This window comes from Mirounga angustirostris, unplaced genomic scaffold, assembly GCF_029215605.1.
Source record: "Mirounga angustirostris isolate CCGP_5_RB_7025 unplaced genomic scaffold, mMirAng1.0.hap1 SCAF_14, whole genome shotgun sequence".
Classification (NCBI taxonomy): domain Eukaryota; kingdom Metazoa; phylum Chordata; class Mammalia; order Carnivora; family Phocidae; genus Mirounga; species Mirounga angustirostris.
Genome location: NW_026991722.1, coordinates 63,286,251 through 63,391,390, shown reverse-complemented (window position 1 = coordinate 63,391,390; position 105,140 = coordinate 63,286,251). Strand labels below are relative to the sequence as shown.

At 45.3% G+C, this 105,140-nt stretch overlaps 2 protein-coding genes across 6 annotated transcripts; both read left to right on the top strand.

The window, feature by feature from the left end:
- The first annotated feature begins 229 nt into the window (after positions 1-229).
- CLTCL1 (clathrin heavy chain like 1) lies at positions 230-100,942 on the top strand. Of its 4 annotated transcripts, XM_064578008.1 has the most exons (33): positions 230-545; positions 12,788-12,995; positions 22,941-23,209; positions 37,365-37,526; positions 40,589-40,702; positions 50,356-50,529; positions 51,241-51,438; positions 52,684-52,884; positions 52,985-53,137; positions 54,352-54,474; positions 56,049-56,186; positions 58,923-59,087; positions 59,675-59,855; positions 61,214-61,377; positions 62,507-62,632; positions 63,155-63,297; positions 63,676-63,910; positions 65,715-65,837; positions 68,242-68,387; positions 78,006-78,189; positions 79,247-79,439; positions 80,060-80,217; positions 84,408-84,572; positions 86,412-86,519; positions 87,730-87,897; positions 87,979-88,128; positions 91,762-91,893; positions 92,501-92,611; positions 92,896-93,066; positions 96,367-96,588; positions 99,571-99,646; positions 100,150-100,189; positions 100,403-100,942. In XM_064578008.1, the coding sequence occupies exons 1-32, from the start codon at positions 504-506 to the stop codon at positions 100,167-100,169; spliced, it is 4,923 nt and encodes a 1,640-aa protein (XP_064434078.1). In that variant the 5' UTR covers positions 230-503; the 3' UTR covers positions 100,170-100,189; positions 100,403-100,942. The 4 variants fall into 4 exon arrangements, with proteins under 4 accessions (XP_064434078.1, XP_064434080.1, XP_064434077.1 ...); XM_064578010.1 differs by lacking the exon at positions 92,896-93,066; XM_064578007.1 differs by lacking the exon at positions 100,150-100,189.
- Positions 100,943-101,525: 583 nt separating this feature from the next.
- SLC25A1 (solute carrier family 25 member 1) lies at positions 101,526-104,923 on the top strand. Of its 2 annotated transcripts, none has more exons than XM_064578011.1 (9): positions 101,526-101,736; positions 102,082-102,189; positions 102,353-102,452; positions 102,536-102,674; positions 103,178-103,262; positions 103,429-103,533; positions 103,739-103,854; positions 103,937-104,010; positions 104,136-104,923. In XM_064578011.1, the coding sequence occupies exons 1-9, from the start codon at positions 101,652-101,654 to the stop codon at positions 104,305-104,307; spliced, it is 984 nt and encodes a 327-aa protein (XP_064434081.1). In that variant the 5' UTR covers positions 101,526-101,651; the 3' UTR covers positions 104,308-104,923. The 2 variants fall into 2 exon arrangements, with proteins under 2 accessions (XP_064434081.1, XP_045743068.1); XM_045887112.3 differs by having other exon boundaries at positions 101,530-101,736; positions 104,193-104,923.
- The last annotated feature ends 217 nt before the right edge of the window (positions 104,924-105,140 follow it).

The following is a 105,140-nucleotide window of genomic DNA, read 5'->3' as shown; positions in this document are numbered from 1 at the left end:
GAGGGCAGCCCACGCCTAGTCCCCGTCCGCGCACACTTGTCCTGGGCACTGCGGCCAGAGACTCGGTCCACCTTCCAGCACACACCGGTCCTGAGCATCCGCGGGGAGCAGCCCACTACCGGTTCCACCTTTCCACGTACACCTGTCCCAGGCACTGGCCAGGGTTTAGCCCGGAACCCCTCCACCGTCCCGCGCACACCTCCCCTGGGTACCTCCCCAAAGCAGCGCAGGCCGACTGGTTCTTGCTGCCGGGTGCCGGAAGTGCGGATACGCGCGGGACTACTTTTCGCGGACCCTCAAGCAGCGGGCGGAGGGATCCCGCGCAGGGTTCGTGCGGGAAGCAGCGCGTGCGGGCCGGAGAGTCGGCCAATGCGCCTGCGCGGCCGCCGCCGCCGCCGCCACCCCCGCTCTCGCCGCGCGTCTGCCCGCGTGAGGGGAGCTACAGCCACGGCCGCTACCGCCTCGGTCTCTGTCTCCGCCGTTTCCTCGGCCCTGCGCCCGCTATGGCGCAGATCCTCCCCATCCGTTTCCAGGAGCACTTCCAGGTGAGACCCGGGCTCCGGCGCCGAGGCCGGGCGGGCTATAGGGCGGGTCGCGCGCTCCGTCCTGTCAGCCGCGCCCCCCGCCGCCCCGCCTCCCGGGGGACCGGGCGGGGGCCGCTGACTGGCCGGCCACCCAGACCCCCGGCCCCTGGCCCTGGACCCCGACTCCGATGGACGCGGCGCTGCACACAGATCCGGGCGGGCCAGGGTGGGCGGGTCGGTGTCGAGGCGCGCCGGCCGGTGCAGTGGCAGGGCGCGGTGGCCCGCACGTGCGGCCCCGCCAGGTGTGCTGGTCGCTGAAACCCGTTATCCGGTAGCGGCGGTAGTCCTCGGGCGGCTCAGACCTCGATGGCATGCTGAGAGCGCCGGGTGATGGAAACCTAAGATCTGCCGCAATGTCCCCTTTCAGTGCTTCTGGGAACTGTAACTAGACTTACGAGCAGTGCACTCGGATTCCAGTCGCAAGCTTTATAACTCTAAAATCTGAGTGTGAGCCTCATTTCCCCTTTTGCGTCTCTCGATTCTCACCTCTGAGTTTGCGTCTGTTGGCTACCGAAGTCACTGGAGTGGTTTCGTGGGGGAAAGGATCGTCAAATCGTGTGACCAAAGAAGAAGAGGGATCATGGTGTGTTTTAATAAGATCCTTTCAATGCAGTACACCCCCCAAAGTTTAGCTTTTTACTGAGGTCCCAGTTTGTTGTATCTCCAGCTCTCCTAATAGAGTTGTGCCTCAGGGAAATAAAAGATTGGCTGCCGGTGTTTGACCGAGGGTTGTGTACTGGCACGGTGTACAGTGCTTCACTCACCTCACACGCATGTGTCACACCTGTGAAGGGTGATATGGTTCTCATTTTACAGGTGAGGAGGTGGGGTAGATGAATAGTTGCCCTTGGCTCTGTGCTTTATGTTAAATCATCACAATCCTGGGGCGCGTGAGTGGCTAAGTCCGTTAAGCTCTGACTCTTCATTTCAGCTCAGGTCTGGATCTCAGAGTTGTGAGTTGGAGACCCCACCCCCCACCCCGTGTCTCCATGGGCTGGGCATGGAGCCTACTTAAAAAAAAACAACAACATTACAATCCCATAAGATCCATATGATTTTCTCTGTTTTCTCGGTGAGGAAACCAACGTACAAAGATGTTAAATAAGTTGTCCAGTCATTCAGCAAGTAAGAGCAGGATTCAGACTCAGGTCTTTGTGACTACACTGCGGGATTGCCAGGAATGTGGTGAATTGGAAGGTCTTTTTTTTTTTTTTTTCCCCACAGCGCATAGGAGTATAGTGACCAGTCAGATCCTCTTATTATGCAGATTGGAAACTTAATCCCTAGAGTATTCCTCTGTGGTCACTTGGTTAGTGATACAGCTGTGGTTGTGTCACGGTAGAAGTCTCCTGAACACCCATCTCTTGACAGTAATGTGAAATAACAAATTACTACTGCTGCTGCTAATTAGAACAATATAATAATATGTATGAGCCATTTTATTGAACCATTTCTCTTGCTAATCACTATACTATGTATTTTATAAATTTCATTTAATGTAGTATTTATCATAACAGGCACAGACTTATAGATAACTGAGGCAGAGAGAGAGTAAGCAGTAAAGGTAAAATTACAACAATTAGTCAAGTGACAGCTTGAGTTCTAACTCTGATCTCTGACTCCAAAGCCGTGCTTTAGCCACTAAATATGTTCTCTTCAAAAGGCAAGGAATCAGTAGGGCATTTTAAATTTCTATCCAAGTTCATAATGTCTTGAAGAAATCTTATTACCTGGAAAATGCTTGTGACTTGATAACGTACAGGTCATGTAAATGTGGTTTGTGGTCTCCAGCATTAACCAGCTGTTGAGATTGCTCTGCACTCCTTGTTTTTCTAGTCTGTACACTCTCCCTTAACTGCAGACATTTCAAAATTTCCGCTTGTTTCTTAAATCCCTGATCCCGCCACTCCCCCTTGCTGGCAGCAGATGATTAGAGAAACAGAAGCCATAAACTGGGATATTCCTCACCTTCATGCCTGCAGCCTTACAAACTTGTGTGCAGTTGCCCCTTTCTGCCTTCCTGTTTTCTCAAAAGTGGGTTTTTTTTTTCTCTTGCATGTGTTCTGGATCCTACATCCTTCCCCCTTTTAACAGGGAGTTGCTCAGTAGCATCTTCTCTTTCCTATGTTTTCATCCATTCCCTCTTAGTGGCTTCTTCTATATTTGTGTTTAACCATGTTCACATCTCTTCTGTCTTTACACAAACAAACTTCTCCCTCTCCCCTGTCCCCTTGAAGCTCTTACCTCACAGCCAGACACCATGAAAGAATTACCTTATCCCTCCATCACTTCCCTTATATTCCTTAATAACCTGCAGTCTGGTTTTTGCCCCCACTGTTCCCCTGCATCTGTTCTTGCCAAGGTCACAAGTTGTCATGCAGACTTTTTTGTAAAGGACCAGATAGTACATAGGTTAGGCCTTTGAGGGCCATGTATTGTCTCTTGTCACATAATCTCCCACCCCCCCTTTTTAAAATTTTGTGAGAAGTGTAAAACCCATTTTTAGTTGGGCTATACAAAAACAGTCTGTAGTTTGCCAGCCTCTGCTACAAAAAAGATGAATTCAAACCCCAGCATCACAAACATCTTCTACAGTTGACACTGTGCTTTACTGCCTCCTCATGACCCTTTCTTTGTTGCTTTTGGTCATACCACAGTCTCCCAAGGTTTCTCCTATCTCTCTGCCCACACCCCAGTTTCCTTTGTGGGCTCCTCTCATGAATAAACCTGGGGTCTGTCTTGAGCCCCTTTATTTTTTCACTTTGTATGCTCTACTGGCTGATTTGTATGTGTTCCCATATGCTCAGTGTTCCCAGGCAGGCTGCATATTTTTGCTGAGCCTCAGAGATGCATGTAGGAGAGACAATAGCAGGCTCTGGTTAAGAGCACAGACTGAGGACAAACGGAAGGGTTTGAATCTGGTCTCAGGCACTTACTGGCCAAGTGAATTTGGGCAATTTTTGTAGCCTTTTTGTGTGTCCATCTCTACATCTATAGTATAGAGATAAAAGGGATAGTTTTTACCTCATAGAGCTATTATGATATTTTGAGTTAATAAATGTGATAAATGTAAGGTGTGGGACAGTGTCTGGTACATAATAAAATGTTCTATTCTTGTCAGTTGTTACTGCTATTATGACAGCTGTCTGTTGGAGAAGGACATTGGATGATCCATAGGTTCTTCCAACACATCATGTTCCAAAATAGGGTTCTTCTTTCTCCCCAAATGTGTATCTTCTCCAGTTTCCAGCCAGGAACCTAGGAGAGAGCCATGACTTCTCCCTCACCTGTTGGTGCTTCTTCCTATGTATTTTGGGCATTATTCTGCCACTCTTTTTTTTTTAATTATTTTTTTTAAAGATTTTATTTATTTGCGAGAGAGAGAATGAGAGAGAGCATGAGAGGGAGGAGGGTCAGAGGGAGAAGCAGACTCCCCGCTGAGCGGGGAGCCCGATGCAGGACTCGATCCCGGGACTCCGGGATCATGACCTGAGCCGAAGGCAGCCGCTTAACCGACTGAGCCACCCAGGCGCCCTATTCTGCCACTCTTAGCATGACCAACATGACCCTGGCCTATGCCAACATTGCTTACCTAGATGGCTGCACTAACTTTGTCTCTGGTCCTCTACCTCCAGTCTTGCCTTCCCCATTCTCTAGCACACAGGCAAAGAGGTTTTCTCAAAGGCTAAACATCTGCTTAAAGTTTGTCAGTGAATGCTTCCTTCTTGCTTCCAAGATGAAAATGCCAGACTCCCCAATGCCCTATAAAGCCCTGCCTAATCCAGCACCTGCTCAGCTCTTTTGCTTCTCCCCATCTTGTCCTTCAAGACCTTCTCTGGAGCCCAACACTCTTACCTGTGGGCTTTTGCACATGTTATTGCCTCTTTCCAGAACATTCTTCCCCCCACTCTTTTTTATTTTAATTTTAATTTTTGTTTATTTGAGAGAGCACACACGTGCAAGTGTATGAGCAGGGGGTAGGGGCAGAGGGAGAAGCAGACTCCCCGCTGAGCAGGGAGCCCGATGCCGGACCTCTGGGATCATGACCTGAGCTGAAGGCAGATGCTTAACTGACTGAGCCACCCAGGCACCCTCTTCCCCTCACTCTTCTTACCCAGCCAAGTCCTACTTAGCCTTCTGCTTAAATGACAGGAAGCTGTCCCTGACATGTCAGAATTAGGAGCCTTTATTGTGTGCCCCCATAGCTTTGGGGCTTCCCTCATGGTGGCCCTAACTGCATGGTGTATAGGTGGTTATTTTCCCTACTGGACTGCAAGCTCAGGATCTCCTCCTATCTGCAGTTGTATTCCCACTGCCCAGTACATAACAGGCCCTGAGATCTTTGAAGGAATGAAGCCAATTTCTTACTGAAATGTTTGTATTATCACTGACTGGTTAGTTGTAATGTAGATTGTCTAATGACAGTTTGTAGACTTTTCTGCATATTTGCCCTCCATATAGCTCACCTGTGACCAGTTTACTGTTAAGTCTACTTTATTAAGAATACTCCTGCTTATCTCACATTTTGTTCCCCCCCCCCGCTGTGTCTACCATATCACTTTGTATTTTGTGAATCTAATTATCTTTCTTCTGTTTTTAATTTTGGTTTGTTTCATATGAAAATTCTTGGGCCAGATTTTCCCCAGGGGAAAAAACAGTTTTATAATGGCCAGTGGGGAATTAGATATCAGCATATAGGGGGTGCCTGAGTGGCTCAGTCGGTTGGGCCTCCAACTCTTGATTTCGGCTGGAGTCATGGGATTGAGCCCCATGGGAGGCTTGATGCACAGCAGGGGTTTCTGCTTGGGATTCTCCCTCCCCCCTCCCTCTGCTCCCCCCTCTGGAAGATAATAAATCTTTAAAAAAGAAAAAAAGCAGATCAGTGTATAGGAACTTTTATTCTACAGTCAACTTTTCAGGAATGTACCCAAAGCAGAAGCTGTACTTCTGTATCTAATGCACTATAATAAAGCTTTCTTCTACTTCAATTTGAGATTGTAGCAATTTATTTAACTTTACTTATCCTGTCACCCTGGTTTTGAGAGGAGGACTAGTTCTGCAGAAATATTTTTCTTCTACGCACTGTTTGAACTTTTTTGTATTCAGATATCTAAGTTTGAAGGTTGTTGCTATTTATGCTGAGAATGGAAAAAAGCTAAAGGGCTAAGAATCGATGACACCTTGATTCAGAAGAGGAATAGTTGTTTGTAAGAGTTTTGAAATGTGAAACAGCTCAACACAGAGAACATATAAATGCATTCCCTCAAGGTTTTGATATGTAGCATATCTCTGAGGTGATGTTCTTTTTTTAAAGATTTTATTTATTTATTTGAGACAGAGAGAATGAGAGACAGAGAGCATGAGAGGGAGGAGGGTCAGAGGGAGAGGCAGACTCCCCGCCGAGCAGGGAGCCCGATGTGGGACTCGATCCCGGGACTCCAGGATCACGACCCGAGCCGAAGGCAGTCGCTTAACCAACTGAGCCACCCAGGCGCCCCTCTGAGGTGATGTTCTTAACAGATACAGAGTCTGCCAAGGGAATCTGTGTAAGTTGTAGGAGCGAGGTGGTCACTAGTCTTAATCAGTGCTTCCCAGCCTAGGCTGGGAAACACCTCTATAGGCGCCCACCTTAAACATGAAATCGGAATCTCTGAGAGGTGAGAACTTTGGCCTTTCTTTCCAGGTGAGTCTCACATGCAGTCAATCTTCTAATCATTATTCATAATTAAAGAAAGAGATTGATGTTCGAAGCCTTTTACACATGAGTAGGGAAGGCAGAACTCTAAGGAGTAGATTGAGCTTGAATTGAAAACAGACATGTGCACCTGTGTCTGCTGGAGAGGCCCCAGGGAGTCACTCTGAAAAGTGACACTGTACTCACAGCCTAGTACATACTTGGTTTATGTTGCCATTACATAGCCGTCGTATTTTGTGAAATGTTTTTTGTTATACTAAGACAAACAACAGTAGGCTCCTTGTGTACTGAAATTGTTGTGCACCCATGTAAAATGTTTTTAAGGTCTTGTGTAAGCTGTTAAATTTTGCCTTGGGTGGATATGATTCTTGTATTGGAAGTAGATACTGGGCTAGTCACTTACCTTCTGACTTTCTTATTTACGAAGTGAAGAGAGTAACCACACAATCACCCAGGGTGTGTGGAAGGGTCAGCCTTTGCGAGAATATCCACAACAGTGACATGGTAATTGAGCAAATACTAAATGAATTCGGACAGGTCCTCCTTGGAAGAATCAGTTATCACCATAGAACATATTTAAATGTTCAAAATCCCCAAACTGCACAAGTACTTTTTGAGTTTATTGGGTTAAAAGAGTTACAGTATGCTAGGAGGATCTTAGTCAAGGTCCCTTTCCACCAGGTTCTTGAGCAAAGTCTGTAACTAGGGCAAAGTCTGTCTGGAACAAACTTTAAAGTAATACATATACATAGGAAGAATAGCCCCAAATAGAACATATAAATGAAAATTAAACCTTTCTGGACACCTGGGTGGCTCCATTGGTTAAGCTTCTGCCTTTGGCTCAGGTCATGATCCCAGGGTCTTTTTTTTTTTTTTTTTTTTAAGATTTTATTTATTTATTTGACAGAGAGATAGCACAAGTAGGCAGAGCAGGCAGGGGGAGAGGGAGAAGCCGGCTCTCCCGCTGAGCAGGAAGCCCGACGCAGGGCTCGATCCCAGGACTCCGGGATCATGACCTGAGCCGAAGGCAGCCGCCTAACCGACTGAGCCACCCAGGCGCCCCATGATCCCAGGATCTTGGGATGGAGCTCCACATCAAGCAGTTCTAAGGGGGAAGTTTATAGTAATAATGCCAATATTAAGAAAAAATAAACAACCTAACTTTATATCTCAAGGAACTAGATGAAGAGGTATAAACCAGGGGCGCCTGGGTGGCTCAGTCTTTAAGCATCAGCCTTCGGCTCAGGTCATGATCCCAGGGTCCTGGGATCGAGCCCCACATCAGACATCCTGCTCCATGGGAAGTCTGCTTCTCCCTCTACCTGCTGCTCCTCCTGCTTGTGCGCTTGCTCTCTCTCTCTCTTTCTCTCTGATAAATAAATATATAAAATCTTTTAAAAAAGGAAAAAAGAAAATTAAACCTTTATGTTCAAACACTGGGTCTCTTTTCCCAGAAGAAACTACTATTAAGGAAACCATTATATCTTTCAAAAAATGATTAAAAGAATCCTGTTATAAAATTCCCCTCCTTTTGCTTTTGTAACTTAACAGAGTTTGAAGATCTCTCTTTTAAGATTACATACAGATTGCAGCATGTATTTGACAGTATTGCTTACTAATATCCTTCTGGGGCAGTAATTATTGACACCTGTCACCCCATCCTGTAAGTATTTCTTTGCTTTCCCTTGCTGTTTCACTAAATCTGTTCCTTTCATCTGTTCTATATTTTCTTCTTTTGCTTCTCTTGCTTGAGGCCTGCTGGCGGCCTCCATGCCAGGGAGAGATTACGATCTCTCTTGGCTGGCTGGAGAAGGATGCCGCAGAGCTGGGCTAGCAAAGTTCAATGACAAAATTAGACTCCAAGCAGATCTTGACAGGCTGGAATCCAACTAGTTGACATTTAACAGGTATAAATATAGGGTCTTATGCATTGGTTTTAAAATACAGAAAACCTACATTGGTGTAATTTGAGAGAAGTTCTGTAAAGCACAATACAAATGTAATTTTTAAAGTACCCTGAACTAACCTAGTCCTAGAATTTTAGGTTAGTTCTAGAAAAGACCCCAGTATCATCATTTTTCATAGGTCCTCATTTACAAAGCGCCCTCTTTAGGCTAGGAAAAAGCTTGCTGGTAAGTTTGACATATAAAATACATATTTTTAAGTTACTTTAAATTATTTTCTTGACTGCCTAAAACTTGTAACTTCTTTACTAATTAATTATTGAACATCCATGTGCTGGTACAGTGATAAGGCAGTGAATGAGCCTTAAGAGACATATACAGAAGGAGAAAGGACTAGCATCTTCAAAGACAAGAGGCCTGAAAACCTGGGATGTTCAGTGCAACTGAAACATTTTGGCTCTTTGATATGGGCAATTGGTGTTTTCACCAACAGCCCTGTGTAAACACAGCTGCAACCCTCCCAGTCAGACTGCTGTCCCTAAGCCCCTTAAATATAGAAACCACAGGACTGTTGGATGAGTAATTTCTTTTTATGTTTTCCCCAGTGTCAGATTTGAATTTGGATTCATTTAATTGCAGGTCTTGAGAACAGAAAAGGATTACTAGATAGTATCTTGTGTACTTTTGCTTAACTCGTATATGGACTGTTCTAAGTGTGTATCTAGGTTACCTTTCAGAATAATTATTATAGGAATCAGGAGTCCTTAGTTATAGCTGCTAACTAATGAGAAAACATTGCTTTGAGCACACCACTTCTCTGGGGTTCTGTTTCTGCATATGGAGTAAAGCTCAGTGGTACTTGATATTTTATTTATTTACTTATTTATTTATGACTTATTTATTTAGAGAGAGAAAGAGTATGCATGCACAGGGGGGGAGAGGGAGAATCCGAAGCAGATCCCCCCTCTCGTTGAGTGGAGCCCGCCGAGAGACTTGATCCCGCTACTTGAGATCATGACCTGAATCGAAATCAAGAGTTGGAGGCTCAACTGACTGAGCATCCAGGCACCCCAGTATTTGATATTTTGGATGTAAAAGTTATTTTTGTGGGATTGTCCTGTGTTTGGCATCCCTGGTCTTAGCCCAGTAAATGCTAGTAGTGTTTTCTAGTCACTGTGCAATTCAAATTGCCCCTGTTTCCAAAGACTACAGGATACCACCCCTGGTTGAGAACCACCATCTTCCTTTTTTCTAGTTCTAATAGTCTCTGACTTATTTTTGGATGCACTGTTTTCAGTGTCTTGGTTTGCGAGGTACTTTTACCTTTTCCAAATGCCATGAATGTGTGTATATGCTCTTGTGTGGGGAACTGGACTCAGTCACTAATATTTAAGAATGTACTGTGCTCAAGAGATTGGGTACAAATATTTCTTGATATTTGGAGTTGAAATCAGAATGTTGCCATATTAACCCAACATGATCCCCAAACTAAGAATAAAGTGAAAATTTAGAAAATATAGGCCCACTTAAGTGTATGGCTCTGAAATGTAAAGATTTGACAGTGTTGGGTGCTTGAGTGTTAGGGTGCTCTGTAAATGTTACTAGATGCTTATATAGTATAATCCTTATAATAATTCATAATAAAAAAAGGAGACTGTGTAGGTCTCCTGGGAACTTTCACCCAGTTCCCCCCCCCCCACCCTCGGCTTCTGCTCCCAAGGATACTTTTCATTGTCCTCTTATCAGCAACTTCATACAGTTCAACCTAATAGTAATCATTAGTCTCCACAGTCTGTGGGCTCTGGATAGTGTGACTATATCTTATGTAACTTACTGTTTTCAGAGTCTAGTTCGTGGCTAGTAGGTAGTATGTATTCAGTACTTATTTATAGAATGAATGTATGAAAATTACTTGCTATGAAAAAGTCTCAACTTTCATTCACTACGCTATATTTACGGCCTTAAGCTGGTACTTCAGATGTGTGAAAATAAAATGTGAATTTCAAACAACTCAGTGTTGTGGTTTAGAGCACAAGCTGTCTCCATCACTGATCAGCATTGTGACTTTGGGAAGATTTGTTAACCTAAAAGCCTTGTGTTGCACTAGTGTAAATTGTGCATGGCATAACTTGCCTCCTGAGTTAGCAGAAAGGTCAGATGAGGTGACCTGTTGTCCTGCAGCCCGTTCCACTCAGCAGCTGGAATATTCAATAGTGCTAGACTCTGTACCACAAAAAACAAGTAAGATATAGTCCATGCTTCTTAATCAAGATAGAAAGCTTCTGCACAGCAAAGGAAACAGTCAACAAAACAAAGAGGCAACCCACGGAATGGGAGAAGATTTTTGCAAATGATACTACAGACAAAGGGCTGATATCCAAGATCTATAAAGATCTCTAAGAACTTCTCAAACTCAACATCCAAAAAAACAAATAAGTCAGAAAATGGGCAGAAGACAAGAACAGACACTTCTCCAAAGAAGACATACAAATGGCTAACAGACACACGAAAAAAGGTTCATCATCATTAGCCATCAGGGAGATTCAAATCAAAACCACATTGAGATACCACCTTACACCAGTTAGAATGGCAAAAATTGACAAGGCAAGAAACAACAAATGTTGGAGAGGTTGTGGAGAAAGGGAAACCCTCTACACTGTTGGTGGGAATGCAAGTTGGTACAGTCACTTTGGAAAACAGTGTGGAGGTGCCTCAGAAAATTAAAAATAGAGCTACCCTATGACCCAGCAATTGCACTCCTGGGTATTTACCCCAAAGATACAGATGTAGTGAAAAGAAGGGCCATGTGTACCCCAATGTTCATAGCAGCAATGTCCATAATAGCCATACTGTGGAAGGAGCTGAGATGACCTTCAACAGATGAATGGATAAAGAAGACGTGGTCCATATATACAATGGAATATTACTCAGCCCTCAGAAAGGATGAATACCCAACTTTTGCATCAACATGGATGGGACTGGAGATTATGCTATGTGAAGTAAGTCAAGCAGAGAAAGTCAATTATCATATGGTTTCACTTATTTGTGGAACATAAGGAATAGCATGGAGGACATTAGGAGAAGGAAGGGAAAAATGAAGGGGGGGGAGGGGGGGAGATGAACTATGAGAGACTATGGACTCCAAGAAATAAACTGAGGGTTTTAGAGGGGAGGGGGGGGTGGGAAGGATGGGTTAGCTTGGTGATGGGTATTAAGGAGAGCACATATTGCATGGAGCACTGGGTGTTATAAGCAAACAATGAATCATGGAACACTACATCAAAAACTAATGATGTACTGTATGGTGATTAATATAACATTAAAAAAAAAGATACAGTCCCTGCTTTTGAGGAGTTCATGGGGAAAAAAATGATGGAATAAAGAATTATACTAGCAGTATGAACAGTTTCATTTGTGCTTCTTCCAAAGGCTGGTAGCCAAGTGGTCCCTAATCTTTGTTGCTAGCATAAACTTTTTTTTTTTTTTAAAGATTTTATTTATTTATTTATTTGAGACAGAGAGAATGAGAGAGACAGAGAGCACATGAGAGGGGGGAGGGTCAGAGGGAGAAGCAGGCTCCCTGCCGAGCAGGGAGCCCGATGCAGGACTCGATCCCGGGACTCCAGGATCATGACCTGAGCCGAAGGCAGTTGCTTAACCAACTGAGCCACCCAGGCGCCCGCTAGCATAAACTTTTATACAAGTTCACCCAGAGTAACAGGTACTAAAGGGTCAAGTCAGTAGCAGTAGGGTTTGAGTTGAGCAGAACAATGTTTAGAAACAAAGATACTTGTAGGTAGGTTGGGGCAGGAGAATTTTTTGAAATAAACCTGGTTCTTCATAGGGGTGATGGAAATTTCATGAGTGTGTGTTTTCCCAGGGTTTTTCACTGAAGCTTATCTCATTAATAGATTTTTATTTAAACCAGGCACTATGTATAAAGTGGCCTTTGGAGAAAGGTGCCTGATTTAAGTTTTATGCAAGTTCAAGCAATCTACCTCCAAAGATGTACTAGACCTGTTGACTTTTTATTAACCTTAGACTTGCCGAGAAATATTTAAACTGACTGAGAAATTAAATCAGACTTTATGATTTGTGGGGTTGCTTTAAGGACAAACTCTTGGCTAGTTCTTTGTTATTGCTTGCTTTTGGGGAAACCAGTTTTTGTGTTTTCTTCCTTTCTCCTCTCTTCCCCCGCCTTCACCTTTTCAAGCCCCCCTTCCTGCTGAGGCTCTCCTTATTTGTGAAATATTCTTTATGGCCTCCTCCACCCCCTTCCAGCTGAAGTCTTCCTGTCTGTATCACTCATGGCATCCTTCCCTCTTCCTGGTGTTAGCTTTATTCTTGTGTGTTCTCATCAGCCTGTGGGATTGTAAGCTCCTTGAGAGTTGATTCACGGCCTACTGTTGATGCATTGCCTGTACCTGTTAAAGGTATAGATACACAAGTCAGTGTTTGCCTTGAATAATCACTTAATGTTAAATTTTTTTCTAAACTCTTAACTTTTCCTCCTCCTCTCTTAGCCTTTCTAAATAATAGGCTAGATTTAATCTGTTTCAGAGAGGAAAGACTTACTTTTAATCAAATGTTTGTTTTCTCTTTAGCTCCAAAACTTGGGAATCAATCCAGCCAACATTGGATTCAGCACACTGACCATGGAATCTGATAAGTTTATATGTGTCCGAGAGAAGGTTGGCGAACAGGCGCAGGTAGTGATTATTGACATGAGTGATCCAATGGCGCCAATCAGGCGGCCCATCTCTGCTGAAAGTGCCATCATGAATCCAGCCTCTAAGGTGATAGCTCTGAAAGGTAAGCCTAATGGGATTTTCAGAAAGGAATTTTACCTCACTTTACCTGCTTTGTTACCTTAAATATCAGACAACTGTCAGTAAACTCACAGGAAAGTGTCATCAGTAATATTAAACTTAATTCCAAAAGTTTTAGCCAAAGGTATGTTTTACGTACCTTATTTAATGAGAGGTCCCTGAGTACCTGAGTTTTTTGTGACATCACGCATGTAGCCAAATACAGGAGGGAGTGAATGCCCAAGGCCTCATCCTCATGACTGCTACATCTGGAAAGGCCAACACCACACTGCACATGTTCACCAGTAGGGCCGTGTGGTGCCCTGGACCCCATGATGGGCTGCTTTACAGTGGCGCTTCAGGCATCCTACAGTATGAGCCAAGGTACTACTTCTCTTGTGAAACACATCGATGACTGTATAGCTGTTGATTAATAGAATTTTGCGTCCCTGAACTCAGGGGATGTTGGGTGCTTGAAACCTTCTAGTTACTTTGAGAATATAGAATCTTTTCATATTGCCATGATTTGGGAAATTGAAAGGATTATCTATATACTGGACTTGTTAATATTTTATGCAAGATGTATTATCACTTTGAAAAGTGAAAGTTCTTTCTGGAGCTAAAATTAGTGAATGCCAAATATTAGCTTTGCTTGTGCTTCTGTTTTGTTACAGAAATAGGGTCTGCTTTGTCCTTTCAGTAGGTAAATGGACAGCTGGAAGTTTTGACCTTTCTTTTTTTTTTTTTTTTTTAAAGATTTTATTTATTTATTCATGAGAGACAGAGAGAGAGAGAGAGAGGCAGAGGGAGAAGCAGGCTCCCAAGGAGCAGGAAGCCCGATGCGGGACTCGATCCCAGGACCCTGAGATCATGACCTGAGCCGAAGGCAGACGCTTAACCATCTGAGCCACCCAGGCGCCCTTGACCTTTCTATTTAAAAAAAAAAAAGCTGATTTTTTTTAAAATTTCAAATGATCTTTTCTTCTGTCAACTCTATTTCTTGTCAAAATATTTTTTTGAACATGTAGTGTAAACAGTATAAACTAATTTTAGTTGAAGAAATTGCTAACCTTTTTGGTTTTTTATTTTTTTGGCTTTTTTGTATTTTCTGTTTTGCAATATTTTTGAGAGACCTTATCTATCATGTTGTTTGCTGTTTGATATATTCTCTTTGAGTCTCAGAGATGACCAGCATTTTAGTCTTCCTGGTCCTCTGATACTGTTCTCTTTACCTGTGTGCACTGTGGATCTTCTGGAGGGGGTTGTTGGAGTATGGTAGGGAAATGGAGAGAACTCAGTATTTACATGCTGTCAGTCCCCTCCAACCAAAAGGCCACTGGCAACACGCATGAAGTTGAACAAGTTGGGTTTATTACTTGTTTCAGCAGGGGTGAAACCATACCATGGGGGGCTGGGACGTATCACACTATTATTAGAGGGTGTTAGAAAGAACCTTTTGTGGGATTTGGAATTTGGTTGGGTGATTTGGGGGATGGTCTAAGGAAATAGGAGTTTGCTGTAGATTGGGTGCTGTTAGAAAGTGGGAGTAATTTTATAATTAGGTTACCTCAATAAATCTTATCTATAAGGAAGGGCCGATTAGAGTGAGGATAAAGCTGGCATTGGTTAAAGAAGTAGCATCATTTCAGCCATGAGAGGGGCTGTTTGGTTTTTTTTTTTTAAGATTTTATTTATTTATTTGAGAGAGAGAATGAGATAGAGAGCATGAGAGGGGGGAGGGTCAGAGGGAGCCCGATGCGGGACTCGATCCCAGGACTCCAGAATCATGACCTGAGCCGAAGGCAGTCGCTTAACCAACTGAGCCACCCAGGCGCCCAGGCTGTTTGGTATTTTGTGCGTTGCACATTTACCTTGTTTTTGTCTGTACTTAGTAAAATTCTGAGGCGACCTTGCTTTGTCTAACTTTATCATGGTCTTAGAGGGACTTGTCTGAAGCTGGTGTTCTCTGAGATGGTTTATGTCCACTAAGAGAGCAGCATGGCCTGGCTGTGAGGACCAGGCCGGCTTTCTGATGGCAGGGGCTGCTCCTTTTTTTTTTTTTTTTCATTCTCAGTGTTCATATGAATTTTTTCAGCTATAGTAATTGAGTGTTTTCTTTTTCTTTTTTTTTTTTTTTAAAGATTTTATTTATTTATTTGACAGAGAGGGGTGCCTGGGTGGCTCAGTCGTTAAGCGTCTGCCTTCGGCTCAGGTCATGATCCCAGGGTCCTGGGATCGAGCCCCGCATCGGGCTCCCTGCTCGGCCAGGAGCCTGCTTCTCCGTCTCCCACTCCCCCTGCTTGTGTTCCCTCTCTCGCTGTCTCTCTCTCTCTCTGTCAAATAAATAAATAAATAAAATCTGTATTTATTTGACAGAGAGAGACACAGTGAGAGAGGGAACACAAGCAGGGGGAGTGGGAGAGGGAGAAGCAGGCTCCCCGCTGAGCAGGGAGCCCGATGTGGGACTCGACTCCATCCCAGGACTCTGGGATCATGACCTGAGCCGAAGGCAGACGCTTAACGACTGAGCCACCCAGGCGCCCCAGTGCTGTTTTCTTTTGCATGAGAAAGTGTGAGCTGTGGAACCAAAGTGATAAAATTTTAAGTATCCTATTTTTACTGCAATCTTGTGGCCATTAGGATGATCTTAGACCCTTGTAGTACAAATTGTAGGCAAGTGTAGCACTGTGTTTCAAAGACCCTAGACCAAAATGAGGAAAACTGTCTTTTTTTTTTTAAAGGTATTTGTACAGTGGCTGAATTACAGAGATAATTATACTTTTATTGTTTCATATGACTTAGCTGTTCCATAGATCCCAGTGTGAAAGCATGAAAGTGAAGTCAAGGGGGGCCTGGTCTTGAATCTCACAGATACCCCATTTTGACTGGTAAGGTCTCGTGATTGGAAAGAGGCTTGTGATGAGATGGACATCTTTTTTAAAAAGGTCTGCCTTCACGGTTTGTCCTTTTACCTGGCTGAGAGCTCCTGAGGTGCTCAGCCCATACCACTGCCCATCCTTCTGGAGAAGCTTGTAGCAGATTCACTCACCCCAGTCTCTCTTCAGACAGTCTCTACTGGTGCTTTTGTGGTGAATATTTTAAAACCAGAGATACATTTTTACCCTTGACTAAAAGAGCAGGAAGCGGGGGTGGGGGGGTAAGAATTCTTCATCAGTTGCTCATCACCTTAATGGAACATTAATACTCTAAGTGAGGGGATCAGTAAACTGTTGGGTTTTGTACAGCCCCAACCTAAGAATGGTTTTTATATTTTTAAAGAGTTGTAAAAACAGACAAATATGTGACAAAGATTTTATATGTCCCTATATAGAAAAAGTTGACTGACCACTTGCATTACTGGCCCAAGTATGTTTTTTACTTTATTATGAAACATAGCCCTTTGAATATTCATGTGTGCTTCTTTTTACAAACACTACCCTTTTTCCTTAATTTTTAGAGGTAGATTGCATATAGGCTTATAATAGTGCCAGCCTAGCAGTTAACTCTTGGCCCAGGTGGGGAGGGGCGAGGTGGTAAGATGGAGCCCCCTTGTGGTAGCACATTCTTCACCCTGACAACAGAATCTGTCAGGACAGCAGGTTGATTCCTAAGAGGTTGGTAGGGTTTTCTTGTTTTGTTTTATTCTTTGTGATTCTAAATATTTTGCACATCATGTAAAGGAAGTTCTTTTTAACCAGTCTAAGGACAGCTTGACAAGTTTTTGAACTATAGGAAATTTCCTCTGTGATCCCAGGCTTTTTGAAACTTAAAGGTACCCCCATCCTACAGTTGAACTTTAGTCTTTTTTTCTTTCTTTCTTTCTTTTTTTTTTTTTAAGATTTATTTATTTATTTGAGAGAGCGAGAATGAGAGAGAGAGAGAGAGTACATGAGAGGGGGGAGGGTTAGAGGGAGAAGCAGGCTCCTCGCCGAGCAGGGAGCCTGATGCGGGACTCGATCCAGGGACTCCAGGATCATGACCTGAGCCGAAGGCAGTCGCTCAACCAACTGAGCCACCCAGGCGCCCCAGTCTTTTTTTCTTTCTTAATCATTTTATTCAGGTATAATTTATATGACACAAAATTCACTTACTCTAAGTGTAGAGTTCAGTGATTCTTAGTAAATTTATTGAGTTTGGAACCACCACCATGCTCTGGTTTTAGAACATTTCTACTGCCCCAAAAAGTTCCTTTATTCCTGTTTGCAGTCATTCTCCACTCCCACCCTCAACCCTAGGCAGCTACTGATCTGTTTTCTGGCTCCATAGATTTCTGGACATTTCAAATAAAGAAATCATACAACATACAGTCTTTTTTATCTGGCTTCCTTCAGTTAGCATAGTATGTTTGAGGTTCATCCACATTGTAGCTTGTATTAGTAGTTTTTATGGTTGAGTAAGATTCCAGTACTCCATTTTTCCATGGATATATCACATTTTGTTTCTCTGTTTACCAATTTAATGGACATTTGGATTGGTTCCAGTTTTTGGCCATTAAGGATATTGCTGCTATGAACACTTGCCTTCAGGTCTTTGTGTGGATGTATATCTAGGAGTGGAATTGGTGGATCATATGGTAAATGTTTTTAGCTTTTTAAGATACCACCAAACTGTTTTCCAGAATGGCTGTACCATTTTACATTCCTGCCAACAATGTATGAGGATTCTAGTTTTTGCAACATATATGCAAACTTGATATTGTCTTTTTTATTATAGCAATTTCATTTGTATATCTTTTTTATTTTATTTTTTTGCCATTCATGTATCTTGTTAGAGAAGTGTCTGTTTAAATCTTTTGTCCATTTCTTAGCTGGCTTATTTGTCTTATTGAATTTTAAGGGTTCTTTATGTATCAACTGTGTGATCTGCATATTTTCTCCCAATTTGTAGCTCATCTTTTTATTTTCCTAATGTATCTTTTGAAGAAAAAAATTTAATTTTGATAACGTCCAGGGCACCTGGGTGGCTCAGTTGGTTAATTTTGATAACGTCCAGTTTACCAGTTTTTTTCTTTAATGGATCATGATTTTGGAGTCCTACCTGAGAGTGTTTAGCCTAACCCAAGATCATGATGATTTTCTATTTTTTCTTCTAGTGGTTTTTTAGTTTTAACTCTTATATTTAGGTCCATAGTCTGTTTTGAGTTAATTTTTGTGTATGGTGTGTGGTAAGGATGTAAGCTGCTGCTGCTACTGCTGCTTCTTCCTCTTCTTCCTCTTCTTCGACTTCTTCTTCCTCGCTGCTACCTCCCCCTCCCCCTCCTCCTTTTTTGGTGGGGTAGGGGCATTCAGTTGTCCCACCCAGAACCATTTGTTGAAAATACTATTCTTCCCCATTGATTATCTAGGCACCTTTGGTAAAAGTCAATTGACCGTAAATAGAAAGATCTATTTCTGGACTCTCAATTCTGTTTCATTGATCCATATGCCCAACCTTGTGCCAGTTACCTGATTACTATGGCTTTATGGTAACTTTGAAATCAGATAGTGTTGGTATTTCAACTTCATATTTTTCAAAATAGTTTTTTTTTTTTTTTTAAGATTTTATTTATTTATTTATTTGACAGAGAGAGATACAGCGAGAGAGGGAACACAAGCAGGGGGAGTGGGAGAGGGAGAAGCAGGCTTCCCGCAGAGCAGGGAGCCGGATGCGGGGCTCGATCCCAGGACCCTGGGATCATGACCTGAGCCGCAGGCAGACGCTTAATGACTGAGCCACCCAGGCGCCCCTCAAAATAGTTTAAGATTTTATTTATTTATTTTTAGAGAGAGAGCGTGCGGGGGGGGGGAGGGGGGAGGAGTAGGGGAGGGAGAGGAAAAGGGAGAGAATCTCCAGCAGACTCTGCACTGAGCGCGGAGCCCTACACAGGGTTCAGCTCGATTTCACAACCTTGAGATCATGACCTGAGCCGAAACCAAGAGTCACAGGCTTAACGGACTGAGCTATCCAGGTGCCCCATGATTGTTTTTATATGTAGCTGGATTTGGTTTACTCCTATTTTAAGGACTTTTCTGTCTATTTTTGTGATAATTGGTCTGTGGTTTCTTGTGATGTCTCTGACTTTGGAATTAGGTTAGTGTTGGCCTTACAGAATGAGGTGGGAAGTGGTCCCTTTTCCGCTTTCTGAGTTTGTGAAACATTTGTTACTTTACCATCTTTGAGTATTTGATAGAATTCAACAGTGAACGCCTTCTGAGCTTGGGTTTTTCTTTGTTAGATGATTTTAAACTAAGAATTCCTTTACTTGCTGTAAATCTGTTCAGATTTTCTTTCTTGTGTCAGTTTTGGTAATTTTCTTTCTAGGAATTTATGTCCAAGTCCTCTATTTAAGTCACTCTAATGTGTTGACATAAAATTGTTCATACTACTCACTCATAATCCTTTTAATTTTTTCAAGATCACCTATGATGTCCTCTCTTTAGTTCTGATTTTGGTAATTTGGGTCTTATCTTTTTTTCTTGATCAGTCTAAGGCTTGTCCATTTTCTTTTCTTTTTTTTTTTAAGATTTCATTGATTTATTTGTCAGAGCGAGAGAGCACAAGCAGGGGAAGCAGCAGGCAGGCAGAGGGAGAAGCAGACTCCCCACTGAGCAAGGAGCCTGATGCGGTACTCAATCCCAGGATGCTGGGATCATGACCTGAGCTGAAGGCAGATGCTTAATTGACTAAGCCACCCAGGCGTCCCATTTTCTTGATTGTTGTGAAAAGCCAACTTTTGTTTTATTGATTTTTCTTTATTGTTTTTCTTTTTTCTTTCCTTGATTTTTGCTCTACTCTTCTTATTTTTTGTTGCTTTGGGTTTAGTTTGCTCTTTTTGTAGTTTATTAATATGGAAACTTACTTTATTGATTTGAGATCTTTTCTGATCTTGATGCTTAAAATAATATATTTTTCTTTAAGTACTGCCTTAGCTGCAACCCCAAAATTGATATGTTGTACTTTTTATTTAATTCACTTCCATATATTTTCTGATTTTGTTTGTAATTTCTTCTTTGACCCTTGGGTTATTTAGAAGTGTGTGGTTGAATTCCAGAGTTTGGGAATATCTCACACTTTGTTGATTTTTAATAATTTTGTTGTAATCAGATCACTTATTTCATATGATTTCAAAATTTAAAATTTCTTGAGACTTTTTTTTATAGCCCAGCATATGATCTATCTTAGAATATGTTTCAGATATACTTGGAAAGAATGTATTGTATTTTCTTGTTGGCTAATGTGTTGTAAAGATGTTAGGTAGAATTGGTCAATAGTGTTTAAGTATATTTTTCTGTATAGTTGTTTTATTATTGAGACTGGGGTATTGAAATCTCCAGGTTTTTTCATTTTTTAAGAATTGTGGCTAAATACATATAATGAGATTTATTATCTTAACCATTTTTTAGTGTATAGTTCAGTGGTCTTAAAATACATTCATATTGTTGTACACCCATCAGAACCATCCACCTTCAGAATTATTTTCCTTTTGCAAAACTGAAACACTGTCCTCATTAAACAGTATCTGCTCATTCCTTCCTCTCCCAGTCCCCAGAAACCACCATTCTACTTTCTGTCTCTATGATTTGGGCTAGTCTACATACCTAATATATGTAGAATCATACAGTATTTGTTTTTTTATGACTGGATTATTTCACTTAGCATGATGTGTTTCTTTGTTGCTTTCAGTCTTTTTTGATTCAAAGTTTATTTTGTGTGAAATTAACCATCCCTGCTCTCTTTTGATTACAATTTACATGGAATATCTTTTTTCATCCTTTCACTTTTGACCTCTTTGTGTCTTTGGATCTAAAGTGAGTCTTGTAGACAGCATATAGTTGAATCATGTTTTTATATCTGTTCTGCCAGTCTATGTTTGGGTTTTTTTTAAGGTTTTTTTATTTATTCATTTGAGACACAGAGATACAGAGAGAGAGAAAGAACATGAGCAGGGGGAGAAGCAGGTTCCCCGCTGAGCAGGGAGCCCAATGCGGGGCTCAATCCCAGGACCCTGGGATCATGACCTGAGCCAAAGGCAGACGCTTAACCATCTGAGCCACTCAGGCGGCCTGCCAGTCTATGTCTTTTGATCCATTTACATTTAATGTATTACTGATGAGGAAGGACTTCTATCATTTTACTATTTGTTTTCTATATACTTTATACTTTTTTGTCCTACATTTCCTGCATTACTATCTTTGCTTATATTTAGTTGATTTTTTTTCATGAAAACATTTAAATTTCTTCTTGTTTCTTTTGTGTACATTCTATAGCTATTTTTTATGTTTGCTATGGGACTATATTTAACATCCTGAAGTTATAACAGTTTAATTTGAAATTTTACCAGCTTAACATCAATAACATACAAAAATTCTGTTCCTTTACATCTCCATCCCCCCTCTTTTATTGTTACTGTCACAGAATTACATCTTTATACATAATTTATCCAAAAATATAAATGAATAATTCTTTCTAATGCATTTATCTCTTGAGTTACACTGAAAACAAAAAATGTAGTTACAAACCAGTTATAATACTAGCTTTTAGACTACTCATTGATTTTTTAATGTTTTAGTCTATTAAATCATGTTGAAAACAAAAAGTGGGGTTATAAACCAAAATTACAGTAGTACAAGCTTTTATAATTACCCATGTATTTACCTTTATTGAGATCTTTATTTCTTCATGTGGATTTAAGTTACTATCTAATGTCCTTTCATTTCAATCTGCAGGACTTCCTTTAATGCTAGTAGTAACAAACTCCCTTAGCTTCTATTATCTTGGAATGTCTTATTTTCTCCCTCATATTTGAAAGACGGTTTTGCTGGATATAGGATTGTTGGTTGACAGGGATTTTTTTTCCTTTTAGTGATATTACAGTTCTTTTAAAAATTTTATTTCCAAATTGTTTGCTACTGGCCTCTAGAAATTCAATTGATATTTTTGTATATTGACCTCATACCCTGCAGTGTTGTTAATAGTCACCTATTAGTTCTGATAATGGCTTTGTAGATTGGTCAATTCCTTAGGATTGTCTTTGTAAACAGTTATGTTGTCTGTGAATAAATGCAGTTTTATTTCCTTCTTCATCTTTATGCCTTTCACTTTTCTTGCATTATTACAGTACCTAGGACATCCAGTACAGTGCCAGATAGAAGTGGTCAGAGAAATAATCCTTGTGTTTGTCCTGATTTGGGGAGAAGCAATATTTCATGTTAGCTTTCAGTTTTGCAGATACAAAGATCAGAACTCAGCTTTTTATCAGAGGTGGAAACAATATGAGTCTCTTGCCAGAGGATGGATGCTAAAGCCTTTTTCTAAAACCTAGCTGTCCTATTGGATGCTAGCCATGTGAGGCTGTTTCCATTTAAATTAATTGAAGTTAAATGAAAGTGAAAGTTCAGTTTCCTTAAATGTGTCTTACCAGACACATTTCAAATGCCTAATAGCCACATGTAGCTAGTGTCTTCTGTACTGGTAGTGCAAGTACAGAACGTTTCCAACATTGTAGAAAATTCTATTTGACAGCTTTTAAGAATTTAAGACAAAATGACCCTGTTATCTGGAGATGTTTAATTTGAAGGGATGATAGTATTCTTTCCTAAAAGTTGGAGACACCAGACAAAGAAAGAATGTCTTGTTTTTGCTAACTTATCCAGGAAAGTATTTTAAAACTAGAAGATACCAATTTAAAACTGATTGTCTTGATAGTTGCTTCCAAAGAACTAATTTCTGATTGTTATTCATACATTCTGTTTTCATACACTTTTACATTCTTCTGAAGAAGAAGACTCTTCTCAATATTAAGACATCAAAGTGTCGTTAATTGCACTCAGGCAGCTCTTTTCCCTTCTTAATCTAAGATTAGCTGTAAGTAGTACAACTTAGAGTAATATCAAAAGGATTCAGAATTAAGAGTGTAAATTTGTCTTTCATATTTTTATCTTTCTCTAATCTTCATCACATCAAATACTAGCTGGGAAGACACTTCAAATCTTTAATATTGAAATGAAGAGTAAAATGAAGTCTCATACAATGGCAGAAGAGGTGGTTTTCTGGAAATGGGTCTCTGTGAACACTGTTGCCCTGGTGACTGAGACCACAGTCTACCACTGGAGCATGGAAGGTGACTCTCAACCCGTGAAGATGTTTGATAGACATGCCAGTTTGGCAGGGTGCCAGATGATCCACTACCGGACTGACGAGTACCAGAAGTGGCTGCTCCTCATTGGCATCTCGGCTCAGGTAAGCTTTTGGCTGCCTTCAGGAATTGGTCTGATGCAATGTAGAGGTGTTATACTGAAGTTGGTACAGGTGTGAGGCAGAAGAAATAGGCCCAGGCCTAAGAGAAATAGAGGTTACAAGAAATCCAAACTTTGGATCATGTAAGAATTTTAATTTAACTTTGGCCCATTGACTCTACTGTACTCCGTCAGATTACAGATATTCATCCTGTAAACAATTTCGGGCACAGTTTTGAGAAGTGAATTGTTGAGGAATTTTGTAGAGCCACTTGGAACCTGTAGGTTTATGGGAAGTAGTTTTGGGACTCTATTTTAAGGGCTTTAATGGAATATTACTAATTCATATACTTTTTTAAAGATTTATTTTTTTATTTTAGAGAGAGCAAGCGGGCACAGGAGAGAGAGGCAGAGGGAGGAGAGGGAGAGAAAGTCTTAAGCAGACTCCTCACTGAGCACAGAGCCTGATATGTGGGGCTTGATCTCACAACCCTGAGATCACAACCTGAGCCAAAACCAAGAGTTGGACACTTAAAACTGACTGCACCACCCAGGCGCCCTACTAATTCATATACTTTCATGATGAAAGTGGTAACTTTCTGCTCTGCTTCCTTTTTTTTTTTTAAGATTTTATTTATTTATTTGACAGAGAGAGGCACAGGGAGAGAGGGAATACAGCAGGGGGAGTGGGAGAGGGAGAAGCAGGCCTCCCGCTGAGCAGGGAGCCTGATGCGGGGCTCGATCCCAGCATCCTGGGATCATGACCTGAGCCGAAGGCAGACACTTAACGACTGAGCCACCCAGGTGCCCTCTGCTTCCTTTTTTCATTCCTAGTGGCTAATCCAGTCACCAGATACTTGACTACAGGATGTTTGGCTTTAGATCTTTATTAGCTAATTCTGGCCATTGAATGGTCTTCCATAGCCTAGTGGGAAAAGTATAAATGTGGGATTCTAGCACTTAGAAGACTGTCAGACATTTGAAGAGAGTACTGTGGGAGCCATAAGAGAATACTGTAGGTCAGAGAGGACCCACAACAGAGGGGGCCTCTAAGCTGCATTTTGCCAGCTATAAAAGTGCACTTAGAAAGGAAACTGTGTGAATGGCTCTTTCTGGGAGTCTAGGGTCATCACTTTGGCTGATACCTATAGGATGCATAAGAGGCAGCTAGATGGGCAAGGCTGAGAGATGGGTGGGGGCAAGACTGAGGTACATGCTGCTGGCAGTTGGAATTCTGCAGCAGATTTTCAAGTGAGAGTGATATGATTTATTTTCCTTCTCTGCAGCATAATGTGGTCGAAATAATGCAATCAGTGATGTTGAGGAGGGACCACCACGAAGACTGGAGGCTGGGAAGCTAGTTAACAGGCAGATACAGGAAGAAAGCCATGTAGCATGTTCTGGAGTAAAGACATGGATGAGAAAGGTGAAGAGTGAGCAAAGATGGAAAGAATACTTCTCTCCACTTTGGGAGTCTCCTCCACTCTGCAACTCCCAGGAGAAGTGAGCCATGTGTGATTTAGATGGAAGCACTGGTGTTGGAGATGAACAGGATAGGCAAAGCTTAAGATTTTATATCTCAACAGTCAATGTGGGGCTAAAACTTACAACCCTAAGATCAAGAGTCACATGGTCTAATGACTGAGCCAGCCAGGTGCCCGAGGCAAGGCTTGAGATTTTAGAGGTGAAATAGCTAGAACTTGGTGATGTATGGGACGCCTCTCAGGGAGGGGAGAGTTCGATGATGGCCTAGCATTTATCTCAGAATGAGGCATAGATGAGGGAGAGTTGAAGTACCTTTGCTCTAACCCTTCATCTTTGTATTACACTGGCAAGTTTGTCTCCTCAGGTAACCTGGTAGTTATTTGGTATAATTTAAGGGACTTACTTAGTCACAGAGCCTTTTAGTGATAGGCCCATGGCGTCCATTCAGCCCCAGTTACTTCTTATTGTCAGGGCTGAGGGTTAAGCTGGAATGACAATATATTTGTAGGAAACTTCACATCATATCTGGAATAATGGGCATTCCCATTGCTCCTACACATGATAATAACATTATAATGATTCACCCATAGCAGCTTGTTAGGGTCTGATTGCCCAGGCTTCCATAAAAGGAATAATTTTACACCTAGGACGTTTTCTGTGATGTATCACCTGTTAGCTGGAATAATTTCCTCTTGGGAGTTACTAACCGTAGATAGATGCTATTTACGGAGTTTTTCCTCATGTGGGAACTCTACCTTTGGTTTCCTGCTGAAAGGAATTGGATGTTGCTGGCCCTTATGGTAGGCAGAGATTGCAGACAGTTCAGGTGTAGCTAATGGAGATGAAGTCGGGGAGTGTTTGTGATGTGAGGGTTGAGGAGTGTACCTTACACAGAGCCTGCAGGTGCTGGGATGAATTGCGAGAGAGTCACAAACAGGTAAAATCTGTATGACATATGCTGTCATGGTAAATTTGCAAGGTGGTATGGGCATTTAAAGATAAAACTGATTCACTGTACCTTTGTGAAGCCAGGAGGGGAGATGGAAGATCTCTCTTCCCTAGCCCTTCATGCTATTCAAGAGTCAGTGAGAAAGCTATGCTTTTTGAGCCTTTATGTTGCTTTCAGAAAGAGGCCCCTAGATTTACAGGACCCTCAACTAAGGAACAAAACTAGTCACAATATAGTATTTATCACTCTTCCCAAATACTTGCCCTAAATACTTTTTGTTTTTGAATTTCCTCTTTATTTCAAGAAGCTCAGTCTTTTTTTTTTTATTCTTATGTTAATCCCCATACATTACATCATTAGTTTTAGATGAAGTGTTCCATGATTCATTGTTTGTGCATAACACCCAGTGCTCCATGCAGAATGTGCCCTCCTCAATACCCATCACCAGGCTAACCCATCCTCCCACCCCCCTCCCCTCTAGAACCCTCAGTTTGTTTTTCAGAGTCCATCGTCTCTCATGGTTCGTCTACCCCTCCGATTTCCCCCAAGAAGCTCAGTCTTTATACTGAATCTGGTCTGGAAATGTGTTTGTTTCCCCAGAAATGATGATGTCTGAGGGGTTGGAATGAAGCTTTGAGCTGATACTTATAAATAAAACTAGATCACAGTTAATTCATTCCACACTTTTTAACTGCCTCTAATACTTTCTCAAAAGCACTTTGCTTCAGTTTGACCTGAGTACTTCAAGTATTATTTTATTCTTCTTAGCCAGAGGTCAGCATATTTTTTCTATAAAGGCTTGGGTAGTAAATGTTTTTTGCTTTGTGGGCCAAAAATATTTGGTTTCTGTCACAACTACTCAACTGTGAAGTTTTAGTACAGGCAGCCATAGTAAGTGAATGGCCATGGCTTTATGCCAATACAACTTTATTTACCAAAACAGGTGGGACAAACCATACAGAAATAAAAAGGATTAGTAGAGAATACTAAGAATAGTGTATTCCAGTAAATTAGATAACTTAGATGAAAGGACTAATTCCCAGAAAGACATAGATTACTGAAAATGACTCAAGAAGAAATAGAAAATCTGAATAGGCCTATACAACAAGTTAAGACACTCAATTAGTAATGAAAAAACTACCCACAAAGAAAAACTCTGACCCAGATGGCTTCACTGGTTAATTCTACCAAATATTCAAAGAAAAATTAGTACTAGTCCTTCACAAACTTTTCCAAACATAGAAGAGGAGGGAATACGTCTCAGTTCATTCTGTGAGGCCATTAGTAGCCAGATACCAAAAGCAATCAAAGACATCACAAGAAAACCGCAGGCCACTATCTCCTCTGATTATAGATGCAAAAATCTTCAACAACATACTAGTGAACGGAATCCAGCAACATATAAAACTAATTGTATGTCATGACCAAGTGGGACTTATCTGGGAATACCAGGTAGGTTTAATATCCAAAAATCAATTAAAATAATGAACAGTATTAATAGAATAAAAGACAAAAACCACTTGGTCACCTCAGCAGAGACAGAAAAAGCATATGATAAAACCCAACACCTTTCATGATAAAAATGCTCAACAAACTAGGAATAGAAAGGAACTTCCTTAACCTGATAAAGGGCATCTAAGGAAAAACACACAACTAGCATCATTCTTAATAGTGAAAGACTGAAAGTTTTCCCAAGATCAGAACAAGACAGAGATAGCCACTTTTGCCACTTTTGTTCAACATCAGACTAGAGATCTAGTTAGAGCAATCAGAAAAAGAACAAGAGGCATCCTGATTTGAAAGGAAGAATTAAAACTATCTCTGTTTGCAGATGACATGGTTTTATATATTGAAAATCTTAAGGTATCTAGTAAAAAAAAATCTAGAACTAACAAATAAGTACAAGGTTACAGAGTGTAAGATCAGTATACAGAAATCAATTGTGTTCCTACACACTCGCAATGAACAATTCAAAAATGAAATTTCATTCACAGCCTCAAAAAGAAAATATTTAGTAATAAATTTAACAAAAGAAGTATATAACTTATATCCTTAAAACTACAAAACACTGTTGAAAGTAATTAAGGAAGATCTAAATAAATGGGAAAACATCTCGTGTTCATGGATCATAATAGTTAATATTTTTAAGATGTTAATATTCCCCAGATTGATCTGCAAATTCACTGTAATCCCTATCAGAATACCAGCTAAGTTCTTTTTAGAAATTGATAAGCTGAGCCTAAAATTCATATGGAATTGCAAGGAACTCAAAATAGCCAAAACAGTCTTGATGAAAACAACAAAATAAGAGTACTCATACTTCCCAATTTCAAAGCTTGCAACAAACCTACAGTAATCAAGACAGTATGGTACCGGGCGCCTGGGTGGCTCAGTTGGTTAAGCGGCTGCCTTCGGCTCAGGTCATGATCCTGGAGTCCCTGGATCGAGTCCCACATCGGGCTCCCTGCTTGGCGGGGAGTCTGCTTTGCCCTCTGACCCTATCCCCTCTCATGTGTTCTCTCTCATTCTCTCTCTCAAATAAATAAATAAAATCTTTAAAAAAAAAAAAAAAGACAGTATGGTACCAAGATAGGAATAGACATGTAGATCAATAAGGTAGAATTGAGAGTCCAGAAATAATACCCTTACATTTATGGTCAGTTGATTTTTTTGATAAGGATGCCAGGACAGTTCAACAGAGGAAGGAATAGTCTGTTCAACAAATGGTTTGGGGATACTGGATATCCATATATACAAAAGCATGAAACTGAGCACCTTCCTCTCATCATACTAAAAATTAACTCAAAATGGATCAGACCCAAATGTAAGAGCTGAAGCTGTAAAACTCTTAGAAGATAATGTAGGAACAAATCTTAGTGACCTTGAGTTAAGCAGAACCTTTGCAGATACAACATCAAAAGCATAAGCAACAAAAGAAAAATATATAAAAGCAAAATTAAAATCTTTTGTGCTATAAATGATACCATCAAGAAAGTGAAAAAATAACCTGCCATTTGGAGAAAATATATCAAGATCATATATCTGATAAGGGACTTGTATCCAGAATATATATATCAAGAATCTTACAACTCAATAATAAAAAAGGCCAAATAATCCAGTTTACAAATAGATAAATGATTTGAACAGATATTTCTCCAAAAAGCTATCTACATGGCCAATAACACATGAAAAGATGTTCAACATCATTAGTCATTGTGGAAATATAAATTTTTTTAAAGATTTTTATTTATTTATTTGACACAGAGAGAGCACAGTCAGGGAGCGGCAAGCAGAGGGAGAGAAGCAGACTCCCCACTGAGTAAGGAGCCCAGTGCGGGGCTCGATCCCAGGACCCTGGGATCATGACCTGAGCTGAAGGCAGACGCTTAACCAACTGAGCCACCCAGGTGCCCCATGGAAATATAAATTGAAAACACAATGTGAGGTGGCTGGCTGGCTCAGTCAGTAGAGCATGCCGCTCTTGATCTCAAGGTCATGAGTTCAAACCCCACGTTGGGCATAGAGCTTACTTAAAAAACAAACAAAACAGAAACCCCCCCACAAAATGTGGTGTCACTTCACACCTACTAGGATGGCTATAATAAAAAAGATCACCATCAACAAATGTTGCCAAGGATGTAGAGAAATTGGAACCCTCATACATTGCTGGTGGGAATGTAAAACACACAGCTATGATGGAAAATAGTTTAGCAATTCTTCAAAAAGTTAAATGTGGAGTTACCATGTGACCTAGGAATTCCACTCCCAGTTATATACCCAAGAAAAATGTAAATATACATCCACATATAATACTACACACAGGACATCAGCAGGACTGGTGAAGTAAGGACCTTTGAAAATCTCCTCCATAAAAGCAGTGCTGGCAGAAATTCTCAAAATCAGCTTTTTCAGAGTTCTGGAAATTAACCACAGGCTTACAAAAATCCAAAGAACTTTTATTTAAGAAAATTTGCTACATCTCAGAATAGCAAGCTTGGTGACATTTTAACTTGTGCTATTCCCATCCCCCTCTGTACAGTGTTCTGATGGCCTTGAGAACCAACATCTCCACCAGTTGGTGAAATACAGCAACCTTACAGCCTCTAAAGGAGGCAAGAATGGTTTAGACCTCCCCCAAAAGCACCTTTCCCAGATAAATGTCATTATATGACCTGTCTAGTAGTTTTTTGGAAATCTCCATTCACAGACCTTGCCTTTTATTTGACTTGACTCACTCTTGCTCAGTGCAAATGGCCTTGTCTCCTGGGACACTTGTGATACACCATCAGCAGCAATTGTTTAATATCACAGCTGCCTGTGGGGATGTTAATAGTTGAGGCAAATAAGAAGCCAGCTAAAAAAAATTAAAAGGGGGAGCCTGGGTGGCTCATTTGGTTAAGCGACTGCCTTCGGCTCAGGTCATGATCCTGGAGTCCCTGGATCGAGTCCCGCATCAGGCTCCCTGCTTGGCAGGGAGTCTGCTTCTCCCTCTGACCCTCCCCCCTCTCATGTGCTTGCTCTCTCTCATTCTCTCTCTCAAATAAATAAATAAAATCTTAAAAAAAAAAAAAAGAAACCCTTTTTTAAAAAAAAAAATGAAAAGGAAAAGCTGTGGAATGAGGTGTTCATAGGGGGCTTTCAAAAGTTTCAGCATATTCTTGGGAATCTAGAAGACCAGGTACATGCACAGAGCTGTGCACCTGCCCAAGAAAGAATTGACAAGGCCGTAAGCTCTGTCTGATCTTGAGGCTCTGTACAAGCAGGATGTGAAGGCTGAAGGCCAATGCAGTATTGTAAGCTGCCTGCCAGAGTATTGAAGGCATGTCTCAACACACATACACTCTCTCAGCAAAGGCTGAGCCTCAAGGCATTTAAGGAATCTCTTTCAAATTATTAACTGACCACTAAGCTCAGTAGAGACCTCAGTGACCACATATGACAAAGAATACAGACTCTGCAGAATTAGTTCAGGAAATTTGTTAAACTACAATAAGCCCAGGAAGGGGAGGAGTATCTGATTTCGAGAGTTGTCACTTTGTTATTTAAAATTTCTAGCTTCCAACAACAGCAGCAAAAATGAAATATGCAAAAAAAACAAAGTATAGCCCATACTCAGAGGGGGAAAAAGTACTCAATAAAGACTGTTTTGAGGAAGCCCAGACATTGGAGTTACTTTCAAAAAGATTGTAGTCGCTATTTTAAATATTTTCAAAGAACTAATGGAAAGCATGCCCAAAAAACTAAAGGAAAGTATGAGAATATTGTCTTTCCACATAAACCATAACAATAAAGAGCCAGGAGTATTAAAAAAAAAAAAAAAACTTATGGGATGCCTGGCTGGCTCAGTTGGTAGAGCATACAACTCTTGGTCTCAGGGTTGTGAGTTCAAGCCCCATGTTGGGCACAGGGCCTACTTAAAAAAAAAAAACAAACTCATAGATTTGTGGAATGTAATCAAGTGGGCTAATACACATACTGGAAGTCCCACAAGAAGGAGAGAAAGGGGAAGAAAGAATATTTGAAGAAATAATGGCCCCAAATGTAGCAAATTTGATGAAAACCATTAATCTACATAACCAGGAACCTCAAAGAGATCCAGTCTGCCCCAGATTGGCAGAATATTAAAAAAACAAACAAACCATAATCCAACTATATATGCTGTCTACTGGAGACACACTTTAAATTCAAAGATAGAGTAGGTTGAAAAAAGGATGGAAAAGATATACCATGCAAATTGTACCCAAAAGAGCCGGATTGGCTCTCTTAATATCAAATAAAATAGACTTTAAGATAAAAATTGTTACTGGGGCACCTGGGTGGCTCAGTAAGTTAAGCGTCTGCCTTTGGCTCAGGTCATAATATCAGGGTCCTGGGATCGAGCCCCACATCAAGCTCTTTACTCAGTAGCAAGTCTGCTTCTTCCTCTCCCTCTCCCTCTGTGATCTCTCTGGCTCTCACTCTCTCTCAAATAAATAAAATCTTTAAAAAAAAGATAAAAATTGTTACTGAAAACTTATATACAATGTTCATAGCAATATTATATATATATATATTTTTAAGTTTTACTTTTTTTTTAGAGAGGGAGCAGGGAGGAGCAGAGGAAGAGAGAGAAAGTTAAGTAGGCTCCATGCCCAGTGCAGAGCCCAGTGCTGGGCTAGATCTGGCAACCCTGAGATCATGACCTGAGTCGAAATCAAGAGTTGGATGCTTAACTGACTGAGCCACCTAGGCACCCATTAAGGTTTTTGGGGTTTTAAGATTTATTTATTTATATTAGAGCCACTAATGAGGGACGTGCAGAAGGAGAGGGAGACAGTCTTTAGTTCTGCACTGAGCACGGACCCCAGCAGAGAGCTCAATCCCACAACCCTGAGATCATGATGTGAGCCAAAATTGAGAGTGGGACATGTACCTGAAACAGCCACCCAGGTGCACCTCCCCTTAAGTTTTAATTTAAATTCCAGTTAGTTAACATACAGTGTAATATTAGTCTCAGGTGTACAGTATAGTGATTCAGCACTTTCAGTACAACACCTGGTGCTCATCACAAGTGCACTCCTTAATTTAATTTGCATCACCTATTTAACCCATTTCCCCCACCCACCCACCCATCTCCCCTCTGGAAACCATCAGTTATAACATTATTTACTTTACCCAAAAGGTGATAAATGCATAAATAAAATGTACATCCATACAGTTGAATATTTATTTGACAATAAAAATAAATGAAATACAGTTGACCCTTGAACAACATGGGTTTCAACTGCATGGGTTTACTTATACACAAATTTTTTTCAGTAAATACAGCATAGTACTGTAAATATATTTTGTCAACATTTTCTTTTCTCTAGCTTTATTAAGAATGCAGTGTATAATGTAACATACAAAATATGTGTTATTTGACTATATGTTATTGGTAAGGTTTCTGGTCAACAGTAAGCTATTAGTAGTTAAGTTTTTGGAGAATCAAAAGTTATACTGGACTTGGTTATGTCAGGGGTCCATGACTCTAACCCTCGCATTGCTCAAGAGTCATCTGTACTGATATATGCTATATACCATGACCATGCTTAATCTTGGAAATATTAAGCTAAGTGAAACATGTCAGCACAAAAAAAAAACCCACGTATGATTCCATTTTTATGAGACATTCAGAATCTACAGAGATAGAAAATGGATAAGTAGTTGCTTTGACTGGGGGTGGAGCGTGGGAGGTGGGAATGGGGATTGGCTGCTAATGAGGTTTCTGTTAAGGGATGAAAGTGTTTTGAAAGTACATTGTGTTGATGGTTGTACAATCCTGTGAATAAACTAAAAAACATTGGATGGTATATTTCAAATGAATGAATTATATGGTAAGTGAATTATATCTCAATAAAGTTGTTAAATATACCTTTAGGAATCATGGTCATTTATAAGGAAATCGTGTTTGAAAAATATTTTAAAAGAAAAGATTATAAATCACGGTGTTACTTATTTGTGCTTTACTGACAAAAATAAAAACCAACAAAAAAATCCAAGCTAAAAACTGTATTTATTCTCACTACACTTCTGACACCAAAGGTGTTGGCTTTTCTACACCAACAATTCTCTCATTCTCTGTGGACACCCAACTGGATGTCCAAGAATTAGTGCAGACCCCACAAGTTAAGGGTTCAATCCCACAAGACTGCCCCCATGCCTTCAGATGCCAGTCTCAAGTCCCAGGCCACCAGCACCTCTGACCAACAAGCTATAAATCGGGTTCCCACAACCCCCTTATCCGGTTTGTTAATTTGCTAGAATGGCTCCTATAACCCAGGAAGGCACTTTACTTACTATTACTGGTTGATTAAAAAGAATACAGCTTAGGAACAGCCAAATGGAAGAGATGCATAAGGCAAGGCAGGGAGGAAAGGGGTATGCATGGAGGGGTATAAGCCCTCCACCCTCCCAGCACCTTGATGCTAGGAGCTCTTGGAACTCTGTAATTCAGGGGTTTCTATGTAGATTTTCATTGGTCATTGGTGATTAACTCTGTCTCCAGCCCCCATTCCCTTTCCTAGAGGTCAGGATGTGGTGGGACTGAAAGTTCCAAACTGGAAGCTATCTAAGGCCCCCCCTAAGCTTTTGTGTCATGGTGATATGAGTGAGAGGTACATCATCATGGAAATTTCAAGGGTTTTAGGAGTTCTGTGCCAGGAACAAGGGACAAAGACTTATTGTATCATACTATCAAACAAGTATTCAGCAATAACAACAAAAACCCATGGGCATAAGGATGGACATGTAGACCAATGGAATAGAACTGAGAGTCCAGGAATAAACTGTACATCTGTGGCCAATTGATTTTTTTAAAGATTTTATTTATTTAGAGAGAGAGACAACATGAGCGGGAGGGGCAGAGAGAGAGAAATAGAATCTCAAGCAGACACTATGCCGATGCGGAGCTCAATCCCAGGATCCTGAGATCATGACCTGAGCTAAAACCAAGTCAGATACTTAACCAACTGTGCCACCCAGGCGCCCCTGGCCAATTGAGTTGTGATAATTGTGGCAAGACCAATCAATGGGGAAAGACTATTCTCTTCAACAAATGGTGCTGGCACACCAGCATATTCAAATGCAGAAGAATGGAGTTGGATTCCTACCTTGCACCATATATAAAAATTAACTCAGGGCTCCTGGGTGGCTCAGTTGGTTGAGCATCCAACTCTTGATTTCGGCTCAGGTCATGATCTCTGGGTTGTGAGATTGAGCTGGGCCTGGAGCCTGCTTAAGATTCTCTCTCTCTTTCTCTCTCCCCCTGCCCCTCCTCCAGCTCTCACTCTCTCTCTCAAAATAAATAAATCTTTAAAAATCTAAACTCAAAATGGATTGAAGACCTAAGTATAAGAGGCAAAATTGTAAAACCTTTAGAAGAAGATGTGAAGAATGTTCATGACTTTGTATTTGGCTATGGATTTTTAGATATAATACCCAAAGCATGAGCAACAAAAGAAAAAATAGGTAAATTGGACTTTTTAAAATTAAAAACATTTGTGAATCAAAAGACATGGTCAAGAAAGTGAAAAGACAAGACTTACAGAATGGAAGTGTTTGTAAATCAGGTATCTGAGAAGAGTCTAGTATCTAGAGTATATAGAGAACACTTATAACTCAACAACAAAAAGATGTCCCAATTAGAAAATGGGCAAAAAGACTTGAACATTTATCCAGAGATATACAAATAGCTGACAAGCACATGAAAAGGTGTTCAACATCATTAGTCACTGGGGAATTGCAAATCAAAACCACAATGAGGTACCACCCATTGGGATGGTTGTAATTTTTTTTTAATGGGAAATAATGAGTATTGGCAAGGGTGCAGAGTTATTGGAATCCTTGTATGTCAGTGGGAATGTAAAATGGTTCAGCTCCTGTGGAAAATAGATTGATGATTCCTCAAAAAATTTAACATAAAGTTACCATTTGACCTAGCAATCCCACCTTCAGGCATTTATCCAAGAAAAATTATGAAAACACATCCATACAAAAACTTGTGCACAAATGTTCATAGTAGCATAATTTGTAACAGCTAAAAGATGAAAACAACCCAAATGTTCATCACTGGATGAATGGATAAACAAAATGTGATTTATACATAAAATGAAATATCACTCAGCCCTAAAAAAGAATGAAGTACTGAAACAGGCTACAACATGGATAAACCTGGAAAACCTCACTGAGTGAAACAAGTCAGACACAAAAGGCCACATATTTTGATTCCATTTATATGGAATATTTAGGTAAATCTGTAGAGACAAAGACTGGTGGTTGCCAGGGGCTGGGGGGCAGGGAGATGGGGACTAACTTTTAATGGCACAGGGATTTTTTTAGATGATGAAAATGTTTTGAAACTACACAGAGGTGATAGATGCACAACATTGTGAATGTTCTAAATGCCACTGAATTGAATCCTTTAAAATGGGTAGTTTTAGGTTATGTGAATGTCATCTCAACAAAAAGGAGACAGGAGGAGAACATGGAGGGTGGATTTTGGCCCACAGGCCAGAGTTTGCAACCTCCTGTCTAAGTGTTTGTAAATGTTTCCCCTTAGAAACAGCTTTTCCTTTTCACCTTGTGACCTCCTACTCCAGCTTACCTGTCACCAGGAAACCTTTCTGGCCTACCAGACTGAGAGAGCTGAGTCACAGCATCTTACTCTATCCTGGGCCATAACACTTAGCACCCTCTACTGCTTCCTTGCCAGAAACCCTTATCATGTGTCCTTAAGGGTCTGGGTCACGTTCATTTTCCTTATCCTTAGCCCCTTGCATGGTGCCTGGCACAAAAGGAAGCATTTTTGCATTGAGTCTCTGTCAGCTACAGTCCTCAATATGCCCTTTCCCAAAGCTCACAACACTCAGCACCCCTGCAAGGTGGACTTTACCAGGCAGGAGCCTTAAAGCTCAGAAGCAGATCCCTGGCCCAAGGCTAGACATGTAGCCTCTGGGTGGGTCCATGAGGACAGGCAGTGCAAGAGTCCAGGTCTCAGTCTTGATCTCAGGTGTTCGCTATGCCCCACCTCTTCTTGGCTTTAGTCTTCTCTAGCATTGGGATTCAAAGGTACTGTCTCTGTATTGTCTCCAATCTTCCCATCCTCACCTGGGAGGGAGTGTCTTGTCCTGTCCTTACTCTTACTTAAAAATTTTCTTGTTCATTCTTCTGTTAGAGTGCACACATTTGTCTACCAGTTGCTTCCCTATTTCTCCCTCCTTCCAGCCCTTGGCAACCACTGGTCTACTCTTGTCTCTCTGGATTTCCCTATTCTGGATATTTCATATATCCATTTGTGAATGGCTTCTTTCACTTCACATGTTTTCAAGGTTCATCCATGTTGTAGCATGAATTGGTACTTTGCATAGTACTTCAACATAAGTCTCTGCAGTACAAAAGTATAAAGGACAGGTTCTTTAAAAAGAAAAATGTTGAAGCCTTTGTTTCCCTTTTTAAGGAGTGGGGGTAGGTGGCAGATACACTGAGGATCTGAATTTACCTATAGACTGCATGGGGGCTCATTCGGCTGGGGTGGTGATTTGATTGTTGAATTCTAGGAGCTTGAGCTGTGATGCTGTCATGTCTCATTTAGTTGTAAACGTCTCTTTACTTAGCTTTTTGAGCATTTGACATCGGATACAAATACATTGAAATTCTTTGCTAGAAAATGTAAGTTCTATGTTTTATAAAAGATAGTAGCCTTATTGGGGTTTATTAAATATAATTTTTGCTATTTATAAATTTCAGAAAACCCAATTATCAAAATTAGCCCATAATCTCTTCCTCCTGATTAAACTACTCTTTTAACACTTTAGAGTTTTTCTTCCCAAGACTTACTTTATATGAATATTTATGTGTATGCATAGAATGTATGTATATATAGATTTACATATACAAACATTGAATGTACAGTTACACATATACACAGACATACGTATAAATGCATACCTATGTGTATACACACATTTTACGTTTAACAAATTGGGACCATCTCTCTTACTGTTTTGTAGTCTTATTTTTTTCCCTGGTGTTTGCAGCCATCTTTCCACGTCAAATTTAGAGTTATATCGTGTCGTTAATATCTAACAGGCTTGTTTTTTTATTAGAGAAACTATATCAATGTATGAGACTTTCATTTTAGAAACATTTGTTTTGACAATTTATATCCTCTCTTTTCTTTCTTTCATTGCAAAATGTCTTGTCTTAGCAAAACCGTGTAGTTGGGGCAATGCAGCTCTACTCTGTGGACAGGAAGGTTTCACAACCCATAGAAGGCCATGCTGCTGCTTTTGCAGAGTTCAAGAGTGAGGGGAATGCCAAGCCTGCCACTCTTTTCTGCTTTGCTGTACGTAGTCCCGCAGGGGGCAAGGTAAGCTCTCCACTTTGTCTTCTCCCTCAGAAAAATGTCCTGAGTCAGTGTTATGAGTCTCTACAAGTGTAAATTGGTAGCTACTTAGCCAGCATTTCAAAACCAGTTTATAATTGGGAGTGGGCAACGGTCTGCAGGTGCTTCATGTAAATAAAGGCTCTTAACAGTATTTAGAACAACTCACCTATTGTCATGTTGGTGGTTTCACAGCCAGTCTTTGTAAAATCAGTAACGTGAGGTCAGCTACCAATTAATTGGTCCCTTTGCCCTAAAAATCCTCATTGAGAGTCTGTTGAGCATGGGCTAGGCACACATGGTTTCTGCTCTCACACAGCAGTCTCATGGAGGCAACAGCTGTGAAAGAACCAGTGCATGCTATCCTAACCTAAGGCGAGAGTCCTATGTGGTTCTGGCCAGGTGGTGAGGTTGGGGTGGGACCCCAGGGGAGCTGCAGAGAGGAGGCCATGCTCTGGGAGCAGGCTGAGTTTTATTAGGCTCGAGCACATGTTTGGCAGGGCTGCCATGGGCAGAGATGTGAGGTATAAGAGTTCAGGATGTTGGGGAGACCTGCGGTTCCAGGGTTGCATCATTCACCTGAAGAGTGGCCTCCCTAAAACATGGTCCTTATCTTAGTATACTCTTGTCAGTAATACTTCATGAAATCATTATTTTGAGGTGGTCACTAGCCCTGAAGTGTTCCCCAAAGAAGAACACTAAATCAGTATGTGGTCCCAAACTTCCTCATCTTAAATATTCTTTTTTTTTTTTTTTAAAGATTTTATTTATTTATTTGAGAGAGAGAGAATGAGAGACAGAGAGCACGAGAGGGAAGAGGGCAGAGGGAGAAGCAGACCCCCTGCTCAGCAGGGAGCCCGATGCGGGACTCGATCCCGGGACTCCAGGATCATGACCTGAGCCGAAGGCAGTCGCTTAACCAACTGAGCCACCCAGGCGCCCCATCTTAAATATTCTTAATTGGATACTTTGGTCTCCTGTGTAATATACATCAGGCCCTCCTTAGTTGAGAACCAGTAGAAAAATAGGAGTCAGGCAAAAATATCAGCCTGCACAAAGAGCTTGCTCTACCCTATCACTTTAGACTTAGGCTTTCTGCCTTGTCACAGACAGAGCCGGGCAGCCACAGGCATCCTTGCAAGGGCAGAACCTGTCCCACCGAGCTCCCTGTGAAGAAGAGCACACCAGAACAAGCCCCCTGTAAGACAGGTGTGCCCACTTACCTCCTGGACTCAGCTGTGAGGCAGGCAGGTCCCCTCAGGGTAGAGCTGTGGCTAGGAATGGTCTTCCATGGCGGGGACCCCCACAGCAGTCTTCCCAAGTGCCGCCTCATTTTATGGTTGAATCTCACTTCCCCTACTACAGTGGCAGGTGTGGTTCCCTTCACTAGTTTTCTCAGCCTGTGCCCCTTGCAATCCAGCCCAGCTGCACTTATGGGAATGGCTCAGTAGTCTCCTCATGTGGATCTGAGTTTTGTCTGGACTCCAGTTCCTTGTTCCTTTCTCACAGTCAGGTACCACTTGTCCATAGTTGCGCCCTTCTCCCACCACCTCCCAAAGAAGCCTGGCTTCCTTACCCATGCCCCCACTTCTGTTGACAGTGCCAACATCCTTCCCAACTCCCAAGGAAGAAACCATGGTTCTTGAGCTCCATTCTGTTCTGTTGCCACTGTCCATCCGCTAGCAAGTCTCACATCTGTGGCAGATGAGGCCCTTGTTACTCATATTTGGGTTAGAGAATAGTCATTTATTTATTTTTTTTTTTTAAGATTTTATTTATTTATTTGAGAGAGAGAGAATGAGAGACAGCATGAGAAGGAGGAAGGTCAGAGGGAGAAGCAGACTCCCTGCCGAGCAGGGAGCCCGATGCGGGACTCGATCCCGGGACTCCAGGATCATGACCTGAGCCGAAGGCAGTCGCTTAACCAACTGAGCCACCCAGGCGCCCCGAGAATAGTCATTTATTAGATCCTCAGACCCACCCCACCCCTCAAAAAGAATTTTCCCAAACTACCATTTCTCTTAAAGTGCCTGTATGCTAGGAGTTTTAGTCTCCCTGCATCTTATATATATATATTTTAAGATTTTATTTATTTATTTGAGAGAGAATGAGATAGAGAGCATGAGAGGGGGGAGGGTCAGAGGGAGAAGCAGACTCCCCGCCGAGCAGGGAGCCTGATGCGGGACTTGATCCTGGGACTCCAGGATCATGACCTGAGCCGAAGGCAGTCGCTCAACCAACTGAGCCACCCAGGTGCCCCTAGTCTCCCTGCATCTTAACTCGCAGTGGCCCCTGCTCGCTTGTTACATCAGCCCTCCCCTTCTAGCCCATCTCTCTGCTTACCTCAAGCCTCTTTGGTGTTTCCCCCCTCCTCTCTGCCAGGCCAAATCCAAACTATTCTCTAAGTGTACAATTGTCAGTTTCTTCTGCTGGACACACCCCCCCACCCAACCCTTGTTTTGTGTCTCTGATTCACCCCTACTGATTTTTTCCAGACTTGTTTTAGCTTTGGTACATTTTCATTGGATGAGAGGAACTTGAAGGTGTTCTGATAAAAGCAGGGATGGAGGCCCTTATCCACTCTCATTCTTCCTGATTCTCCAAAGATTCTTATGCACCTCACTCCCCCCAAGCATAACCTTGAGAAACTCTCAGGCCTTTGGCACAATCGACTGTCTTGTGAGTTTGGCATTCAGTTACAAGATCTTGTCTGCTAACAGATTTTTGTTAGCCTGAGCCATGTCCAGGAGAGCCCCTTGTTTCATGGGCTTCTACACTAAAGCCCAGAGAGGGGACTTGGCCAACATGCTGGAACTAAATGTTGCTCAGGTTTCTGGTGTTGGTTTTTCCTGTGTCCTTGATGGTGGGCAGCAGGTTAGTGAATAGCATGAGCACTCCAGCCAAGAGACTATCTTGTTTTGTTTGAATGTAAGTTTTATCATTAGCCCTACAAAGCATGGGCTGTGGCTCTGCTTACCACTGGGCATTGGTTAGCATCAGTCTGCCACCAATATGTTTACTTGGATTGACTTATATCTCTTCTCTAGTTGCACATAATTGAAGTTGGACAGCCTGCAACAGGAAACCAGCCTTTTGTAAAGAAAGCTGTGGATGTGTTTTTCCCTCCAGAGGCTCAGACTGATTTCCCAGTGGCTATGCAGGTATGAATGTGCTGCCCACTACATGAGTTAGAACAAATATGGATCAGCGGGGGGAGGGGAACAGCAGGTAGCAGGTTCATGTGCTTCAGAAGATGCCTGAATAGATAATATTAGAACATGGCGAAGAAAACGTCGATGCTCATGTTCTAGCTCATGCCATTTTAACATTCTCTGGAAAGGAGCACTCTTTTCTACAAACAGGGACTTTGTCCAGCTCACATACCAAAGTCCCAGGCCTTTTCCTTTTTATTATAAAAGATTAGATGTTCACTGTAGTACAGAAATATAAAGAAGAAAACAATCTCTGTAGCTGAACCAATTAGATGTAAAATACATCAAAGATTTCACTACTTGTCATATTTAAAAAGTTAGGTACACTTTCTGAACAAAACTGGGATCATATTATATTTGTAAGATTATAAATCTACTCTCCCTTTTTACTCTTTGGTCAGTACATCATAGGCATTTGGTATGACATAAGGTATGACATTCTTTGTTAATATTTTGAGAAGTAAACATTTATTTTTAGGGATGTACCATAATTGTAGGATGGCTTAGCTATTTGCTTTTTTTCTGTTCTCAAATATCTGACAATACTTGATGATTTCCTTTCTAATTGTTTTTTTTAAAATGGTAATTTTTTAAGCTTGATTTCTAGAAATATAAAGGTATGTGATCAAATGAATTTTTTTCCACAAAGTGAAATTGGCTTTTTTAGAGAAATACATGTTGCCCATAAATTTCAAATAGTATCAGTAAACATAACAATAGAATTAAATAGCAACTGAAATCCTACCCTACTGATAACTGTGACTGCCCCTTTGGAAGTATCTTCATATGCATGCATTTATGAAGATATATATAAATGGAGTCTTTTTTTTTAAGATTTTATTTATTTGTCAGAGACAGAGCGAGAACAAGCAAGGGGAGCAGCAGGCAGAGGGAGAAGCAGGCTCCCCACTGAGCAAGGAGCCTGATGCAGGACTCGATTCCAGGACCCTGGAACCACGATCTGAGCCAAAGGCAGAGACACTTAACCAACTGAGCCACCCAGGCGTCCCTACAAATAGAGTCTTATGAAATGGCTTGGCACTGGCCTTCAGCTTTATGACCTTCTCTAACTGTGTCATAGACCGTTCCATACCAGTTAAATGTATATAATAGCCCCGGATGCGGAGGTGGGGCACGTGAAGGGAGAATTTACCTGTGGAGTTCCCAGCGGGTCTCTTCTGCCTGATGTCCATCAGCTGGCTGTACCCTGAGACACATGAACTCCAGCGCGCCCGCTCACCTGACCTTTTGTGGGATGGGTTGTGGACATTTCAGGGTTTCCCTTGTTCCCCGGGAAGAGTGCACATAAGGACCACACACAGTCTCCAACTTCAGTGGGGTGTCCCTTGTCCCTTGGCACAGACAGTGCAGGTGTGCAGGCCATAGGTCGGAGGTGCCTACTTATCCCCACCTGACAGCACTTCTCTGCTCTGGCTCCGTGAGAACCAAAGTTTGGGACATCAGCATCTGAGTTAGTGATGCGCCTTGTCACAGGACGTCAGCATTCAGAGAAAGCAGCAGGCACTTTTGGCACAATGTCATCTTCATGTCAGGACTGAAGACAAGGTTTCTTGAATCGTTCATCGGCTCTGGATAAGAAAATGCAAACAAGACCAGACCACCCTGAGCACCCACGAAACCAGCCTGAGATGTAAGAAGATCTGGATCTCTACAAACAGAATATCGTAGGCAGTTGGTTTTGAGGTACGAAGTGGGGAGCCGTGATTCCGCGGGCAGATATCGGAGGATAAACGGCAGCGGGAGGGTGGCTGGCCATGGGGATCCCACACCGCCGGTGAGGGACAGCCTCACACGCTGCGGACGGGGCACAGACTCGCAGACCGGTACCGGTGGGGAAAGGACTCTAGGGCAGCCCCCCGGGGCGGAATCCCGGAGCGGCGGGGTCGTGTGCACGCGAACTGGGAGCGGCTGGCGGTTTTCGAAGCTCAAAGGGCAGAGATGTGCCCTGACGTGGAGGCAGGACTGGGAGCGCTGTGGAGGGGTGCACAACCCAGGACGCTGCAGTTTATAGCAGCACGGACAGAAACGGAGACGGTGTGGCCTGGAGAGCTCACTGAAGAACAGACTATGATCTCTGTGCTCTGAGGCAGAGGGCTGGAAACGGTCTCTTCTGCTCTGACTCGCGGAAGAGATGCGGAAAGCCGCCAGGGAAAGCCGCCAGAGAACAAAAGCCCCAAAAACTGATTCCCGCTGAGCCCATCCCCCACCACAGGGGCGCAGGGCAACACCGCCCAAATAGGGTTGCTTGAGTAACACCGCGGCAGGCCCCTCCCGCAGAAGACAGGCTGGGAAAACAAGAGGCCAGCAACTCTAAGGTCCCAAGAAAACAGGTGTATCTTGCTTGGGTTCTGGTCAATAATTTGGACTCTATACATTCCCTCAAACACCCATCAACAGAATGACTAGGAGGAGGAGCCCCCAAAATAGAAAAGATTCAGAGATTATGACTTACGCTGCAGATTTACAAATGGATGCAGATATAACCAAGATGTCGGAGATGGAATTCAGGCTAGCGATTGTGAAGACAATGGCTAGAATAGAGAAATCAATTAATGGCAACATAGAGTCTCTAAGGGCAGAAATAAAAGCTGAATTGGCAGAACTTAAAAATGCTATCAATGAGATCCAACCAATCTAGATAATCTAACAGCTAGGGTAACTGAGGCAGAAGAGAGAATAAGCGACCTGGAAGACAATATAATAGATAAAAAGGGAAAAGAGGAGGCCAGGGAAAAATAACTCAGAATCCATGAAAATAGAATCAGAGAAATAAGTGACACCATGGAGCATTCCAGTGTCAGAATAATTGGAATCCCGGAGGGAGTGGAGAGAGAGAGAGGACTAGAAGATGTATTTGAGCAAATCGTAGCTGAGAACTTCCCTAATCTGGGGAAAGAAACAAACATTTGAGTCCTAGAGGCAGAGAGGACCCCTCCCAAGATCAAGGAAAACAGGCCAACACCCCGGCATGTAATAGTAAAACTTGCAAATCTTAGAACCAAGGAAACCAACTTAAGGGCAGTTAGGGGGAAGAGATTCCTTACGTACAGAAGGAAGAACATCAGAATAACGTCAGACCTATCCACAGAGACCTGGCAAGCCAGAAAGGCCTGGCAAGACATATTCAGGGTACTAAATGAGAAGAACATGCAGCCAAGAATACTTTATCTGGCAAGGCTTTCATTTAGAATGGATGGAGAGATGCAGAGCTTCCACGACCAGCAGAAGCTGAAAGAATATGTGACTACTAAGCTGGCCCTGCAAGAAATATTAAGGGGAGTTCTATAAAAGGAGAAAGACCCCAAGAGTGATATACAACAGAAATTTACAGGGACAGTCTATAAAAACAACATCTTCACAGGCAACATGATGACAATTAATTCAATATCTTTCAATAATCATTCAACGTGAATGGCCTAAACGCTCCCATAAAACGGCACAGGGTTGCAGATTGGATAAAAAGACAGGACCCATCCATATGCTGTCTACAAGAGACTCATTTTGAACCTAAAGGTACATCCAGACTGAAAGTGAAGGGATGGAGATCCATCTTCCATGTCAGCGGACCTCAAAAGAAAGCTGGGGTAGCAATTCTTATATCAGACAAATTAGATTTTAAACTAAAGTCTGTAATAAGAGACACAGAAGGACACTATATCATTCTTAAAGGGTCTATCCAACAAGAAGATCTAACAATTGTAAATATCTATGCCCCCAACATGGGAGCAGCCATGTACATAAGCCAATTGTTAACCAAAATAAAGAGTCATATTGATAACAATATGTTAATTGTAGGAGACCTCAATACTCCACTCTCAGCAATGGACAGATCATCTAAGCAGAAAATCAACAAGGAAACAAAAGCTTTGAATGATACATTGGACCAGTTGGACCTCATAGATATTTACAGAACATTCCACCCTAAAACAACAGAATACTCATTCTTCTCGAGCGCACATGGAACTTTCTCCAGAATAGACCATATACTGGATCACAAATCAGGTCTCAACTGATACCAAAAGATTGAGATGATTCCCTGCATATTCTCAGACCACAATGCTCTAAAACTGGAACTCAATCACAAGAAAAAATTTGGCAGAAATTCAAACACTTGGAAGCTAAAGACCACTCTGCTCAAGAATGTTTGGGTCAACCAGGAAATCAAAGAAGAACTTAAACAATTCATGGAAATCAATGAGAATGAAAACACATCGGTCCAAAACCTATGGGATACTGCAAAGGCGGTCCTAAGGGGGAAATACATAACCATCCAAGCCTCACTCAAAAAAATAGAAAAATCCCGAATTCACCAACTAACTCTACACCTTAAAGAACTGGAGAAAAAGCAACAAAGGACACCTAAGCCATGCACTAGAAGAGAAATAATTAAAATTAGAGCAGAAATCAATGAATTAGAAACCAGAAACACAGTAGATCAGATCAACGAAACTAGAAGTTGGTTCTTTGAAAGAATTAATAAGATTGATAAACCACTGGCCAGACTTATCCAAAAGAAAAGAGAAAGGACCCAAATTAATAAAATTATGAATGAAAGGGGAGAGATCACGACTAACACCAAGGAAATAGAAACAATTATTAGAAATTATTATCAACAACTATATGCCAATAAACTGAGCGATCCGGATGAAATGGAGGCCTTCCTGGAAACCTATAAGCTGCCAAGACTGAAACAGGAAGAAATTGACAACCTGAATAGGCCAATAACCAGTAACGAGATTGAAGCAGTGATCAACAACCTCCCAAAAAACAAGAGTCCAGGGCCTGATGGATTCCCTGGGGAATTCTACCAAACATTCAAAGAAGAAATAATACCTATTCTGCTGAAGCTGTTTCAAAAAATAGAAGTAGAAGGAAAACTTCCAAACTCATTCTATGAGGCCAGCATTACCTTAATCCCCAAACCAGGCAAAGACCCCATCAAAAAGGAGAATTTCAGACCGATATCCCTGATGAATATGGATTCCAAAATCCTCAACAAAATCCTAGCTAATAGGATCCAACAATACATTAAAAGGATCATCCACCACGACCAAGTGGGATTTATCCCCGGGATGCAAGGGTGGTTCAACATTCGCAAATCAATCAGTGTGATAGAACACATTAATAAGAGGAGGGAGAAGAAACATATGGTCCTCAATTGATGCAGAAAAGCATTTGACAAAATACAACATCCTTTCCTGATTAAAACTCTCCAGAGTATAGGGATAGAGGGAACATTCCTCAAGTTCATAAAATCCATCTATGAAAAACCCAGAGCGAATATCATCCTCAATGGGGAAAAGCTGAGAGCCTTTCCCTTAAGATCAGGAACACGTCAAGGATGCCCACTCTCGCCACTATTGTTCAACATAGTACTAGAAGTCCTAGCAACAGCAATCAGACAACAAAAAGAAATAAAAGGTATTCAAATTGGCAAAGAAGAAAAACTCTCTTTTCGCAGATAACATGTTACTTTATGTGGAAAACCCAAAAGACTCCACCCCCAAATTACTAGAACTCATCCAGCAATTCAGTAATGTGGCAGGATACAAAAATCAATGCACAGAAATCAGTTGCTTTCTTATACACTAACAACGCAACTGTAGAAAGAGAAATTAAAGAAACGATTCCATTTCCAATAGCACCAAAAACCATAAGATACCTCGGAATAAACCTAACCAAAGAGGTAAAGGATCTATACTCTAGGAACTACAAAACACTCATGAAAGAGATTGAAGAAGACACAAAAAGATGGAAAAACATTCCATGCTCATGGATCGGAAGGATAAACATTGTTAAAATGTCTATGCTACCCAGAGCAATCTATACCTTCAGTGCCATCCCAATCAAAATTCCAATGACATTTTTCAAAGTGCTGGAACAAACAATCCTAAAACTTGTATGGAATCAGAAAAGACCCCGAATCACCAAGGAAATGTTGAAAAAGAAAAACAAAGCTGGGGGCATCACGTTGCCCGATTTCAAGCTATATGACAAAGCTGTGATCGCCAAGACAGCATGGTACTGGCACAAAAACAGACATACAGACCAATGGAACAGAATAGAGAACCCAGATATGGACCCTCAACTCTATGGTCAAATGATCTTTGACAAAGCCGGAAAAAACGTGCAATGGAAAAAGACAGTCTCTTCAATTAAATGGTGCCGGGAAAATTGGATAACCACATGCAGAAGAATGAAACTCGACCATTCTCTAACACCACTCAGAAAGATAAACTCAAAGTGGATGAAGACCTCAATGTGAGACAGGAATCCATCAAAATCCTAGAGGAGAACATAGGCAGTAACCTCTTTTTTTTTAAGATTTTATTTATTTATTTGAAAGAGAGAGATAGCGAGAGCGGGAACACAAGCAGGGGGAGTGGGAGAGCGAGAAACAGGCTCCCTGCCGAGCAGGGAGCCCAATGCGGGACTCGATCCCAGGACCCTGGGATCATGACCTGAGCCGAAGGCAGATGCCTAACGACTGAGCCACCCAGGCGCCCTGGCAGTAACCTCTTTGACATCGCCCACAGCAGCTTCTTTCAAGATACATCTCCAAAAGCTAGTGAAACAAAAGCAAAAATGAACTTTTGGGACTTCATCAAGATAAAAAGCTTCTGCACAGCAAAGGAAACAGTCAACAAAACAAAGAGGCAACCCACAGAATGGGAGAAGATATTTGCAAATGACACTAAGATAAAGGGCTGGTATCCAAGATCTATAAAGAACTTCTCAAACTCAACACCCCAAAAACAAATAATCAAGTCAAAAAATGGGCAGAAGACATGAAAAGACACTTCCCTGAAGAAGACATACAAATGGCTAACAGACACATGAAGAAATGTTCATCATCATTAGCCATCAGGGAAATCCAAATCAAAACCACACTGAGATACCACCTTACACCAGTTAGAATGGCAAAAATGGACAGGGAGAGAAACAACAAATGTTGGAGAGGTTGTGGAGAAAGGGGAACCCTCTTACCCTGTTGGTGGGAATGCAAGTTGGTACAGCCACTTTGGAAAACAGTGTGGAGGTGCCTCAAAAATGTAAAAATAGAGCTACCCTATGACCCAGCAATTGCACTCCTGAGTATTTACCCCAAAGACACAGATGTAGTGAAAAGAAGGGCCATATGCACCCCAATGTTCATAGCAGCAATGTCCGCAATAGCCAAACTGTGGAAAGAGCCGAGATGCCCTTCCACAGATGAATGGATAAAGAAGATGTGGTCCGTATATACAATGGAATATTACTCAGCCCTCAGAAAGGATGAATACCCAACTTTTGCATCAACATGGATGGGACTGGAGATTATGCTAAGTGAAATAAGTCAAGCAGAGAAAGTCAGTTATCATATGGTTTCACTTATTTGTGGAACATAAGGAATAGCATGGAGGACACTAGGAGAAGGAAGGGAAAAATGAGGGGGGGATTGGAGGGAGAGATGAACCATGAGAGACTATGGACCTGAGAAACAAACAGGGTTTTAGAGGGGAGGGGGGTGGGCGGATGGGTTAGCCCGGTGATGGGTATTAAGGAGGGCACGTACGGCATGGAGCACTGGGTGTTATACGAAAACAGTGGATCATGGATCACCACATCAAAAACCAATGATGTATTGTATGCTGACTAACATAACATAATAAAATTTAAAAAAAAAAATGCAAAAAAAAATAAAAATAAAATAAATGTATATAATATTTTAATGTCTGTATCATCTGTTCTGTGGATATCTCTAACTCATTTAGAGAATCCCCCATTGGGTATTTATGTTTATAGTAAACATTTCTAGGAGCATTGTTGTCCAGTGTTCAGTCCAAGGATAAACTACAAGTGAAACTACTGGGTTAGGGGCCTGTGCATGACCACACTGGACTGTGTCCAGTGATGTTCATGCCCTTCTTGTGATTATTGTCAAGATGGGATGGGTTTACCACTCATACGCATCTTGTTAATTTCCTCTTCCTGATCTTGGCATTTTTTTCTCTTGGGGTCTTTATCTCGTCAGAACTCTGTGTAGTTTTCGGATACTAAGTGCCTGATGTGTTTCAAATAAATATTTTTCCCCAGTCAGAGCAAAAGTTTATTTGTGGTGTGTTCCACCTTGTGGAAGATTTGCATTTTTGTGTGGCTTTGGTATCGTGTTTTGAAAAGAATTCTATACCCCAAGGTGATAAAAATATTCACCCATATTTGCTTCTTTTACTTACTTAGTTTTATTTACTTTTTATGTAAAAATCTTTGACCCATCTGGAATTTACTTTGATCTAAAGAATAAGATGAAGAGCCAGTTCTTTTTTTTTTTGAAGATTTTATTTATTGGGGCGCCTGGGTGTCTCAGTTGTTAAGCATCTGCCTTTGGCTCAGGTTGTGATCCCGGGGTCCTGGGATCGAGCCCCACATCGGGCTCCCTGCTCCGCGGGAAGCCTGCTTCTCCCTCTCCCACTCCCCCTGCTTGTGTTCCCTCTCTCGCTGTGTCTCTCTCTGACAAATAAATAAATAAAATCTTAAAAAAAAAAGATTTCATTTATTTATTTGACAGAAGGGGGAGTGGCAGGCAGAGGGAGAGGGAGAAGCAGACTCCCCGCAGAGCAGGGGGAGCCCGATGTGGGACTCGATCCCAGGACCCTGGGATCATGACCTGAACTGAAAGCAGATGCTTAACCGACTGAGCCATTCAGGCGCCCAAAGAGCCAGGTCTTTACACTCATCTCCCATCCCCATATAGCTAGCCGGTTATATCAGCATTTTATACTGGTTAAAGTCTGTTTTCCACTGATATGAAATATCTACTCATTCATGTTAAATTCTTATATATGTTTGATTCTATTTCAGGATTCTCAGTTAAATTCTGTTTGTTTCTCTTTCTTCCTATGCTGGTACTGACTTTTTTTTTTTTTTTAAGATTTTAATCATTTATTTGAGAGTGAGAAAGTGAGAGAGAGAGAGAGCACAAGAGGGGGGAGGATCAGAGGGAGAAGCAGACTCCCCGCTGAGCAGGGAGCCCACGGGGGACTCTGGGATCATGACCTAAGCCAAAGGCAGCCGCTTAATTGAGCCACCCAGGCGCCCCTCTTTTTACTACCATATTTTAAAAATTACTATAGGTTCTGGCTCAGTTGGAAGAGTATGTGACTCTTGATCTTGGGGTTGTGAGTTCGAGCCCCACTTGGGGTGTAGAGATTACTTAAATAAACTTGTTAAAAAATAAAGTTACTATAGGTTTTATAATTTTTTTAAGTTTATCCAGAATTTTCTCCTTATTTTATGAAGTCACAGCTTTTTCTAAAGGGATTTGGTAAGGAAGTGGGGGAGAGGATAGTTAGACCTGAAAGACAAATGGAATAGCCTTATTTATTGGACCTTTATTTGAGAGGAGTCAGGGAAAATATTGGCTTTAAAACTAGTTCTCAAGTGGGTATGACTGGAATCAACGTGGGATCCACGTGTCAGCAGCACTCTGCTCCCACCAGTGATAAATGATCTATTGGGCTAAGGAACTCAAGATCCTCTTCCGTCATTTGTGAGCTCTTTTGTCCTTACTTTTCTACCTGTTGTTCTCTGTCTTTCTATAGATTGGAGCTAAACATGGTGTTATTTACTTGATCACAAAGTATGGCTATCTTCATCTGTATGACCTAGAGTCTGGCGTGTGCATCTACATGAACCGTATTAGTGCTGACACGATCTTTGTCACTGCTCCACAGGAACCTACTTCCGGAATTATCGGTGTCAACAAAAAGGGACAGGTATGGAACTTTGAGGGTTCATCTCCCACCTTTTCCATTCACTGGGGACTGGAGCTTAACTTTTCCTCCTTCTTCAGGAAAGTGGTCAAATATAATTAGCTCCTATTATTCAACTTACACCCATGTCTCCCTTCTGCTTCCTACCATCACTTTGCCTCTCAGACAGCACCATTCTTAACACAGGATCAATTTTGAGAAGAGTACCTCCCTTCCTGCACGAAGCTTCTACCAATGGAGCAGTGGTTCTGATACACACCACTAACATGTTCAGGCCAGGCACAGATTGATTGGGGAGGGTTGAAAAGCAGGTACTATGCTACCTAAATTACCTTTCTAAAGTCAAAAAGACAGTAAAAGAAGGAAATCTGTGCTTTAAAAAAAGAACATTGAGACGAAAAACTGTCAGTTTCTCCCACCCAAATAGGCCATTTTGGCAGAGTCATCTTGAATGCATCACTGGTCAGTGTGCACGCAACTTGGTATTCTTCTCACTTGACCATGCTGTAGCTCGACCATGATACTCTGCTGTGTTGCCATTAAGTGTTTGGCTCCTGTACATCCTGTCACTGTTAGAGCCAGTGTTCTGGGCATACGCAGGATGAGCCTTAGAACTTTGCTGATACTGCAGTGCTTGCGAGCAGGATGTGGGCAGTACGTGTATATGGAGCACTTTTCTAGGTTAGGCCAGTCTCACTTGTTGGGTCTTTATAGGTGCTGTCCATTTGTGTCGAGGAAGATAACATTGTGAATTATGCAACCAATGTGCTTCAGAATCCAGACCTTGGTCTGCGTTTGGCCATTCGTAGCAACCTGGCTGGGGCGGAGGAGTTATTCGTGAGAAAATTCAGTACCCTCTTTGCACAGGGGAGCTATGCTGAAGCCGCCAAAGTAGCAGCATCTGCACCAAAGGTAATGGCCCTCAAATGCTGTGCGCCAGTCTGGGAGTGAAATAAATTATAAAAGCATTCCACTACTGATGTTGGAGTATCTTAACTGTTTTGTTAGTTGTATTAGCTTTAAAATTTTGTGCCAGTGGCATGACAACAATGAGACAAATCAATGAAAAGCATGATTCTGCTGCAACAACATTTTTAAAAAATTCTGTCTCAGTTCTTATCTATGTGCATATATATTTCACACCCAGCTTCTTAGCATAGAAAATGCAGAGCTATATTATATATCAAGTGGTTGTACTGTGTTTCATTTAGTCACATTCTACTCTGGACCTTGTCCACTCATCTGGAGTGTAACAGTAGTGCTTAGGGCATGTTCTTTGATTTATTTCATTAGGATAATGTCCTGGGGCCTAGTTCTGCTTCTGAGCAGATAAAGGGTTTTGAGTTGCTTCTCCTTGAAAGGGATTTTTCTGTCTTTCAAGTGATGCTTAATGAGCAAACAATTTCTAACCATTTCTAGTCTTCACCCAGGACTTTGAGTATTTTGAATTAGAATGTAATGGTGGTAGAACTTCACTACTGCAAGGCTGATTTAGAAGCCTAATTCTCACCCTTGCTAGAAGTCACCTGTGAGACTGAGACCCACTGTTTTTGTGGTCTTTTTTTTTTTTTTTAAGATTTTATTTATTTATTTGTCAGAGAGAGAGAGAGAGCACAAGCAGGGGGCGCGGCAGGCAGAGGGAGAAGCACGCTCCTCACTGAGCAAGGAGCCCAATGTGGGACTCGATCCCAGGACCTTGGATCATGACCTGAGCCGAAGGCAGACGCTCAACCAACTGAGCCACCCAGGTGTCCCCTGTTTGTGGTTTTTGCTGAAGGTGGAAGCCATTGCCTTGGTAGAGGACTCTCTGTCCCTGACAATTAATTCAGTGTGGGATTTCCTTTGGCAGATTTTTTTTTAAGATTTTATTTATTTATTTATTTATTTATTTATTTATTTATTTATTTATTTAAGAAAGAGAAACAGCAAGAGAGAGCACGAGCAGGGAGGAGAGGGAGAAGCAGGTTCCCTGCAAGCAGGGAGCCCGACGTGGGGCTCGATCCCAGAACCCTGAGATCATGACCTGAGCTGAAGGCAGATGCTTAACAGACTGAGCCACCCAGGCGCCCCAGATTTTTTTTTTTTAATACAAGCCAGTTAAGTAAAGGAACAGCTTGTGATTATAACGTAACAACCTACATTTCCATTTGTCATCAGGGAGTCCTACGTACCAGTGACACAGTTCGGAAGTTCCAGAGTATTCCTGCCCAGCCTGGGCAGGCTTCTCCTTTGCTTCAGTACTTTGGAATCCTGCTTGACCAGGGTCAGCTCAATAAACTTGAATCCTTAGAACTTTGCCGTCCAGTGCTTCAGCAGGGACGCAAACAACTCTTAGAAAAGTGGCTGAAAGAAGATAAGGTACAAACAGTTACGAAATCACAACCCTCAGCACAGTTTGAAAATGAGGTCACAGGCTCTTCTGATCCTAATTTTGCCCTGTCTCTTTGGCACACCACAGCTGGAGTGTTCAGAAGAACTTGGAGATTTGGTCAAAACTGCAGACCCTACACTCGCCCTGAGTGTGTATCTTCGGGCGAATGTGCCGAGTAAAGTTATCCAGTGTTTTGCAGAAACAGGCCAATTCCAAAAAATTGTCCTCTATGCCAAAAAGGTAATGCATGCCTAACCATTAGCATATCACAGATAATTAATTTGTGGTGGGTGGTTGCTGATTCTGAAGTTTATAAAATACCCTTCCTCCTATGGAAGTGCTCTAGTGTGAGTTGTCGGTGTTGCTGTTAGCATCTGTCATTCAGTGATAATGATCCTATTTTATTCTCTTCAGTTTTTTAATTTTCCTGTCTTAGGTTCACAGTCCTTCTGGTTCCCTTCCAGTTGGGGATTTTCCTATAATTTTTTAAAAGATTTTATTTATTTGAGAGAGAGATGGAGCAGAGCAGGAGGGGGTGTCAGAGGGAGAAGCAGACACCACTGAGCAGGGAGACCACAGTAGGGCTGAATCCTGGAACCCTGGGATCATGACCTGAGCTGAAGGCAGACGCTTAACCGACTGAGCCACCCAGGCTCCACTTCTGTAATTGTATCTTGTTCTTTTTCTCCCTTCTCCCCCACAGCACCAGCTATGTGTTAAACCCATGTTTCAACCGGCTTCTACTGCAGCTTGTCCCCAAAGTTCACTGGCCTGTGGGCTGGGTGTTGGTCAGAGCTGGCTCACTGGTTGTCTGGTCTTTGTGGTCCAGGCTGTTTGTGTAATTGGTTGCACCTCCACATCCATGGCATCATCACATTGAAGTGGATGTTGTGTTTGGCATAGGCCCAGCATGTATACATGCTAATATTGCTCCTCATTTCTTTGTAAACACAAGTTCAGAACAAAGGATGGGAGCTTTATTTTTTTCTTAACCACTCAGAGTGTTTCATTTCTTTTTCTTTTTTTTTTTTTTTAAGATTTTATTTATTTATTTGACACAGAGAGACACAGCGAGAGAGGGAACACAAGCAGGGGGAGCAGAAGAGGGAGAAGCAGGCTCCCCGCTGAGCAGGGAGCCCGATGCGGGGCTCGATCCCAGGACCCCGGAATCATGACCTGAGCCGAAGGCAGACGCTTAACAACTGAGCCACCCAGGCACCCCCCCTTTTTTTTTTAAGATTTTATTTATTTATTTCAAAGAGAGAGAGAGAGAGAGCACATGAGAGGGGGAGGGTCAGAGGGAGAAGCAGACTCCCTGCTGAGCAGGGAGCCCGATGCGGAACTCGATCCCAGGACTCCAGGATCATGACCTGAGCCGAAGGCAGTCGCTCAACCAACTGAGCCACCCAGGCGCCCCTCATTTATTTTTCTGATGGGCGTTCCCTTGCCTCTAGGTTGGCTATGTCCCAGACTGGATCTTTTTGCTGAGGAGTGTGATGAGGATCAGTCCAGATCAGGGCCTGCAGTTTTCTCAAATGCTAGTGCGAGAGGAAGAGCCATTGGCCAACATTGACCAGGTGAGCATCAGTTGGTTGTTTGGGACAGCTTTTTGTGGCTTGTATAACTGTCAAGAAGATTCTCTTTTGTTTTTCTCTTACCAGTGTCTTGATTCTTTTGTCTGCTATTAATCTTCCAGTTTTAAAAAATCTGATGTACCAGGGGAGCTTGTCTTCTAGTCTTTTATTGTTTGAATACCTGTCATTTACTTTTGTTTTAAAGTATTTTAGAGGATTCATGTGTCAAGTTGTGAGGATCTTATTTCTTTGTGTGGTGGTTGGTGGTGGGGAGTGGAGGATGTCATTTGAGAATGGTAGCCCCACCCTACTCCCACCTCATTATCCTCTGCTGACTGAGGCCACCTGAAGTCTGCCTGCATACCTGGTTATGGTGAGTGCTTTCAAGTCTGTAGACTTTCATCTTGTGGGTGTCTGACTAACCTGGAGTTAGGTGAACGTGAGACTATTATTTTAGCATAACGTAGTTAGTGTTTAGATATAAACACATGTCCAGTTACCTTCAGTAAACTGTGTACAAAGGGCTCTGGGTAATACAGAGATATGTAACAAAGCTTGAAGCAAGGCAAAACCAACAACCTGTATAGATATAAGTGCAGTCATACTGGGTTCATATATCATGGAATTTGCAGGGATTTTGGAGATCATGATTAAGGGGTTTGAGCCAAATTTACATAGATCTCAAGGGGAAGGAAAACTCCAGATTACGTCTAGATTATATTTCATATTTCTAAAGTACTTTTTAATTGATTTGAGAGAGAATGAGAGAGGGAACACAAGCAGTGGGAGTGGCAGGCAGAGGGAGGGAGAAGCAGACTCCCCACTGAGCAGGGAGCTTGATGCAGGACTCAATCCCAGGACCCTGGGATCATGACCTGAGCTGAAGGCAGACACTTAACTGACTGAGCCACCCAGGTGCCCTCTAAAGTATTTTTAATATAAACTTTTTTCTTGTACTTTAAACATGGAAACAGTTACACAATTAGTAAGTTCATTACCTATATTTCACTTCATATTAAGGCTTATTCTTTAATATCTACTTAACTCTAATGATTGTTAACTCTAATGATAGTCAATGTTTGCCTTTTCTTAACTGTGCCTAAATAATGAGAGTATAAGGGCTAGACACCAGGTGTTGATGGCCTCTAGGATTTGATTTAAATAATGGATTGTTAAGATTGCTTTAATCACTTCAGAGGATTTTGGGGATTCACACTGATAAAAGTACTTCCTTTGATCTACTTGAGTAAAATGCCCTGTTGGTGAGTATGACATCAGTGATATAATTTCACAAAATTACCTAATAAATAATGACCATGAGTTACTTGAATTTTGATAATAAAAGAAAATGCAGGGGCGCCTTACTGGTTTACTCAGAAGACTCTTGATCTCAGGGTCATGAGTTTGAGCCCCATGATGGATGTAGAGATTACTAAAAGAAATAAAAACATTTTAAAAATGCAAAGGAAGGAACGAATTATTGAATTTCTAAATGAGATTCAGTTTCAGGAACTATTTGAATAGGAAAATAAAACCCATCTCCTTTGGGTAAAAATGTGGCTTGCTATCTGTTTCAGATTGTAGATGTTCTCATGGAAAACAGTTTAATTCAGCAGTGTACTTCCTTCTTGTTGGATGCCTTGAAAAATAATCGCCCAGCTGAGGGGCACCTCCAGACTCGCCTATTGGAGATGAACCTGATTCATGCACCCCAGGCAAGTGCCATTTCTAGGCTGAAAACAGGCGACAAAGGACCTGTTCGTTTCTGTGTGGGACTTGCACACCTAAACACAGTGCCTTTGGGCTGGGTGCTTGTGCCTCAGTGGACATTCTCTAGGACCTTCCTGCAAGAGTTTTCCAGAGTCCTTGGTGCAAAACTTTTACAGAAACAATTACAACTGGGGCATCTTTTCTTCTCTTTTCTGTTCTTCTCTGTTTTCTTTTCTTTGCTGTGGTAAAGTATACATAACAAAATTTACTATTTTAACCATTTTTAAGTGCACATTTAAATGGCATTACATACATTCACATTATTGTGCAACTGTTACCACTATATATTTCCAGAACTTTTTATCATCACAAACAGAAAATCTTGTACCCATTAAGTGATAACTCCCCATTCCCTCCCCCAGCCCTTGGTAACCCCCTATTCTACTTACTTTTCTATGAATTTGCCTATTCTAGATACTTCATATAAGTAGATTCATATGATATTTGTCCTTTTGTTTGGCTTGTTTCATTTAACATATTCTTTTCAGGATTCATCCATGTCGTAGCATGGATTAGAATTTCATTCCTTTTTTATGTCTGAATAATATTCCATTGTATGTATATACCACATTTTGTTTATCCGTTTACTTGTTGATGGACACTGGGTTGCCTTTCACCTTGTAGCTGTTGCAAATAGTGCTGCTGTGAATATTGGTGTGCAGTATCAGTTTGAATTCCTGTTTTCAGCTCTTTGGGGCATACACCAGAAGTGGAGTTGCCAGATCATATAGTAATTCTGTATGTAACTTGTTGAGGTACCACCATACTGTATTCCAAGCATTTATACCATTTTATATTCCTACCACAATATATGAGGGTTCCAGTTTCTTCATATGTTTGCCAACACTTGTTATTTTCTGTGTGTGTTTTTAAAAAAATCATGGCTATCCTAAATGGGTGTGAAGTGGTAGCTCATTATGGTGGGGCATTTTTTGAACTGAAATTTGGGGGGTGGGTATGTTAAATCACATGTATATGCTTTTTTTGATAATTTTAGATATGTATGCAGGAAAGGAGTTTGGAGAAATTTACATCAAGCTGTTAACCATGGTTGTCTGAGTGGACAGGATCACAGTTCACTTTGTTCTTTTTTTTTTTTTTTTTTTAAGCTTTTTTAATTTATTTGACAGAGAGACACAGTGAGAGAGGGAACACAAGCAGGGGGAGTGAGAGAGGTAGAAGCAGGCTTCTCCGCGGAACAGGGAGCCCGATGCAGGGCTCGATCCCAGGACGCTGGGATCTTGACCTGAGCCGAAGGCAGACGCTTAACGACTGAGCCACCCAGGCGCCCCCACTTTGTTCTTTACTTATTTGTCTTCCAGTTTCTTTTGCTTTATAATCATGCATTGTTTTGTGATTAGGAAACACTATGTTAATTATATTGTTCTGTGTTTTCAGGTTATTCCAATTCACAAGTTAGCTGCTCTTGTGTGGGCCATATCCCACCTCTAGGAAACAAAAGTACTATTAATTTGCTGTTTGGTGTTCTGTTGAACTCTTATGACTTGGTGATTATATATGACAGCTTTTAATATATGAGCTTTGAAACAGAAACTAAACACCACTCAGGAACTGAGCAGATAGACCGTAAGAAGAGCCCAAACCCAAAAGAGGGGCAGCCTGGATGGGTGCACAGCTGGGTACAACGCCCAGAACATTGGGCAGTCTTCTCTGGATGTCAGAGGCTGGATGATATTTTCTTTTTTGGCACATCTGTGTTTTCTGAGTTCTTTAAATGATACTATTGCTATAATAAGGGGGAAACTTAAAAAAAAAAAAAAGATAGTAAAGTTCTGAAGAAAACAAAGGGTGGGGAGCATCAGATAAGTTCCAGATATTACAAAACTGTGCTGTCAGCACTTGGTTTGGATTGTTCCTCTCTAGGGAGCCCAGAGTGTGCATTACCCTGGAGCAGCATGATGTTAGACTAGGTCTGTGGTCACTGTATACTTGACTGGTGCTCCATATCCTGGAAGGAATGAAAAAGAGTGTGCTGGGTGACACCCAGGAGCATGTCTCATCAAGACTCACTAGTAGTTACAGAGGGTCAGATCACTTAACAAGGCAGCAAGGTTGCTAGTTGACTCACTCATTCTTAGTCCAGAGGTTGCTTATTTAGAGATGATATTAAGCCTCATCAGAATTCTTTCCAGGAGTGTTAGTTGTTTTTCAAACATAATGCCCCCCCCCCCCCAAACACACACACACACACACACACTAATTCTGCCTTTAACCAAATTGAGCAGGTTAGTGAATGCCAGTAGGATTTGTTACTTCTAGCTAATTGTAACTGTTGCTAGTCCAAGGATTGAGCTCATTAAAGAAGGAGGCCTTCACATTGACCTTGACTTGCCATAGAAAACCGTACAAATATGATGGCTGAAAGCCAGAGCAGTAGCCTGGCCTGATCCCAGTAACATGCTTTAGGGCAGAGCCTCAGCCTTTTGTACATACCCAACTCTGCACCCTAGGAGGACAGAGCCTTGTTCAAAGAGCCTCAGGTGACTTAGAGGGTTGGCTAGGGCTCTGCTGGGAGGTGGGCAAGGACCTGGACCTGGTAAAATCCCTCTCTGCTGTGAGTACTTTCTGGAGCTGTGCCCTGGGGGGCATAGTTAGAGCAGCTACTCTTAAAAAGTGATTGCCACCATTCAGGCTTTCTTCCTGACCTCACCATTTCGTAGGTTGCAGATGCCATTCTTGGAAATCAGATGTTTACTCATTATGATCGGGCCCACATTGCCCAGCTCTGTGAAAAGGCGGGCCTCCTGCAGCGTGCACTGGAGCACTACACTGACCTCTACGACATCAAGAGGGCTGTGGTCCACACTCACCTCCTCAATCCCGAGGTATGGTGCACCCTTCGGGCACTCCTGTTGTGGATGGCACCCACCTGTCATTAGGGTTACATGTTCCCAAAATTTCCCTATGTTCGTGGTTGTGGGACTGTGGTATGTGTCTTCCCTGTGCACGAGCCTTGTCACTGCTATACACAATTCTCATTCAGCCCACACACAAGCCCCACTGGCTCACCCACGCAACTGGGCTCACATTACCTCTTTCTTTCCATTGTCTACCTTTGACTTAGCCCAAAAGAGAGAACCTGTTAACATTGACAGCTCTAGCAAGGTTGTCTAAAACCATTAGCAGAAGCTAATTGGTATTGCATTCCATTTACAGAATATGTTTTTGTATCAACTGTGGGGTATTGCAGGGTGTGTGACAGCTTGATGAATAGTTGACGTTAGTGTCTCATCTGAAGTTAACTCCTGGCTCCCACTTTTTACCACAAGGAATAGTTGCTTTTCAGTCCTTTCAAGTGAAGATTCTTTATATTTTTCACACTCAGTGGGAAAAATTGACCCAGTTATGTTGCCAGTGTTGGCAGCATCTAGGATGGTACTTAGGTGTGGACAAACTCTTCCTTGCTTCCCAGTGGCTCGTCAGCTTCTTTGGCTCCTTGTCAGTGGAGGATTCTTTGGCGTGTCTTCATGCTCTGCTGTCTGCCAGCATCAGACAGAACCTTCAGCTGTGTGTGCAGGTGGCCTCCAAGTACCACGAGCAGCTGGGCACACAGTCCCTGGTGGAGCTCTTTGAATCCTTCAAGAGTTACGAAGGTAAATTTCACAGCATCTAGCCAACTACACCTCCTCCTCGGGTGTCGGTGTCTGCCTGCCCAACCTCAGATTCTTCCTTCCAGCCAGGCTGTTATGTTGGTCAATGGCAGAAGATTTCTGCTGTCTGGTATGTGTTACCCAGCTTAGGTAGCTTTTTTGGCATTTGCAAAGGAAGCAATTAGTTGGTTGGTATTGGAGTGGGGATGCTTAGAATCCCCCTTGTGTCCGTGGAGCCTCTGTGGAACTGAGCATCTTTGTGTCACACACTCTGCTGAGTGTTCACCAGAAAATCTGGGCCAGTAACACTGGAGTGCCTGGCCCTGAGGGGGCAGCCCCTTTGGCTTCCTCTGAGTAAGAGCCCCATGGAGGCTCAGTGGTGTGTGGTTGTTGGGCTTGCAGACCTGACTGGTTGGCTTCCTCTGCCCTCCTGTGGGCATCAACATCGAGAATGTGCTGGTGGGGGGATGGCTTTCCCAGGTGAGGGTCTGCTGGGGACTGGCTGGGGCAGGGATAGAAACTGAGCATTTGTCCAACAAGGTATTAAGCCACTGTCCTGGGCCTAGTGAGGCTGGGATGTTGGAGGAGTGAAGGCAAGACCTGCCTTCAGGGAACTGCCCCTCTCGTCAGAAGACGCCATTGCAGGAAAGGCTGCAACAGCAATTAGGTTATGTGGGTGGGGAGATGGCAGTAGAGTAGGGTTGGTGGGAGCTGTCTGCCTCCTTCAGGGTTCTGGTTCCTTCCCCCAGGTTACAGCTAAAGACCTCCTCAGGGAATGTGGTTTTCTCTGGAGTATCCTGTCCTGTTCTTGTCACCAGTACCTCTGGCTGGCTCCTGTGAGAGTCAGGAGGTGGTCAGCCTCTGATGAATAACGGTGCTCTGTGACTCACCTTGCACCCCAGTCCGCAGTGGCTCCATGTGTGCCAGCAGCTCAGTGTCAGGGAGCAGACTCTGTTTGGAGGCTCCCATTGAAAGCCTCTGCTTTCCTCTCTTCCTGGTTTGTCTTTTTAGAGTGGTAGTCACACAGCCCTCTTAGGTTACCTCAGTTTGAATTATTCTTGAAGATGACCATCTAGGGTGTGCCTGGGCCTCCCAGAAGGATTCCACATACATACACATAGAGTATTTCACATCAGAACATCTCAGGTACACCTCCCAGATTTCATGGAAATCTGACTAGCTATTTGGGGGAGATGCCAAGGCAGAACTTCACATAGATTTTCTAAGTTGTGAGTGGGCTGTGTGAGCTGGGAGAGTGGAGCATTGTTGTAGGCTGGGCCATCAAGGGCAGATGGACTATGACTGTGGAAAAGGCAGGTAGATATTATGAGGGCATAAGATGGAACAATCTCTCTTTGTAGGCCTCTTCTACTTCTTGGGCTCAATTGTAAACTTCAGCCAAGATCCAGACGTGCACTTGAAATACATTCAGGCTGCCTGTAAGACGGGGCAGATCAAGGAGGTGGAGAGGATATGCCGGGAGAGTAATTGCTACAACCCAGAGCGGGTGAAGAACTTCCTGAAGGTAAGGATGTCTAGGTGTCACCTCCTTCCTTGAGCAAACCATCAGGCAGCTGCCTAAGACTTAGAAAGCTGACTTTTTCTCCATCAGTGTTCCCTGGGTCCTTAGTGCAGAGCTCTGCTTTGTGGCCCAAAGTTCTTGGAGGAGGCCACTGCTCATTTTCCAACCCTTGAGGCTATGCTCTTAATTATCTGATGTGTGAGTAGAGGGAGTTAGTTTATTGCTGCATTATGTTTCAACAACATCCCAACTGTGCCCCTGTTAATTAGGTTAGGAAAGTCTATAGAAGCAAATAAGCTACTCAGTGCTAGGGGCATAAAAAGCAAGAAGTGTCTTTCTTCCTCATGCACAGGAGGGGGTGGATGTGGGACCTAAGTGGGGTGGCTTTCTTTCCCACCATCTTTCAAGGACCAGGCTGGTGGCTGCTTTGCCATCTTCAGCATACCACCTTGAATGTCACCTTCCCGGTCAACTGGAAGAAGGAAAGAGAGTTCAGAAGAGCCAGCACTGGTGGTTTTTATGGGTGAGGCTGCAGGTGGCATGTGGCATTTTGATTCCCATTCCATTAGAGGAAACTAGGTCACATGGCCACACCCAGAACTGCAAGGGTGCAGGGCACCTGAGAAGTGTCATGTAGGTATGGCCAAATGAGGGGAGGCATTATTGTGGTGGACTGTAGAGTGGGGGGCAGCCCCCTGCACTGTTGGCTGATGTTCCATGGAGTATGGTTCCTTGTCTGGAAAGGCAGCCCTTATTGGCAGGTGTTCTCGAAAGTAGCCTACACTCTCTGCTGCTGGGTCTGGGTTACATTTATACATAATGAGCTGTTTGTCTTAACCCAGAAGATACTTGCTTTTGGACCAATTTGCAATGTTATTGCCAGATCTAGCAGAGTTCTTCTTTAACCAAATAGTATTACCTTTCTGTTACTTGTTTCCCAAGGCAAACGCTATATCCCCAAAAGCAGATACCTTGAAACAATAGCATATCTAGAACAAAGTCTCATCCTGAGTCTCCTCGGGGCCACTCCCTACAGAAGCAGTGCCATCTCTGTGCTAATTCATGGTCCATGCAGTCTGGCTCTGTGGGGTCTTCACTGCATGCCTTGTTTCTGTGCTTTCCCAATACACAGGAGGCCAAGCTCACAGACCAGCTTCCCCTCATCATTGTGTGTGATCGGTTTGACTTTGTCCATGACCTCGTCCTGTACTTGTACCGCAACAACCTGCAGAAGTACATCGAGATCTACGTTCAGAAGGTACTACTGGGACGTTCACTGCCAGCTCCCAGGTGACACCCGGCTGCTTTTGTGCCTTGGTTGGTGGTAATAGCCTACACCTGAGAGACTGCCTTTGACCCCTGAATATGTCTGAGACTGATGGTATCATAGCTTGGGCTGCCACAGCAGAATACCACAGACTGCATGGCTTAAACAGTAGACATTTTCTAGAGGCTGGAAGTCCAAGATCAAGGTGCTGACCCCACCACCTTGGGTTGGTTCTTTCTGAGGCCACTCTCCTTGGCTTACAGATGGCAACCTTCTTGCTGTACCTTTATATGGCCTTTTCTCTGATTAGGGCCCCACCCTTATGACCTCAGTGAACCATAATTATGTCCTTCAAGGCCCATCTTCAAATACAGTCACATTAGGGGTTGGAGCTTCAAATTCGCATTCTGTCCACCACAGGAGCCCTTTCAGCCACACTGTCCAGGCCTGGATGGGGGACTTATAGCAGTGACCTGTGCCTGCAGCACTAAGTCACCACCTTGACCATTCTAGGTCAACCCTAGCCGGATCCCTGCTGTGGTTGGAGGGCTGCTTGATGTGGATTGTTCTGAGGAAGTAATTAAAAACTTAATCATGGTGGTGAGAGGACAGTTCTCTACTGATGAGCTGGTGGCTGAAGTAGAAAAAAGAAACAGGTAAGGGGGTCCTAGCTTGGTATCTTCTCTTGCCCTTGGGTTCTAGTGTTTGTTGCTAAGTCTATGACTAATTCTCTAAGATCCCTTTTCGGTCAGCCTCTAGGCCCCAGGACTAACTGTCTCCGTGGCTGGTCTTTCATGCAATGAATCTTAGATCTAGTAGTGAGTTGTTTGCTATGGTACTATAGATCTTTGGGGAAAACTTAACAATTGAAATCTGTTTGGAATTCAAGTCTGTTTTGGTCCCTAAAACAACCTGAGGTTAATGAAGTGAGATTTTTGTTTGTTTCTAGAAGCAGCCTTCAGAGTTCAGGGTCTGCCCTGGAGGTTTCAGATGTTAGTTTTGAGACTTTTACGTTGCTCTTCCTTCTTTCAAAGGCTAAAGCTGCTGCTTCCCTGGCTGGAGTCCCGGAGTCACGAAGGCTGTGAAGAGCCTGCCACTCACAATGCACTTGCCAAGATCTACATCGACAGCAACAATAGCCCTGAGCGCTTCCTGAGAGAGAACGCTTACTATGACAGCCACGTGGTGGGCCGCTACTGTGAGAAGCGGGACCCGCATCTAGCCTGTGTTGCCTACGAGCGGGGGCAGTGTGACCTTGAGCTCATCAAGGTGGGCAGCAAATACACCTGGCTGCCAGCTGTTGCACTGGCTTCATCATTGGGGACTCATGAAGGCTTCCTCTGAGCCCCACAATTGCAGATCGCGTGCTACATTTCCATAAACTTGGTTTCCTTGTAATTCAGATGCCTTGTTTCCTACCTGCTTATGCCCTGTTTGTATATATTGTACCTGTAAACCTGGCTGGCCCAAGTCTGATCTGTCAGCCTTCTGCTTACAGTTCTCTAGCCTTGAGGGCAAGATTGAACCCCTTGGCCTGACTCAGGAGGTTTTCTGTGAACCACAACCCTGTCCTCACCAGCCTGACTGCCTCCCCTCTTGCCTCTCCACCCTGAATGCTTCCGTCCTATGTGTGCTTGCACTTCCTGCTCTTCTTCTTAGGCAGCTTCTTACACGTGCCCTCTGCCAGCTCTTCCCAACCACAGAGCTCTTACTGGCCCCTTCTTGGAACATCCCCCTCAGGTCTGCTTACCTCTGCCCTGGCTTGGATCTACATGTTTTATTACTTAAGTAGCAAATAGTTTCATACTTAACCTTGTGACCTAAAACTCCAGAAATCTCATGTGGGTGCACCTGATGTTTGTTTGACTGTAAGATCTGTAGGCAGTTGGTCTATTTGCCCTGGACACCTCACAGTGTCTGGACAGCATGGTAGAAACTCAGCAACCGGGGAAGGAATCTGTTAGGGTGTCAAGCATACAGAGCCAAAGCTTAAGAGCAGTGCACCAGTTTCTCATCCTACTTTAGCTTTGGACACTAACCATGCATGTGACAGGCCGGGTCTGCATAGCACATTGCCTTGCAGTCTCTAGGGAGCCAGTTTGTGTGAAGTTGGGACTTTAGTTAGTCTGATACCATAAGCCACCTTTTGGCTGAACTTACTACCTTTTTATTAAAGCTCAGTTCAGTGACCGCTCAGGGATCTTTGCACTCATCTGTCCTACCAGGTGATGTATGATAGATACCACCTTTTAGTGAGGCAGAATTGAGACAAGAAAAAAAATGCTTGTTAAGATCTGCTGTGTCAGAAGGAGAAGCTGCAGTGAGATTTCGGGGCAGGCCAGACCAAGCCTGCTCCTGGCCTCGTGCCATGCACACGTGAGCAGCCCATGGACACACATACAGCATTTAGTCTTGTGCCTGGCATCTGGTACCCAGCCAGTCTGATTCCCATTAGGCCTTAACAAATGCCTCACACATTGGAATGTTCCAGTGGACAGTTGGTTTCTTGGAGATGTATTAGAACACAAAAAGGGATCTCAGTTCAATCCGTGAAAGCATATTTTAAAGTTTATAGGCCTTGAAATGTTGTAGCATATATGCTGTTTTATACCAGTCCTGGGCTATTCTGATAACACTTTAGAGATGGTGACTGTTCAAATTTAAAGTATTTAAATTATACCATTTAAATTAGCTAAAATTAAAAAATTAGTTCCTCCTTCATATACTGCATTCCATAGCACAGGTCTAGAACATTTGCATTGTCTCAGAAAGTTCTGCTGGGTAGCGCCACTTTAGAAGGCAGCAGGCTGATGTGGAGAGGAGCTGCCACACAGCCATACCCATTCTGAGTTGTTATAAACTGAGAAACTTATATTTTGAGGTAATTTGTCACTCTGAGAAGTGCATTGTCACCCCTTTGGGATGCTGCTCATCCCGTGTCAAAGTACTGTTTTTTGCTTGGGCTCTGGCTGAACCAAACAAGTGTCGGGGACAGAGGGAACTGACTGGGGTGGGTCCCCCAAGTAGTGTCCATTGATTGGCTGTGTTGTACACACTAGTGTACTCATTTCAGGTTTGCAACGAGAATTCTCTGTTTAAAAGTGAGGCCCGCTACCTGGTGCGCAGAAAAGATCCAGAGCTCTGGGCTCACGTCCTTGAGGAGACCAACCCATCCAGGAGACAGTTGATCGACCAGGTACAGAATGGAAATGGGAGTATGTGTATGCAGGCCTTTTGCCCTCTCATCATCTTGTGGCCAGAGTGACTAGTTGAATTGTTGTATTTAACACATCTTCAGACACATGACCAGACTGTTGTGTGAATCTTCCCTGGAGTTGTTTATTGGTTAAAGGCACAGAGTTGGCCCTGATCTCCAAAGCGGGGATGTGCTGCCCCAGTAAAAGGAATATCTGATGGCATGCCTGCATGCTGGACCCTTAGTATTTTTTTCAGCGCAGCCCCCAATGACACAAGGTAAGTGGCTCTCAAGGTTGTGTCAGCTGGACTTGGCTTTGTTGAGGAACCCCTTGCACCCTTGTGACTATCCAGTGCCTCTCTCAGAGCTGGGGGCATGGTGCCGAGGCCAGGGTTCCTCCTATGTGCAGCCTGGCGGATGGGTGTCGACCTCAGCCACTCGGTGAGCTTCCTGTAGCTTTAGGCAGCAGATGGTGCTTCACCATACCCATTGTCCCCTAGGCTTCTGTTTGGGGATGGGCTGAGATCAAGGTGGGAACAGGACCCTGGTTCAACAAGTGGCCTTCAGCCCTGAGCAGATCAACTAAAGTGCCCCCCCCCAACTCCTTTGTTACCAACCACGAGGCGCACTTGTTGGATTTCACCTCTGTCTCTTCTGAATTTCACCTTCTTGTTTTCTGTCCACTGTTCCTCATGTCTGTGCCATTATCTTTTCCTTAATAAAGTTTATTCTGGAACACTTTTAGATGGCTAGAAGCCTATGTTATTTTGGATCTCATTATATCAACTTTGGAGTTACCCATCTCTAAGATTGATCCAGACCTGACAAAAATCATTGAGCAGCAAAGGGCCTGGGACAGAGTAGGTTTAGATTCCACTAGAGATCTATCTCCAAATTTAGAGACAACAGATATTTCTCCAGGTGTGGTCCAGCTGCCTGGCACGTCTGGTAGGTTGTGTTACATTGGCACTGGGATGAGCAGCTTTAATGCTGCACTGAGCCGAAGCTAGAGGGTGCCTCTTGGTCTTCCTGTGTCTGTGTGAAGCTGCTGATCCTGTCAGTCTGTTGGGACTGAATATTCATAGCCACCTCCTGGGGGGCATTCACCTACCATGCCCCTCTAATTAGAGGGACTGCATGACGGCAGCAGACTGCTTTTAGGTCTGGAGGAGAAGCTCATTATGGAAAGTTTACTTAGAGGAAGCAGCTTCCTGAGGTAACCTTAGATTAGGCATCCTGTTGACTCAAATAGATGGTGGAAATTTATTTTTGCCCTTAAAATAACCAGTGTGTATTTAAAGTGCTCTAAGGTTTTCAAGAATGGACAGATGTCGTAATGGCAGGAAATATACCTCCTACTCTGGATGGAGTCTGTGTGCTGTCACAGTGCTCCTTTCCCTTAAGTACACCCTTTTTGTTACTTATCTCCTGTGATAGCCCCTTTCCTCAAACTCCTTTGCATAGCTGTTAGGATTATTATAAACTCCTCAGAAGAACTTTTGTATCTTATGGTGCCATTGAGTATACAGTGGCCACTTGCAAGGTTGACTGGGCTGACTTTGATTCTAATTCCATTGCAGCCCCTCCTGTTTGTAGGGTCAAAGTTCATGGCCAGAGATGTATATTATCTATGTCATACCTCTTCTGAGTTCTCTGTTCTTTCTCATTAATGCGTTGCTATTGCCCACCCTTGATGAAGCTTGGCAAAACTGATAGACCCTGAAGTCACCAAAGGCCCCTGGCACAAAGTGCAAAGAGAACAATGCTGACCTTCTAGCCTGCTGTTATCTGGGAAGTGTACTCTTTGGAAAAATATCTTTTCCCCCACTTGTGAGTTTTCTTGTAGGTGAGACACCTGTAATTGGATGAGGGGTGGTGTGGCCAGTTTTGGTGGTCTGGCCAGTTTTTTGTCAGTCTTTCCCTTGGCATGGTTCTGAGGGCTGTGGAGCTCAGAGTGTACTCAACTGCATGCCTGGAAGTGAGCTGGGCCAGAGCAGTTGTGGTACTCTAGGCTAGCAAGAGCTTCATTAGAGAAATGGAGGCCATATTTGCTATGAACAGTGACCTAAAAAAACAAAGATGAAAGCAAACATGCATTTCAGATGCCTGTTTAAGTGCACTGTGTTATTGGCTTTGGAGTAAATTTACAGTATGGTTATTGGGGCAGAGATGAGTCTGCAGCCCTTTTGATGTGAGAGAGAAACTAATCATCAAATAGAGCAGGCAGAAATCTCTGAAATTGACTTCTTTAGACAACCTTCCCTTTTTACCTTGAGAAATCTCCTATTTTCTGTGTGTCTATTTCAGACTGCCATGGAGGAATCCTTTCTTTCTGTTTAGCTTCAAAGATAGTCTTGAATTGACTTTATCTAACCAAGTTCTTTCAAATGATATTTAAAACCAGGTGGTACAGATGGCATTGTCAGAAACACAGGATCCTGAAGAGGTCTCGGTCACTGTCAAGGCCTTCATGACAGCTGATCTGCCTAATGAACTGATTGAGCTGCTGGAGAAGATAGTTCTGGATAACTCGGTCTTCAGTGAGCACAGGTAAGGGTATGCCCGAGGGTAGCTGTTGACTCGGTCAGATTCAAGCTCCTGCCTGATGTTCATTTTCCATTACAATTTTGTCTTACCTCACCTGCCCAGCCTTATTGGCTGCTCCCCAAAGTCTTCTCACTGCGTTTTGTATCTTCAGTCCTACCTATCTCTTCTAGCCCCACCTAAATTCTACTTTTCCCAGGAATCTGTCCTTCATCTTGCTTCTCTGGCCTGCACTGTTCTTTAATCACAGTGCTCAGAAAGGGAGCTAATATTCATTAGTGCCTACTATGTCCCAAGCAAAATCATGATGAACAAAGCTTGGAAACAGATGTCAAGAAAACTAAATCTGGGCATGTATCAGGGATGACTCGCTGGAGATATAACATAGAAGCATGATGAGTAGGAGCTTGGGTAGGAAGAACATTCTAGGCAGAAACAACAGAATGGGCAGACACTTTGGAAGTAATAATAGAGCATGCTTCAGTGTGGTCGCACCCAGCATTTATTTCCACTTTAAAATTCATTATCAGGGCACCTGGGTGGCTCAGATGGTTGAGCGTCTGCCTTCGGCTTGGGTCGTGATCCTGGGGTCCTGGGATCGAACCCCCTGTCTGGCTCCTGGCTCGGCGGGGAGCCTGCTCCTTCCTCTCCCTCTGCCTCTCCCCCTGCTCATGCTCTCTCTCTGTATCTCTCTGTCTCAAATGAATAAATAAAATCTTAAAAAAAAAAAAATCATTATCAGAGATTCTGTGTCAAACAGACCAGTGTATTCACATCATAAATCTGCTGTAAAGATTTAATTGTAAGGTTTATTTTTTAGGCCAGATGGGCTTTCAAGGTCTGTGGCATTGTGTTAAAGAATGTTTGTGAGGATGTGTTTGGGGGTTTTTTTTGTTGTTTTTTGTTTTGTTTTGTTTTTTGGGTTGTTGTGTTTTTTTTAGTGTTCCATGATTCATTATTTGCATATAACACCCAGTGCTCATTACAACACATGCCCTCCTTAATACCCATCACGGGGCTAACCCATCCCCCCACTCCTTTGCCTCTGACACCCTCAGATTGTTTCCCAGAGTCCATAGTCTCTCATGGTTCATCTCCCGCTCTGATGTCCACCCCCAGTTTTCCCTTCCTTCCCCTAATGTCCTCCATGCTATTCCTTATGTTCTACATATAAGTGAAACCAAATGATAATTGTCTTTCTCTGCTTGACTTATTTCACTTAGCATAATCCCCTCCAGTTCCATTCATGTGGATGAAAACGGTAGGTATTCATCCTTTCTGATGGCTGAGTAATATTCCATTGTATATATAAACCACATCTTCTTTATCCATTCATCTGTTGAAGGGCATCTTGGCTTCTTCCACAGTTTGGCTTTTGTGGACATTGCTGCTATGAACATTCGGGTGCATGTGCACCTTCTTTTCACTACATCTGTATCTTTGGGGTAAATACCCAGTAGTGCAATTGCTGGATCATAGGGTAGCTCTATTTTTAACTTTTTGAGGAACCTCCATACTGTTTTCCAGAGTGGCTGTACCAACTTGCATTCCCACCAACAGTGTAAGAGGGTTCCTCTTTCTCCATATCCTCTGCAACATTTGTTGTTTCCTGCCTTGTTAATTTTTGCCATTCTAACTGGTCTAAGGTGGTATCTCAATGTGGTTTTTATTTGAATTTCCCTGATGGCTAATGATGTTGAACCTTTTTTCATGTGTCTGTTAGCCATTCATATGTCTTCTTTTGAGAAGTGTTTGTTCATGTCTTCTGCCCATTTTTTGACTTGATTATTTGTTTTTTGGGTGTTAAGTTTGAGAAGTTCTTTATAGATACTGGATACCAGCCCTTTATTCTGTAATGTCATTTGCAAATATCTTCTCCCATTCCGTGGGTTGCCTCTTAGTTTTGTTGACTGTTTCCTTTGCTGTGCAGAAGCTTTTTATCTTGATGAAGTCCCAAAAGTTCATTTTTGCTTTTGTTTCCCTTGCCTTTGGAGACGTGTCATGAAAGAAGTTTGTGTGGCCGATGTCAGAGGTTACTGCCTATGTTCTCCTGTAGGATTTTGATAGATTCCTGTCTCACATTGAGGTCTGTCATCCATTTTGAGTTTATCTTTGTGTATGGTATAAGAGAATGATCGAGTTTCATTCTTCCGTATATAGCTGCCCAATTTTCCTAGCACCATTTATTGAAGAGACTTTTTTCCATTGGATATTTTTTCCTGATTTGTCAAAGATTAGTAGACCAAAGAGTTGAGGGTCCATTTCTGAAGACTGTGTTATCCATTGATCTATGTGTCTGTTTTTGTGCCAGTACCATGCTGTCTTGGTGATCACAGTTTTGTAATATAGCATGAAATCAGACAGCGTGGTGCCCCTAGCTTTGTTTTTCTTTTTCAACATTTTTCTTGGCGATTCGGGGTCTTTTCTGGTTCCATACAGATTTTAGGATTATTTGTTTCAGCTCTTTGAAAAATGCCAATTGTTTTGATAGGGATGGCGTTGAAAGTGTAGATTGCTCTGGGCAGCATAGACATTTTAACAATGTTTATTCTTCCAATCCATGAGCATGGAATGTTTTTCCATCTTTTTGTGTCTTTTTCAATTTCTTTCGTAAGTGTTCTGTAGTTTCTAGAGTATAGATCCTTTACCTCTTCTGTTAGATTTATTCCAAGGTATTTTATGGTTTTTGGTGCTATTGTAAATGGAATCAATTCCCGAATTTCTCTTTCTACAGTTACATTGTTAGTGTATAGAAAAACAACTGATTTCTGTGCATTGATTTTGTATCCTGCCACATTACTGAATGGCTGTATGAGTTCTAGTAATTTGGGGTTGGAGTCTTTTGGGTTTTCCACATAAAGTATCATGTCACCTGCAAAGAGAGAGAGTTTGACTTCTTCTTTGCCAATTTGAATACCTTTTATTTCTTTTTGTTGTCTGATTGCTGTTGCTAGGACTTCTAGTACTATGTTGAACAATAGTGGGCAGAGTGGGCATCCCTGTCGTGTTCCTGATCTTAAGGGAAAAGCTCTCAGCTTTTCCCCATTGAGAATGATGTTCACTGTGGGCTTTTCATAGATGGTTTTTATGAACTTGAGGAATGTTCCCTCTATCCCTATACTCTGGAGAGTTTTAATCAGGAAAGGATGTTGTATTTTGTCAAATGCTTTTTCTGCGTCAATTGAGAGGATCACGTGGTTCTTGTCTTTTTTTTTTTATCAGTGTGTTCTATCACACTGATTGATTTGCGAATGTTGAACCACCCTTGCATCCCCAGTTGTGATGGATAATCCTTTTAATGTACTGTTGGATCCTATTGGCTAGGGTCTTGTTTAGTATTTTGGCATCCATATTCATCAGGGATATTGGTTTGTAATTCTCCTTTTTGATGGGGTCTTTGCCTGGTTTTGGGATCAAGGTAATGCTGGCATCATAGAAGGTGTTTGGAAGTTTTCCTTCTGTTTCTGTTTTTTGAAATCGCTTCAGAAGAATAGGTATTATTTCTTCTTTAAATGTAGAATTTCCCTGGGAATCCATCTGACCCTGGACTCTTGTTTTTTGGGAGGTTTTTGATTACTGCTTCAATTTCGTTACTGGTTATTGTTTGTTTTTAAACTGAGAAATGCTAAATGGTAAATTATGGAATGTGAAATTACATTTTAATGGAATCCTATTCCCTCATTAATTACAGGATGCCAGAGTTAAGGTACCTGAGGTGGCTAGGATATTCTATCTTACTGTCTGGCCAACCTCCTTTGATAGATCTTAGCCTGTTAGTACTTCCCACAGAAAAACACTTAAAGGTGGTTCTGACTGTATGTGCCACCTCCTTGGACACTGTTGTTTTTCACACATGCAGGGGGACCTTCAAGTTCTTGCCCTTCTTTCTGTGACCAAATGCTTCACCAGACATAGTTTTCTGTGCAGGTGAAAATAGCCTGAGTTAGCAGTGTGGCAGACTAGATACCTATATACTTACACAGATCCTGTTACTGGAAAAACTGAAGATGTAGGATGAAATATACAAATGATCCTTTAAAGTGAGTCCATGAGCTAGTGACTTTTGCCAAACTCTGTTGAACCTGGTCTATGTGTTCCTACAGGACACAGAGGACACGAGATAAGACCCAAGGGCCTACAAAAGGTGTGAAGTCTACAGTGAAGCCCCTCCTCAGTGCAAGGATAAACTATACCAGTATTGCCTAGCCCTCTGCTAAGAGACCAGCCAAAACAAAACAAAAAAGAGCTCTTTGGAACCATGGTGCTAGATTATGCGGACAAAACTGGCCCTGAGAGGCTGGCCCTCTAACAGGTTTTAGTACAAATTCATGTGAACTGGCATGGCATTAAAAATCCTCAAGTGAGGAATTTAATTTTGAAAGGATTGCCATCAGGTAGTGCCTTCAGATCTCTGCCAAAGACAAATACAAATCCTTTTTAGAAGAGCCTACCCTCTAGCAAGGCTTCAGAGAATTCTGACATAACATTCCAAGAAATAATGAGCTCATAGTAAAAACATTGACAAAATGCATAAGGAAACAAGGCTCCATTAGTAAGAGCCAGCAGCAAAACAGAGTAGACTCAGATCTGCCTAGAGGGACTGTGTTATTGGAATTATCAGGCATGGAATATAAAATTACATGTAATGTGTTTAAATACCCAAAAGATCAAGCAGATTTTTTTTTTTAGGGATTTTATTTATTTGAGAGACTGAGAGAGCACAAGCAGGGGCAGAGGGAAAGGGAGAGGGACAAGCAGACTCCCCGTTGAGTGGGGAGCCCGATGTGGGGCTCGATCCCAGGACCCTGAGATCACGACCTGAGCCAAAGTCAGATGATTAACCAACTGAGTCATCCAGGCACCCCTCAAGCAGATTTTTTTAAATACCAAGTACCTGATAAATAAAAAATAAATTTATGTAATTGGATTTGAAGTAAACTCCAAATGGGTTTAGGGGCATTTTTAAAAAATAGGAATTGAAAGATACATGTGAAGAAATTGCAAGAATGTAGCCAAGACAGGTAGAAAATGTGAAAGAGATTAAGATCTATACAGGTTGAAGGGAGACTTAATCAGAGCCTCAGAGAGAGGTCAGGGAATGAGACACTATTTGGAGGAAAATGATGGAGATTTTAACAGAACTGACAGTGTTCCTAGTTCTCAAATTCAGGAAGCCCAGCAAATCCCAAAGAAGATTAATTTTTTAAAATCACCTTTACACACATTATAGTAAAACTATGGAACATCAAAAAAAATTTTTAAGCACTCAGAAGATAGATTACCTATAATGAATGTAAATTAGACCGACAGCAGACTTTTCAGCAGCCTCAGTAGAAGCCAAAGGATATGGGGTGATTTGACTTCAGAGTACATTAACATAAAATTAATGAGAAGTTAGAAATAAAAGAATTTTTAAAAGTTAGGCAAATGTAAACCTAAAAATGCTGGTATTATATTGATACTATATGTTAATATAATATGACATTGTATGTTTATATATATATTATATGGTCTGTATTTGTATCATACAAAATAGACTTTGAGGTAAAAACCATTATTGAGGGACACCTAGGTGTCTCAGTCCATTAAGCATCTGCCTTCGGCTCAGGTCATGATCCCAGGGTCTTGGGATCAAGTCCCATATCAAGCTCCTTGCTCAGTGGGGAGCTTCTCCATCTGCTTGCTGCTCCCCGTTTGTGCATGCACATGTTCTCTCTCTCTCTGACAAATAAATAAATAAATAAAATCTTAAAAAAAAAAAACAAACACTGAAGTAAAAAGGGCCAGTACAGTAGTCCCCACTTATCCATGATTTCATGTCCTGTGATTTCGGTTGTCATGGTTAACAATGGTTGTCTGAAAGCAGACAATGTGTCAGAAGGTCAGCTGTAGCCTAACACTATGTCTCAATGCCTACATCATTCACCTCACTTCTTATCACGTAGGCATTTTAGCATCCCACATCATCACAGGAAGGGTGAGTGTGGTACGGTAAGATATTTTGAGAGCGAGAAACCACATTCACATAAATTTTATTTATAATATATTGTTGTAATTGTTCTATGTTATCATTAGTTACTGTTAATCTCTTACTGTGCCTGATTAATAAAATAAAGTTTATCATAGGTGTGTATGTACAGGAAAAAATATATAGGGTTTGGACATACCTGTGGTTTCAAACCCCCACTTGGGGTCTTGGAATGTATTATGTGCAGATAAGGGGGAGTACTGTATATAATAATGAAATATTCAGCTCACCAGGAAGATAATTCTGAACTTGTATATACCTAATAATACAGTTTCAAAATATGTAAGGCAACAATTGACAAAACTGCAAGAAGACACAAGCAAATTCACCATATTGGGATATCTTAACATACCTTTCCAGGTAGTTAGCTTAAAATGAGCATATTAAAAAGTATACATAAAGAAAGACAGTAGTAAATATATTTTTAAAAGTAAATAAAAACATAACTGCTGACAGTTAATGTGAATTATAAGCTTACTGGAATGAATTTACATATATTCAACAAGTAGACTTGGTTCTTAAAAAATCAAATCAGGAGACAAATGAAAAGGCAAACTGCTGTAGTCCTATCCACTCAACCATGATAAACAGCTTGATGTAAATTCATGAGTGATCACATCGTATTGAAAGACATCAGGGGCACCTGGGTGGCTCAGTCGGTTAAGTGTCTGCCTTCAGCTCAGGTTGTGATCCCCCGGGTCCTGGGTTCAAGTCCTGCGTCGGGCTCCCTGCTCATCACGGAGTCTGCTTCTTCATCTCCTGCTCCCCCTGCTTGTGCATTCTCTCTCTCTGTCTCTCTCATAAATAAATAAAATCTTAAAAAAAAAAAGACATCAATTTTACCCACATCACTCATTTACTGCAATACCAGTAAAACTCTCTGTTTACTTATGAAACTAGACAGGGAGATTTTAAATAAAAAAAGATAAAAGGCCAAGAATAGTCAAGATTGCTAACACAAATAATAAATCACCTAAGAGGTGAGAGTAGGTTTTGGGATGGCAAGGTACTTACTCTGATCTAGAAATATAAAATTAAATCAAGATATTATGGTTTGGGCAAGGAATAGAGAAATGGACCATTATAGCAGAGCAAAGAACCCTAAAATATACCCACACATATGTAAAACATTTATTTATGACAGAGCTGGCTATGCAGATGGAAATAGTAGACTTTTCAGTAAAATGATGTTGGGACAATGATTATCTATATGGGTAAAAATTAAAATTGGATCTCTGTGCCACACAATGTAAAGATTTAAATATAAAGTCAAAACTATAATGTTTTTATAGTTTATGTTTAAAAGAAGAATATATTTGTGGCCTAATGAACACATAAGCCAGTTGCAAAAATATATAAACCATTTGAAAAACTAGTAAATAGGGGCACCTGGGTGGCTCAGTCGTTAAGCGTCTGCCTTCGGCTCAGGTCATGGTCCCAGGGTCCTGGGATCGAGCCCCACATCGGGCTCCCTGCTCTGCGGGAAGCCTGCTTCTCCCTCTCCCACTCCCCTGCTTGTGTTCCCTCTCTCGCGGTGTCTCTCTCTGTCAAATAAATAAAATCTTTAAAAAAAAAAGAAAAAGAAAAACTAGTAAATAGGACTATGTTAAACCTAAGACCTTTATCATAATAAGATGAGAAAAGGGGAAGCTGCAAACAGATGACATTTACAGCATACATAACCAACAAAAAACTAGCATGGAGAACATAAAATGAAAAAGAAAAACTCAAACAACCTGGTAGAGAACTCAGCAAAGCTCTTGAGTGATCCTTCAGCAAGAGGAGAGACAGCCTGTGAGTCTAAGGCAGGAATGCAGCCTCATCAGCCATCAAGGAAGCACAGCCTGGCCGCTGTGTACCATCCCATTCCTCCTGCAGAGCTGTGGGGATCTAGCTCTCCTAATCAGCCTTGATGAGAGTCTCGAGCAACTGGGCATACCCTGTTGGGAATGTGCGTTCCTCTTGGGAAGCAGTGCATGTTAGAAGATGTTTCCACTCTTGGTTCTGAACCCTGAAGAAACTCGGCTCACCTGTATCGGAGACATGTGCAAGAATGCACAAAGAAGCACAATTTCCAATAGCAAAGATCTGAGAGCAGTCCAGATACCCATCGGTAAAAGAGCTGTGGTACTGTTGTACAGCGGAGTACCATGTCACAGTGGAAGTGAATGCTATACAACAGCATGGGTGAATCTTGGACCTAATTTTTTAATACTTTTTCCCCCTTCTTTTTAATTATAATACAGTTAAATTGGTCTTTTGTGGGGAATTTCAACATAAGCCTAGATTCATGTACGTAACCACCACAGTCAGCATACAGAACAGTTCCCTCACTATGAAACTGCCTCATGTGAGCTACCCTTTACAGTTACATCCCCGGTACCCCTGACAATTGCCCATCTGTGATTCATCACCATCAATCCAGTTTTGCCTTTTCAAGAATGTCATGTAAAGGGAATCACACAGTATGCAATCTTTTGAGACTTGGCTTTTTTCACACAGTGTAATGCCTTTGAGATTCATCCAAGTTGTGTGCATCAATAGTCCTCTTTTTTTTTTTTTTTTTAAAGATTTTATTTATTTATTTGACAGAGAGAGAGACAGTGAGAGAGGGAACACAAGCAGGGGGAGTGGGAGAGGGAGAAGCAGGCTCCCCGCAGAGCAGGGAGCCCGATGTGGGACTCGATCCCAGGACCCTGGGATCATGACCTGAGCTGAAGGCAGTCGCTTAACCAACTGAGCCACCCAGGCGCCCACTTTTTTAAATTCTTAATATGGTACATTACATAGATTTTCCCCCCACATCTTTGAAGAAGACAAAAGAAAACAAATTTTATAAGAATGCATCTAGTGTGATTAAAGAAAAGGAAAGTTCAAAAACATGCAAAAGTATATTGCTTAATTTTTCTCATCAGCATTTTATATTTTTCAGCATATAGATCATGTATATGTCTTACTAGATTTATACCTAAATATTTCATGTTTTGGAAGCTATTATAAATAGGTAGAGGGTTTTTTTTTATTTACAATTGTACATTGCTAGTATACAGAACTACAACAATGGTACAATTTTTTAAAAGACTGTTTATTTTTTTGACAGAGAGAGCGCACAAGCAGGGGGAGTGGGAAAGAGAGAAGCGGGCTCCCCGCTGAGCAGGGAGCCTGACGTGGGGCTCGATCCCAGGACCCTGGGATCATGACCTGAGCTGAAGGCAGACGCGCAACTGACTGAGCCACTCAGGCACCCATAGATATACAATTTATATGGTAGAACTATAAAGAACCACAAAGAGCTAGTAAGAGGCACAGTTCAGGAAAATAGATACCTGTGAAGCAGGAGTGGTTGCAGCTCCTGGAGAAGCTGCAGCAGCCTTCCAATGATTGGTGGTTTTCTGATTTCTCCTATCTCCTACCTGGTGCTTTCTCAAGACGTTGGACCACATACACTTCATAAATATTCTGTTGTATCTATTCGTCAGTCGTGTGTGTGTTTTAAATACTTTTAAATTGGGGATCTTGGGCTGGTCAACCTGCCAAAGAGTGTTACGTACAGCTTTCATTCCTGTGACACTGTGCTGACCACCACCTCTCCTAAGGAATCTCCAGAATCTGCTGATCCTGACTGCCATCAAGGCGGACCGCACACGGGTCATGGAATACATCAGCCGCCTGGACAACTACGATGCCCCAGACATTGCAAACATCGCCGTCAGCAGTGCGCTGTATGAGGAGGCCTTCACCATCTTCCGCAAGTTTGATGTGAACGCCTCAGCAATCCAGGTGAGCTGCTGAGTGCTGTCATGGTAGACCCTAGTGACCTCTGCCACACTGTGTCCTCGTCATCACCAACGGTGTCACACCCTCCAGTTGTTTGATGCATCTCTCAGATCCTTGTGCTCTTTTCTGCTCTTCACCAGTAACCCATCTTCCCAAGCTGTTGGCTCCTACTCTGCTTGTGCTCCTGCTGTCTGGCAGTCACCCCCACTTCCTGGTCATTCCTCTAGACTTGGATACCTGAATCGAGGTGTTGTGGTCAGCCCTGGTGACCGAGGTGTCTGATTCTCAGAGGCCCTCTCACATGATGACTGTTCCAGTCCTTCACCCTCTGCTGCCTCAGCTCCCCAGAACAGTCCCGCCAGCCCTCCTGCCCACCTTCAACCCGACCAAGATCCTTTCCCTTAGCCCTCCTCCCTTTCCTCCCAGACTGTTGGCCTTTTCTGGTTTTATTTCCGAATGAATTATAAACCATGGGACAGATCACTTTAACTGCTGTCTTACCAAGATTCTTTATGTCCTTGCCTCTTTCCCTTACCATTTTTCTGTACCTGCCTGTGAAATCTCAGATCTCCTCTTTTCAGTTCATACATGGTCTATGGCCTTGCTCTGAGATCAAACTGTATGAGGGGCAGCTGCTGCACCCAAGCCCTCCAGACTGTCCTTCAAGCCTGTTTTCTGCCTGCTGAGCTATCTCATTCCCCACAGTAGCTCCTTTGAGCCTTTTTACAGCCTGTATGCCCCATTGTACTATCTTACCAGGATCGGGAGGCAACTCCCATGTCATTCTCCTGGCCCAAAAAGCTTAGCTTGGCTGTCTCTCATTTCTTTATGCCTCTTTGTTGGAGTGTCTCTTCTCCACATGGCATTTTCCTCCTTTACAGTATAGGTCTCATCTTTTCCCTCCATTCATCATCTGAGAAATACTTAATGCCCAGTTGCTTTGGACTGAATTGAAATGGTCATGCAACTTTAGGCAAAATGTAGAACTGAACAAAAATCTGTCTGCTCCCTGGAGCTGACTGGGTGTTGCGGAGAATGAGAGCCCTCTTGTAACCCCTAGGTCCTGATTGAGCACATTGGAAACCTAGACCGAGCATACGAGTTTGCGGAGAGATGCAATGAGCCTGCTGTGTGGAGTCAGCTGGCCTGCGCCCAGCTCCAGAAAGACTTGGTGAAAGAAGCCATTGACTCCTACATTAGAGCTGATGACCCTTCCTCTTACCTGGAGGTCGTTCAGGCAGCCAGCAGGAGCAGTAAGTGAACCTCCTCTCCCTGGGGCTCTGCTTCTCACTGGTGTGAAGCCTGGCAAGAGAAGGATGTGGCCCTCCCAGGAATCTGCACATGTTACACATCCAGAGATATTGGAGACATTGCTAAATCAAAGTTTTCCAAAAGAATCTATTACTGTTATTCTGTTAATGACACTAGCTCTTCAGTTGGCTGTTAACTAGACACTAGCTCTTTGGTTGGCAAGATAGTTTAAGCACAGTGCATAGCATTATCATGATAATTTTAAGGTCAGAAACTTAGACCCAGAGCTTCTTCTGGCCTTTCCAATTAACTGTGGTCCACACTTCTCCAGGGGCTGGAATAAGCATCCTGTCTCCTGGTGAGGTCTCTTTACTTGGTGACATGGAACTTCCCATCCCCAGAGTCAGCCTCCATGTGGTTCTGCCCTTTCTGTCTCTCCCACCTGGGATAGGGCTCTGCTTAGCAGGCAAACAAGTCCTTCTAGACCTTACCTGGAGTCCAAGCCCTCACTGAAGCCGAGTGGGAGATTAAACATCTTAACTGGGGACAAAATGGGAGGAGCTGAGCCTCCTGTTTAAACTCAGCAGCTCTGGATTAACGTATTTTTGTTTTCTGTCTTTAGACAATTGGGAGGATCTGGTTAAATTTCTACAGATGGCCAGGAAAAAGGGCCATGAATCCTATATAGATACTGAACTTATTTTTGCCCTGGCTAAAACCAGCCGTCTGTCTGAGCTAGAAGATTGTATTAATGGACCCAACAATGCCCACATCCAGCAGGTAGGCCATGCCCTGGGGACCACAAACTGCTCCAGGCAGTTTTAGGGATCGCTTCCTAGAGTGGCGCAGATCTTTGACACTGAGAAACAAGCCAGCCCGTGAATTAAGTCCTGTATTACTGTCACTGGTATGGAAGTTAAGTCCCCTGGTTGTGCACATCAGAATGATTCTTCTATAAAATGGACTATGTGCCAGTGTTCTAGCTGTTATCACTGAAGAGCAAAGTGAACGAGTAACTGGCCAGGTAAAAGAGATAGGTTGGAAATTAACAGCTTTTCATATGTTAGCAATTATTATAATGTAATGGGAAGAATATTTTTTAAAGTAGGAATAACACAAAAATGTTTAAACAAACCTTAAGGCAAAATGTTAAATAAAAGAAAGAGCTAAATAACTGTAAAGTCTCCTATTTCCTGGGGTAAAATTCCAGATGAAAGAATTATGGGTAAAAGTTGAGGGGTTTTTTTTCTTAGTAAAAAGTTTTCAATATTTATTTGAATCTTTGTATGAGGAAGGAGTTTTTAAGCATATAAGCAGTGGAAGAAAGCACAAAGGAAAGTATCAGTTCATCTAATGCATAAAAGCTTTAAATATATGTATATTCCTAATCATGGGCCTCATAGGTCTAGATGTAAAAATAAATCCCAAGAAAGAAGAAAAAGTCCAAATAGCTTTTACATATAAATATTTAATCATTGCAGCATGATTTATACTAATAACAGTTGAAAACCAGTGTCCAACAAAAGGAAATAACGTCCTTCAGTGGAATATAATACAGCCATTACAAGTATTTAGAGTCTTGTTTGTGACAGAAAAACCTTTGAAGTAAGTTCTAGCCAAGTGAAAACCTGCATGTACAATATGATAAACATATCTGTGTACCTAGAAAAACATCCCAGGTGGTGACAACGAAGAACTCAGAGATAAGGATTGGGCAATACTATTCCATTTTCCTTTCACTTGCCTATGTTTGCCAAGTCTTGTTTTAATCGGTGACCATAACTTTTAAATTGCCTTTATAATCAGAAAATGAATAAAGGTGTTAGGAAATGAAGCCTTGGGGGCGCCTGGGTGGCTCAGTCGTTAAGCGTCTGCCTTCGGCTCAGGTCATGGTCCCAGAGTCCTGGGATCAAGCCCCGCATCGGGCTTCCTGCTCTGCGGGAAGCCTGCTTCTCCCTCTCCCACTCCCCCTGCTTGTGTTCCCTCTCTCGCTCTGTCTCTCTCTGTCAAATAAATAAAGTCTTTAAAAAAAAAAGAAAGAAAGAAAATGAAGCCTTGCCCAAAATCTCCCTCTGAATTCATAACAGAATTCTCCCGACTGGGGAGTCTATTAAATACCATAGCGAGAGATGCTGTCTTGGGTCACACAGAAGGTAAATCCTACCGGAAGTTAGCTGGACTGGGAAGCTCAGATGGCTTTGCTTGTTCTTTGCCTCTGTTCATGGTGACCCTAAGGCTGTGCTCCCTGCCTTCCACAGTCCTCCAAGGTGGGGTCAGTACATGTCAGCCAGATCAGTCCACCACCTGTTTTCATATGTGTCCCACAGTCTGGCTTCTGCTGACTGAAGTCCCGTGATATCATTTAACTCATTTTCCCTGTATTGCCTATAAATTGACAATAACAAGAGTCTTAAAGGATCATACGCTTTGATACGATACTTCATTAACTAATCCATTCAACGAACTTTTCTTGAGCATCTTCCATGTGCCAGGATAGGGACTGTGGATGCAGGTGTGAAAATAGTAGTCGAATTTCTGCCTTTGTGGATCTTACGATCCATTCGAGAAATTTGTGACGTGTTAAATGGTAAGTTTACAGGAGAAAAGCACAGCAGGGAGAGGTGGACAGTGTAGGGCAGGTGACGTGGGAAGGTGGGTGGTGCACTTCTCAACGGGTGGCCAGCAAGGTGTCCCGGAGGTGAGGTCCTGAGTCTGAATGCCTCTGAGGGAGGAGGCCTGAGTGCAGACAGAAGAACCTGTGCAGGGGTGCCTTGAGGAATACGTCAGTGTGTTGCAGGAGCAGTGCAGTGGTGGCCCAGGGGCCTGAAGCAGGACCTCAAACATGAGCTCACGGTTCCAGTCAGAGAGGGAATGTTGGGGAGAGGTGGTTGTTGGCGAGGATGTCAGGACTTGCGGGACACGGGCAGGATTCTAGCTTCTGCTCTGGGTGAGTGAGATCAGAGGGCTCTGAGCAGAGGAGGGATATGATCTGGTCTTAGGGGTTAACAGAACTCCTCTGGAGTTTCTGCTGTGCTGAAAACAGACTGAAGGACAGAGGCAGAAGCAATGAGAGCAGATAAGAGGCTATTCAGTAGCCCAGGCCAGAGTCAATGGCCACTCAGAGAAGGTGGTCGAGGTGAGTGGCAGAGAGCTGGTGATAAGCTTGGGCTGCTGGTGGAGTGTGAGTGAGAAGGGGGAGTGAGGCAGCTGTGCCATGTGTGGTGTGGGACAGCCCTGGACAGATGGACTTGTGCTTACTGAGGTGGGGGCCATGTATGAGGCCTGCCTGGAGGACAGTCAGGACTCGCGTGCAGGCAGGTTCGATCTCGACATTCAGGGGCGTCTGTCCTGGGTACAGAAGTCCAATTTCCAAGGAGAATTTAAGAATAGAGCTGTAAATGTGGCAGTCTTCAGTATGCAGTTGACCCTGTGCAATGGGGGGCGGCTGAGGCCTGAGACCAGGGCACCCCAAAGCCCAAGGGCAGGGAGAAGTGGGGATGGAAAGTGGTGGGGGTGGGGGGACAAAAGCAAAGGGTTGTGCAGGGAAGCGAGTAGGTGTCTGTCGGGGAGAGTGATGGGTAAGCTGTGCATCATGAGCTGGCGACTTAGAAGCAGTGACCCTGCTAGCAAGTCGGCAAGAGACTGATTACAACAGATTCCAGAGAGGACAGAAGGAGACTGGGGACAGCTTTTAAGACCGATAGACATCTCTTCTGAGAAATATTGCTCAAAAAGAAAGGGTAGAAGCAGAGTGGTAGCCAATAGCTGGGCTGAGGTCACAGTGAAGATTGGTTGGTTTGGTTTGGAGCTGGGGAAATAACACTGATTCCTTAAGCTTATAGGAGTGATTTAGTACGGAGGGAAGAATCACTGCTAGGCTTGCTGGAGCAGGGGAGGGGACCTGGAGCAGGGGAGGGGAGCTGGGGTCACGTGCACCAGTGGGGTTGGCGTTGGGGCCAGGTGAGGACCATAGATGCAGCAAGGGGGCAGGCTCAGTCCTGGTGCTTTTGGAAGGGCTCTTCTGGTTGTGTCTGTCTCCTCAGGGTTTGGGAAGCCAGGCACTCAGCTTGAGTTGCTGGAGATTTGGGGGGAGAAGATAGGAAATGAATGATGGACAAGGAGCGAGTACCTGGGCTGAGGGAGTAGGATTGCTAGTGTTGTGTGTTCCTCTAGGGCCATCATCATGAAGTTTAAGAGAGCCTGGGTGGCACTTTGGGTTTTGGCTATCTGAATTTAGCTCTGCGGTCTTGGGTGCGGAGTTGGCAGAGAAACCGCTCTGAGCAGGACTGGGGCTTGGCCTAGTGAGTACAGCCAAGTGCAACCAAGGCAGTGAGGGTAGAGCCACATGGCTTGCCAACAGCCAGCAAGCCAGGAGGAGAGTTGGCCGGTCGCAGATGGGGATGGTGGGCAGGACTTGGGGTGTCTGGAGGTGGTGGTGAGCTGGAAAGGAGGGGAGGCGGTAGGCAGAGAGTAGGTTCTTATGCCAGGCTTCCCAGGGTTGGCAGCTGACAGTGACTGGCTGTTGTCAGGAGAGATGCAAGGTCCTCAGAGCAGAGGAAGTCAAAGAAAGCTAAAGCTCTCAGGGAATGAGCGAGATCTATGGGTGGCAGCAAGAACCAGGGCTGGTGTGTGATCCCTGGCAGGCCATTCTCTGGTGGGCAGCTGTTAGTGGGGCGGAGGGGACTGGCCTGGAAGCAGCAAGGAGCACACCTCTGAGGCCAGGCCCACTGGGGTGCAGATGTGGGAGATGACAGCCAGCAGACACAGGAGCAGGCGGTGGAGAGTGGATCCAGGGCCTGAGGGGCACACTTTATCCTTCAGAAGCTCTGTAGCCCAGGCTGCTGTGTGATCAGAACGGTACTCGCCTTCTTTGAAAACAGAAATACCCCTGCCACCTAGGAACTTTAGACCATCTCTGGAGAATCTTCCCATTTAAGAAGGTCTCAGCAAAGCTACCTGGTTGTTCGTAGGTTGGAGACCGCTGTTACGAGGAGGGAATGTATGAGGCTGCCAAGCTCCTGTACAGCAGTGTTTCTAACTTTGCCCGCCTGGCTTCCACCCTGGTCCACCTCGGGGAATACCAGGCAGCGGTGGACAGCAGCCGCAAGGCCAACAGCACCCGGACGTGGAAGGAGGTAAGCATAGGAAGTCTCCAGGACACCACTAGTCTCTCAAGCCTTTCCTCCTTGTCCTTCCTTCCTCCACACCCTTGTGCCAGATGGGATGTGTCTGGACGACTGCCTTGTCCAGGCAGGGTTCCGAGTCTTCTGGGAAGGCTCAGAGAACCTCGTAAGCTTGCATTTGTGATTGAAACAAAGGCCTTGGAGAGTTCTGTTTTGGACCAATCAGCTCCCAGAGGCTGTCTTAATAGCATGGAATTATCAGTATGAGAAGTAGTGTCATAATTTAAGATATTTTTAAAAACCACCTTATTAGTGGTATAATCAGTGTAAATTGGCATTTTTGGTCTTTTGTAGTAAATTGGTAGGGCACGTCTTCTAGCTCTCGGTTAATACCAGAATTATCTGTAAGTAGAAAAAAGTTTGTAAAGAGAGGTACAAAAGATTTAGCTTCAATGAATCTCTGAAGTACTGTTTAATAAAAGATTAAAATCAACATAAATGTCTAATATCAAGGGCATGGTTAAATAATGTACATATTGCAACTTTACCAAAATGAATAGGCAAGGTTATGGGAGGGGAGGTTTTGAGTATTCTGTGAGAAACATAAGTAGAATGTGCAGGGTAATTCCATTCTGTGTGTGAGTATGTGAGAGAGAGATCTGGTGGGTGCTGTATCACAAGAAATAGAGCTGGTAACAGTTGTGTTTCGAGGTAATGAGCAGTTATCTCTGGGTTGTGGAACTATTTTTGTTTATCTGGGTTTTCTGCCGTATCTACCATGAAAACACATGCCTATATAGAAGATGGGGAGGTAGGGAAACCTCAAGAGAAGCCAGCTTTGCCTGTGGGTATGAGGTCTCTCTTCAGCCATTGAAAAAAGAGCAGCTTAGGGGCACCTGGGTGGCTCTGTTGGTTAAGCATCTGACTTGGGCTCAGGTCATGATCTCAGGGTCCTGGGATCAAGCCCCAAGTGGGGCTCTCTGCTGAGTGGGGAATCTGTTTCTTCCTCTCCCCCTGCTCATGTGTTCTCTCTCTCTCTCAATAAATAAATAAAATCTAAGGAAGGAAGAAGGGAGGGAGGGGGAGAGAGAGAGAAAGAAAGAAAAAGGAAGGAGCGAGCGAGCAACTCAAGGGCCCCTTCTGAGTCTTTCTGAGCAGGAGCCCGGGGGGCTTCTTTTACTTCCTAGAACTTGTTATCATTGAGTGTATATACTGCAGAGTGCCTAAAACAAAAGCTCAGTTTAAAAAATATTTATTAGGGTGCCTGGGTGGCTCAGTTGGTTAAGCAACTGCCTTCAGCTCAGGTTATAATCCTGGAGTCCCAGGATCGAGTCCTGCATCAGGCTCCCTGCTCAGTGGGGAGTCTGCTTCTCCCTCTGACCCTCCCCCCTCTCATGTGCTCTCTCTCTCTCACATAAATAAATAAAATCTTTAAAATATATATATATATTTATTAAAATAAGCTCCTCCCAAATAAACAGCACTCAGATGAACTATACTCCTTTGACAGTTATTCTTGAACTTTGTTAAACCGTTTTCAAACCCCAAACCGGAAAGTCCAGCATTGCTTTCCTGTCCCCTAAAGAGTCTTTCACATCTCAGGGCTTAGAAGTAATGCATGAGTCCTCTTCTCTGCAATCTCAAATACCCCTTTGGCCTGCAGATTAGAAATGGCATTATTTTTTCTCCCAGTCTCACGCAGCTCACCTTTCAGTTATTTACTTGTTCAGAATCTAACTTTAAAAACCCTGTTTGCTGGTATTTCTGCATTTGTAGTTGCATTCCGGCAGCCAGCTCTTGTGGCACTGTGCCCTTGGGGACACTCACATTCTCTGGCCTTCCCTCCCATAGGTGTGCTTTGCATGCGTGGATGGGCAGGAGTTCCGCCTTGCACAGCTGTGTGGTCTTCACATTGTCATTCACGCAGATGAGCTGGAGGAGCTGATACGCTATTACCAGGTAACTAGTCTCTGGCCAGAGATGATTTCTACCAGCAGTGGAGATGATGAATGACACCTAAACACTCCACATAAAGGGACGCTCATCCCCTTAGTATGTGTCACATCCTCAGGTAGGCATACAAAGCACTGTCTCTATGGGAAAGTCTTTTCATGTGATAGACGACCCATCCACAAATCAGATTGGTGTGTTAGATATCCTGGACCTAACTGCAGGCTGGTATTTGTGTTTTTAAGAGTACTTCCCCCTCGGGCGCCTGGGTGGCTCAGTTGGTTAAGTGACTGCCTTCGGCTCAGGTCATGATCCTGGAGTCCCTGGATCGAGTCCTGCATCGGGCTCCCTGCTCGGCAGGGAGTCTGCTTCTTCCTCTGACCCTCCCCCCTCTCATGTGCTCTCTCTCATTCTCTCTCTCTCTGAAATAAATAAATACAAGCATAGAGGTGTCGGGGGGTGGGGGGCAGAGGGAAACAGGGCCTGGGACTCAGAGAAGAAACTCAGCTCGAGAAATGAAATAGGAGCCATTGGTTGACACACAGATGGGACATAAAGACACGCAATTTGAGTGAGGTCAGGGGGGTGGGGGCAGATAAAGAATAGCAGAAAGCGAGCCTAGGGCTCTCCAACATGGGTTGGGGTAAAGTAAGAAGAAGTTACAGAGAACAAGGCATCTGTGCCCAGGAGGGAGGGATCCTGCTGAGGAGTTTTGCTGCAAAGAGTAGAAAAATGGTATGGCAATGGTAGGGTCCATGGAATCAAGAAAGAGCATTTCAGGATGGGAGAATAAGGATGTTTGCTAAAGGCAAGCTGTGGAGGGAGAAGCTGATGCCCAGAGAGAAAGGGACAGTTACTGGCCCATCAGCCTCAGTAGGTGGCAGGTGCTGGGGCCTAAGCCAGGAGCACAAGCAGCATGCGAGTAGACATGGGTACAGATGCCGGTAGGGTCAACACAGACATTTGCTCCTAATGGCTTCCATTGCTCAGTGAAGCAGGAGCAAGGTTATCCACACAGTGAAGACAGGGAATGAGGAGGGTGTGAAATCGTCCTCTGGGGGTGGCCCTTGAGGTTTTTGGGCATTAATGTGATGGAAACCAGTCAGACTCAGCTCAGGCACGTCAGGCGGGCTGGAACCAGAGTGCATAACCGAGAGAGCAGGGCTGGCCACCCCGGGTGTGTTTGCCCCTACCTCAAGCATGTCTGTTCGTCTGTCAGGATCGGGGCTACTTTGAGGAACTGATCTCTCTGCTGGAGGCAGCCCTGGGCCTGGAGCGGGCCCACATGGGCATGTTCACAGAGCTGGCCATCCTCTACTCCAAATTCAAGCCTCAGAAGATGCCAGAGCACCTGGAGCTCTTCTGGTCCCGAGTCAACATCCCAAAGGTAATCTAGCCCTCTTTGAGGTTCTGGCTGCCATGTGCATGTGGGCACAAGCCCAGCCCTCGGCCTTGGCTACCCTCCCAGGTGCTGAGAGCTGCAGAGCAGGCGCACCTCTGGGCAGAGCTGGTGTTCCTCTATGACAAGTATGAAGAGTACGACAATGCCGTCCTTACCATGATCAATCACCCTACTGACGCCTGGAGGGAAGGGCAGTTCAAGGATGTCATTACCAAGGTAAGAGGGTGCCTGAGCACCAGCTCCTGTCTGCCTCTGCCCAGCCTAGCCTAGGGGCGGGCAGGATGAATGCCAGTGTGTGCGCCCCAGGGTGTGTTTGTGTTTGCCTTCATCTTGTGAGGGTCTCACTGCCCTCTGTGGAGGTCATGGTGATTCTGCACAAAGGGAATGGATGCTTAGGAAGGGTAGTGACTGGCCTCGGCCCCAAAGCCAGGCTACAGGCGGGGCAGGGCCTAGGACCACTCTCCCTACCTCACTCCCCCCCAGGGTCCTGAACAGCCAGACCCTGGTGTTTGCTCTTCCTTCTGCCCTATCAGATTGGGACCCACCTCCAGACCCCGTCTATACCATTTCCTGTTGTATTGTTTCATATTTTCTACCATCTGGCATATTTTTTCTTCACGTCTCTGCTCCTAAAACTGCTAGCCCCAGAGGAGCACGAACACCTGTGGAGGTGGATTCATGAACCCGGATCTGCTGGCCTCTGGGTCCCCACCCTTCCTCGGAGCATCCACCCTCCAGTAGTCTAGTTGGGCTAAACCAGGGTGCTGAACTATTCCACCAGCTGCCAAATACTGTTAGAAGGTGTCAGGTCTGGGTGCAGGCACTGAGCAGGCCTCTGCTGTTTTGTTTCTGGGCTCAGCGTGGGCCCAGCTTCCAAGCTTCTCCTCCTCTGTGAGCCCTGTGTATTTGAAGGTGAGGGGATGAAGCTTTCTGTCATCAGTCCCGGGTCTTTTGCTTTGAGTGTCCTCGTTTTGTCGCAGTGGCCTTACATGAATAACTTGTCCACAGGTCTCTCCCATTTGCTGTATGTCAGTGAAAGATAGCATTTTGACTGTGTGTTGGTCCTGTTGCTCCCAGGAGGGATGGCGGTGGGGCATTGGCTCCTCACCATCTGGGTCAGGGAGTTGTCTACCTTCTGTTCTACATATGGCCGCTGAGGGCAGGTGTGGGTGACGGGTGGGGTACCTAGCCAGGTCTCAGCGTCTTAGGTCACACACGTCAGTGCTATTTAGTGTGGTGGTATGTGAAATCGGTGGCCTTCTGCAGACATCCCACCCTATACAGGTCTACAGGTTGCTGATGGAAGAGTGGGCAGATTTCACGTTCCTGTGCCCCCAGCACACAAGAAAAACATGCTGGAAAACCCATACTTGATCAATTCTAGGCATGCTTTTTTCACATTGAACTCAAATGATATCGGGGTGCATTTTAAAGTTGATGACATGCCATGGTTGAGGTGGCAGTGCTTTTTGTTTCTTAGTGGTGTCTGGGGCGTTATAAGCTGTCCAGGCAGCTGATGTGGCCCATGACCCGAGTGCAGTCTACCTTGATGGTGGTCAGGATCAGAAGATTCCTGAGGAGAGGTGGAAGTCAGCATGACATCTTCGGTCCAAGGTCACATGCTCGCAGACAAGACCATGTCTTTTTTTTTTTTTTTTTTTAAGACTTTATTTGAGAGAGAGTGAGAAAGCACAAGCAGGGGAGGAGGAAGGACGGGGAGAAGCAGACTCCCCGCTGAGCAGGGAGCCCGATGTGGGGCTCAATCCCAGGACCCTGGGACCATGACCTGAGCCGAAGGTAGACGCTTAACGACTGAGCCACCCAGGTGCCCCGACAAGACCATTTCTTGTGGCAAAACAGTGTTCATGCAGCTGACAGCTGAGTTCTGTTCTTGATGCCTCTGCCTCTCTGCTATGTGAGAGAGCCTTGTCAGTTTGCATGTGGAGGAGGGATGTAGAGGACACCTACCTGGTGTGGTGGCTGGTGTAGTGGCCTGGCAGAGAGGCCTTGGCACACAACAGGAGAGCTTTAGAATCATCTGGCCACAGGACTGAGTGGTGGAGGGCCAGGCAGGGGTGACACAGACTGGGTTGCATCTCAGCCATTTGCTGTCTCTGTCACTGTGAGCTAGTGTCATCACTGTGAACCTCAGTGACCCCATCCATAAAATGGACATGTTTCCTGCCTGCCAAGTGAGCAGCAGCAAGTGCCTGGCCTACAGTAGGTGCTTCTCACAGGTAGTGCAATAACTGTCAGGAGCCAGAGCACCCTCACTGGTCACCCTTGAGCTCGTGACAGAATCTTTGAGCCTGTTTCTCTTCTTCAAAACAGGAATAATGCCCCATCCCTAGTCTTGGGGCAGCGGTGGCCATCCTTACCTACTGCACAAGTGGGTATGACCTTGTAGGTGCTCCTCTCCTGGTGCTGGCTCCACAAGAGGATGCCACACAGACGCCAATGCCCTAGATGGGAGCAGTGGATGCTTCAGAGAGTGCCAGATGTCACCAGATCAGTGGCTCAGCCCAACACAACACATGTCTGTGGACCCACCCACCCAGAGTGGTTGGGCCTGCTCATGTCAAGCTTCAAAGTCACTGCAGTGAGGGAATGGAGCCTGGCCAGTTGTGCTCTGCCTTAAGCTGTCTCAGCAGAGGGATGTGGAGCACTCTGGCCATGCTTTAGTGAAGGCAGCAATGACTTGTTCCAAAGGCGGGGAAAGCGGGTTATCCAGTGTGCCCCTGCCCTTCTACCCCACCTTACGTCCCCACTGCCCTTTCTGCTTGTTAGACATCTAGTCTGGCTAGACATCTAGTCTGATTGGGTCCAGATACCATTAAGTAAAAGGGCCTGGCTGGAAGATTAGCAGGTTCCAGAGTTCTAAAGCAAGTGTGCCCAGGGGAAGGGGGGTGGGCACCGACAGGGACAGCACCAGGGACCCCGAGGCCAGTCTAGGTCAAAATCTGTGGTGACAGTGAGTGCTCTGCTCTGAGAGGGGCAAATCCAAGCCAGGGACTGGAGAGGAGGATAAAGTCAGTAACCAAAAAGAGTACCAGTAATGAGGGGGGCTGTGGGTAGTCCTCTTCCTCTGCCATGTGGTCTGCAGATGTCACTGGGCCCACATTGCTACTGGCTTACTTGGACCTAGTGTTACTAGAAAGCTCCCACTGTGCCCACCCCCTCCACCCAGCATGACTCTAATGTTGCTACATTTTGTGTGCACCCTTGGACCTCTGCGTGCTCCCTTGGACATGCTGATCACCACAGACCTGGCACACGTCCCTTTGGAGGTAGGAACCATGTTCTCCTCTGAACACCAGGCCCCACTATCAGCAGGCCTAGGAGGGTGGCCTTCCTAGAGACACAGGGTCAGCCTGGAACGACTCAGCCCTCTGCATACCATGGTGTCTTGTCTGAGAGCAGTGAAAACATAATAGGATGTGTTATGGATTTGCTTACAGCTCAGGGTGAGCTTCCAGGGAGGACTGGGGGAATCTTGCTTGGATAAAACCATGTTTTGATGTTCGGGTTTATCCTGGCCTGTTACCCCTCATTCATTCACTCAACAGATACTACCTGAGCATCGACCCTGCATCAGATACTAGGGCGAGGCAGGAAACAAAGGCCTGCCTTTTAGGTCACTGAGGAGAAAAATGTCAGAGGTGGGAAGGGGGGCGTGTTGGGAGGGAGTGTTTGGTCTTGAAAGGGGCAGTCACAACAGGCCTCACTAATAAAGTGCAGTTGGGCAAAAACTGGAAGGAGTTATGGTGGAGTGTGCTGCATTTGAGACAGGTGGGTGGGGCAGCCTGGGGATTGACAGGAGCCAACCCTTAGCTCTGTCTCCACCCATAGGTTGCCAATGTGGAGCTCTACTATAAAGCCCTGCAGTTCTATTTGGATTACAAACCTCTGCTCATCAACGACCTGTTGCTTGTGCTGGCGCCCCGGCTAGACCACACCCGGACTGTTGGCTTCTTTGCAAAGGTGAGTCAGCCAGCATCCCAGAGCCAGAGAAGGGTATTGGGCCAAGGTCATCTGAGTGTAATATCTTAATAAATAATTTATTTTTATTTTTGTTAAAAGATTTTATTTATTTCTTTTTAAAGGTTTTATTTATTTGAGAGAGAGAGAGAGAGAACACAAGTAGGGGGAGCAGCAGAGGGAGAGGGAGAAGCAGGCCTCCCCGCTGAGCAGGGAGCCTAACGTGGGGCTCGATCCCAGGACCCCAGGATCATGACCTGAGCCGAAGGCAGACACTTAATCCACTGAGCCGCCCAGGCACCCCATTCCTTAATAAGTAGTTTTTTAAATTGATCCCCAGCAAATGTAAAGATTAAATGTTTCAAACTGCTTTAGGTTTCAGATACAGCTTTGTCTTTCAGCCAAAATATCCATAGACGAAATTGGCATTTACTCAGTAACCCAGGCAGCCCTTCATGTGTTAGTATGTGTAGGGCATATCAGTTGTGGCTGTCCGGAAGGAGACCTGGAGCTAGGCTGTACACTTTGGCCCATCAGTGTGTCACAGTGCCCCCAGCTCAGTGCCCTGATGACTTGCCTGAGTGCCCTAACCATTTTCCTGACTTGTCAGGCAGGCCAGTTGCCCCTAGTGAAGCCTTACCTGCGGTCAGTCCAGAGCCACAACAACAAGAGTGTGAATGAGGCCCTCAACCACCTACTGACGGAAGAGGAGGATTACCAGGTGGGTGTGGGGGAAGGAGCCTTATCAGAGGGCAGTGACCTCCCTTTGCCCCAGGGACCCCTGCAGCCAGTGTTGGGCACTCAGGGACTGGAGAGCCCCTCCTCGTACCCGCCCCCTTCTCCGAGGGCTGACCTTGCACAGGAGGGGTTGTGGGCCCCACAAGGCACCAGAGGTAGATGAAGAGGGGCCTTTCTGAGGCCATGGTGGCAGCAGCTGCCAATGACTGATTCCTGGTTGTCCGCTCCACTGTGTCCCTCACCCACGGAAAGGCCGGGTCTTCCTAGGGTTTGAGGGCATCCATCGATGCCTACAACAACTTTGACAACATCGCCCTGGCACAGCGGTTAGAGAAGCACCAGCTGATTGAGTTCAGGCGTATTGCGGCTTATCTGTACAAGGGCAACAAGCGGTGGGCCCAGAGCGTGGAGCTCTGCAAGAAGGACCATCTCTACAAGGTGGGTTTCCCGGTGCCCCACGCGCTCCTGTGTGCTTCCTGATGTTTTGGGGGTAGGGGCTGGTGAGATGGCCACAACCCCCTATCAGGAGATACTTATGGTGGGGACAAGGAGGATGAAGTAAAGGGGGACCTGTTTGTAGAACACAGGGTGAAGATCATTATCTGTCGTTAACATTGAACTTCTTCACAGTTACTTGGATCAGAAGACTAGCTCCTATGGAGTTGAATCTTTCCCAGCAGGTGTTTGTGACTCTCACTCTCCCTGAACAGAGTGTGGCAGCATTCACTTGGCACCTACTTTACTTTCTATTGATCAAGATATAGGGAATAAAAACACCAAAGTGAAAATCCCATTCACAATACTTGTTTCTGCCATTGAGCAGTGGCTCAGTACCACCCTCAGGTCTTGATCCAGATCTGGGCATCTGCTGGCCAGGGTGGGCTGCTTGGAGAGATCCCAGGCCCTTGAAGGCATTACCTTCGCTCCACCTGGCCTCAGCATCTCCCCAGTGGGGTAAAGTGCAGTTGCATGAGAGGGCCGTTGTAATGTGCGGTGTGGCTAAGCTGATTTCCAAGGGTTCCTCGTGCCGTGAGCCTCTGGGGAGCCTTTTCTCAGGCCATGAGCTTGACCTAAAAGGTGTTACTCCCAGAACTGTCCTTGGCATTCCTGAGTTTCTTTCTCAGAAGAGGACAGGCGTCTCTCTCTCACGGCACATGAGCCGAGGCCAGAGAAGCCTGGACATCAGGGACACGTCAAGCTTCATCCCGATTGTTACCTCCAGTTTGGGACTGTTATGTGACATGTCCTCCCTTTTAGTGACAGTGCTCGTGGTCCTTCCTGGGGTGCTAACAGAGGGAACTCTGAGACAGTTTGTCAGGGTCCTCAGGCACTGGCACTGGGAGGTGGCAGTGGGGCTCCAACACACCAGAGGGAAACTGCCCCTGGCTAGGGGTTCCCAGTTGTCCCATCCTGCCAGTGTACACACCAGGGCCTTGAGTGCACGGCCCCTTATCGCTCGGGCAATGAGTGAGTGAGCGAGCAGTGCTGTGAGAACTGCCAAAAGGCCACCTGTCCCCTTCTAACCAGCAATCCCACTCAGAGCAACGTGTGCAAGAAAGAATCCACAAGGACAAAGCCACACACAGAAAGCCATGGGCATACTTTCCAGTGCCCTGGTTTTCAGTGAGGGCGACTCTGACCCCCAGGGAATGTTTGGTTGTCACAGCTGGTGGTGCGGTGCTTCATCTAGTAGGTGGAGGCCAGGGTGGTGCTAAAGAGCCCACGATGCACAGCACCCCCCCAACACACACACATGTGTCAGCCATGCCTTGGTAGCAGAGCCCACCCTGCATGGAAGTCCTGGGAGAGTGGGCGGTCGTAGTGTGCCGCCTGGAGGGGTTGGTGAGTAGCCACTGCTGGCTTCTGGGACAGTCATAAAGCAATAAGAAACATGCTTTCCAGATTGCAGAGGTTGGGTGTAAAAGCACAGTGGGCTCTTGGCTGTCAGGGGAAACCACTTTAAGGTGTGTTCACTCTACCTGAGGAGCCAGTGGTGTAGAGGGCGTGGTAACTGCATGTGGGAAGCTGGGATTGTTGAGGAACAGCGGGACAAGTGGGGCATGAGGGAATGTGTTAGGACATGGGAAGGTCAGGGCTAGGGGCCCATACATAGGTGTGTGAACAGGCAGTAGGTTCGTGGACCCCTCATGCCCACAAGTGAAGAACAGGAGCCTGCAGAGATACAGTCGCAGGCTGGGGACAGTGAAGGACAGGGCGAGGGCCTGGAGCAGGGCCCTGGAAAGTGCTGGCAGTGATTTGGGAGGGAGGTTGAGGAATGGGGACGAGGTAGATGCCCCAGTAGTGACGTGGGTCAGGTGTGGTGACAAAAAGTGGGAAGGTGTGGGAGAATCTCAGATTCAAGCTTGGTTCCAGGATGCAGGGGGCGGGCGCAGACTGAGAGAGCATCTGTGGGCCTCATTGCATCTGAATCCTCTAGGAAACTGCCATTGGACAGTTGGAGCACAATGGTTCTGGAAACGCCCACTTTCTGATGATGGCCGTTGAGTCTGTAAGAGTTCATGAGACAGTCCCCGGGCCTGTGGAGGAAGAGAAGTGCCCACTCTTAGGTGCACATTGAAGATGAACCAACCAAGGGTGGGCCGCCCTGCTGGACTGGAGGACATGCGGGAAGAGTGCCGAGCAGTGACGGCATTGGTGTCAGAGGTCCAGGGAGACCTGAAGGTGTCCTGGAGCTTTCACTTGAGCCTCCACTGACTTCGCCCTCTCCCCTCCCCCTGCCATTAAAAGGACAGGTGCCTTTGTAGGAACAGCGTGGGGATGAGGCAGGACTCAGCAGAAGCAACAGGCAGGTGGGAGAGGATCCTTTCAGGAGCAGGGACAAGAGCGGCCTCCACAGAGCTGGCTTATAGGACGTTGGGTCCCACGTGGGAGTCTCATGTTGGAGGACTGAGCAGGAGAGGAGCCAGGACCACAACAGCAGGCAGCAATTAGGGGGCAACCAGAATGCCTTTGAGATTGGTTGTGCCTCTCGGCCGAGAGGCCTCATCTTCGGGCTTCAGTCTCGTGTCTGGAAGCCCAGGTTGTCCAGGGCTGCGGAGGGCTGCTGGAGGGTCTGGGAGAGCTGGCTGACCACGCACTGGCAGTTTAGGCCGTTTGCTTCTCACCGTTGTGGCTAGGAAATCGAAATCACTAATTTACTGATGACTACTCACTGGGTGGGTATGATTCTTTATGTTTTAGACAAATCTGCAAATATGAAAGTAGCGATCAGGGATTTTGGAGGGGACTTTTTTGTCAGGAAGAACGGGCAGATTGCTGTTTCTTGAGCACTGGCTGGGTCCCTTGTAGCTGCTGCATGTTGAGTTGGAAGGATAGCGCTGGCTGTTGAGCCAAGCACAGTGACTCTGACCTTTACATCAGGCCCTGCTAGCTCTGTTACCGTCCCCCAGGCAGTCCCATGCACTCCCTCTCCATGCCAGTCCGGCTGCAAGACCAGAGCCCGTCTCCCAGGGTGCCTGCACCTGTGTGTGTCACCTCCCTCTTGGCATTTCAGCAGGTCTGTGAGAGCCTGCTGCCAGGAGCGCACTGTGCCCTCCACAGCCCTCCTGGAGGTGGTACTCCGTCCTACCGGAGGGCAGCTGAGCCACAGAGACCCCTCTGCAGGCGAGGATGGCCTTCACGGAGCCTGGCACTGTTGCGTGTCCTACCGACCCAGAAAGTGCCTCCTGGCAGCGCCAGGTAGGGCAGACCTGAGCTGTGCGTCTGCCTTGGTTGCAGGACGCCATGCAGCATGCTGCAGAGTCCAGGGACGCTGAGCTGGCTGAGAAGTTGCTGCAGTGGTTCCTGGAGGAAGGCAAGCAGGAGTGCTTCGCGGCCTCTCTCTTCACCTGCTACGACCTGCTTCCCCCGGATGTAGTGCTGGAGCTGGCCTGGAGACACAACCTCGTGGACCTGGCCATGCCCTACTTCATCCAGGTGATGAGGGAGTACCTTAGCAAAGTAAGTACGGGCTCTGCCCTGGCTCCCTTGCTGCCATGTAGCACGGCTGTGGCTCTAGCCCATGCGTGCAGAGGCCCCGTGATGGCCAGTGGCCTGTGGGGGGCCAGCCCAGGTTGGCCAGCCAGCCCCACCCACCCTGAAGAGTGGCCTCATGCCTTCCCAGTGGTTTGCTGCCCGACATTAACCTATTCTAGAAAATCACCTTGGGGAGCTCTGCGCAGAACTGAGCCCGTCCCCTTGCATTTGCTCTCCCCACGCTGCTAGGGGGCACAACAGCTGTGCTCGCCCACAGCCGAGGGCTCTTGTGCTCTGAGAACAGCGAGGCAGCAGGTAGCAGAGCTCCAGCGCACGGCCCGTGGGCTCCGTCCCTGTGCAGTCAGTTCACCTCTCAGGGCGCCTCTGGTGGAGTTCGGGTTGCATTTGTTGGCAGACCTGTCATGGTAACCCCCATTTTGCTGAGCACTTAGTAGGAATGGTAACACCTGGACAGGTAGGTAGTCATCCACTCTACAGCTGTAGTCACAGGTTTGGGTCCAAAGCTGACAGGTGAAGACATGGGCTCAGACCCACATCTCCCTGGCCTCAGGGCCATACTCATATCTCAGTAACTGTTGCTTCTACCACTCCAGACATCACTTGGTGGCCCTAGCATCCTACTCTTCCCTTGCAGGTTGATGAGCTGTTTAACGAGGTGGGAGTGTCTGAATTTAACTCTCCGTGTGTGTTGAAGCCCTAGGAGTTCTGGTCAGGGGCCTAATTGAGGCACCATCCAGAGACCCTTGTCACCTAGTCTGGTTTGTTTCTAAGGCTGCAGAAAAGCTGCCACTCAGCAGCACCTACTGGCCCATCCAGCCATACACCTAATGTTCTTCCAGGCACATGGAGGGCCCACAATGCTAAGAAGCCCCTAGGCTGAGGGTCTCCTTCAGTGGTGTGAGGGGAGGGGCCTGCAGGGGTTAGTGTGGTTAGAGAAGAAATAAGAAGTGCACAGGTGGGGGGTGTCTGGCACTGCCAGCTTTGGCCTGTGAGGGCTTGCTCTTTCTGCCACCTGCAGTGCCTCCTGGGAGCTGCCCAGCCCCTGTCAAGGACTGTTCCATGGGTCATTCAAGACCATCTCCCTGCTACAGGAGGAGGGACTGCCAGAGTGTGTCCTAGTCCCATTCACACAGCACATCTGAGTGGGAGGTGTCCCGAGGTTCTTCAGGGGACAGGAGAGGGGCAGTCCTGGCCATGTGGCCTGATCTGCAGGCTACTAGGGTACATAGACTGGTTGGATTTACAAGAGTCCCTGGTTCCTCAACCACAGTGGATAGCAGCTCCCTAAAGGAAGTGTCTGTGCTGTGTGGAGCTTGTCTTCAGAACCTGTCCTATGGTTTCTGCTTTTCCCATCCCTAAATTGTCTTAGCCATAGTCTGTCTCCTGTGCCCCTGCATAAAGAAGGGTACATATGGCTTGAATATCTTCCTAGAATTGAGGCCCATGGGTTAACATAAGAGGAACTCATATCACTCAGACCTTCATTGCTGCAGGTGTTGGGACCTCCAGGGGGCCTCGAGGACTAGGGGGGGAAACACACTCCCTCTCTGTGATGAATGATGGAGGTCATCCTGGCAGCCATGTCAGTATTGCAGCTGCATAGCTACTTCAGGGTGGAATAGTGTGCTTGGGCTACAGCTGCCGTCCTGCTGGAAGGACCTGCTCCCTAACCCAGGGTCCCCAGACACCTCCCCTAGTCCTAGGACGAAGTCAGGGGCTACCACGGCTCCCAGCATCACTGCTGCTCCACATGCCTGCACCAGCACCAGACCCGATGTTTGTCATGTTGGGGGTAGGGTGGGCTCAATAGAGGTTTCTTAGGCAGTGGTGGGATGTGGGCTGGTCCTTAGCTGGCCTGGGGCCCAACAGACTAGACTGCTGTGAGGTCGAGAGGCCCAGACAAGAAGGCTACAGCCCCTTCCTGCCTGGAGAACCGAGCCCAGGGCCTCTTGATTCATTTGGGAAGCTTGAGGACCGTCCCTCTGAGAAAAACCCGCATCCCTGAGCCCCCTGGCTCTCTCAGTGGAGGATGCAGGCCTAGTTTAGACCTCAGCTTGGGTGGGAGCCAGCTGAAGGAAGAGAGTACGGATTGCGAGGCCACTGCACTGTCTTGCTCCTTTCTCACCTCAGCTCTTGTCCCAAGGAGGAAAGGGGAGAGGAGTGCAGAGGGCCAGTAACAGGGCTGCTTCTGCTAGGGTTCTGGTGCCTGACCTGATCTCTCCGTGGCCCGAGTGCACACAGGGCACATAATTTTTTCTTCTTTCTGACTCAAGTCCTTGTTTTGGTGGGGCCAGGGCAGGGGGCGGGGGGTGTCCCAGACACACAGTTGCTATCGCCACCACTAGGACAGTGCTGTCTGCCCCTCAGGCCCCTGACACCACCTTGCTCTGTTCCCTCCCCATCCGAGTGTCTGCCCCAGCCTGTGGGTACTGCATGGGGTAGCCCTTGGTGAAGCCTTGAGGAAGAGCAAGGAGGCAGCCTGTCCTCAGATGGCTGTCGCTGCCCCCACCTCTGAGGTGGCGCATCCGCTCTGCCAGGTGGGATGTCCCAGATGTCAGGTGACTGGTCTCCTCAGGAAGGGTGGGCAGCGTGGACTGGCTAGATGTAGGAAGTGCTCCGCCGTCTTGGCGGTGCGCCTGTATCCAGAGGAGGGCCAGCCCCGTGAGCTGGGCTGCACATGCAGCCTGCAGTCACCGGCCGTGCTCTGCTGCCCCGGGCCGCCAGGGGCCCGCATGAAAAGTACCGGGCTGGAACAGTGGGAGGGTCACCAGGGCCCCCTTGGGCACTCCATGTGTACCCAGTTATAGAGGCTTCACCTTCCTGTGGAGCAGGGCAGTAGTCACTGGTACAGCGTCTGCCCTCCAACCAGCCCCCGCCCTGACTTTCCTGGAGGCTGTGTGCTGCCTCCTGTCCGGCAGGCACTCCAGCGCTCTCACCTCTTGGCAGGTAGACAGACTGGACGCTTCGGAGAGCCTGCGCAAGCGAGAGGAGCATGTGGTGGAGCCCGCCCCTCTCCTATTTGGTAGGTGGCATCCCCTTACCCCTAGGGAGGGGTGAGTAAGGAAGGTCATTCACGTTGCCCTTCCCTGGCTGGGCTTCAGATCAGAGAGGGAACGGACAGGTGGGGCACAACGGCTGCTGGGTGTGGAGAAGGTCAGTGGACCCAGGAATGTTGGAGAGACCCGGCCATTGTCCTCCCTTTTCTCAGGGTACCTGCCTTCTGTGAGGGTGCCCCTGCCTGCTCCTTGTGCCTAGCAGCTGCCCCAGTCTGAGCTGCTGCCGTGTGCTGCTCTGCCTGCTGCTGGCTGTGACTGCAGAGCCTGCCTGGATGGCCTGGCCATCGAGCAGACCGATTAGTTGGTGTCCGCTGCACCAGAAGGCTGTTGGGTTCTGGAGTGTGTTGCGGGACTAACAAAGGCCTGAGGGTGTGGTGTGAGCACGCAGCACGTCTCCCACCAGCTGTGTCCTCCTCAGGGTCATTGTGCCCCCCTGCCACCACCATTAATGTCAATCTGGTTTTTTTAGATTTTGATGGGCATGATTGAGACCCAGCCAGTTGAGCTAAGTAAGTGTCCCATTTCGGGACTAGCTTACCCCCTAGCCTGGCCAGCCTCTGTAGCTGGCCCCACAACAGCAACTCCCACTGCCCTTGCCCCCAGGCACCTGTTCTCCAGTGCCTGAGCCTTGGGTGGTCAGGGCTGGTCTGCCACCCTGCTCCTTGGGCCCCTGGCCACTCGGCAGCAGGAGCTCTGCTCACCCTCTGCTTCTCCCTCTGCAGGCCAGCAGCTGATGCTGACAGCGGGCCCTGCTGCAGGCCCTGCCCCTGCCGGCTTCCCCTATGGATATGCTGCTGCACCTGCCTTCGCCCAGCCTCCCGTGTACGGCTTCAGCGTGTAGCGGGCGCTCAGTGGCAACACACCTCTATGGGGTTAACCTCAAGGAGTGTGTCATCCCACAAGCACAGAGGACCCTGATGGGAGGCGGGGACACCTGGACATTGTTTATTTTTGCTGAGGCCCAGTGGTGGCAGCCTCTAAGCCATCTCCAAGCCTGGGGAGGCCAGGGTAGCCACTGACTGCCCAAGAAGACCAGCTCTGGTGGACTCTTGCCTCCAGGCCCTCTGGCTGGAGCCAGGCATTCCTGGGGATTTCTCGGCAGGGATTCCCTGCCCTTGGTGGGAGGGGCACCCAGTTTTCGCTCAGCACTGACGGAGCTGCCACCTCCAGGCCACTTTGCCAGACACAACTGAACGGACCTTCTAACCTGGCCCTGAGCCTCCTACCGATCATGAATATTAAAGTCGGTTTATCAAGGCAAAGCTTCCCTGCTTGGTGCTGGTGTGGGTAGCAGGGGACAAAAGATTTGCTGGGGCCTCTTTGGAATGGGAACCCGCGTCTGCCCAGGGAACAAGCTGCTCAGGGGGAGATAGCCAGGGTGTACTGGGGATCTTTTTCCTGAGTTCTCTGCACGGAGCTCTAAATACCGTAGCGGGGGGTATGGTAGCCGCACAGCCTGTTGGGTGTCGGAATGCCAAACCCTCAAACGTCAGGGTTGGGACTAGCCCCATGTGCCCCGGGGGTGGGGGGTGGGGTCTGCCTGTCTCTCCACCCCCGATCTCCGGGGATCCCGGTCGCTCAGGCAGATGCCACGATCCTGAGACCTGCTCCTTCCCGTACTGGATTCTGCCTGATGCCGGGGCGGGTTTTAGAAACTGCACCTTGACCCACAGATCCAGGCCCGAGCACAGCACCGCCTCCCAAGGACCCTGAGCTCGGTCATTGGCTGGGCTATCGATCCCGCCCCGGCGCCTGCCTCGCTCGCCCCGCCCCGGCCTCAGTTTCCCGGCCGGCGCGGGGCGGGCCGGGGGCGGGGCCCGGCTCGGACCACGCGGGGCGGAGCCCGGGAGCTGACGCGACCGCTCCGCCCCCTGGGCCTTAACCGGCCGCCGCCGCCGCCGCGGACCGAGCGCGGAGAGCAGGGGGCTTGGACCCGAGGCCGACGCCGGGCGCCCCGCCTCCCCGCCTGCCATGGCCAAGCCCCGCGCTCTGGCGGCCGCCGCACCCGCGTCCGGAAAGGCCAAGCTGACGCACCCGGGGAAGGCGATCCTGGCAGGTGGGCCCCTCCGGGGCACGGACCCCAGATTTGCCCCCTCCGTTGGCCCCACGGTGCTTCCGGGTGGGCCAGGGACGCCGAGGCCCCGCCCCACTTCCGGGTCGGGTGAGGGGTGGGGCTCGGCCCGGGTCCCCAGCCAGCGCTTGGGGGATCGCCCAGCTCGTCGCCCCTCCGCGCCTAGCCAGGACAACGTGGGTGGGGCAGGGGACGCTGCCGGGCCTCCCCTACACCACAGGCGCGGGACAAAGTCCGGGGCGGGGGAGGGGCCGGGGCTCCAGCAGCGGCGGGCCGGACGGCTCGGCCGCGGGGCTGTGGTCTCAGGGTCCGGGTCCCTGGTCTCCTCAGGCGGCCTGGCGGGCGGCATTGAAATCTGCATCACCTTCCCCACCGAATACGTGAAGACACAGTTGCAGCTGGACGAGCGCTCGCACCCTCCGCGGTACCGGGGTATTGGTGAGTAGGGGGCTGCCGGGGGGACGGGGGGCGAAGGGGTAGGGGCGGTGCGCCACCGAGAGGGCCGGGCCCTGCGCTCGGGGAGCAGCCTTGGCGGGCTGCGGGGAACTGCGGGGGGCGGGTCTCTAGGGCGGCTGGGGTCGCTGAACGCCCCCTCCTCCAGGGGACTGTGTGCGGCAGACGGTCCGCAGCCATGGCGTCCTGGGCCTATACCGAGGCCTCAGCTCCCTGCTCTACGGCTCCATCCCCAAAGCGGCCGTCAGGTGAGGCGGGCTGGGGTGGTCGAGGGAGGGCATCCGGGCCGGGCGGCTGTAACCCCTCTCACCCCACTGCCTCCTGTTCTCAGGTTCGGGATGTTTGAGTTCCTCAGCAACCACATGCGAGATCCCCAGGGACGCCTGGACAGCACCCGGGGACTGCTGTGCGGCCTGGGTGCTGGTGTGGCGGAAGCCGTAGTGGTCGTGTGCCCCATGGAGACCATCAAGGTGGGGAGGGTCCCAGTAGGGAGAAGGTGTGCGGAGGGGCGCTAGGGTGGCTGGGGTCATCCTAGGAGACCAGCAAGGTAGAGAAGGTCCTGCAGGAGCAGGGCAAGGTGCGCAGGGGAAACTGCCTGGGGAGCTGGGTGCAGGAGGTGTGCAGGAAGGGCCTCCTCTGGAGACTGGACTCTGTCCCAAAGGCAGTGGGACAACTGACATTGGGGTTTTTTAAAAAAACACTTTTATAAACAGAAAACGTAGGATAACATGTTTCCTGCCTAAGCTGTAGGAAATACCAGCAAACGTAACTGCAGAGTCTTTAGTAAGGCCAGCCCTCTTGTTTGCTGGGGTCTTTGTGTCCTGCGGTGACCTGGGAGGCCCTGTTTCCAGGTGAAGAGCTGCACCTCCAACCCTGATCAGATCTTTGTGGGCCCTGGGCCTGCAAGCCAAAGGGCCAAGTATGCCCTTCCAGGGGCATCCTGGGAGCTAGGGCCTTTGCTTTCCTCTCACAGGTGAAGTTCATCCACGACCAGACCTCCCCCAACCCCAAGTACAGAGGATTCTTCCACGGGGTCAGGGAGATTGTGCGAGAACAAGGTGAGCCATAATGGCTTCCTCCTCAGGTAGGGCCAGGGACCTTGGCCAGGCTGGCCTGAACTTCCCCTTCCTGCTTTGGTGCTCTGGTGTGCCACTCTCCCCACTCCCCAGTCCCAGCTGGGGCCTGGGAGGCACCAGTATGACTCCCATGCCTGTCTGCCCCTAGGGCTGAAGGGAACCTACCAGGGCCTCACAGCCACCGTGCTGAAGCAGGGATCTAACCAGGCCATCCGCTTCTTCGTCATGACCTCCCTGCGAAACTGGTACAGGGGTATGTATCTGTTGGGTCTGCACCCCCCAGACCCCACTTCCAACCACTCTGGGTTAGGCTCCTCCTCTTCAGTCTTCCCTGCCAGGACCTGGCCTCCTGGGGTCCTCACATTGATAGGCTCTTTTCCATGCTCCTCCCGAGCCCTGAAGAGCCCTCCCCTTTGCCTTCCCATCACTTTCTGATTGCATCTCCCACCCACATCCAGGGGACAACCCCAACAAGCCCATGAACCCACTGATCACCGGAGTGTTTGGAGCTGTCGCTGGCGCAGCCAGTGTCTTCGGGAACACTCCTCTGGACGTCATCAAGACCCGGATGCAGGTGGGGGTGGGGCCAGGAAGGGGGTAGGGAGTTTGTGACAGGGGCTAGCCGCTGAACCCTGTGGCACACTGCTGTCCTGCAGGGCTTGGAGGCGCACAAATACCGGAATACATGGGACTGTGGCTTGCAGATCCTGAGGAATGAGGGGCTCAAGGCGTGAGTAGGGGAGGGGCAGGGCTGTGGTCCCCACCTGCTGCCAGCCCGACTATCCCTCAGGGAGTCCTTACCTTTAGGTTCTTGCCCTTGTCCCTCTGATGTCTGGACCCACCCTCACTGTACAGGGACACTGTTCTTCATCTGCCTTCTCACCTCCTACCTCTCCCTGCTCACAACCCCAGATTCTACAAGGGCACCATCCCCCGCCTGGGCCGGGTCTGCCTGGACGTGGCCATCGTGTTTGTCATCTACGATGAAGTGGTGAAGCTACTCAACAAAGTGTGGAAGACAGACTGAGTCCCCAAGGGGGTCTGCATGGGGGTTGGCCGAGGTGCCTCCAGACCAGTCCCCACTGCCCTCTTCTCACGATTCTAGTGCAGTCGTGCCAAAAGGCCCCTTTTCCCTGTTCCTTGCACTCCATGGCCTGGGTCTGTCCCCTGCAGCCATTGAGTCCACATGTCCCTTAGTGCCGGGTGTCCCGTGGTGTGTTAGGACACCACCATTGTGTCCATGTGTCTGGCCAAGGCTGGGTGTCCCTCTGGCCTGTGAATCTGTGCCCACTTGTCCATGTGCTTACTCATGAGCCGTGTACCTGTGTTTCATGTTCCGTGTCATGTGACCTTGTGCCCCACTTCCCGGGGTGCCCATGTGGCTTGGGTCCACGGCCCTGTAGCCATGGCCCGGTCCCAGCCCGGTGCCTTCCACCCTGGGCAGCAGGGGCACCTGCCCCGGCCTACCACAGCTGCCTCTGGGCCTCAGCCTGGCCTCACCGCATTCCAGGGGCTACATGCCCCCTGCTTCTCCCGCCACTGGCCTTAACTGGCCCTTGGGCCCTCCCTCCGCCCGGGACAGGGTGGCACCTGCCACTCTCACGACCACCCTCCCATGGCAGAATAAACCGGATCCTGTCGCAGCCTCCTGTCCCTGTGTGGGCCCATCTGTGGGTGGATAATGATTGTCCATGCCTCTGTAAAGAGCAGGTCCACCCCCTCACCAGAGAACACTGGCAGGGGAACAGGGAAGCAGGGCGGCAGGCAGGCTAGTGGGTGAGCCAGCTGTGGCCACAGCATCAGACCCCAAGAGGCCTGGCACCATCATGCCGAGGAACATTTGGACTCTGTCCAGGCCAT

Bases quoted from the DNA above. Each gene is read 5' to 3' on its own strand.
- CLTCL1 (XM_064578007.1), top strand. From the start codon at position 504: ATGGCGCAGATCCTCCCCATCCGTTTCCAGGAGCACTTCCAG. The intron at 54,475-56,048 runs GTGAGCATCAGT...TATCTGTTTCAG, and splicing joins CATTGGCCAACATTGACCAG to ATTGTAGATGTTCTCATGGA. The intron at 63,298-63,675 runs GTAAGGGGGTCC...CTTCTTTCAAAG, and splicing joins GAAGTAGAAAAAAGAAACAG to GCTAAAGCTGCTGCTTCCCT.
- SLC25A1 (XM_064578011.1), top strand. From the start codon at position 101,652: ATGGCCAAGCCCCGCGCTCTGGCGGCCGCCGCACCCGCGTCCGGAAAG. The intron at 103,855-103,936 runs GTGGGGGTGGGG...GCTGTCCTGCAG, and splicing joins TCATCAAGACCCGGATGCAG to GGCTTGGAGGCGCACAAATA. The intron at 104,011-104,135 runs GTGAGTAGGGGA...CTCACTGTACAG, and splicing joins AGGAATGAGGGGCTCAAGGC to GGACACTGTTCTTCATCTGC.